This window comes from Canis lupus, chromosome 6 (assembly GCF_011100685.1).
Source record: "Canis lupus familiaris isolate Mischka breed German Shepherd chromosome 6, alternate assembly UU_Cfam_GSD_1.0, whole genome shotgun sequence".
In the NCBI taxonomy this organism is placed as follows: domain Eukaryota; kingdom Metazoa; phylum Chordata; class Mammalia; order Carnivora; family Canidae; genus Canis; species Canis lupus.
This window is the reverse complement of record NC_049227.1, coordinates 17334171-17439256: the sequence shown is the minus strand read 5'-3', so window position 1 is coordinate 17439256 and position 105086 is coordinate 17334171. Positions and strand designations below refer to the sequence as shown.

Here is a 105086-nt window from a genome sequence, read left to right as displayed (position 1 = left end):
TCTGAGGATCAGATGAGATGTTGAAAACACTGACTTAACATGTGAGGTGGACACCTCATAAAGCTTACAATGTATTGAGTCAGTAAATAAATTTCATCTGGGAATTACAGGAAGACTTCACTGGGACAGTGGCATTTAAACAGAAACCTGAAGGATGAAGAGTAGAGAAGTGGGAAGGAGAAGGGGAAGGACCTAACAGGCAGCGGGAAAAGCCCTCGAGAAAGTCCTGATCACGGGAGCCAATGCTAAAGCAGTGAGGACACGGAGGAGACAATCATCTGGGGGCCAAGGATTTCCAGACAAGTAAGGAACTGGAAGGAGCTTCAGTTCAGCCTCAGGCCAGTCCCTACAAACTTAAGACCACATTAAACTGGCCAGCGTTAACTTCCCAGACAGAAAGACCACACCCACCGAGTCTTCCGCAGGGCCCCCTAACCCTCTTCTATCAAACACAGAAGAGAGAGGGGAGCAGGGGTGCTGCCTTGGGGTCAGAAGTGAGTAGTTTTCCAGGCAGAGGAGGAAGATCAAGAAGGCAGGTAAGAAGGCACAAAGGTGGGAAGCATTCCCATTTGCTTTGGCAGCTGAGATGTCTGGAGGGATGCCTCCAAGCCTGGCTGGGCAGTACGCAGAACCTACAACTTCAGGCTGAGGAATCTGACCGGGCTTCAGGACCTCAGTCAAATGGAGAATGGGCGCCCCCTGGGAGCAGTGCTCGGTAGTGGACGCTGGAGGACCCAGATGCGAGGGGAGGGCGGGGGAGGGGGTGCGGTTCAAGATGGGGGTAGATTGCCTGCCACAGTTTTCTTCTCACAGGAGCTAACCCCTTCCGGCGTGATGGATTCCTGGGATCCCAGAAGAGCTGGGCAGGAAGGGAACTCGAAAAAGGAACTACCAACACGTGCCCTGTGTCAGGCCCTGAACTGGGCACTTTCGTGAACACTGTCCTAACACACCTAAATCTACTTGGAGGTAGGTATCCTTATCCCCATTTTTCAGATGAGAAAATCGAGGTTTGGTGACTTCCCGAGGAGGGTAGGGGATTTTGTGTGACTTCAGAGCCTCTTCCCTGGAGTCCTCACGACCTGGAAGGTACCGATTCCATGAGGTTTGGGGGAACAAGCGTCGGGTGTGAGCGCCCAGGGATAGGAGCGTGATGGTACTTTCGGGGAGAACCACGCCTCCCTTGTCGCGACAATACTGATTACTGTTGCTTTCCTTTAAGAGCCTGGCCCTCAAATATGAAATCCTTGCTACACGCGGGGGCGGGCATTATATATATTCCTTAGATCTCCTGGACGTCTTTCTCCCTCACCCGCATTGAACCCCACTGGTGACATAAATTCTCCCTCTCCACTAGCGAGTGAAGGCGTGGGACTACAATTCCCGGCAGGTCGTTCAGAAAGAGGTGGTGGGGAGAGGAGGAAAGAGACTCTCGCTTCCCGTAGGCTCGCAATTTGCCGTGTCCGCGGTGATGCACATTTCAACAGCCCAACGTCTTTTCTCTGGCGAGCTAATGAAGGGACTACGTCCCCCAGCAGGCACTGCCGCAGAGAGCAAGTGATGGGCCGCCATCATTATTGTAGTCCTTACCCCCCGTTTTCCCAAGGGAGCTGCCCTGGTGCGTGGACTACAAATCCCAGATCGCCGCCTCCCCTTCCCTTCGGCCGCCATTTTTGCTGGTTGTCCCCGCCCCTTTCCCCTTCCATTGTCTCCACCAAAGATAATAGAGCGGAGCTGGGAAGACTGCAACTCCCGTCAGGCTCTGCGCCACCGGGAGGGGGATTTCGATGTTACAGGCGGGCGAGGTGCCCAAGGGAGTAGAATGAGGCGACGGGGAGAGGCCAGGTACCCTGCCATCTTTATGGTAGTCTCCTTATTCTCGTGGTTCCGCCATTCTTAAGGCACACTAGAAGGCTAGAAAACTACTATTCCCATCGCACCTCATAAGACCGACTATTAGGTGTACGCCCCTCTTCCGCCATCTTGCTTGTAGTCCTCGTTCCTTTTCACCTTTCCATTGTTCCCGACCAGTAGAAATGGCAGCGGGAAGGCAGCAGATGGACTGCGACTCCCGTCAGGTACCACACACGCGGAGGGTTGTGGATAGGAGGGCGTGTGAGTGCCTGGGAAGGAGGTCGGGTCCGGGGAGAAGGCCATCTTGTTTGTAGTCATCGTTCCCGCTCCTTCTCTATCGTCTGCAACGGGGAGCCTCGGGGCAACCGGACTATAACTCCCGGCATCCTTGGCTCCAGGCTTGGCACGCCCTCCGCCATCTTGTTTGTAGTCCCCGCTGGCCCCAGCATCCCATTGTTCCCACGGTATCCCCGGCGGCCGCAGGACTACGATTTCCGTCGTGCCCTGCGCGTGTTCGTCCTGGAAAGTGGAGGTGGTGGGGAAAGGAGGGGGCAGGGGGCGGGGTTCCTCTGGGAGAAGGAGGGAGTAAAGAGGAGGAGGAGGAGGGAAGGAGGAGGGAGGGGTGGGGGAAGAGAGGAGGAAGGAGGAAGGAGCTCAGGAGGGATGAGAGAGGCGGCCAGGGCCCCGGGCCGAAGCAGCGCGGGGCCGGGGGACCAGGGGGGCTGAGGCACCCCAATTGCCCCCTCCCCCTTTCCCTGCCCCCTTCCATCCTTTCCTTCCACCCTCCGGCTTGAGGAAGGGGATTTATTCAAATTTTATTTAAATCCCTATCTCTGGAGGGTCGCGCGCTGGGGGGGAGGGGGAAGAGGGCGGGGGCGCGCGCAGGCTGGGGGGGCGGGGCCGGAGCAGCTTCCTTCACCCCCCTCCACTCGCCCCGTAGCCCTAGGGCAGGGGGCCGCAGTCTAGGGGCGGGCCCAGGGGAGGGGGGCAGGTTACAGGGACCCCCCCCTCCCCGGGAACCGGCGGTGGGCGGGGCTTGAACCCCGGAAACTGTGGGGGGCCCAGGCCTGGCCCTGGACCCCTGGGCAGTGGGGGCCGGGAAGGGGCCAGTTAAAGGGCCGGGGGCGCTGGGGAGAGGCGGAGTGGGGGGAGGGGAGCTGTGACTCGGACCCCGGACTGAGTGGGGCCCGGGCAGAAGCTGAGCACCCTGCGCCCGAGGAGCCCCCGTTGGCCTGGGGGGGCTGAGGGACTGAGCCCCCCAGAGCAGGACCTCCCCCTGGAAGGGCCGCGCCGCAGCCCGTGGGAGGGCCTCGCCCCCGGCGCCCCCCATCTCCACTCGCCGCCGTCCCGGCCTCCGCCGGAGGGAGGGGCCGAGCGCCCTCGGGGGGCCGTGGACCCCGGCGTTCTGAGCGTTCCGCGCCCCGCGCCGCCCGGCCCCCCCGCCGCCGATGGCCGCCGACCCGCCGGGAGCTGCCGAGAAGGGAGAGATGGCTCCCGGGACACGTGTGAGGTGGGTTCATGCGGCTCCTCCTCACCCCCAGACCTGGGCAGCTCCCACTCCCATTCATCCTCAGCCCGGCCTCTCTCTACCTTCCCCGCCCCCAGCCTCGCCCTCTCCTTGCTCCAAACTCCTCATCTCCAGCCCTCCTTCCTGTTACCTCTCAACCCTGGGGAACTGGCCTTCCTTCCTAGACCCTGCTTCCCCTTGCAGACCCCCATCCCCGCCTGCAGTCGCCGCCCTCCAGGCCCCTCCCCTGGAGCGCTGGAGGGCCCCTTCCCCCCATGGATGGGGCTGGAAGTCCCTGGAAAGGGGGAAGCTAGGGTAAGACTCTGGCCACGAAGAGACCCCTCCAGGCCTGCTGAGTCTGTATGGGATCTTGGAGGATCTGGTTTCCATGGGAAGGGGAGCCCGAGGGATTCTAGACAATTAGGGATGGAAAGTAGCTTGGGAAGCTTGGGGGTGGGGGGGAAGACATGTAGGACTGAGTTCTGTGGAGATGTCAGGGTGGATTCTAGAATCCCAGGGAATCTGGGAGATTGCCCAGGCTGACCTGAGAGATCCAAGAGGAGGGTGTCTTGGGGCAGAAGGAGCTCTGTGGGGAACAAGCAGTTGAGATCTTGAACTGAGGAGGGGCTCTGAAGCAGCATGGGGGGGGGGGTGTTTCAGAGCCCTAGGGATGGGGGAGGGCAAGCATCCCATTGGATCTGTTGACAACGTATGGGTTTTGGGGGAAGAGAGATTGGGTGGTAGTTGTGTGTGAGAGTGAGAAAGGAGGGAGGAAGAAAGGTCTGGAGCTTCTACTCGGGAATTTGGGTATCTTGGAGAGAGGTAAGTCTGGGGAATTTTAGGTTGGGAAATGCATGAGGTGTAGTAGATTTGGGTAACGGGGGAAGAGTGGGGCCTCTCTAAGGTAACTGCACAGACAAGGAGCCCTGGATTTCCAAGGAACTTTGGTGTAGGAATGTCAGTGCAGGGGCCCCATTCCCTTCCTCCTCCCTGGGCTAGGCAAGGGGCTGCTGAGCAAGTGTTAGAGTAAAAGAGTGAGGTCTGGAAGCCAGTTCTCCTGAGGAGCCAGGTGAGCTGCTTTGGGAGAGAGAGGCTTTGAGTAGAGGGACTGGTGCCCCCCCACCCACCCAACCCTCTCCACCCAGGGATGATCTCCTTGTTCCCTGCCTCCCTCAGGAGAGCAAGCTCCGGCTGCCTAGGAATGGGGGGAGCTGCCAGGAGTTTCCCAGGCTGGGGCCTCAGTGGGCCCACCTGACCCTGCCACCATTCACCCACAGCCCTCGGCGTTGCTGACGCCCCCAATGTCGTCGAGCAGCCGAGGGCCGGGGGCCGGAGCGCGCCGACGCCGAACCCGCTGCCGCCGCTGCCGGGCCTGTGTGCGAACTGAGTGCGGGGACTGCCACTTCTGCCGAGACATGAAGAAGTTCGGGGGGCCCGGGCGCATGAAGCAGTCGTGCCTGCTCCGGCAGTGCACTGCCGTGAGTTCTGCCCCCAGTGCATCGGATACATTGGGGCTTTGGGTGTCCTTCTGGGGTGGCTGCTTCCTAGCACACACTGTAGAGTTGCTGTTTGTTCACGCGTTCATTCAGTGTTTTGTTCAGATGTTCTCCAGACCCATTTTTGCCTCCATTTCCAAGCTGGGGCCAATGTGAAGGCATCCAGAAGTATCTAATGTAGTGCTTGCTTTTGTGTTTTTCCCAGCGTCAGAGGCACAGACTCCTAGAGAGCTTGCCTGTCTCGTACTGTTCCTTAGAGGAATCTGTACACAGGGGCCCACTTCCAGAGCTGGCCCAAGTGAACAGATCTTAGCCTTCTTTGGCCTCATCTTCACCTGCCAGAGTGGTCTTGGATTTGAGGCCAGGCTTACCCTTTGTGTGACCTTGAACAAACATTTTGAACCTTGAGGTACCTTTTCTGTGAAACATTTTCTTTGCTGAGTTGTAAAGATTCAGCAATAGCACGGATGTCAGTGTGCCCAGCACACAGTAGGTATCGGAGAACAGGAGTTTCTTCCATTGAGCTCTGCAGGGCTCCAGAATGTGGCCCCTTTCCCTCTAGCCCCTCTGCTACCTCGGTACCCCACAGCCCCCCTCTTCTCTCCCTTTGTCCCTCAACCCTTGCTTCACTTTCCTGTTCCTCTTTGCCCTACCTCCTTTATCCTTGGGTCTGTCTCCCCACTGTCAGCATCCTTCAGATGATTCTCTATTACCCTGCCCTCCCCCAAATCCAATTGTCTGAGGGCTGCTCTCCCCCCTAGGACCAGCCAGCTGCCTTTAGTGTTCCCAGGAGTCTTGCCAAAACCTGATTCATTGTAGGGTCCGGTGCAACCCTTGGGCTGCCCCCTGTTTAAACTCAGAATCACCCAGAGCTGCGGCCACATGCCCTGCAGTGCTCTCTCTCTCAACAGTATTGTCCTGTTTGCTGTGGTTTTTATCCTTCCCCAAAGCCAGCTACAGTTTCAGGGTCACACACACAGACTCTGATTCCAGCTGCAACATTTTCAACAGTGATAACAACTATGTATCCAGTGTCTCTGGAGCATGATCTCATTCTTCCAAAGGTTTTGCAAAGAAAAATGCCTAGCCCCATTTTACAGATGCACAAACAGACAAGAGAAGGTTAAATCACTTGCTCAAGGTCATACTGCCAAAAAGGAACAAATTCAAGATTTGACCTAGTTTGACCCATGGGTTCTGAACCTCATCCAGTGGCTGGCCAGGCTTCCCAGAAGGAAGGGTCTCCCCACCCCTATTGCTTGCTTTCGGGGTCCCTAATACTCCCTCTTCCCCAACAGCCCGTGCTCCCACACACAGCTGTGTGCCTCTTGTGTGGGGAGGCTGGGAAGGAGGACACAGTGGAGGGAGAGGAAGAGAAATTTGGTTTGAGCCTCATGGAGTGTACAATCTGCAATGAGATCGTCCACCCTGGCTGCCTGAAGGTGATGGGCCTGGGGGCCCTGGAGTCTGAAGGTGATGGCCCTGGGGAGCACTGCCTCTGGGTTTACTGGCGCCCTACATGCACTCCCTGCCCTCTGCCTACAGATGGGGAAGGCTGAGGGTGTCATCAATGCGGAGATCCCTAACTGCTGGGAGTGCCCTCGCTGCACCCAGGAAGGCCGGACCAGCAAGGTAGGGGTAGGGGCTGAGCTGGGTGCTGGGTTCTGGGTAGATAGTGGATTGGGGAGCTGGAGAGAACCTCACCCCCAGCTTCCATCTCCCCAGGATTCAGGTGAGGGACCAGGCCGCCGCAGGGCTGACAACGGCGAGGAGGGCGCCAGCCTGGGGAGTGGATGGAAGCTGACGGAGGAGCCGCCGCTTCCACCACCCCCACCCAGGCGCAAGGGCCCCTTACCTGCTGGGCCCCCCCCAGAGGACGTGCCTGGGCCCCCCAAAAGAAAGGAGAGGGAGGCAGGGAATGAGCCCCCCACCCCAAGGAAAAAGGTGAGCAAGGGAGCATGCTCGTGAGGCCCAGCCCAAGGGATTCTGGGAGCAGTAGTCTAGTTCCTTTTTAGGGAGGGTGGGCCCGGGAGGCTGCGCTCTGTGGGTTCCCCAGGGGGTGTTGGGAGATGTAGTTCAAGAGATAGGAGTGGGGGAGGATGGAGCATGCTCAATGGGGAGGAGAGGTACAGGTGAGGGGCAACTGGCACTGGGCAGGGAAGGTTTGGGAGTCTTGGGTGCTTCAGGTAGGAGGAAAAGAGCATGCTCAAATTAGCTGCTACAGAAGAGGAAGGAGGGGCTGGAAAGGGCCTGAGGGGGAAGAAAGAGAAGAGGAGAGCATGCTCAGTGAGTCAAGACACTGGTTGGAAGGTGAGCATGCTCAGAGTTCTTCCTGAGATGGGGGCTTCTGGGATTTGTAGTCGAAGAAGACAGCATGGATCTTAGTTTTGTGGACAGTAAGGGGCTAATGGGGTCTCTCCCTTTCCCCATATTTCCCTCTTGCTCTGGTAGGTGAAAGGAGGCCGAGAGAGGCACCTGAAGAAGGTGGGTGGAGACGCCTGCCTCCTCCGAGGATCGGACCCAGGCGGCCCTGGCCTTCTGCCCCCCAGGGTTCTGAATCCGAGCCAGGCTTTCTCGTCCTGCCACCCTGGGCTCCCTCCCGAGAACTGGGAGGTGTGCCGGGGACCTCCTCCCTCCCCCTCCCACCTTTCCTTGCCCCACCCTCCACCCTGGAGAAGAGATCTGTCCCTTCCTACTCACCTTGTCCTGCCCCTGCCCCATTTGGCTACACTGGGCATCTGGACCCCTGGGAAGAGTGGAGGGGGAGGGGTGGGTTGGGGCCAGGCCACAGGACTTTCCAAGAACCCTTGGGGTATCATCTGACCCATTTGCGTCATCTTTCCAAACTTAAAGGGAAAAGAACTGAGTTCAAATCCCTGCCCACTGACTCCCTGTGTGGTCTTGGCAACTTGTCAGCTGCTCTGAGCCTCGCTTCCTCATCTGTGAAGGAGATGATACTACCTACTTTATCCACCCATTCCACAGAACTGTTTACATCTAATGAAAGTAAATGAGATTTGTGAACTGTGAAATGTACCTAGATTTGAGGAAGACGAGGCCCAGAGAGGTTAAAAGACTTGCCCAAGGTCACACAGCAAAGTTAGAATTCACTTGTCACTTTGCACTGACACGTAAATGCAAGGGTCTGCCTGATTGTGTTCAAATTCTGTTTCTGGCATTGGTCAGTTTGTAACCTTGGGTAAGTCATTTAGTCTGTCTGAACCTCAGTTTCTTTGAGTGTAAGAGTGGCCCAGGTTGCCACTCCATTGGAGCACTGTGAAGATGTGAGTCCGTGAGTATGAGGTGCTCTGTCACTCTCATGTCGTTGTCACTCTCACGTTGTTGAACAGACATCTAGTGGAATCATCTAGTCCAGTGTTCCGTGTTATAGATGATGAGGCCGGGGCTTCCCAAGGTCCCACAGAGAGTTGATAGCCAAGCTGATACTCAAAACTCTATCTCCAGCTCTTTTCAATATTTGACTGCCTTTGGAGATTCATAAGCTATTGAAACCCGTAAGGCTTCTAATTCTTTGAATCAGTGCCTTCATGTGACAGATAAGGAGACTGAGGTCCAGAGAGGGACATGATGATGTGGCTGAGGCCTCACATTGTTCAGGGGCAGAGCTATGGCTAGAACTCGGGACTCTCTTGGGCTGCTCATCCCCTGCTGACTCCTCAGGGCAGGGAGGTGGGAGAGTGTGTGTCAGGCCCTAGAACAGCCTCCCCTTTTCTCCTTGCAGAAACCAAAGCCGCCTTTGGCCTCTGCTGAGGGCCCGGCAGTACCATCCCCATCACCACAGAGGGAGAAGCTAGAGCGTTTCAAGCGCATGTGCCAGCTGCTGGAGCGGGTGCCTGACACCTCCTCGTCCTCCTCGGACTCGGATTCCGACTCTGACTCTTCAGGCACATCGCTGAGTGAGGATGAGGCCCCTGGCGAGGCCCGGAATGGGCGACGGCCAGCCCGGGGCGGCTCGGGCGAGAAGGAGAACCGCGGGGGGCGGCGGGCTGTGCGCCCTGGCAGTGGGGGGCCCCTCCTCAGCTGGCCCCTGGGCCCCGCCCCACCGCCCCGGCCCCCACAGCTGGAGAGGCACGTGGTACGGCCCCCACCTCGAAGCCCCGAGCCCGACACGCTGCCTTTGGCTGCTGGATCCGACCACCCTCTGCCCCGTGCCGCCTGGCTTCGTGTCTTCCAGCACCTCGGGCCCCGAGAGCTGTGTATTTGCATGCGAGTCTGCCGGACTTGGAGCCGCTGGTGAGTGGCCTAGACAGGCCTGGGTTCTCATTTGCTGAATGCCCTGTAACAGCAGGTTATGACCTCTCTGGGTCTTGGTGTTAGGTTGGTAGTACTATAGTACGTACACGTTAAAGTCTTCCATATTTGTTGTGCACAAACTACATCTTTGAGCTCGTTTGACCCTTGTAACAACTTTGTCAGGGTAGGTTCCCTTTTAAAGATGAAGCTGAGGTCAAAGTTGTGGAGAGGAGATAGTAGAACTAGGAATTTGAATCCAAGCACTGTGGCTCCAGCACCTTTTCTCTTCATAACCATCATTTATAAGTGTGTGTGTGTCAAGCATAGCACTAAATGCTATGTATGTGTCACCTGATTTGCTTTTCACAGTTCTTCTCCTGAAGACAGTCTTATTAGAGGTCCCATTTTCACATAAGAAAGCTCTCTGTGGAGGTGGCCCCTGCCTTCTCAGAGATAGCCATACATGAGGCCCTTGACCTCCCCCCCATCACTTCTCTATGCCCCAGAGCCACTGCAAGCTCCCTCTGCCTCTCTTCCACTCATCTTCCCACTGCTTCCTGAACCCTGTTTGTTCAGAAATGTTGGTCATCCTCCGAAGCCCCTGGTCTTCCTCTTCAATCCTGCCCCCGACATAATCCCTCCCCAGTCCCATCAAACTGCCACAGTACCCTGTCCTCCTCACAGAGCACGTAGAGACCTTCCCCAAGTTGATGAACTTTTACTCATTTATTCATCCTCCCGTTCATATCGCTTGTCAGAGTGGGGCAGATACTGTGTCTTTATTATCTGCATGTTCCTCAGTGTGGGATGTGGGATGAGGGCAGTGTACGTTCCCAAGAAGTATTTTATTAAATGAATACATTCAGGGTTTTTCCCAGGCACTTACTGTGGGGCAGGCATCCTGGTGGACACTTTGTAGATTATTGGCCGACTTGTTCCTCATAATAGCAACTCTGTGAGAGAATGAGGGACGCCTGAAGTCACAGCACACGCTGGTGGCTGAACTCAAACTCCACTCTTTTTCCTTGGGACTCTGGGGCACTATTCACCGCTCTGATCTCTGGAGGCTAGTGAGCTAAGAGCATGGGAGTGCAGGCTCTGGAGGCAAATCTTGTTCTTCCCCTGATAAGCTGATGGCTGCTGGGCTAGTTTCTTAACTTCTCTGTGCTTCAGTTTCTTCCTCTGTTAAGCCAGGAGAACTAAAGCATTTACTTCATAGCATCTTTGTGAGCTAACATATATAAAGAACCAAGGACAGTACCCAGGAAATAGAAACTACTCAGTGCTTTAGCCAGTGTTATTCACTCACAGTTGCAAATATTGGCTGGAAGCACAGACTTTACATCCTCAGAACATAGGTCTGGGCCCTTGAGGAGCTCCCAATCAGCCTGCAATATAGAAGCAAAGAGAGCAATTGCCAGAGATTACTGCCTCTGCTCACATAGTGGTTGAGGGCATGTTTGCTGAGACCTCTTTGAGGCCAGCTCTGTGCTTGGCACATGGGATCCAGAACTGAAGAGGACTTGATTTCTACTTCAAGGAGAGACTTGTGACCAAAAGTGGACGAAGCAGAGAGGCTGGCTTGCACAGTGATTTCTAGCTTGGGCCCTGGAGTCTGCCAGCTGTGGGTGTCCTCTGCTGTGACTCCTGTACTGCCTGGATGTATGGCCATGGGTAGATAGCTGTACCTTTCAAGGCCTGTTTTCTCATCTGTGGTCTAGGGTTCATACTAATACCTCGTGAGGCTAAATGAGTGGTTTTTGCAAGGCACTTAGCACAGTACCTGAAAGGGACTAAACACTCCGTAAAATCGTGGTTTTTCCAATAGGGGTGAAGGTAGGGCAGAGCAGAGCTACGGTGGGAACAGGGAGGAGGCTCTGTCAGACATAGGGGCAGGAGGGGTAGAGGAGAGGAGGGACTCAGGCTGAGAACTTTTTTTCTTTTTAAAGATTTTATTTATTTATTCATGAAAGACAGAGAGAAAGAGAGAGGCAGAGACACAGGCAGAGGGAGAAGCAGGCTCCATGCAGGGAGCCCGACATGGGACTCGATCCCGGGTCTCCGGGATCACGCCCTGGGCTGAAGGCGGTGCTAAACCGCTGAGCCACCAGGGCTGCCCAGGCTGAGAACTTTTTAAGAAGCAGAATGGCTTGGCATTTGGTGACTAAATGGCTATGAGAGTTCCGGGTTATCTCTCAGCTGAGTTTCTGGCCCGTAAGCCTGGGTGGGCAGCAGTGCCATTCCCCAAGCTCAGGGACACCAGAGGAGGACCAGGTACCAGGAAAGCGAAGTGCTCAGATTTGACATGTTTGGTCCAAAAGGCCTGTGGGCCAGTCAGAGCTAGCAGGGCAGCAGATGGGTGTATAGGTCTGACACTTAAGAGATCCAGCTTTGGAAGTTCTTGCCATATAGGTAGCAGCTTCCAGAAAGGGAGAAGACAAAATGTCAGTATCTGTGAGTTAGAGAAAGAGCAACCAGAGACAGGGAGATGGTAGAGGTGTCCTGAAGAAGAGAGACGAGGAAGGAGTGAATGATAAAGTTTAGGATGTTGGCAGGAGGTCGTGGGAGACCCAGGACCAGAAATGGCAGTTGGATTTGCTACAAGAGGTCTTGGTATCCTTGGGTGTGCTACGTGGGAGTAGGAGACCAAGCCCAGTCTCATGAAGCTAAGGACATAAGCTCCAAGGCAGGGACTTAATCTGTTTGCTGCTGTGTCCCAGGTTCCTAAGATGGAGCCTGGCATACAATAGATTCTAAGACAATACTTGTTGGAGGGATGGATGGATGGATGGATGGATGAATGGATGGAAGTGAGGAAATCAGGATGGAGTGTGGAAAGAGGTAGTGAGGGTGGAGCCAGAGAAATTTGTAGGTGGGAGAGCAGGAAGTTTCAGGCTTTCCTGTCTGGTGGCTTTTATCTCTCTCGGAACTGGGAGGCAAAGTGAACATACCAAGAGTGAAGGGAGGGGGGTGGGCAGAGGAAGCATGGACAGAGTTGTTAGTTGTAGAAAAAAGGGTTGGAGTTTGGAGGACTGAGTAGAGAGGGTGACAAGAAAGGGACTGGACCACAGGGTGAGGACCAGTGGATCTGGGAATAAAGGCCTGAAGATGGGTGGATAGGAGGACAGTGGGTTCTCAAGGAACCCAGAGAGCTGAAAGTCAAGAACCAGTTTTGGCTGGAGCTCCTTACAGGCACCAGTTGGGCTGCTGCATCTGCATCCCTAAAGGGCCTCTGCAACACAGGTTTAGGCCCAGAATTTCGAATTTGGGAGGTGAGCTTAATAGGCAGCTGAGTCAGCTGGGGTGGCTGGAGTCTAGGAAAAAGTGAATGGGTTAGGGAACTCAGACTCGAGCCCTGGTGCCCCTGGATGAGGGCATGCCGTGCCTCTTAAGAATTCTTCCTGCTTCTCACCGTAGTCATTCCACAGCTTAGAAAGAACCAATCCATGGTTACCTGCTACCTTCACAGTGAACTCCCACAGCCCTCTTGGACATTTGGACACATACAGTACCTTAGTGAGTGCATTAGATGACAGTCTAGCCTGGCATTACAGCCTGCTGTGACTTGGTGTGCCCACCCTGGGCCTCCTCTGCAGTCCTGTCCCTGCCTCTTCCCCAGACATGGTTCAGGCTCTCAATCTAGAGCAGCTTGGGTTAAAGCCTGGCTTTGCTGCTACTTAGTAGCTGTGGGACCTGGGACAAGTTTCTTGACCTCCATGGGCCTTATTTCTCTTAATTTGAAAGAGGAGATTATAGTAACAGTATTTATCTCCTAGGGCTGTTGTGAGGTTAACTGGCTATGCACAGACCAGTACCTGGCACATAGTAAACCCTTGATAAACACTAGGTATTAATGCCATAGTCAGCCCCATCTTCTTCATTATTAAGGCAAGGGAATGAATTACCCTTTGTTCCTGCTGCCTGGATTTCTCAGAGTTTTCTGTCTGTGTCCTAGGCCTGGACGCTGGTTCTTCCCCATCTGGAATGTACTCTCTCTTCCCTCCCCTTACGGTCTCCCTAGGAAGCTCTCTGTCAGTTCCTATCATTGACTGTTTTGTCCCTTGCTGCTTCAGTTACCGTGGACTGCCTACATTTCCCTTGTTTCCTGACAGCCCAGTGGAGGCCCCGAGTGGATTTTTGGCCACAACTGAGGCTTAAACCTAGTGTCCTAATCGTTCAAGGGCAAAGGGACCAATTAGTTCAAGCGAAGAAAAGTCATGGGAGACTTCCTGGAAGAGGAAACACTGGAGCTGAGTGTTGAAAGCTCTGGGTTGGTTGGCATTTGGGGCAGAAGCACAACATGTGCTAATATATGTTGGCACCAGGCAGCAATGTGTGTCTATAGGCAGGCAGGTGGTTTGGTCTGGCTTTTGTGGAATATGATACAGAAACACTTGGTGGGGGGTGCCTGTGTGGGCCCCTAGGGGGAAGAGTTCCTTTCTAGCCATGGAAGATCCAGGTCTTCTTCAAGGTGGGATAGTGGCAATTGAACTGAGACTCAAGACTGGATTGGAATGGGCAATTCCACTGGATGGAAAGTGGAAACGGGCGGGACCTAGGGACAGAAGCTGGGTTGAGGGTAGGTTGAGTTTTTTTCCTTTTCTGTTTTTTTTAGGATTTTGTTTATTTATTCATGAGAGACAGAAATGTAGGCAGAGGGAGAAGCAGGCTCCCCATGGGGAGCCCAATATGCAACTCGATCCCAGGACCTCGGGATTGTGACCTGAGTCAAAGGCAGACCTCAACCACTGAGCCACCCAGGCACCCCTTCCTTTTCTGTTTTATAATGGGAGAGATTTGCAAATGTTAATTGGTTGAGTGGAAGGAACCAGGAGAGGGAGAGGCTAGAATGCCAGAAGAGGCAGGGAAGGGGTAAGAAGCAGCAGGCAGAACAAGAAGTGGATTTGTTGGGATTGAAGCCTTAGTGTTTGTGCCCCCAGTGATTCCCTAAAATGTTGTACAGGGCTCTATGGAGAATGCCTGGCAGTTTCAAGTGGCACAAAACCATGCCTTAATCCTTCTATTAGTTTTGAAAAGGAAGTCTCACCATTGGGTGCTATTGTATCTTTAACACCTCTCTAATACTTATCTCCCTGTTTAACAAAAATAGTCTTCAGGTGGTAGCCTAAAGCCGCACCAACACCTGCCTAGAATTTAATAGCCCCAGTGTGTTTTTATTGTGCATATTTCTAAGGTTAACATTTTTATGCGAAACAATACTGGTTTTAAGTGCAAGGAGGGGATCCATTTAAAGATGAATTCATGTTCTGCAGAGAAGGAGATAGCAACTAACTGGAGTTGGTAAGCACTGCTCCAGCCCAGGGCTTCTCAAAGGGGGAACCCTTCAGGATGAGGGGAGGGGTGGGAGGGAGGTGAGACAGCTTCCTGGGCCTTCCTCACCTCTGCTGCTTCTGAAACAGCCCCTCTAGCCCAGTGGGAATTTCTGGACATGCATTGAGAACTGGAAGAGGCTTTTCAAACTAAGTCTCGAGGAGCTTTAGTGGCCACAGGGTGTTCACAGATGACCTTGGGAGAGGAGGGGAAGGGGTCCTGGTGAAATAATTTTGGGAAGCCCATCTCTGGTTTGCTGTACCGCGGACCAGTCAAAGTTGTCAGGGATCAGGAAACCTGTTTAACTTTGTGTAGGCCTCATGTTTCTTTGAAACTTTGATTCGGCCCTACCAGGCCTTCCATAAACAGTGAGTGAACAAATGAAAAGCTATAGACGAAGCATATTGTGGGGGAGTGCTCAGTGGAAGCTTCAGGGACCTCATATGGGCTTCGCAGCATTCATTCATTCAGAACACGTGCAGTAGATGATCTGCTATGCACCCGGCATGGGCTAGGCACTGGTGCTACCAGAGAGGAAAAGCTATACCTGCCCTTGTTGAGACTGTGCTCTAGTTGGAGGGACATAGCAATCCAAGGGAGGAGATAACAGGGCTGTAAGTCAGGCCTTGGGCAGCTGGCCACCAGAATGGGGCAGATAGGGCTCAGCGGCAGAGATTAATAGGGTAGATGAGAAATTCCCACGAGTCACCATAACTTAGCTAAGGAGAACTCCAGAAGTGCAAGGTGGGGGGTTTGTGGGGGCTGCTGACAGATCCCTTTGATGTTACATCAAATACAATGTGTAGGGTGCTTGTGTCTTTGGCAAAATGCTTTATAAGCTGTAAGGTCTGTGAACTGCAGTGACCTCATTTGATCTGACAGTAGCCCTGTGGGGCAGGCTGAGTCTGGATCATTATCTTCATTTTACAAATAGAGCGTCTGAGGCTCAGGGAGAGGAATGGACCTGCTTGGGGTCTCGCATCCAGTTAGTGATGAAGTTGAGCCCCAAATCCAGTGCTCTTGGCCTGAGGCTCTGTGAGCCAGGGCAGAGCTGTGGGGGACCCTTGAAGTAGGGAGTTTGGCAGGCTCCTGAAGAGCTAAGGGCTCTGTCTCCCTCTTGTGGCTGGCAGGTGCTATGACAAGCGTCTGTGGCCTCGAATGGACCTGAGCCGGCGAAAGTCACTGACCCCACCCATGCTCAGTGGTGTGGTTCGTCGCCAGCCCCGAGCCCTGGACCTCAGCTGGACAGGTGTCTCCAAGAAGCAGCTCATGTGGCTTCTGAACCGTTTGCAAGGTAGGGGGTGATGGCAAGGTAGGAGAGGGTAAAGAGGGAGATGGTCCTGACCTCCCCACCAACTTCCCGACCTCCCCACCCCCTGTCCAGGCCTGCAGGAGCTGGTGCTCTCCGGCTGCTCCTGGCTCTCTGTCTCTGCCCTGGGCTCTGCCCCACTGCCGGCCCTGCGGCTCCTGGACCTCCGCTGGATTGAGGACGTTAAAGACTCACAGCTCCGCGAGCTGCTGCTGCCTCCGCCAGACACCAAACCAGGTGTGGCCTCTGGTGGCTTATTTGTAAACTGGGTTGGGCAAGGGTCAGGGGGAGGTATGAGGCCTCCAAGGTCTCTTCTGACTCATGCTGAATGTTAAGAGATGTCAAGAAAGGGTAGAACACATGAGTTTGGTTAGAAGGCCTTGCTTGGCCACCATTTGTTCATTTACTCACCTGCTGTGCATTGGGCCCTGTGATAGGAACTGTGAGGGAACAGGGATGAAGGGGATGTAGCTTCTGCCCTCTAGAGGGGAGATGATGATGGGAGGAAACATGGTATAAGATAGGAGAATGACAGAAGAATTCTGGGATAAGCCAGGAGCATGGCTGATGGCAGATGAGAGTAAAGTCATAGGGTATGGTGGGCCTTACTTGGGAGCTTCCTCCAAAGGGAGCAGCATCAGTTGACATGGAAGAGCGCAGGCCCAGTATGGGCAGTCCCTTCCATTTGTCAAGGAGAGCCAGACACGTGGATTTTTCTCTGTAATATCCTTTATTTTATTTTATTATTTGTTTATTCTATTTGAGAAGGGGAGAATGAGAGAGTGAGTGAGCATGAGCAAGGGGAAAGGCAGAGGGAGAAACAGACACCCTGCTGAGTGGGGTGCCTGATGTGGGGCTTGATCCCAGGACCTTGAGATCATGACCTGAGCTGATGCTTAACTGACTGAGCCACCCAGGCTCCCTGAAATATCCTTAATTTTAAATGATAGCAGTTAATTTAACATTCTTTTAAAATTCATGTGTGGACCAGTACAAATATGGCTGAGAATAGATTTGGCCCTTCTGCCCCCCTTACCCTACACTGAAAGGTAAGGGTTTTCCTGAGGGAATGGAGCAGAAATGCAGAGCCAGTTGCCTTGGAAAGTTGCATAGGGGTGGTGGTGTCCTCTCCCAAGTGAGGCTAGCTACCTCTCCACCCCTGGGTCAGGCCCAGGTACCCTGCCAGGTAGAGACAGCTTTTACTATTGAACACATACTCCGGCCCTGGCCTGGTGGAAGGCCCTAGAGACTTCAAACAGCCTTATTCCCTACCCTGTAGAACCCCAATAATGCAGAAAAGAGAGGATCAGAAATAGAAGGTTATGGGGTGATATGGTTGAGTCTGTGGTTAGGGGTAGGGGGGACAGTAAGACAATCCCTGCCTGAGGAGATGCTGTTGGAACGGAGTCCTAAAAAGGGCAAGGGTGTCTCAGGGAGTGTGAGGCAGGAGTCAGCACCTCCGTAGGGCATGAGGTCCATACTGACAGAGGGGCATGCTTGGAGCATAGGCTGGTCACAGGAGGTGCAGGTTAAGAAGCGCTGAGGCCTAGGGATTCCTTGTCTAGCCAGGAGATGGGATACTCCCAACAGCTTCTCTGGCCCCCACTAGTCTATTTTCCACACTGATGCCAGGAAAACTTCCAGAAGGGCAAATCTCCATGTCACTCCTAGGCTCTAAACTTTCTCATAGCCCCCCAGTACTCTGGATAAAGACTGATATTTTTTGGGTAAGGCCTGGCATGGTATGGCTCCCACTGATCTATGCCATCCCCACATTTCAGCCTCTTCAGCCTCTTTACCAGGGTCCCTCCAGCCTAGGGCCTTTGCTTAGTTCTCTTTGTCTGAATGTTTTACCCCCCTTTGTGTCCTTTGTCTATTTAACATCTAACCATCCTTCAGGCTTCAGCATAAATGCCACTTCCTCCTAGAAGCCCTCCATGATCCTTCCTCCCACTGAGATCAAGGTTCCTTTAGAGCTTTGAGAGCAGTTTTCTCCCAGCTGTCCCTGCATGGTTGTGAAGTGATTTAATGAAAACCCATTTCTTCTCCCTGAGTTCGTAAGCTTTGGGAGGGCAGGGACTGTGCTTAGCCCAGAGCCTTGTTTTCACAGCTCACTTTTCAGTGCCCTTCTTTCCACTCTAGTCCCCTTCACAGCAGCCTTGGAAGGAGATAGAGCAACATCTAGGATTCTTACTATCTGGACAAGGCACCAGAGGCTCAGAGGGGTTGACAGCTACAAGTCACATGGGCATAGCTAGGCTGGAGAACTCCTCTGTTGCCTGCTCTTAGTGGAATGGGACTGAGCCAGGAAGATATAGGTGGAGGTGAGGGTGGGCATTAGGAACCATGGATTCCATGAGGTGAGCAAGTGCTGGTTGGCTGGCACACTGACACCAATTCCTCCTGCCTGATCTACCTCAGGAGCTTACAGAGATGAGCCTTCCAGGCACTTAAGACCAAGATTGCATTTAGTGTTGGGACTCTACACTCACCATCCTTACTTACCTTGGCTCTTTGGCTCTGTGCAGCATTCCTGGAGCAAAACTTAAAGTTCTTCTATTTCCCTGCTTTTGTCCCCACTGCCCTCTGCCTGGCCTGCTCTTATCTCACTTCTTTGCACATTCAAATCCTTGGAAGGCCACCCTAAATGCTGGCCCCTTGATGAAATCCTTGAGATGCCCACTTCCCCTGCCCAGGCCAGAAGTGACCTGTCTTTCCTCTGCTTCCCTCTAATGGCTTTTAGCTGTGGCCCAAGATTGAGGGTATCTGCAGATGTATCCCCTTCCAAGGCCCTCAGCTCTTTGAAGGAAAAAAACGAGGTGGAATTCAGAGTTTGCCAAGTCAAGTGCCCATGAAGGTGGCCAGGCAGGTGACAGGAGGGGCTTGGTGAATGACTTTAGGGAGTAGCATCTTGCAACCCAGTTTCCATCTAGACATTTTCAGGTGCAAGGGATAGCCCAGTGGTGCCAGATCTTAGAGCTTTTCAGAGAAAAGCTCTATCAAGATTTCTTTATGAAAAAAAAAAAAAAAAGATTTCTTTATGGAAATTAGTCATTAAGAAAAATTTCAGCACTATAAAAATTTCAGATTCCATAAAATACTTGTATAGGCTAGTTTCATGAGTTTGTGATATCTGATCTAGTTTATCTATGGGCTAAGCTCATGCCTGGGAGGCAGATAGTATTGTGGTATGTTTGGTCTGGTGTCCTACTCTGTTTCTTCGGTCCTGTGACCTTGGATAGCTTGCTTAATGATTGGAGCCTCAGAATTCTCATCTGTAAGCAGGAGTGGTAATCGCACAGCTGTGGTTCTTAAAGCAAGGTCCAGACCAGCAGCATCACCATTACTGGAGAACTTGTTAGAAAAATAAACTCTGAGGTCCTACCTTAGATTCCCTAACCTCTGATGGTGGGACCAGCAACCATCCTAGGCAGCCCTCCAGGGGACATAGAAGAGCTGCTGGCCTAGGAGTAGGTTGCCACTTGGCCCACTTAGCTGGTGCCTGGCCCAAACTGAGTGCTCAATTAATGGTGGCTAGTGGACCAGAGGCACTTAGTTTAAAAACAAAACAAAACAAAACATAGGGGCACCTGGGTGGCTCAGCCAGTTAAGCGTTTGACTCTTGATTTTGGCCTGGGTGGCTCAGGTGATATCAGGGGAACCTACTTAAGATTCTTTTTCTCCCTCTGCCCCTACCCCCTCCTCTCAAAACCCCAAAAATGTAATGCAGGAATGTGGTAGACACAATCAAAGAAAAGCAGGCCACATGCCACATGCTTTGGATGTAGAGACGAGGGACATGAGCTCTTCTACCCTGGAGATGAGGGAAGAAGAGGTCTCTAAGCTCAAATCTAAAAGCCAGGGACACTGTCAAAGCCCAGGACAGAACATTGATTTCCATGGTCAGAGTCTAAGGGCAGTGTCACCTATGGAATCTGGCCCCAGTGTTTGAGAGTGGGAGGGGAGTTAGAAAGAGACAGGGATGAGACCTTATAGGAACTGGAATGTTCTAGCTAAGGAAGTGCCCTTAGAGTTTTTAGTAGAGGAGGGATGGCGTCCTACTTGTTTTTGGGCATGACTCAGGAGAGGCTGGACTGAGTGCGGAGGCTGAGGCTGGAGTTCAGGCAAGAGTGGTGGTTGTCCCAGAGCAGTGACCAGGGAATGGAGAGCAAGTGATCCAGCAGGTGATGTTACAAATGGAAGGAGAGGGAAGTAGGAGGGAGCCTGGGGTGGCAGTTCCATTAGGGACAGCACTTGTTGGATGAGTGAATCTATATGGAGCACCTCTGTCCCGATTGCTAGGGATAGAGCAAGAGCAAGAGAAGAATTCTTGCCTTTTTGGAATTAACATTCTAGTGGGAAGAGAGGAAAAAATAAGTCACATGTTGAGAGAAGGGGAACCATAATGGCAGGGAAGGGGTAGGACTGTGTGGAATGTTACCGTATCAAACAGAGTAATCATGGAGGGTCTCACTGAGGAGGTGATGTGAGCAATGGACAGATTAAAAGAGGTCGGTTATGGGGGTGTTTGGGAGAAGAGCAGGTGGAGGCTCTCTTGTGGGAGCAGGTTTAGGGGGTGGTGAGGACTCAGAGTGTGGAGACAGCTGGTCCGGATGCCTCGGTGCAGGCACAGGAACAGCCAGGAGTGCTAACCTCTTAACTACCTGCCCAGGGCAAACGGAGAGCCGTGGGCGGCTGCAGGGCGTAGCAGAGCTGCGCCTGGCAGGCCTGGAGCTGACAGATGCCTCCCTGCGGCTCCTGCTGCGCCACGCACCCCAGCTGAGTGCCCTGGACCTGAGCCACTGCGCCCACGTCGGGGACCCCAGTGTCCACCTACTCACAGCCCCCACTTCCCCACTCCGCGAGACCTTGGTGCACCTCAATCTTGCTGGTAAGTATTCTGTGTCCATCCCACTAGTGTGTTAAGTCCCCATCGCCAGTGTCCACTTCCTACACACCTTCATGGTCTCAGCTCCCACTGCCTCACCTCCAGGGTGCCACCGCCTCACGGACCACTGCCTCCCGCTGTTCCGCCGCTGCCCGCGCCTCCGCCGCCTAGACCTGCGCTCCTGTCGCCAGCTCTCACCTGAAGCTTGTGCCCGGCTGGCAGCCGCTGGGCCTCCTGGCCCCTTCCGCTGCCCAGAGGAGAAGCTACTTCTCAAGGACAGCTAGTTGGGTGCCCCCCACCCTCCCCCAGGACTCATCAGGAGCCTGGACCTCGGGCCTTCATTTTATCCCTGCCAGGAGGCCAGGTTACCCACCTCATGACTTGGGATTCCTGCCCAGGGACTCGAGCCAGCCTCCCCCTTCTCTACCCCCTGCACTGATATCTCTGGGGGTCTCTCCTTCCCATCCCCTCTCCCTTCCACCTGCTTCATTGTCCATCCCCTGGGGGGAGTGGGTCAGAGGTACTGGGGGGTGCTGAGCCAAAGGGATGGTGGGAGGGGGGTAAGGTGCAAGTTTGAGGGAGGGAAATGGGAAAAGGGTATCTGCACACAGGATACTGGGAGCCAGGGGGCTGGGGGAGGTGGAGGATGGGCTGGGGGAGGGGGGCAGAAAGCAGACCACCAAGGGTTCAGGGAACCAAGACCAGATACTTGGAGTTGGGGGGTGGGGGTGGGGCCAAAAAGGGAAACGAGAGGAGCAATTGGGGATCCAAGTGTCAGAGATGGGGGGGACTTGGGGAACCAGGGGAAAGCTAGGGCTGAGTGAAGGGTGAGGGCAAAGAGCAGGTGTGGGGGCAGTAGCACCCCCTCAGGGGGTCACACCCCTCTCCTTACTCCCTCCCCAGATTTCAGTTCCTTTCCCCCCCCCAACCCTGACTCCTTGAACGTCACTGACAATGGCAGCTATTGCGAGGAGTGGGGGCCGCCGGCCTTCCCGCTGTTCAGCGTGGCCCAGGGGAGTGGTGAGGGGTACCCCAGCCCCCTACCTGCCTCCCCGCACAATACTTGAACATTCATCTGTACTGAAGTGTTACTTGAACCGGGGGAACCTCGGACCTGGGGGAGCCGGAGTGAGGGGACTGATTCGCTTGGACTGAGACTGGACTGGTGGGCACCCAGCTTGGACTGCGCCACCCCCAGGCTCTCTCTTGCTTTACTGTATTGAGCAGCTCCACCCCTCCTGACCTGAGGTGGGGGTGGGGGTGGGGTGCCAGCCCAATGATGGGGAAGATGGGACTCCTCCAGCTTGGCTCTTCCCACTCTTTCATCGTCATGGAAACTTGTATCCCATTTGCCCAGGGAACTGCCACTCCTGGTTGCCATGGAAATAGCAGCCAATGGACACCTCCCGAAGCCAGTGCTAAGGCTGGAAAAGGCCCCTCTTAGTTGCCATGGGAACTTAGTAACAGACTCTTGGCCCGCCCCTCCTCCAGGGCGGGGGCGGGGCTTGGGGAGCCAGGGGGGAGGAGTTGGGACCAGATCCCGCCCCTCAGCCCAGGCCTCCCGGGGGAGCCGGGTTGTACCATGTAGGGGAGGGGGGAATCTATCCACATACCTCAGGTAACAGGGAGGTGCGAGGGTGGGGGGAGGGGCTGGGCGGACCAAAGGCCGGAGGGGAGGGGGTTCTGGGTATTGCGAAAGGCTTGAGGATGGGGCCGCTGGAGGGAGGGGGAGGAGGCAGCCCGGCGGGGTCAAGTGGGGGGTCCCAGCCGGGCTGGGCCCCTGGGCCCCGGGTCTGTACAATACGGTTTGCTATAAAACTCAAAATCTTCCAGCCAGGGCCGCCGCGTTCGTGTGTCTCTCTTCGGCGTTGAGGTGGGGGTAGAACGCCCAGAGGCCCGAGTGCTCGCTCATCTTTTGGGCGTCTGGGAGAAGGGGTCTGTTTGGATGCTTCTGGGGGTCCTTAGAACCTCCTACGGCTTCTCGGGACGGAGAATGCCGGACCCCCTGGTGTCCCTACAGGTGGATGGATTCACCTTCCCCCTGCTCACTACGGGGAGGGGTTTGGAGGTGGGTACCTAGGGGCGTCCGCGTACGCCGAATTGTCCGGGGCCCGGGAACTCCCAGTCACAGGCTGGGGCTGGGCGTTCCCCGGGGCGGGGCTCGGGCGCCGGGTTGGTGAAGTGGCCTGGGGTCGCGATCCCTCGGGATCTCTGCCGACGGCGCCCCCTCCCCCCGGCTCCACCCCATCATGTGGCTGCTCGGGCTCCGCCTCCGCCCCAGTTCCGGTTTCGGCCTCTGCGATCCCGCTTCGGCCCCGAGGGCTACCCGCAGACGCCTGCTTTCCTGCTGCGCCCGGGCTCCTCTTCCTGGGCGACCGCATCGCCGCTCGCCCGGCCGGGGGATGGGGCCTTCCGCCGGCCTGGGCCGGCCCTTGTGGGGCTCCCGGGGCGACTCGGCCCCCCCGTGACCCCCCGGCCCGCCCCGTGCTGCGGCCCCCAGGATGAAGGGCGGCGAGGGGGACGCGGGCGAGCAGGCCCCGCTGAACCCGGAGGCCGAGAGCCCCGCGGGCTCGGCCACGTACCGGGAGTTCGTGCACCGTGGCTACTTGGACCTCATGGGGGCCAGTCAGCACTCGCTGCGGGCGCTCAGCTGGCGCCGCCTCTACCTCAGCCGGGCCAAGCTCAAAGCCTCCAGCCGCACGTCTGCCCTGCTCTCGGGCTTCGCCATGGTGAGGGGAGGGAAGGGGCGCACCGGGTGGGGGTGAGGCACATGGGGGCATGGGGTCGTGGGCGAAGTAGACGGGGGCACCCAAGGGAGATGGGACAGAGGAAAGGGAAAGAAGGGTTAAGAGGTGGAGGAGTACAAGCAAGGTCCCAAGGGACCATACAAGTCCCTTTTTATGGGAGCGTGTGCCTGCGCGGGTACGTGCGTTACAAACCTCTAGAATAAACTGGACTGTAGGGAGGATAAGCAAGTCCCACAGGTGTCATGAGGGGAGACAAATCACCAAGGGGGAATGCATATGTAAGGGTGGGGCAAAGAGATCCAGAAGGAGCATGGTTCCAGGCAGAAGTCATCATCAGGTTCCCATGAGAGGTTCAAAGAAATCAGAGCCATGTGGGGGCTATTAAGCAGGGCTGGGAGAGTCCAAGAAAACTGGTCGCAGTAGTCCCCATAACTGAAGGTGGCCCCATCCCCGGGGCCAGTCCCTAGCAGCCACAGAGTGCTTAGTGGACACTTTGGGCAGAGAGGATGCCTGTGAGGAAGCTGCTGGGGAAAGAGGGTGATTAGGAAGCTGATACATGATTCCTGATCTGATAAACTGCACCTGTGGGAGGATACCAGCTAACGGTCCCAGCAGAGGCCCCATAGGAAATGGGACTGAGGGAGTCCCAGGGTCAGGAAGAATCAGCAGACACAAACCCTGCCTCCTCTGGGCCTGTGGCCAGCTGTGTGACCCTGGTCAGGCTTCCAGCCCCTCGCGGGCCAGTTGGGAACTGTGACATCACAGAGAGTACGCCCTCTGTAGCCTGCAAGTACCCGCCCCAGGATGAGCTAATTCTTGTCAAACTCTAGATCCCAGCATGTCAGAGCAAGACACATAAGAGATGGCTCAGGCTATCAGTTTCTTGGGCAGGCATTGGAAACCAAGGCCCAGAATGGGGCAGTGTCTCTGCCAAGAGTGCCCAGCAGATGAAGGTTGCAGAATGAACTAGGACCTTGGATCACTGAACTAATGGCCCAAAGTTTCTCCACCATTATGACAGCAAGGAGAAAGCAAGCTGGAAGGGAGGGGGTCTTCAGAGGAACATATGGAAATGGGGATGGAGGGGCCACAGCAGTAGGTGATTTGGGTTCATCACTGCCCCGCTCTCTACTACAGCCTCTGTATTTGAATGATGAGAGGAAAAGTCCCTGAGGGTCATCCAGGGTCTATGGTTTTCTAGGTAGGGGCCCAGTATCCACAGGCCAGCCCACTTTTCCTGATGTGGGGTCAGCTAGGGACAAGGAAGTGGCTCCCTTTAACCTATACAGACTGCACAGGGAAGGAAGCATCTCCATGGACCTAGCTGAGGGAGATCCCCCACCCCCATCCATCCCACGTTCCCGCCTGTTCCCAAGGGGACAATCCAGCTTGCTGCTGGGCTTGCACGTTGCTGGGGTGACAGCTTAAATGCCAGGACCTTCTCTGCAGGATCAAAAGGCCAGATGAGTAGGTTCTGGGGGCAGGACTGGCCCCAGTCCTACCAGAGGAGAGCAAGCCTGGGTCGGGCTCTGGGAGAAACCAGGCCTGGGCCTGGCCCAGATCTCTCTGGAAAACTGCTAACACTCGCCATGGCCCAATTTCCCAAAATACTTAGCCTTGTCTTCCTACTACCACCCTCCAGGCTCTGTACCTTCTTCCTTCCCCCAGGCCCAGAGCAATCTAATGGATCCTGCAAGAACCAGGCATGGGGAAAGATCCAGATCCTGGTATCTGGGTAGACTGGGTTAGAATAACATTATACAAATTGTATTGCCCTGTCATGCAGTATCAGGTAAGAGCTTAGAGCTTTAATGTATATCACACTGATTATTCTATGAAGTAGGTACCACTACTATGGCCATTTTACAGATGAGAAAACAGGATCAGAGATGTTAAGACACCTGTCCAGGATCCCACAGCAAATAAGTGGCAGGAATTTGAGCTTAGGTAGTCTGACTCTAGAATCCGAATTTATACAAGCCTAGAATAGGATCACCAATGCAAATGTCTGCAAGGGACACGCAGGTATTACAGTTGCCAAGTTGGCTGAGTGGAGACTGTGACTATGAGGAGACCCCATGACCTGTCCAAAGGGAGCAGTCATGACTTGACTCTAGCTGATACCAGACATGTAGGAACGTGACCTGGTGTAACCAGATCTTCCAAATTTTCTTTTTCTTTCCTTTTTTTTTTTTTTTTTTTTTTTTTTTAAGATTTTATTTATCCGTGAGAGAGACACACAGAGAGAGGCAGAGACATAGGCAGAAGGAGAAGCAGTCTCCCTGCGAGGAGCCCAATGTGAGACTCAATCCCAGAATCCTGGGATCATGACCTGAACCAAAGGCAGACACTTAACCACTGAGCCACCCAGGGGTCCCCAGATCTTCCAGTTTTTGAGAGGATCTGGAAATTGGGATAATTCATGAAATCTCTTGAGTTTCTAATTCCTCAAAAAATACACCATATGAGCCAAGCAAAACGTGTGCAAAGCTGGCTTGGGTTCATGCCATATCAATTTGCAACCTCTGGCTTGGACTTGCGTTCTTAACATTGTTAACAGTGTTAGTAACTGTTATTAACACTAGTGTTATTAGTTATTAACACTCATAGTAACAAACACCTAGCGCTTACTATGCGCCTTACACTATTATCGCTTGGTGTATGTTATCTCATATTTTCACAACAACCCTGTAAGGCAAGTAGGTGCCATTATGAATCCCCACTTTCCAGATGAGGAAGTTGAGGCAAGAACTAAGTCACTTGCTCAAGATTCCACAACTTCTAGAGCTGAGAGTGAACCCAGGCAGCCCAGCTCCAGAAACTGCCTTGTAAACCCTATAACAAGGTAAGCTTTTTGGAAATGTGTCAGCTCTCTCGATACCCAGGTGCAGAAGCCAAAGCTAGAACAGCACAGAGCCTTACCAGGGTTGCCAATTCATTCATTTAGCAGAGACTAAGCACCTTCTCCTGTCAGGCACCCTTCTTCTAGGTTCTAGGGATACACTGGTGACGTATACCAACAGGCAAAACAACCTTTTACTGCCAAAGAGGTTATGGGCACTCAATCCATCTCCTCTGTTCCCACAGGTGGCCATGGTGGAGGTACAGCTGGAGAGCAACCATGAATACCCGCCAGGCCTGCTGGTGGCCTTTAGTGCATGCACCACCGTGCTAGTAGCTGTGCACCTCTTTGCACTCATGGTCTCCACGTGTCTGCTGCCCCATATAGAAGCCGTTAGCAACATCCACAACCTCAACTCTGTCCACCAATCTCCACACCAGCGACTCCACCGCTATGTGGAGCTGGCCTGGGGCTTCTCCACTGCCTTGGGCACCTTCCTCTTCCTCGCTGAAGTTGTCCTGGTTGGCTGGGTCAAGTTTGTGCCCATTGGGACGCCCTTAGCTACACCAGCCCCTGTGGTGCCTGCCTCCCAGGTGCCTGGGACTCTGTTACCACTGACCACCTCCCTTAGTCCAGCTCCCAAGCCATCCTCTACTCCTGTAGCTCCATCGCAGGCTGAGCCAGCTGAGGCCTGCCCACCCTGGCAAGCATGTGTTGGTGGAGGGGCCCATGGACCCGGCTGGCAAGCAGCCATGGCCTCCACGGCAATCATGGTACCTGTGGGGCTTGTATTCGTGGCCTTCGCCCTGCATTTCTACCGCTCCTTGGTGGCTCACAAGACAGACCGCCACAAGCAGGAGCTGGAGGAGCTGAGTCGCCTGCAGGGGGAGCTGCAGGCTGTGTGAGGCTGATGTTAGCCACCATTGCAAACACTGCCTCCCTCTGGTCTGCGAGAGGACCCAGGTCCACAGACCCCATACCCTGCCCTGGTCTGGAACCACTTCCTGTGGCTGCTCTTAGGTAGAGCCCAGATTCCTGCCTTCAGGGTCCTTTGGGCTGGGCCTTGGGGCAGCTTCCACAATCCCAGGGATTCTCCCTGCCAGTCTATCCCGGTCAATCTACACCTGAGCTGGGAAGAGCAAGGGAGGAAGTAGTAGGTCCTCAGTCTAAGGATCATAGTAGATAGAGGGGAGGCAGGGAGACCCTGGTCAGACTTTGGTGCTGACCCTTAGCCACTTACTCTTGTACAGGCTGTGGAGGTCAGAAGGTTACACACCCACCCAGCTGCCTCAGAAGGCAGCCAACCCTTTATTTTTGTACAATCTACTTTATGGCTGGCATTTGGGGGAAGCTTTTCCCCATCTCCAGATTTTGATGGGTTCCACATTCTTGCTTTAGTTGCTGTAGAGAAGGATTTGGGTGTATCTATCGCAGATAGAGGTCCAGCCTTTCCTAGGGGGAGCCTTCCTATTTCTGGAGGTTCAAGTGCCTGCCCTACTGCCCTAGACCCACACTTAAGCTTCTATGTCTGGTTCTCACTCTCCTGGGCCAGGGTTGGAGATCTTTGGAGACTGAGGGCTTGTGTGCCCACCTAACTCCCTAGCAAGGGTTATAGGGTGAGGAGGTTTTAAGGTAGAAGGTCCAGTCACTAGCCATTGGAATACAGAGCTATTCTGACACTGAGTTTTTGGTGCACTTTGTTTTATATAATAAAATGTGTTTCACAGATGTCCCTGTGGCTATGAATGGGGTGAAGGGGAGGCCTCCTTGGGATCGAGTGATTCATTCGGTGATTTTTTTTAAGATTTTGAGAGAGGGAGAAGCGGATTCTCCATTGAGCAGGAAGCCTGACATGGGCTCAATCCCAGGACCATGGGATCATGACCTGAGTTAAAGGCAGACGCTTAACGAACTGAGCTGCCCAAGCGCCCCCAGGTGACTTATTCCTAAGAGCCAGGTACAAACAAGTGTACCTGGGGGTGGAGAAGAATGGTTTCAGATATGACCCCCTTCTGATGCTGACATGGGCCAGTAGCTCCTGTTTTGGAGATTGAGTTAATCTAAGGCTAAAAATTTTTGCACTCTTGTTCCTGAGCCCAGGCTCTCCATCTCTTCCATTGTGGATTTAGAATATTTCTTTTGGTGTAAGTTTCTTTCTTGAGTGACTCCCCATACTAGAAGCTGGTTATCTTATTTAACTCTCACAACCACCTCAAAGACAAGTTTTAACCGTTTCCATTTGAGAGATAAGGAAACGGGCTTGAGAAAGCTGAGGATCTTGCCCAAAGCCAATGAAAACTTAGACTATTTTTACCATAACATGGGGAATCTCTCTGATATTAGAAAAGAAGCCAATACATTTCAACTGAGAAAGAAATCTGCTCTCCTCACCTATGCTTTCATATAAATTTTTTTTTTAGAGGTTCTAATCCTCCCATCTATTCTTACTGTGTGAGACCTTGGTCAAGTCCCTTTTTTCTTTTCCTATTGCACAGAACTCTGAATTTGCAGGAACCAGGCCTCAGGGGCCTTTCCTGGAGTGTTCTGACGCCTACAATAGTCCTGCATGACAGGAATGAACATCTTTTCAGAGGAAGAGTCTTAAGTTTTGAGAGGTCAGTAGCTTGCCCAAGGTCACATAGCGAGGGACTAATGCAGGCCGACTTGTCTGAAAGCTAGGGCATCCTCAGCTCAAGCCGAGGGACCTCCTGGGAGTGCCGTTACCCAAAAACCAGGATGCCCTTCGTCCCAGCGAAAGAAAAGGGTGCCCAGCCTCGGGGACCTCAGCGCCTGGGCTGGTGCTGCCCTCGAGCGGCAGGACCATGTAAGCATAGGGAGCCCCCACCCCCACCCCCCAGGCTGAAAACGACGGGCACTGGGACCTTGATGCTTGGAGAATCGACCAGCCCAGCGCAGCCCAGCTCAGGTACGTAGTTATTTTTCACAAGACTTGTTCTAGGGCCTTTAGGCCCCACAAGTCTTATAACATCACTTTGAGGCAGTCTCCGTTTTAGTCACGAATGGTGGGTTGAGTATAGGTAAAATCTTCTGCAGGCCTCAGTCTTCCAATCTGTTAAATGGGCATCTTAAGCAGCTAGAGGCCCAAAGGGTATAGCGACAGGAAAACCTTCCCTTCAATATGTGCGACGCCAGGCAAAGGGCCTGAGTCACCGCTGCTGGTTGTATTTTTCCACCTCCTGGGCGCCCCTCCCAGCCCGCACGGTTTAGGTGGGTCCTACAGGAAGCGCCCCCGCGACGCCGGGCTTTACACGCCCTGGCCACGCCCTCTGTGCGCGGCGCCTTGGCCCCGCCCACAGGAGGGTCCGCAGATTCGCTAGGCCGGCTCAGAATTACTTGGGCCTCTCTGTACGGGGCCGAAATTTCTCATCGTACTCCGAGGGAGGCTTTGGGCCGTAGCCATCTCCCCAGGGTCGGAGCTGGGCATCCCCTAAGCTGTGCTACTAAGAAAGATCCAGAAAAGGTGGCCAACTTTGCCAACGGGGCTTGGCTAACCAGGCATTATTTTCCTGACTCCACCAAAGCGGGCGAAGGGAGGCGACAACTGAGGCCAGGATCTGTGGCGAATCTGCAGCCTCTTAGGTCTTTGGCCGCGCGAAGAAGAGGCAGGAAAGAGGAGCGAAGGAGGTCGCATTCCGTCCACCGATTCGCCCCGCCCGCCTGACGAATCTGCGCCTGTTCAACGCGCCACTCAAATCTCCCCAGCCCTGGCTGGCCTCCTCCCCTCCGCCCCGCCCCCTTTTCCTCAGGGATTAGTCGCTGCTTTCGTCGCCGCCGATTCGTCAAGCACCCCAGGCCAGAGCAGAGGGATAGTCTTGGTGAAGCCCACTCTCCGGGGAATGCGGCCAATCTCCAGGCTCCCTGGGCCGCAACTCTCGACCCTTAAAGGGTGCCGGCCGAGGCGAAGCCGCTTTCCTCGGCCCCGTGGATCTCCTGGCGGCACCCGTAGCGAAAGTGCGAATGTAGACGCTGTGCCCGCTGGGCCTCGCGCAGGTGGCGGTGGTGTTTGGTGCGCGCGCCGGGGAGGTGGTGGTGGGGGGGCGCCGCCGCCGCCACCGCTGCGGGGCCGGGTCTCGCGCTGCCGCCGCCGCCACCGCCGCCTCGCGCCGCTGAGGTGCCGCGCGGGGTGGGGGGAGGGGGAGCCGCTCGCCACGAGCGGGTGAGTGAGGCCTCGCCGCGCGTGCGCGGAGATGGGGGGGCAGATCGCGCCGGGGCGGGAGGAGAGGGCAGCGGCGCGCGTTCCCCCCACCCCCCCGCCCGGATTCGGGGCCGAAGCCGGGTCTCGGGCTCGGTCTCGCGGTGTTTCCAACGCCCCGAAGAGGTGCCACCTCTTGGCCAGGGGATCGGGGCGCGGGGACGCGAGCGGGTGTGTGGGAGCGAGAGCCGGGCTCGGCCCGGGCCGCTGGCCGGTGAGGAGGCGGGAGGGGGCGGGGCCTGCCAGGGGGCGGGGGAGGGGTCTTGCTCTGAGGCCAAGTGGGGCGCGCGCTAGGCAGAGCGGGAAGGTAAGGGGGCGCGAGATGGGCCTGGGGGCCTGAAGGGAGAGTTGGGAGGTGGAGAGAGAATGGGGTGTTGTGGTGAAAGAGGGTACTTGGGGGAAAATCTAGGGGAGCCACGGGTCATGGTGAGGTGTGGAAACTGGGGTGATAAGAGGACCTGAAGTCTGGGCTAGTCGGTGAGGGGCAGCTAGGGAGTCAGGCCTAAGTCCTGAACACCCTTGCGTATCCCTCTTTACTAACAGTGTAAATGAGCAAAGATGGATCAGGAAGGTGGGGGAGATGGGCAGAAAGCCCCGAGCTTCCAGTGGCGGAACTACAAGCTCATCGTGGATCCTGCCTTGGACCCTGCCTTGCGCAGGCCTTCTCAAAAGGTGTACCGCTACGATGGAGTCCACTTCAGTGTCAACGTGAGTGCCCCGGGCCTTGCCATCTAGGGAACTCCAAGCCCCATTCTCCTCTGTTACCTCTGTTTGGCACCCTGAACTCCCATACCCTTGGTCTGCCTTCTTAAAAGTAGGCAACCAGAACCCAGCTCTTTTGCAGGTGGGACTCCAAATGGGCTTCCTAGAGCTCAACAGCTTGGTTTCACCTTGAGCTGTCTTTCTGTTCCTGCCTTCCTTCCTAGGACTCAAAGTATATACCAGTGGAAGACCTCCAAGACCCCCGTTGCCATGTCAGGTCCAAAAACAGAGACTTTTCCCTCCCAGTCCCTAAGTTTAAGGTATGTATCTGCTAGACTCTTGCTGTGATGGCCCTTGGAGGGGCGGTTGGTGCAGAAGATCCATTCTGGTAGTTTAGTCTCAAGCTAATAAAAGGGGGAAGGGAGTCCTTCTATAAAAGGGTAACAACCAGGTCTTATAATCTCTGAGGGTGTAAGACTGAGTTGTTCTGGAGAAGAGTTGTGCTCATCTTCTAGAAAGGTATAGGTGAGGTGTTCCAAACAAGGATGCTGACTTTTTGAAGGATGAAGTAAAGGCATGCTTGATGCTGTACCCATCATTCTGTACTCCTAGAAATGCACAGCATGGCAGTGCCCTGGTGTGATGCCCATTTCTCAGCAATTAAGAGGAGTGACAAGGCCAAGGACTCCATCCTTTGAGTTCTCTACTCTTCACTCCTCATTTGGCCACTTGATCATCCATCTTGTTTCCTCAGAAGATTCCTATTTCCCTGTCTAGCCTGAATACTCATCAAAGGCCTTGGACTGGCCTTTGAAAACTGATGGTTCTTGGTTTCCTTCACTAATTCTTTATCTTTCTGCCTTTTTATATAAACTATTTGGAAGGTTTTTCTCACTGCATTTTGTTCGCTTTGTATATTGTTTCCGGATGGTCTTTTTCATGCCCGTAATTTTGATTATTACTGAAACATTGGTGATTTCCAAATTTCTGTTTCCAGCCAAAATCAGTCTCTTGAACTCCAGACTTGTATGCCTGGTAGAGGGACAGCTCCATCTGGAGGCCCCACAGACATTGCAGACTCGAGATTAAAAACAAGTTATCTTTACTCCTTCTATTTCTCTTTTACTGATGAGGGGTAACACCATCTATTCAGTTGCACAAACTGGAAACCTGGGAGTTCTCCCGTGATTGTCCTCTTCTTTATTACATAATCTGTCACCAAGTCCTCCTGACTCTTCTTCCCAAATCCATCTCCTTTTTATATTAGTTTTTTTATTTCTGTTGTTATTGCTATTTTTTTAATGTCTTGTATTCATTTTGCCAAGTTTCCTCGTCTGCGTTCTCTTCTCCGATTTCATGATCCACCCTGCCATTTGTCTTTTTTATTTTACTCCTATTACTTTAGTTGCCAAATCCGTGTTTTTGTGCATTGGCACATATGGTTATTGATCTGGCCAAGCCTTGTCTCCCACCTTCAGGTATACAAGTGTGTTCTACTCTATTACACATATTGTAGTTTCTAGAAAATGCCAGGTTATTTTATAGTTCCATGTCCCACAAGTCCTTATCATCTGTTGAACTCTTGCTACCCAAAAAGCTAAATGGGAACTGACACCATCTTTATGAATTCTTCCATGCCTCTACTCCTTCTCTGAGCTCCTAAACACCCTGTCTGCACTTACACTGACCTTGTGCTCTATCGGAACTGTGTGTGTCTGCCTGAACCTGCTTTTCTGAACAGAAGTCTTTTTTTTTTTTTTTTCCATCTTTATATTCGTAGTGCCCTGTCCGTGGCAAAAACTGAGCTAGTGAGCTGTTCCCTACAATCGGTTTCTTCCAAGTATGTTTACTTCTCAGTTGTACATTTCTTGTCTTATTTCTTGTGTTATTCTGCAACGAGAAGAACTCGGAGCAGAGAGGGGTTAGACTCCCGTGTCACTTGTTGGGGCACTTCCCTGCATTTCTGTGCCTGTGTTTCCCGGTCCTCTCTCTGTCTGGACCCAAGGTTCCCAAAGGGAACAGTGGCCAGTATGGAGACCCCGACTCAAGACTCCCTGTCCTCTCCGCAGCTGGATGAGTTCTATATCGGACAGATCCCACTGAAGGAGGTGACCTTCGCAAGGCTGAATGACAACGTGCGGGAGACATTCCTGAAGGACATGTGCCGGAAGTACGGTGAGGTGGAAGAGGTAGAGATCCTTCTTCACCCCCGCACTCGCAAGCACCTGGGCCTGGCCCGCGTGCTTTTCACCAGCACTCGGGGAGCCAAGGAAACGGTCAAAAACCTCCACCTTACCTCCGTCATGGGCAACATCATCCATGCCCAGCTGGACATCAAAGGTGAGGGTTCTCTTGCCTGCTGCCTAAGGTTGAGCTCCAGTAGAGACTGTACGTGCAAATGCCTGCTATGGGGCCAGATGAACGATCAAGTTCATGATCCCTCATCTGAAACTCGAGGCCACATGTGTTTCTGAAATTAGAATTTTATAGAGGAATTATGGCTTTTACGCATTTCGCATGTGTATGATCTTTTGCAAGGTTGCGTAGCATCTTTTGGTCTAGCATGCGACTGTATTTGGGAATGTGTGAAGGGTCCCACTAAGAAGGATCAATAAAAACTAACTAGTAAATTGCTTTAGCTTGGGTCAGATTTTGAGATCGAATTAAAAAAAATGCTCGTCTGGAGTTTCGTGGGGTTTTGAAATTTGGGATGGAGAATCAGGGATCCGTACAGATGAGTGAAGTGGCCTGGGGTTCTGTGTTCAGAAGCAGCAAGGAAGAGTGGGGGGCTTGGGGGATTGTAGAGCACTGTGCCACGGGAAGGAGGCAGCTGTTACTTGGCATTAGCCAGTTTGCAAGTGGGAACGAGGACTCGTGTTACCAAGGAATGTTTTTTTATTGTCAGAAGTCTAGGTTTTTGTGTGCTGTCTCATGTTTTTTAAATGCTGCAATCCCCTTCCCAAAATTTTTAAGAGATTTTAAAGGGCGAAGAAGCCACAGACGTGGCTTAGAGTTAGCTCTCAGGCTGTCACTTTGCACCCTTTAGTTTGTAGGCTGAAGAGTGTGATGGGATCTAGCATCAGACCACCTGGGGCTGAGTTCCAGTCTGTCACTGACCAACTTTGTGACTTTGTGCAGGTCAATTTTCTTCGAGTCTGTGAAACAGGGGTACTGATGCTTCTCTCTCCTGGTGATCATCCAGCTTCATAGTATAAGTAGAGGCGTTTATTTCTAAGCCGTGAAGTGTCATTCGGTATGTTGTTTATAGTGTCATGAGGTGGAGATGAGGCAGAAAGTCCCAAAGGTAGAGACGAGGTAGAACTGAAATCCCCGCACCCAGGACTCCAAGAAATCATAGGAAGCTTGAGGTCTGAGAAGGAAAGGGGAAAGACCAATCAGGAAGAGGAGTTTCTTCCTTCCGACATTGACACTTCCCACCTCTCTTCCTCCAGGACAACAGCGAATGAAGTACTATGAACTGATAGTCAATGGCTCCTACACCCCTCAGACGGTACCCACCGGGGGCAAGGCCCTGAGTGAGAAGTTCCAGGGCTCTGGTGCAGCCACTGAGACGGTACGTAGCTGGTGGTTGCCGTAGGCCTAGCCACATGGGCATAGTGCTTGGGTGCCAGGAACACTATTTGGGAGGTTCTGGGCTTCCTTGTTAAGGATAACAAGAGCCAAGAAAAGATGTTGAGATACTTTCAAAAGGCAGGGGCCTGAGGTTCTTGGTTCAGGGAAGGGCAAGTTGTCAAATGTACTTGATCTTCTTTCCTCCCTGCTCTACTTTTGCCCTCCAGACTGAATCCCGCCGCCGCTCCTCCTCTGACACAGCTGCCTACCCGGCAGGCACCACAGGCGTGGGCACTCCTGGAAATGGCACCCCTTGCTCCCAGGACACGAGCTTCTCCAGCAGCCGACAAGACACCCCATCTTCCTTTGGCCAATTCACCCCTCAGTCCTCCCAAGGAACCCCTTACACATCTCGGGGCAGCACCCCCTACTCTCAGGACTCTGCCTACTCCAGCAGGTACAGAGTAAACACCCTCTGGGGCCCCCAGATTCTGGGAGCGCCACTAGGAAGAAGATACCTGGAGTCTCTCTAGAAGGGAGCTGGGAGTAATTTGTCCGGGTTTCTCTGTGGGTTCAGCCTGTCGTCAGGGAACTCACTGCCTAGCCAGACACCCAGCAGTGTGTAGATTTTCCTATGGGGGCGGTGTTGGGGAGCTTTGGGTACTGAGAACCAGGACGCTAGGGTTTGGTCCTTTGGAGCTGAACCCCACTGACTCCTGCGCTTTTTCTCCAGCACCACTTCGACTTCCTTCAAGCCCCGGCGCTCAGAGAACAGCTACCAAGATTCCTTCTCCCGCCGCCATTTCTCTGCATCCTCAGCCCCCACGACCACCTCCGCAGCTGTCTCAGCCACTACTGCAGCCACTGCCTCGTCCTCATCCTCCTCCTCCTCCTCCTCCTCCTCCTCCTCCTCGTTGTCCTCATCCTCCTCGTCGTCCTCTTCATCTTCATCCTCTCATTTTCGTGGTACTGACTCAAACTACCCGGCGTATTATGAAAGCTGGAATCGCTACCAGCGCCATGCTTCCTACCCTCCCCGTCGGGCCACACGGGAAGAGCCCCCTGGGGCATCTTTTGCTGAAAACACAGCTGAGCGCTTCCCACCTTCCTACACTTCCTACCTGCCCCCGGAGCCCAGCCGGCCTGCTGACCAGGACTACCGGCCACCTGCCTCAGAAGCACCACCCCCGGAGCCCCCAGAACCTGGTGGAGGTGGGGGTGGGGGGGGGCCCAGCCCTGAGAGAGAAGAAGCTCGGACCTCCCCCCGCCCAGCTTCACCTGCCCGCTCCGGCTCCCCGGCCCCAGAGACCACCAACGAGAGCGTGCCCTTCGCTCAACATAGCAGCCTGGATTCCCGCATCGAGATGTTGCTGAAGGAGCAGCGCTCCAAGTTCTCTTTCCTGGCGTCTGACACAGAGGAAGAGGAAGAGAGCAGCACCACAGGCCCTAGTTCTAGAGACACAGGGAGCGAGGCACCTCCTGGGTCTGGTCACGGGCCCTGCACACCCCCTCCAGCCCCTGCTAATTTTGAGGATGTGGCACCCACAGGAAGTGGGGAACCAGGGGCTCCCCGGGAGTCTCCCAAGGCCAACGGACAGAACCAGGTGAGGTTGGGGTCAGCTGGCAGAGGTACCGGGTTCCGGGAGGCAGGGCTGGGCCCGAGGTGGGGGTCAGGAAATTAGACATGAGAGCGGGTATTTGAGGGAAAGCCCTGGAGCAGACAGAGGCTTTCTGTGACCCTCGTCTGCATCCCTACAGGCTTCTCCATGCTCTTCTGGAGAGGACATGGAGATCTCCGATGACGACAGGGGCGGCTCACCCCCTCCGGCCCCGACACCCCCCCAGCAGCCTCCACCCCCTCCTCCTCCACCCCCTCCTCCTCCTCCATACCTGGCTTCCCTGCCCCTTGCTTATCCTCCCCACCAGCCCGCCTACCTCCTCCCACCGCGCCCTGATGGGCCGCCTCCCCCCGAGTACCCCCCACCTCCTCCGCCACCCCCCCACATTTATGACTTTGTGAACTCCCTAGAGCTCATGGATCGACTTGGGGCTCAGTGGGGGGGGATGCCCATGTCCTTCCAGATGCAAACCCAGATGTTAACTCGACTGCACCAGCTGCGGCAGGGCAAGGGATTGACTGCTGCCTCAGCTGGCCCCCCTGGTGGCGCCTTTGGGGAGGCGTTCCTCCCATTCCCACCCCCCCAGGAGGCAGCCTATGGCCTACCCTATGCTTTGTACACACAAGGGCAAGAAGGCCGGGGGGCATACTCCCGGGAAGCCTACCACCTGCCTTTGCCTGTAGCAGCTGAGCCCCTGCCCTCCTCCTCCGTGTCGGGAGAAGAGGCCCGGCTGCCTCCCAGGGAGGAAGCAGAGCTGGCAGAGGGCAAGGCCTTACCATCAGCAGGCACCGTGGGGCGTGTGCTGGCCACCCTCGTCCAAGAGATGAAGAGCATCATGCAGCGAGACCTCAACCGCAAGATGGTGGAGAATGTGGCCTTTGGAGCCTTTGATCAGTGGTGGGAGAGCAAAGAAGAGAAGGCCAAGGTGAGGGACAATGCCTGGGACTGAGGAACTCTTGGGGCTTTGCTGGAGAGAGTAGATTTCTGGCTTATATGGCCCTTAAGTCTCAATGAGCTTGGATTTTCAACATTTCCGTTTGTAGAGTGGGAATGATAGCTGCTTTGTAAGGTGGGTGGACTGAATGAGCAGACTTTGGAGAAAATGCCTGTACAGGGGCTGGTGCAAGGGAGGTGTGGCATAGATCTGTGTCAAATAGAGGAGTGAGTAGATGCATTTCTGTATTCTTGGGACCTGGGAGTAGTTCTCAGGCAGGAGGCAGGAGGGAGCGCCTAGGTTCTGGGGCTCAGTCCCCCTACTGCCTGCAGCCATTCCAGAACGCAGCCAAACAGCAAGCCAAGGAGGAGGATAAAGAGAAGACAAAACTCAAAGAGCCGGGCCTGCTGTCCCTCGTAGACTGGGCCAAGAGTGGGGGTACCACAGGCATCGAGGCCTTCGCCTTTGGGTCAGGGCTGCGAGGGGCCCTGCGGCTGCCTTCTTTCAAGGTACTCAGAGCTGGTCTCGCCTCATAGGGAGGAGAGGGTGTGGTGGGGACCTCCCTTCCTTGGGGGAGAGGTGGTTGGGATCTGTGACCGTTTGAGTTCGAAACCAGCCCTATCTCTTCCCACACCCCAGGTAAAGCGAAAAGAGCCTTCGGAAATTTCAGAGGCCAGTGAGGAAAAGAGGCCCCGTCCTTCCACTCCAGCTGAGGAAGATGAAGATGGTGAGTGAGGGGTCAGGTGGGAGGAGACAGGAGAGGGTGCCTGCTGCTGATAGGAATACAGGAGGCAGGGACAAAGGGGGAAGGTGTCTGGGGGCAAGTAGCCAAGTAGAGAGATTGAAGTAAAGTGCTGAGAAGTATGAAGAGCTTAAGAGAGGGTCATCCTTGAGTCCTAGTTGTGGTTCTCACTGTGTGCTGATAGAAGTTTCCTGTATTTCATTTTTCCAATGGAAAGTGGAAATGGTTAATTTCAACATCTAGGATCTTAGGGTTTCAAGGTTAAACGGGTCACTTACCCAGGTTTCCCATCCAGTGCTTAAGCTCTTCTCCAGCCTTCCTTCCACTTTTGTCTAAGTCTGAGCTGTTGGTTGATGGCTTACATGGCTAGGAAACTTCTTAGTCTGATTGGCTTCCCCAGAGACCCTTGGGCCTTAGTGCTGTTTTCTTGGGGCAGGCTCTCTCTTCCACCTAACCCAGAGAAGGATAAAAGGTTACACGGGTGCAGTGTGGCCAAGCTATAGAACTGTTAGGTAGCTCTGAGGTTTTTGTGTTCTCCTGTGGAACTTCACCTTCTTGTCTGTCAAATGAGGTTTGTCTTGTTGGACCGTTGGGAAGATCAGCAGTGGTGGGTGCAAAGCTCCTTTCAGGCCAGGGGAACAGGAACTGTTACTACTGATGGTAAATTGCCCTAACTGCCACTCCACTGGGTCTAGACCCTGAGCGAGACAAGGAGGCTGGAGAGCCCGGGCGTCCGGGGACCAAGCCCCCAAAGCGAGACGAAGAGCGAAGCAAGACCCAGGGCAAGCACCGCAAGTCCTTTGCTCTGGACAGTGAGGGGGAGGAGGCTTCCCAGGAGTCCTCCTCCGAGAAGGTGAGGGGCCATGACGCCCAGTCCCTGCCAGAAGCCTACTTCCTGAGTTCCCGTCCCCATAGCTGCTTCCTCTCTGGGCTGGAGCCTAGGCAGCGGTGCCTCCTGGAGGACCATTGTCCTTTACTTGTTAGTCCCTATTTTTTGTCCTTTTTTTTTTTTTAAGGAGGAGGAGGAGGAGGAGGAAGATGAAGAAGATGAAGAACGTGAGGAGGCCATGGACGCTGCAAAGAAGGAGACGGAGGCGTCTGATGGTAAGTACAGGCAGGAGGGGAGGATTCTGGCTTGGGGAGGAAGGGATTCCACTGCCTTCCTCGCCCTTTCCTGAGTCCACACAGAAACTTCATGCTGGATTTATTAGCCACCTTTGCTCCTTCCAAAGTAACTGTCTCTTAGCCCCATCTCTTGGAACCCTTGGCCTATTGTAAACAGTTAACTCTGATGTTCAACAGTTCCCTTCTGCTTAGCTTCTGTACTGACATGTGGCTGTCCCCTGAAGACCACCCAGCAGAACTTCCTTACTTTTCCCAACTCCTCAAGACGTGGGGTCCCGAGTTCTCCTGCTACCCCGCCCCCCTGATACTACCAGACTGTGCCTTTCTGCCTTCAAAGAAGAAGGCCCAGCCACCAAGCCGTGCTTCCCCTTCCTCTCCTCTCCCCTTAGCTGCCATCACCAGATACGACTCCACTCTTCAGTTGAACACCTGTTTGTCCATATGCATCCATTGAGTCTTGAGTACATAGTTTAGTCTTGTTTCTCGTCCATTTGTTCAGAATTAGCTCTTGAGCCCCCACTCGGTACTGGTAACCATTCTGGGTATTGGGGACACATCTTTTATGGGACTTGGGATCAGTTGGAGGGGAGGAGGAGACTTGACAGATGAACAAATAGTAGCACCTCGGATAGAGATACGTAGTTTAAAGAAGAGAAACTAGGTTACTGGGGTAGAATAACGGGTGGGGGAGCTGGGGAAAGATGGGCTGTTCTAGATCTCTTGGAGAAGGAGCGCCTCTGAGAGGTACTGTCTCAGTGGAGGCCAGATGGGGATAGTGATGATCTGAGAGCCTGCCTTTTCAGGAAGGCAGAGGGCAGGGTCAGCTGTTCTAAGGGTGCAGATTGCTGCATGTCTGCTTGGTCACCACTTTCTGACTGTTGCACCACCTCAGTGTTCCTGGGATTTGTTGCCTTCTTTGTTCCTGCTGGCCTTTCTCACTGAGTCTTCTGCAGCAGTTAGACTGACTTCCGTGTCTTTAGTCCCATCATTCCTCTTCCATTCCAGTCCATTTTCTAGTCTGCTGATGGAATTCTCTTTCCTCCATTGCATACCTGACCCTGTGACTTCCCTCCATAAAGTCTATTTCTAGCTCCCTGTTTTCTAGAAGATGACTCTTCAGCCCGGTATTGTAGGCCATTTATAACCTAGCTTCTGTTTATCTGTTCAGTTCCCATCCTGCCATTCTCCAGACCCATCCCTGGCCACCCCATCTGTTCTAAATTCATCCAGGTGTGTTCCTCGGACACTTCACGGTTCTTTTTTTTTTTTTTTTTTTTAATTTTTTTTATTTATTTATGATAGTCACAGAGAGAGAAAGAGAGAGAGGCAGAGACATAGGCAGAGGGAGAAGCAGGCTCCATGCACCGGGAGCCTGATGTGGGATTCGATCCCGGGTCTCCAGGATCGCGCCCTGGGCCAAAGGCAGGCGCCAAACCGCTGCGCCACCCAGGGATCCCCCACTTCACGGTTCTTAACTTAAAAGTCCTTCTGACATATTGCCATTTCCCAGAGGCATAAAGCCAGAACATTTTTAAAGCTTACTTTCCCCCAGGAATCTTTTTTATTAGTCTCATCCGGGTAGCATCTCTGAGACCCACCTTGGGAAAAGCTTCAGTGGTTAGAGCAGACTACTTACGGTTTCCAGGTCTCCCATCTCCCTGCACGTCTGACTGCCCTGTTGAGCCTTCACGTCTTCCTCGTGTTCTTCTACTTGTCGTTTCTTGATTTCAGCATCTCCCTCACAGGGATCCCTTCCCTGACTGGATCTTCCAGGCAGAATCTAGGACTTCCCTTGGCCAAGCTCCCGTGGTCTGTCTTTCTTTCTTTCTTTTTTTTTTTTTTTTTTTAATTTCTTTTTATTTATGATAGTCACAGAAAGAGAGAGAGAGAGGCAGAGACACAGGCAGAGGGAGATGCAGGCTCCATGCACCGGGAGCCCGACGTGGGATTCGATCCCGGGTCTCCAGGATCGCGCCCTGGGCCAAAGGCAGGCACTAAACCGCTGCGCCACCCAGGGATCCCTCTTTCTTTCTTTCTTTCTTTCTTTCTTTCTTTCTTTCTTTCTTTCTTTCTTTCTTTCTTTCTTTCTTTCTTTTTTTTAAGATTTTATTTATTTATTCATGAGAGACAGAGAAAAAGAGAGGCAGAGACACAGGCAGAGGGAAAAGCAGAGAGCCATGCAGAGAGCCTGATGTGGGACTTGATCCGGGGACTCCAGGATCACGCCCTGGGCTGAAGGCAGGCGCTAAACTGCTGAGCCACCCAGGGATCCCCTCCCCTGCTCTTTCATACTGAAATTGGTCTCAACTGTGAACAAAGAGTGTGCTTACCCAACTCCTTGAGGGTTGGACTTCCCAGCACAGAGTGTAACCCATCCGTAGTAGTGAGTCAGTGAATGAATCCATGGCTTGACCAAGTGAGGAGTGTTCCCACCTCGCCTGATTGCCCCTTCTGGATTTCTAGGCGAGGACGGGGAAAGCGATTCGTCCTCCAAATGTTCTCTGTATGCTGACTCAGATGGTGAAAATGATAGCACGTCGGACTCCGAGAGCAGCAGCTCCTCCAGTTCCTCATCTTCCTCCTCATCGTCCTCATCATCCTCATCATCCTCATCATCATCTGAGTCCTCCTCGGAAGAGGAAGAGGAAGAGGAGCCGCCAGCAACTGTACCCTCAGCATCACCTCCCCCCAGAGATGTCCCTGCGCCCCCACCAGCGCCTGCGGAAGAGCCTGAGCCAGAGCGGGTTGCAGGCTCCCCAGCTATGCCTCTCCCTGAACAGGAGAAGTCTCCAGCAAGACCTGCAGGTGGGTACTACGGAGCTGGTGATTTGGTCTCTGTTGATGCTGGTATCGGTCTTTGTGAGAATGGTGGGGTCAGTATTTGTGAATTACGTACAAGTGCAGGGCTTTGTTTGAACGTGTGCAAGTTGGACTGAAATCACTATCTCCTGTCAGTCCTCCCTTGGAGACATTAACAGCCACATTCAAACTGTGCTGCTCTGAGCAGCTCACAGAGCCATAGCAGGGTGTACATCTACTAAGGAAAACGGTGGTCTCACCCCCTACCCCACCCATCCCAGAATGGTCTCTTTGTAAGTTAACTAAGGAGAAAATTCCCAACATGACCAATTCCTCCTACTGATTTTTCCTGAGCTTGTGCCTTAATATGTAGTGTGTGCTTGCAGGTGATTACATGGACAAACAGGTGGAAGATAGATATTGATAGTATTGACTCAGAAGTTAAATTTACCTTTGCTTTTCCTTTGTGAGTTTGTTCCTTTGTTGTTTTGTAGTACATACACGTAATTTGTCCTTCTGAGTGAACTGTTCAGGCAGTATGTATTTGTTTACTGAGTACAGTTGACTCTTGAACAATGCGAGGTTTAGGGGTGCTAATCCCCTGTACAGTTGAAAATACGTCTACAACTTTTGATTTCCCAAAAACTTAACTGTTAAATAGCCTACTATTGACTGGAAGTCTTACTGATGACTTAAGTAAGTAGTCGGTTAGCATATTTCCTGTACGTTATATGTATTGTATGCTATGTTCTCACGAGAGAATAAGTGGGAGAAAAAAAGTCTTTAAAATCTTTAGTAAGATACATTTACAAAACTATATCTGTCAGAAAAAGCATGTGTATAAGTAGCCTGCACAGTTCAAACCCATGTTGTTCTGGCATCATCTGTACTTACGGTAGGTGCAGGGGGCCCCGTTCTCCCCTCCTGAAGCTTATGGTCTATAGGGAGAGAGAGTTGAGTTGAGTAATAAATACCTAAGAAAGTCTGTGATGGCAAACTGTCAAGCACAACAAGAGAAAAGTGCAGGGTGCTCTGAAAACCTGAGTACGTCTGCAGGAATGTCTTTGCTGGTCTTTTCTGCTGAAGCCTCATCAGACTGAAATACAGGCAGAGCAGGCAGCCGGGCATGAGTAATACATACAAAGGCCAGAGGGCAGAGGAAACAGCATGCTGGAAGACAGAAACCTTACGGATGGTGAGAAGTGAGGGGAAACTGGGATGGCTGAAACTGGAGAGGTGAGCAAGGAGTGGGCCGTTCAAGGTGAATTGGCCATATTAGGAATTTGGTCTTTATTTTGAAGGCATTAAAATGCCATCAGAGGGGTGTGACAGGATCTTATTTGTGTTTTGAGGAGATGCAGTACAGAGAAGACTTGGAGATGGGCTAGAGCCCGTGTGGGCAGCTAGGAGGCTATGGTGGTTGGTGAGGAAGGCACACGACGGCGGGCACTGGGAGTCAGGTGTTCTTAGGTGGTGTCTGTCAGTTCTCAGATTGGACATGGCCTTCCACATAGCCCTCCCAAACGTAACTGAGAATCTGTGGTCTGAAATGAGCAGTGACCACAGGAAGAACCCCCAGCACTGTTACACTCTTCTGGTGCAGACCTTGCAAGAGGAGTTGAGGTTCTCAGTGATCTAAGATGCCTCTCCTGGCCTCTTTGAGCCCACTGGGAGCAGAAGAGCTGGTGATCAGAGGGCATCGCTCTCAGGGAGGTAGGAAGAGTAGGGCGTGGTCAATTTTGAATTTTGCCAGAAAGATCATTCTGGTAGGAAGGAGAGGGATTGGAAGAGGTGGGGAAGGAGGTAGGATGACCTATGGGAGAGTTTAAGAGAATGCAGGTGAATGAAGGGCATGAACCCAAGCAAGGCAGGTTACAATGAGCTGCATGGAGCGGAAGTAGGGATGAGGATTTGAGAGACATTTAGGAGATAGAACCACTTGCTTAAACTACTTCCCAGGAAAGGGAAGATAAAGGAGGAGGAGGAGAAGCGGCATTAGGAAGAAAGCTGATGCACTTCCTTGGGGTTTAGTTTGATATGCCTTTGCGACCTCCAGGTAAGAAACATCCAACAGGCAGCTGGATCAATGGATCTGAGGGTCTGGCAACAACAGCAGGCTGGAAACGAGGTAGGCAGATATTTGAGAGGAGCCCAGGCGTGGGTGTGAGCACATTTACACACCCTAGAACAACTCATGGATCAAGAGAAGGTGCCAGTGCATTGTATCTATAAGAGATAGATGGGCAAAGGGGAGCCGGAGGAGGCCGAGCAGGAACTATTAGCAGGACAGGAAAGAAAACCAGGGAGCTTGGTTTTCAAAAGGAGGGAGTGGTGTGTATCAGTAGGCCAAAAGAGAGATGGTAAGAGGAAAAGTTTCTGTTGGATTTAGCAGTTAGGGGGTCACTGGTGACCTTATCAATTTCAGTAGAGAAGATCAGATCAGAGGCAAGTTAGGAGTGTTAAAGGAGTGAGGGCAGGTGACAGAGAAAACTAGTCTTCTGGAAGGATAGACTACTCCTGTGAAGAGAGAGTTGAAAGGTTGTGATGAATATTATTAGTTAAGTGCTTGAGTGCTTCCTGTGTGCCAGGCTCTAGGCCTAGCACACTGCAGATTTGTTTTCTCATGTAGTCTTCATACCATCCCTGTTAATCTCATTTTCCAGATAAGGAATTTGAGGTTCAGTGAGATGCTCAAGGTCACCCAGCTGGGATTGGAGAGACAGGAGAAGGCAGGGTTGATGGAGGGTTAGTTTTTGCAAATAGGTGAGGCTTGAGATACAGATATGGGGCAGGAAGAGGGACACGCAGAGTGTGTAGTACCTGTTGGAGTGGCCTCCCTGGGGGTGCACAGGTGGACTCGAGGTCTGATACACATGTGCCTATAATTGGGATGGCAGGGAGATGTGGGCTTTCATGCCCAAGGACCCCCTGTTTCACTCTGCAGTAGGAAAGAAGCGTATTTTCTCAGCACAAGGGGGTGGATGGAGGAGGAGCCTTGATGAAGGAAGGAGAATGAGGATGAAAAGGCTTGTGACTCAGATTCCCTGCTGAGACTGGAGGTTCAGGGGAAAAGGTGGAGAAAATGCAGATAGGTCGGTTGGGCAGAGTCAGGTCAGGGTTGGGGTCTCCAGGGTGGCAGCAGTAGCTGAAGAATGTGGAAAGTGCTGTGAAAGGAGATGGCAGAGTGAGGGCCCTGTGGGCAGGCACAAGAAGGAAAGCAGCTGGTTTAGAAGGATGGTGACCGGCTAGAGGGAGCCAGGAGGTGGGGTGAACTGAAGGGACCTGGGGAACTGTGATCAGAGGGGAAGAGGTCCCAGTTGGGGCTGTTCCAGGGGTTAATGAAGTCATGTGTGTGACTTGGGGGCTAGCTGAGAACGAGTAAAGGAAGGCATGGGAGAAGGGAGAATAAGGGGAACGAGGTATATGGCAGAGTAGGGAGGAGAGAGGTAGATGGCAGAGTAGGGAAGAGAGAGGAAGGGTAAGGATGTTCATGTTCCATGGATGCAGCTGGAAAGAGGGAAATGTGGCCCGATGGCAAGAGAGGGCTTGTGTGGTGGAACCCAGAGATGGGACCTGGATGCCTTTGGGATTTGCCTTTCTTCTGTCTTTGGTCTGATTCATTCCTCTCTCCTGAAGATGGGCTTCCCCTGCTTCTGTCCAACCCTACGGAGAAACCCACTCCTCTCTTAGATCCTTATTTCCACGGAAGTCTCTCGTGACACTGGCTTGGGTCTAGTAGTCATCAGTTAATGAACGCCAGGGGCAGGGAGTGGGGCAGGTCATGTAGTAGAAACCTTGGCTTCTGGGAGATATATAGACTGGGTAGGTACCCCAGAAGTTATCTCCCTAAATGAAAGACATGGCCAGGTTTCTTTCAGAACAGGAAGCAAAGAGAACTCTGTGTGAAGAAGCTAAGCCAGGAGAGAAATTTGTTCCTAAGAGCCAGGCTTCCAGAGGGCACCGTGGCTAGGTTGGGATGATGGGTCAAAGGCAGGGCTGCCCCAAAACAGAGAAGAGAAGAGGCAAGGAGACTTGGAGAAGCTAGAGGATCTGGGACAAGCACCCAGGGCCTCACTAGCTTCAGAGCGTGGTTCACTGCTGGCTGAGACCCCAGCTGCTGTGCAGTCTTGGCAGATGGGGCTGAAGGCCTTGCTCAGGGTGCCTGGCTGGGGAGTGTCTGTTAGGGCAGCAGACAAGTGTTGCTCACTGCCTGCTTGGGTCAGACCTGGAGCTGGCCGCCTTTTAGCTCTGGGAGTGCCAGAGCCAGATGTGAAACCACTGACTTTCCACTGCAGGATGTCCAGGGGAGCATGGGGCAGTAGATGGAGCTTGAAATTCAACCCAGCCTGCCTGGGGTGCAGATCTTGTTCTGGCATTTGTGAGCTGTGTGACTTTGGGCCAGCTATTAACATTTCTCTGCCTCAGTTTCCTTCTCTGTAAGCTGGGTTTAATAATAGTACCCACCTCACAGGGTAGTTTTTGAGGAATGAAATGAGTAGTTAACATACGTGAAAGAAAGTCTTGGATTGATGCTTGGCATGAAGTATTAGTTATTAATCTGCTGCTGCCATCCTGAAGACTGGCACTTGAGAGCCGCCGGCCTTCTGGTTCTGAGAGGAAGTCACTACCAGCATAGCCTTCACAAAGATGGCATTGAGCTCGGTGAGCTTTCCCAGTAGGCAGGAGGGGAGAGGCACGTGTGAAAGGCCGCGGCTGTTCCAAGTGGCTGAAACCTAGGAGGGGAAAGGGTTAGTCTGCAACACAGGGTCTGCCCCAGAGAAAGGGCAGTGTAGTCTTGAGCTGTATTCAGGCTCCCACATTCAGTACCAGACTTGAGGGCCCCAGCAGAGGGAGGACAGGTTCCTGTCTGGGGGACTGGGGAGAGAGAATGCCACCTGCTCAAGATGGTGTGTCCCCTCCTCAGACCACTCCCTAACCTTGGGGTCTCACCTTCACCCTCAGCTTCTTTAGGGGAGTCTTCCTGACCCCTCCCCACTTTGGCAAACCCTGGTGCTCCTTGGCAGGTGGTGGCAAGGAAACAAATACTATGCAGTGTTTCAATACAAAGACTCAATGCTTACATTGTATCTTTACCACCTCACTGAACAGAGAACATTGTAGTTGAAATAATGGATACTTTAGTTCAGAGAGGGTTAATTGCATCATCATACCAGGCGGTGGTCCATCCTCTGTGCTCCTAGTCCTTGGACATAATTCAGTCACCACTAGTCTTGGTTAAAAGGATAGAGCTTGGGCAGCTCAGGTGGCTCAGCGCTTTAGCACCTGCCTTTGGCCCAGGGCGTGATCCTGGAGACCCAGGATCGAGTCCCACATCAGGCTCCCTGCGTGGAGCCTGCTTCTCCCTCTGCCTGTGTCTCTGCCTCTTTCTCTCTCTGTGTCTCTCATGAATAAATAAATAAAATCTAAAAAAAAAAAAAAAAAAAAAAAAAAAAGAACTTAAGTGTGTGTCTCCCTAGAGCCCCCACCTCAACTCTCCAGAGTTTGGGCTGGACATTGGTTTCCTGTCACAGTCCCCATTGGACTGTAATCTCTGTGAGGGCTTTGAAAGTGCCCAGCGTGTCGGCCCTATGCCTGACACACTTGTGCTCAGTGAATGTTTGTCGAATATATGAATGAGCAGGTGCAGAACCTCCTGCCAAGGGGAGCCCAAGGTGCAGAGGACTTGTTGCAGCTGTGAGGCAGCAGCATGTTTGCTGGGTGAGCACATGTGTGCCAGAAGCAGAGGAGAGCCTGCAGCCTTGGTGTGGACTCCCCAGTGAGACAGGCCAGTACCCTGCCCGCAAGCTGCTGACCTTCTCTTTTTCCCTGTGTGCTTCCTTCCCCAGGTTCCACTGAGGAACCACCTCCCAGTGTGCCCCAGCCTCCCCCTGAGCCGCCAGCGGGACCCCTGGCCCCCGTTCCCCGCCCTGATGAGCGCCCCTCCTCTCCTATCCCCCTCCTGCCCCCACCCAAGAAACGCCGGAAAACGGTCTCCTTCTCTGCCTTGGAGGAGGTGCCAGCACCAGAGCCTCCCCCAGCCACCCCGCCACAGATCAAGTCTCCTGGCCCTGTGTCCCGCAAAGTCCCCCGGACTGTGGAGCGGACCATTCGAAACCTGCCCCTGGACCATGCATCTCTGGTCAAGAGTTGGCCTGAGGAGGTGTCCCGAGGAGGTCGGAGCCGGGCTGGAGGCCGAGGCCGTTCTACTGAGGAGGAGGAAGCTGACCCAGGGACCGAAGTGGACCTGGCGGTGCTGGCCGACCTGGCCCTGACCCCAGCCCGTCGTGGGCTGACTGCCCTGCCACCAGGTGACGACTCGGAGGCCACAGAGACATCGGATGAGGCCGACCGCCCAGGCCCCCTGCTCAGCCACATCCTCCTGGAACACAACTATGCCTTGGCTGTCAAGCCGCCGCCCTCCACTCCGGCCCCTCGGCCTCTGGAGCCAGTTCCTGCCCCTGCGGCCCTCTTCAGCTCTCCAGCAGATGAGGTCCTGGAGGCCCCCGAGGTGGTGGTGGCTGAGGCGGAGGAGCCAAAGCAGCAGCAGCAACAGCAGCAGCAGCAAGAGGAAGGAGAGGAGGAGGAGGAGGAAGAGGAGGAGTCCGAGTCTTCCGAGAGTAGCAGCAGCAGCAGTAGTGACGGGGAGGGCGCTGTCCGGCGGCGCAGCCTCCGCTCCCACACCCGGCGCAGGCGGCCACCCCCGCCCCCTCCACCCCCTCCACCCCCTTCCTTCGAACCCCGCAGTGAGTTTGAACAGATGACCATCTTGTATGACATTTGGAACTCGGGCCTGGACTTGGAGGACATGGGCTATCTGCGGCTCACGTACGAGCGGCTGCTGCAGCAGACAAGCGGGGCTGACTGGCTGAATGACACCCACTGGGTCCATCACACCAATATCCTGGGCCCTAGAGGCCAGCTTGCTCCGCACAAGAAGGCAGGCCCCAGGGGTGGGGGCAGGCTGCCCTGGGGTCGCACAGCTAGGGAGCAGCCCTCTCACATCGCAGCTAGCGTCTCTGTTTGCCTCCCTCCCTGTTCTCTCTGCCACATTCAGCCTGGTTGTTCTCCTCTGGCCCCCAGGCCATTCTTTTCTCTTTGCCTCTTGCCCCTTCTCTACCTCCCTGAGTTTTTTCTGGCAGAAAAGGTGAGATCTAAGGCTTTCTTCTCTCCATTTTTCTGCCCTCCTCATGCTAAATAATGCTTGGGCCCTCCTGCTAAGGTCAGTCACCCTTTCCATGGGCTGGGACTGGGTGGACCGAGGGGAGAGGGCCCCAGGGATCTGGCCAGCAAGGAACCCATTTTCTTCCTTAACACCCTGCACTCACCAACCTGAGCACTCCAAAACGCAAACGGCGGCCCCAGGATGGGCCCCGTGAGCACCAGACAGGCTCAGCCCGCAGTGAAGGCTATTACCCAATCAGCAAGAAGGAAAAAGACAGGTACCTGGATGTGTGCCCTGTTTCGGCCCGGCAGCTGGAAGGAGCAGACACTCAGGTAAGGCTCTGCCCTCATACCTGGCCCATTGGTGTCACTACTCACGGTTGCCCCTGTCACTTACCTCCCCCCCTGCATCCTGCTTCTCCCAGGGGACTAACCGTGTGCTCTCGGAGCGCCGGTCTGAGCAGCGGCGGTTGCTGAGTGCCATCGGCACCTCCGCCATCATGGACAGTGATCTGCTAAAGCTAAACCAGCTCAAGGTGAGGAGCAGGGACTTAGGGGAAGAGAGGCCCGGTGGGCGGGCAGCATCATGCGGTCTCCTGGGGTTGGGCATGGAGGTGAGTGGCCGAAGCACACTTCTCCCCTTGGAGGACTGCAGCAAAGGCAAGGAGTTAGGTTGAGGGAGGCGCCCAGCAGCACAGCCTGCATTCTGCCCTCTAGTTCCGGAAGAAGAAACTCCGCTTTGGTCGCAGCCGGATCCACGAGTGGGGTCTGTTTGCCATGGAGCCCATTGCAGCTGACGAGATGGTCATCGAATACGTGGGTCAGAACATCCGCCAGGTAAGGCCCTGTACCTGGCTCCCAGTAAGATGGCAGCATAGCAGCTGGCATGAGAAACACCTCATCTCTGGATAAAGGTCCACATAACCTCGCAGTTCCAAGACATAGTTGGTGAAACCTGCCTGTGTTTCCTTCGACAGTTAGTGATGGGTCCTTGTAAACTAGGTGGTGACAATCCAGCAAGGAGGAAGGGCCAATATTCTCTCTGGCTATGAGGGTCTCATAGTTCAGTGGGGGAAGAGCCACTGCATAAAGAACTGCACCAAAGGATGATGTCTGGTTGATGGGGAAGAGGAAGCTTGGGGAGGCACAGGTGGTGGGGCACAATGACGTGTAAGCCGGGAGCTGAAGGATGATGACTCCCCAACTCAGAGGAGGGGAAGGGTGCTCCCAGCCACTGGACAGCATGTGCAGAGGTCTGGAGGCAGGATAGTCTCAGTAGGGCAAGGAAGTCAGGATGGCAAGATGGAAAAACCAGGACTGGTGGCCACCAAGAGAGGCAGGTGGAGGCCACACTTCGTGGACCTTAGGTGCTTAGAAGCTGTGTTGTTGAGCTGGGGCCAGTGATAAGGGGAGGGAAGCCATGGCCAAGTGCCCAGCAGTGACAGGCTTTGCAGTCAGTAGGCTCCCTCTGGCTGCAGTGTGAAGGGACAGCCAGAGGCGGGGACAAGTGGGGGTGCGGTCACAGAGATCCCAGCAGAGGCCCAGGGGACCCAGACTAGGCAGTGGCAGCCAAGGTAACAGGAGTCTGTGGGTCCAAGGCAGCTGGCAGCACTGAGCAGCAAGTTGGCTCTAGAGAGTAGGGGAGGGAAAGAGGGGAGGCCATTTCTTGGGCTGCTGGTGAGGGGGGTGAGGAGGAGAAGCAGCTGTGTGGTGGAGAGGAGTTCCAGTCAGGGCCTGTAAAGCTGCAGGGCCCCAGGGACATCTAGAAATTGACGCCTAGCAGCTCCATTGAGGTGGATTTTGGCTGGAGATGGAAGTTTGGGAGGAGGCCCCACCACTTATCTGGCAGTTGAAGCCCTGGAAGAGAATGAGATCACCCCAAGGAGAGAGCACAGAGGGTTTATCATGCCATGTTCTGGGAAATAGGAATCACTCCTCCTCACACAAGAATGTGGACCTTGAGGGCATCAAGTGGCAGCCTGGGGGTGCCTGTCTTGGACAGAGGGTCCTGGGAGAAGAGACGAATAGGGTTCGGGCCCCAAAATGACCATGTCACATCAGGAACCAGCATGGCTTCACAGGAGGCTGGGGGCTCCACCATGGGCCAGGCAGAGGCTCCAGGAGGAGCCAGTGGCTGCTGCTCAAGCCCACTGAGCCCGGCACATTTTCCTGAGATCCCCTTTGGGAGACTTAAAGTGGCAGCCAAAGGTGTCGGTGTGGGGGGAACCTTGAGGAGGGGGCCCTTGGAAGCAGGTGGTTGACTCCTTGGGTGGGTGGGAGCCAGAGGAGGAGCTGCTCACCAAGACAGGTCAATGTGCCACCCACCCCAGGGTGGTAGCTGGAAGGCCAAGCGGGTCCCCTTCACTGGGGCTGGTGGGGTCAGGCCCAGTCTGGCAGGAAGCTGACTGGGACGGCACCCCGTCCTACCAGATGGTGGCTGACATGCGGGAGAAGCGCTACGTGCAGGAGGGTATTGGCAGCAGCTACCTGTTCCGGGTAGACCATGACACCATCATCGACGCTACCAAGTGCGGCAACCTGGCGCGGTTCATCAACCACTGCTGCACGGTGCGCAGGGGGGTGGGGGAACGGGGTGGGAGGTGCTCAGGGTGGGGCGGAGACTCCAGGACCAAGGGCGTAAGCTCACATGGCCCTCCCCTCCTACAGCCCAACTGCTATGCCAAGGTGATCACCATCGAGTCCCAGAAGAAGATCGTGATTTACTCCAAGCAGCCGATTGGTGTGGACGAGGAGATCACGTACGACTACAAGTTCCCTCTGGAGGACAACAAGATCCCGTGTCTGTGCGGCACCGAGAGCTGCCGGGGCTCCCTCAACTGAGGTGGGGCGGGACCGGCGCCCGCGCCTCTATTTATTTCCCTGGGGTCTGGGGAGCCCTAAGCCCAGTGAGGGAGCCTCAGTCCCCGGAGGTAACTCCTGCCTCCCCTGTCGCCCCTGCCCACCCACCTCCTAACTTTTTTTTCTTTGCGGAGAAGAAGCTGTAAATGTTTTGTAGCTGCCAGCAGCTGTTTCCTGTGGAAACCTGGGGTGCCGGCCTGTACAGATCCTGTTCTTGGGGGGCTGCATAGCCCCCTTGCTTTGTGTTAATGGGGACTTCCCCTTTGTGCCCTGCGTGCACCCCTCCCCAGTTCAGGGGTCTCTAGGGGCAGCGGCCATGTTCTCCCCCTGGGGGGGGTGCCCTGTGCCCCCAGTCCTAGGGACTCCGTGCCTGGAACCCTGCCTCATCTTCTGTTCCTGCCAGACCCTGTGGGTCACCCTCCCACCCTGGTTCCTGGAAGCTTCTGCTCTGCCAGACCAGGATGATGGGGGGTGGGCCCTTCCTATTGGGCTGGATTGTACATATGTTAATAGCGCAAACCCAACGCCACATTTTTATAATTGTGATTAAACTTTATTGTACAAAAGTGCTTGGTCAGTATCTTTGGGGAAGAGTAGGTGGGTGGCGGGGGGTTGGGGGTTCAGGACAGAGGATTGGTTGCAAGTGAAGAGAAGGGGAAATGGGTGGCCTGCAGGTTGGGTGGGTAGACCTGCAGACTCAACCACCATTGCTCTGGGTCACCTATTAGTCTGGAATAGTCATCCAGAAATCCCCCACCAAGGTCAGCCAGAGCTGGGCCAAGGTCAGCCTCCCTTCCCTTCCCAGAACCACAGCCGCTGCTGGGCTTCTGGTATCTTGGGAAATCCAGCAAAGGGGAAGGATTGACGTCATGAGGTGGGAGTGAGGTCATCCCACCTGTCCCATCCTCTGCCCACCCAGCGTGTTCTGGCTTCCCCGGGCCGTATTCCCCAAGTTCTTTGCCGGAAGCAGACGCCCGCGGAGCGCAGAGTGGCCGCCAGGGGGCGCCCTATGGCAAGAGCTCAGGGGACGGAGGGGTGGAGGCTGGGCTGGTGTCTGTTCCTGGAATGGGCCAGGAGGGAGGAGGAGCAAGCGGAAGGGGACGGTGTGTTGGCCGACCGCTGGGGCTCCGAAAGAAGACGGCCCCTCCGGTGGGCAGTTTGAGTATCTCGGGACCGTGGCTGCAGGTAGGCAGAGGTGATGCCAGGGCTCCCAGGTCCCCTTCCCTAGTCACAGCCCTTCCCATCTCCCTCTCCCTTCCTCTTCAACCCTTCACCTCCTACCCTCCATTTTTGTCTTGGAACCTTCCCCTCCAGCTCAACCCCTGAGCCCTTCCTAAAACGCCAATCCCTCACCCTTTCAGTCGCAGTAGCTGCAGCTGGCAGGGTCAGAAGACAGGTGGTAGCCTAGCTGCTGTGCCACAGCCCCAGCTTTTGGGAGCCACTCTGGCCCCTGTGTCTCGGCTCCCGTCCCCTAGGCCAGAGGCCCCATCTCAGGGTCGCAGGTGTGCTGCTGGCGCTGGGTGGGTGGTGGCAGGTAACTCAGGTTCTCTTCCCGAGCCAGGCATGGCAGACTCCACAGAGGTCCGGGAGCTGGTGTACCTGGTCACAGGTGGCTGCGGCTTCCTGGGGGAGCATGTGGTGCGGATGCTTCTGCAGCGGGAACCCCGGCTCTTAGAGCTGCGGGTCTTTGACCTGCACCTGGGTGCCTGGCTGGAGGAGCTGAAGACAGGTAAATCACAGTGGGGAGGGAAGGAGTGGGGTGGGCGGACTCCCTTTGCCGTGGTGGAAAAGATGATGCCTGTTTATAACTTCCGCGCCCATGGATGGGATGAATGAGTCACTTTGGGAATATGTGGCTCCTAAGGGTGTAGGCTGAACCCAGCAGCTGGCCAGCGGCCCCAGCTCAAGACATTGCTTCTGGCTGCCTCTCCTATCCTTCCCAGGGCCTGTGCAGGTGACTGCCATCCAGGGGGATGTGACCCAAGCCCACGAGGTGGCAGCGGCTGTGGCTGGAGCCCACGTAGTCATCCACACAGCCGGGCTGGTGGATGTGTTTGGGAGGGCCAGCCCTGAGACCATCTATGAGGTCAACGTGCAGGGTGAGGTGGCTATTTGTTCCCTACCCCCTCTTTGACCTTGACTTCTGGGATTCTCTTGTGAAAACCTGTCCTCTGGACACTCCTGCCCCTGTAATGGCAATTTGGCTACCCTCACTGACCTGCTGTAGTTTTCCTTGGACCTGGGGAAGGAAGCCACGGGCCCTCATCCAGAGTGGAGATGGGGGGTGGGAAAGATGCTGCGAGGGAGGAAGTTTTAGCTTCAGTCTTTCCCTCACTGCACATCACTCTTTCCCTCCCTGCCACCTCTCCCAGGCACAAAGAACGTGATTGAGGCTTGTGTGCAGACTGGAACACGGTTCTTAGTCTACACGAGCAGCATGGAAGTTGTGGGGCCCAACATTAAAGGCCACCACTTCTACAGGTAAGCTTAGTTTCCCCCCAGTACTTGAGAGCCCCATCTCCCCTCAGCATTAAGAATTTTCCTTCTTGGGCAGCCTGGGTGGTTTAGTGGTTTAGCGCTGCCTTTAGCCCGGGGCCTGATCCTGGAGCCCCGGGATCGAGTCCCACGTCGGGCTCCCTGCATGGAGCCTGCTTATCCCTCTACCTGTCTCTCTGCCTCTGTCTCTCTCTCTGTGTGTGTCTCTCATGAATTAATAAATAAAATCTTAAAAAAAAAAAAAAAGAATTTTCCTCTTCCTCAACTAGGGGCAATGAGGACACCCCATATGAAGCAGTACACAGGCACCCCTATCCTTGCAGCAAGGCCCAAGCTGAGCGGCTGGTCCTGGAAGCCAATGGAAGGAAGGTGAGACAGGAGGCGAAGAGACAAAGACGTGGTGGGCAGGGCTGCTAGTCAGAGGCAGAGCCGAGGCCAGAGGGACTACTTTACATCCTGCCCCAATCATCGATTTCGGGAGGCCAGGGCAGAGGGCAGGCCGCTGGGTCCTAGGTCTTAGCTATGCCTACCTCTTGCCCCCAGGTCCATGGGGGGCTGCCCCTGGTGACATGCGCCCTGCGTCCCACTGGCATCTACGGTGAAGGCCACCAGATCATGAGGGACTTCTACCACCAGGGCCTTCGTCTGGGGGGTCGACTCTTCCGGACCATCCCTGCCTCTGTGGAGCATGGCCGGGTCTATGTGGGTAAGGCCCGGGCTACACTGTGGAGGGGGGGTGGGGTGGCGGGGAAGGCTGAGAACGGGGCAGGACCCACGTAGTCCTGGGTGGGCAGTGTGTGCCCCGGCTAGCAAAGGGAGAGCCACACATGGGCCAGAGTAGCCGGATACTCGGGTATTATCTGCATGGCCACGGAGGACACACCAGCTGTGTGAGTTGGGAAGGCTAACATAAAAAACACATCACAGGCCAACTGGTTATGAGAACAGCATCTCTCCAGGAGAGGTGAGGGGCAGCATCTACACAGGACCAACAGAAGTAGCAGCATCCACACAGGCTGGCCCAGGAGAGCAAGTGGCCACAGGGCCTGGGGAGGAAGCAGCCTTCACCAGGGCCCTGGTTCACAGGCACACCTACGTGAGCCCCAAGAAGGGGCAGCTTGGACACGGGCTGGCTCAGGAGAGCACAGGGTCTCCACAGCCTCCAGGGCACTCAGGGCCACATCTGCCCCCCTTCCCCCGCTGACAGGCAACGTGGCCTGGATGCACGTGTTGGTGGCTCGAGAGCTGCAGCAGCGAGCTGCCCTGATGGGCGGCCAGGTGTACTTCTGCTATGACCAGTCGCCCTATAAGAGCTATGAGGACTTCAACATGGAGTTCCTGGGCCCCTGCGGACTGCGGCTGGTGGAGACCCGCCCGCTGGTGCCCTACTGGCTGTTGATGCTTCTGGCTGCTCTCAACGCCCTGCTGCAGTGGCTGCTGCGGCCGCTGCTTCTCTATGCACCCCTGCTCAACCCCTACACGCTGGCTGTGGCCAACACCGCCTTCACTGTGAACACCGACAAGGCTCGGCGCCACTTCGGCTATGAGCCCCTGTTCTCGTGGGAGGACAGCCGGACCCGCACCATCCGCTGGGTGCAGGCCATGGAGGGCTCGGCCCGGTGACGGTGGAGCAGGGAGAGGGAGGCCCCCCGAGCCCTCAAACCCTGGGCAAGGAGGGAGGCCTGCCTCCTAGCGCTGGAGGGGCGTCTGGCACCACACTGACGCGCCCACAGCCCTCCACATCTTTAATCCACGGGAGCGAGCTGTGGGTTTGGTCCCGGTACCTCTGAGTTCTAGGGCAGGGTTTGGCAAATGTCTGATTCCCCTAATGTTCCCACCTGCCCCGTCCCTTTCTGGCTTTTCAAGCAGGAAGTGAAGAGTTCCACGGGCTTCATGCTGGCCTTCTGACGTCCAGGCAGGACCCTTGGGCCTGCATTTGGACTGAAGTTGCTTTGTGGCTCCTCCCACCACCTTTGGCCCTCCTTGGCGGTCAGCATCCCATTATTTTAAAATTTTTATTACCTTCGGACAGCTCTCTTTCCTGTGAAGCCTAAGCAAATCCGTGTACTTTCCCTTCTTCCCACCCGTCCACCCAAATTTGTTCCTATAATATTGTCAGAGCTCTGCCTGAGGGATCTGCCCCAGGAATGCTATACCTGGCCGAGCCCTGGATTAAAGCTCCTCACCCAGCTTGGGTCTATCCACCTGTCCGGCTTTGTCTCCCACCACGTCTCCCCCTCCCCACGGCGCCTGTCCCACACGGCGACAGAAGGAAGTGACCACACAGCACGCCCGCTGTTGGATTGGTTGCTATTTCTCCCGTCCCACGGGGCCCGACCCGGCCCGGGGTGGGGGTGGGGGGCTCTGGGGACAGGACATGCAGGGTGGGGTGGGGGGGGGGCAGAATTTTCCTGTGTTTTATCCATTTGCAACTTGGTCACCAATAGAGAGAAATGGGACTCTGAGGGCTAACAGGAGAGGGAGGCCTGGCTCTGGGCCCCCAGCCAGGCCCCAGGAGTCCTGTCCCCTCGGGGAGGAAAAGGAAAGAGCTCTAGAAACCAACGGAGAAACAGAAGGGGCAAGGGCTCATGTCAGCAAACACGGCTACATCACGTGACACGCCAGCGACACGGAAACACACGCCAACGCACACGGCTGCACAGCGGGCAGGGGCAGGGGGAGAAGGGAGCCGGGGGCCACCCATCTTGTCCTCTGCGGGGCGGGCTGGGGGGACAGGGTGAATGCATAGAACACATCATGTACACACGCTCAAGGCGTGGCAAGAGCGTGCATCGACCCACAGGCACATGGGATAGACACGCAGTGTGCTTCGTGAGAGGCAGGGCTGGGGAGGGTAGGGAGGGGGAGCAGCGAGCCCTGGCCAGGCCCAGGACCACCCACAGGGCACACTCGGGCTTAGTGGGCTTAGTGGTGGTAGGTGTGTGGAGGGGGAGCAGCACACACTCGTCCAAGAACATGCAAAAGACACCGGCCCCCAGACAACGTTCCAGGACATGGGTGGACACGGCGGCCCATGAGCAAACACATCACGGGACACGTGGGACTCAAAAGAGCTGGGGTACAGCAGACCCTCAGGGATCTGGTGCAGCTGAGACCCGGAGAGGGGCAGCTATGGGTCTAAGGCCACCAGAGGAGGCAACGGCATCACTCCGGCCATGGCTCTAGCCTTGGGCTGTGGGAATTCCGGAAACACCTGGGCTGCGAGGGTGTCCTGGCTCGGCAGCAGGAAGGAAAAGGGGTGGGGGTGCTGGGGCCCGTTCTGATGTCCCCAAAGAAGCCTGAGAGGGCAGCAGGAGGGTTGTGATCAGAGACCGGGGGCAACTTCCTGTTCTGCAGGACATTCCTGAAAGGGACAGGGAGGTTCCTCTCTGCAAGAAAGCCCACCTGGGGGGGTTGTCCCATATACAGGCCTCACACAGGCAGGACTTCAACAGCTCAAGTAGGGAAGAGGTCAGCTACACGAGCTGGATGGGAGAGGGAGGGGTACTGTGTTCTGGAAGGCCACATCTGCATTGTCTCCCTGTCTCCGTCTCTCTCTCGCTCTCTCTCTCTCTCTCTCTCTCTCTCACACACACACACGCACACATGCACACATGCACTTACTTCACATGAGGTGGGACCCTGGAAAACCTCCTGCACACACATACCCAAGTCCTTCACTTTGCACACACGTATGTCCCACCCTGGGTGTTCAGTCCTGTACACATAGGTCCTTTGCTCAGGGACTTCTGCCTGCCACCAACCTCGCAAACCCACCTGTGCATTGTGTGTATATTGTCTACATGGTGAGCGAGGCGCTGGCCTTTTCCTTGTCTCAGTCTCAACCCTCGGGGGTGGGCAAAGGTGGGGACACCTATCCCAACATCTAGCAGGCAATGTGCCCCGGGGAGAGGGCACAGGACTCAGCTCCCCAGCCCCGCCACATTGGCCATTTCAGTTTGCCTGAAATTACCATTCCAGTCCCTGAGGCAGAGCCCAGAGCATCAAATGGGGGTGGTGAAGACAAACGCTAGCCTCTCCCAGCTCTGAGGTAAATGTGTGGAAGGCAAGAACGCCCTAATTCTCAATCTGTCTGGGGCAGCCCTCGACATTCACTTCATCAATAACATTTCCCACAAATTGACCTTCCGGGGGCATCTACGTGCAAATGAGTGCAGCCTCTGTGGGCACCACGCCCGTGTCAGCATGCACCTGTGCTCCAGCGGACATGCATGTGCCTGGGTGGGCCTGCTGCATGAGGCCTCCTCAGCCTGGGCCTGTGTGAGCACACTGAGGTATACCAGCTTTCACAAATGAAGGTCTACCCTCTGCAGAGACACAGAGAAAGACTGGCATGTGGGCCTGTGTGCACAGGGGCTCTGAGACCTGGCAGGGCAGGAAACTCCAGTTGCACAATGTTGGTGAAACAGTGTGTAGCCACACCAGATGTTGGTCGGCAGCTGTAGGGAGAGAGGGAGAGGGCAAATACGTCTGGATAAACAAACCTGGATGGCGCACGTGTCTTTAAAGAAGAACACGTGTGTGCATATAATACACAGGCGGGCAAAAATACACTACATAGAAAGCTTCTATACATACACACACACTCACACAGACATATCTACATAGCACAGAAATATAAATTTTTGTCCAGTGCACAACATGGAAGGTTCTGAGGAAACCTATCAACATTTCAAGCACATCTTTGAGACACACACACACACACACACACACACACACACACATTCTTCACATTACCTGCTGGGAGAAATGCACATGTATATACAGGCTGAGCTAGGCTGTTTATACGTGTGTGCTTCCACTTACCTGCTTCCACTCACCTTGGTTAGACTCCACAGGCTCACAATGCACAACATGCACATACACACACACACTCCCTGGGGTGGCGAAGCCAGAAAGCTTTGCTCAACATCACACTGGGGTGTCTGCCGTGGCCTATGTGTATCTGGGCCTACCTGGATCCTCTGAAAACGAGTGTAAGCATCTGCACACTCCCAACCCGCCTTATCTATAGCAGATGTGGGGACGGCGGGGATCAGCGGAGGAAGTGCTGTTGTATTGGATTCAAACACTCAAACACAAAATTCCACGCACACAAATTGTGTCTGTGGATCCGTGGCCACACACACATGCACATGCGTGCGCACGCGCGCACACACACACACACACACATCTATTCACAGAAGACAGAGGAGGGCTCGGTGGGCTGCTGTGTTACACCTGGCCACAATCTATACACAACAACCCCAGTGAAGGGGGAAGCTCAGATGACACAGACTTGAGGTGGGGGCCAGAGGGTGATTTGGTGCTTCTACACACATCTACACACATACACACACGCTGGGGTGTCCACACGTCTTGAGCATGTGCCGGCGGCGGCATGCATGTTGGTGTGCATGTGTAATCACGCCTGCTGCTATCTACGTGCGGGGGCGGGGGTGGTCCATGGTGGGGGGAGGTCCAGGGACTCCAGGGTCTGACAGGAAGGGGGGAAGGGGGGGCTGCCTGGGTCTGTCTTGGGGGTGAGCCTGGAGCAGGGGAGAGTGAAAGGGGTGGTGGGGGTATTGCTCCCAATGTGGTGGGGAAGGGTCTGGGAGAGAGAGGGGTGAGGGGCCTACAAGCCCAGCGTCCCCCCAATGGATGACGCCAAGACCACCCCCAGCACCACACAGCAAATGATGATCATGATTTTCTTCTGCAGGCAGAAAGGGTGACAGGGAAGAAGGACAAGAGAGTCGGAGAGATAGAGATGGGGGGGGGGAGGAGCGGGGGGGGGGGGGGCGGGGGGGACGATGGGGGAGGAGGTGTGAGGAAAAAGGAGGGGAGAGAAAACAGAAAAAGGAAGAGGTCAGAGCCAGAGATAAGGCCTCCCTCTGGATTTCATCACTCACCTCAGCCCTGGCCTGAGCCCAACCCCAAGAGCTCACTCCAGCCCACCTGCCCCACAGGCTCTCCTGCCCCCCACCAGCCCACTCCCCACCTCCCCACCTCCGACTCCCCCTAACCACCCCCAATGCCATCCTGTCCCAGAGGCCCATCCAGCCCCCTGGCTCACCCTCCGGGCCTTGCTCTGATATTTCACAGCTTTCTTGGTGTCGGACACAGCTCGCTCCACATAGTCCACAGAATGTTCCACGTTGTACTCAATGCGGTCGATCATCTCACCCTGCAGAGGAGACATGCAGAGGATGAAGTGGGGGCTGGGCTGGAGAAGGGGGAACCCCAGGGACCTACAGAAGGCTCCTAGAATGTGCAGGAGGGGCAGTACCTGGCTTTCCACGAGCATGGCCATGTCCACAAACATGTCATGCAGCTCTCGGATGCTGGTTTCCAGTTTGATGATCTCGTTGTGCCTCGTCTCGATCTCATTCAGTGCCTGCTTCGTCATCTGGGAGTCCATTTTGATCTAGGGCAATGGGGGTGGGGGCAGGGGGAGGAGCTGCAGATTCCCCTCTTACTCCCGTAAAAGTTTGGATTCTACAGCCAGAGTGGCTGGGTTCAAATCTGTCATTTACTAGCTCTAACTGTGGGCAAATTGTGCAATGTTTCTGGGCCTCAGTTTCCACACCTAGGAAAGGGGGATGATAGCAGTACCCACTTCCCAAGGTTGTTGTGAACTGAGTTAATGTGAAAAGATGTTTAAGTTACAAGAAATACAATTGTCCTGAGCCCACCACCCAGGGCTTCTTCTCTCACACACGTGCACACACACACACACACGCACACACACACCAGGGAAGAGCAAAAAAGGTGCAGAGTCATCACTAGTATTGGCTGTTTGGCAAGTGGTCCACTCTCCCTGTCTTTGTTCAATCCGTCCCCTTTGTCTAGTGGGCCCTTTGCCCAACTCACTATGTCCAAATGTTCCTTGTTTCTTAAAGCACAGCTCAATAGCACTTCTCCCAGGAAGCATTCCCTGATGGCAGTAGTTAACCACTACCTTAGGGCCTGTCAGCAGGGTGCACATCCCTCAGGCAAGACCCCAACCGCCTGCATTGTTGTAATGATGGGTTTCCATTGCAATGATGGTGGGTTCATTGGCAGGGATCAGTTCTGTCCTCTTAGAACCCACCAGGCTCCCCTCTATTCTCAGATAGCCAGCCTGGGCAGAGCTGTTTGGGAGGGCTCCAGGCTAACTGGTCCTAATAGATTTGCTCAAAGCTAATTTAACAAAGATCAGTTCTCGAAATAACAATTTGCTGAAAACTGCTAGACAGTCACTGAACATACTTGAATTCTGGTCTAGAAATCCTAACCAGAGCCACTCTGCCATCAGAAGCGGAGACAGAACTGGGCAGGCTAAGGCAAAATCTACAAAGAGAAAGAAGAACTATAGTAGGGGAAGCCCATCCACTCACATCTAAGATGACTAGGACAGGGCATAAAACTTTAGCAAAACTAAAACTGGTATTTTGTTTTAATTTCATTACATAGGCAAATTAGTCATCTGGTGAAATGACCTGCTTCAGTAGGGAGTAGTGGGTCTTAGTGCTTTAGAGCCCTGACAGGAGACCATGGACCTGAATCCTGTCTCTGAGGCCTTGGGCTAGGTATTTAACCTCTGCGGAGGTATTTAACCTCTCAATCAGATTTCCTCATTGATGAAATCCGGCTCCCTCAGAGGGTGGCGATGAGGATTAAATGAAGTAGCATTTGGTAAACGTAAATATGTAAAGTGCTTAGTGTCTGGCTGGTTTCTCAAAAAGGCTGGCCATTTGTATGGGAGCGCCTTCCTGCTCTTGTTCCCACGGAAATCCCCAGTTCCAGGTCTTGGCGTCCCACTGTTTTTGATTCCAAGGTGGACTTAGGACTTTAGTTTAACCTCAGCTTGGGGAGGGAGGAGAAGTAAATGTTTTCCAAAGCTAGATCCACCCCCACCAGGGGCTCACATCATCGGTGAAGATGGCCAACTTCCCGCTCTCCAGCATGTCTTCCAGTTCTTCGTTCGTCGTGGTCCTGCCAGCTGTGGGGAGAAAGGCCTCCCGGCTCAGGGACTGGGCCAGTCTGGGGACCTGAGGTGGTGGGACGGGGCAGAGACCCAGGAGCCCACCCTCCCCCACGGAGAGGGCTGGGGCAAGGCTGGGCGCTCTGCAGCGGGGCACACGCACTGATCTCCAGCTGCCGCTGGATCCGGTCCTTGCAGCGGTCCCGGTACTTGGACTGGGTCGCGTTATATTCGGTCATTACTTCCACGAACTTCCGGGAGAGTGTGGAGTGCTAGGGTGCGGGGACAGACAATTAGGAGGCCGGACGAGGTGGCGAGGAGGCGAGGAGGCGAGGAGCCCAGCGGAGGGATGGGGCTGGGAGAGGGGGCGGAGTTGGCCTACGCGCCCAAGCTCAAACAGGTGCTGGGTCCCTGGCCGCCCGCCCCCCAGGCCCTCCAGGCCCCCAGCCCCCCACGGAACCCCCCAGCCGGCCGCAGCCCCACCGGCGCAGATGGGGCCCTGCTCCGCCCCCGCCAGGACCCCGCCCAGACTCCGCCTTGGCCACGCCCCGCGCCGGCCCGCCCGCTCTCAGTTCGCGGCTCCCCCTCCCCGGGGCTCCTCTCCCTCCGTTTCGGTCCGGTTCCCGCCCCGCCAGGCAACTCCTTCCTACCTGGGTCTTGCGGATGCGCAGGTCCGCGGAGGAACGGTTCAGCCCCTCCTCTTGTTCAATGCTTTGCTCGATTGCTGCGGGAGAGAGGGTGCAGTGACCGGCGGGAGACCCGCGGCCTGTGGGGCGGGGGTCCGGGACATAGGAGGGGTCGACACCCCGAGGCAGGCCTGGGGCCTGTGAAGAGACGTCACACCCATGGCGAGGGCAGACGGTAAAGCATCCAGGGTGAGGGGGCAGGAGGCGGGTGAAGAGAGGGACAGACGTTTCAAGGGGTCCGGAAGGCAAGTAGGAGGGGAGGTTGAGGGTTGGTGGGTCACCAGGCAGAAAGGGGCTACGCTACGTGTTCTGGTGGAAGGATTGGGTCTTGGCGAGTCCCGCCGTGGTAACTCCTGCTTGGTCCCCGGAGGGTCCCCGTTATGTGGGGACCTCGCCACTTCCCACAGCCTCTGGAAAGAGGGCAGGAACCCATCCTGTGGTTTTTCTGGCGGGAGGCAAGCACTTCCAGATGGGTCAGGTTCTAGTGGCCGCCCTTTTCTCAGAAAATTCTAGGGTAAGGGGGTATGTTCCAACAGAAAATAGCTCTCCCCCAGCCCTGCAAGGTGATCTCTGTTTTGGGAATTCCCACTTCTAAAGGATGTTCTGGAAAAGCTCACAGATTAACTGGGATTCCTGCTTCTGGATCATGCACTCCTGACATCTATCATTAAGATTTTCTAAAAAAGAGCTTGCCAGCAATAAGATCTACAGCGCTCTGAAAATGCACAGGGATGAATCACCAGGCCCTCCAGACCTGGAAGGGCCTCCAGACCATTCCTGAGAACATCAGTTCTCTGTTCTGCTGGTAGCAGGGAGGTCTGGGACTGAACAGCATACCCCAGCGCTCCCCTGCCAGCAATGGTGGGCACAGTGACAGTGACACCTGTGGCCCACCGGAAAAGCACAGGAACACACAGCACACCCAGGGATGTCGGAACCTCTGGCCCATACGGAGACCCTATCGTCAAACTTAAGGGTGCAGCCGAACCCTGTAGTGAAAGGTCTTTTACAGGGTCTCATTGACTTCTTACAACAATCCTGAGAGTTCAGTGATACCAGCCCATGGATCACATCAGAAACTGAGTTTCGACTGGGTAACACAACTCACTTAAGGTCACACACAAAACTCCAGGTTCATGCCACCAAATAGCTGGAGAGAAATGGAGGAGAAAAAAATCTTCCCTTTTTCTGGAGGTCTGGAAGGTCAGCTTCTCTACATCCTGCTACTTTTCCTAGCTTCTTTCTTGGTCTATTCCTGGACTCATAATCCATGGAGCCCACCTTATGGTCTTACAGAGAGTGTTGAGGTCAGAGCTCAGTGGGCCCAAAGAAGTCTTTAAGCCCAGGGATTTTTTTAACGGTGTTCCATGGAACCCTGCTTCTGAGAAAGAACCTCAGGGGCTATTGCTGGGAGTAAAGGGGAGACCAGGTGGGGCCCTGGGCCACTGAACCCCAGGACAGCCAGAACAGCTTGTCTTTTACGTGTTGTATATATTGGAGTTCTTTGTAAGATGCCATTTAAGGAAAAAAACATATTTACTATTCCTCCCTCGAAAAAAAGTCAGCTTTGAAATTGCTTCTGTTTTTCTTACTGTACCAGTGAGGAAGCCGAGGGTAGGAATGAGTTGCTGATGGAAGTTGTCCAGAATAGAGCTGATGATGGAAGTTGAACTCCCTCTGCCTGGATTTGGATTTAATGTACTCCCAGCTTAAGTCATTTTCCTTTCCAAGACAAAAGTGTAAAGGGCTTATTTTTACAGATCAGCATTGGAGGCTCACACATGACCTCCCACTGAGTCCAGGAAGCATGGAGTCGCTATTCTTGTCTCTCTGGACCAAGGTTAGTGTGTTCAAGGCCAGGCATCTGACATGGCACCTGTCCCCCCATCCCCACAATGTGCCTCAGACAAAGTAGGTGCTTGGCAAATGTTTTCTGCTACTGAATTACCACATCACGGTAACACTGCTATTCCCCTGGCACCAGCAGACAAGGAGGTTCCCAACCCACAATGCTTTGGGGGAAGGTAGTTATTACCAGCACCCAAGTCCTTAAATTAGAGTGAATACATAAGCATTTGGCAGGTCCCTCCTGAAAGCTTGCCAGCTCCTGATGTCAGCCACACAAGTCCAATCTGTCCTGAGCCGAGGATACCAGTTCAGAAGCATTTGCTGAGCCCACCTACTGGGTGCTTAGCACTATGCCCGGCACCTGTTCTGGAGAAATAAGGATTTAATGAAACTGAAGCCACTTGGAAGACTATATTTTCTGGTGGACCTTCATGCTGGTGGATCCAGCAAAGCTCAGATGCAACTTGGACAGAAAGTTTCCTCTCCCTCATTTCTTTGTCATGTCTGTTTCTCCAAAGAATCTGGAACAAGGGGGGAAATCTGGGGTTTTGTGCTTTCTCACTGTTTAGGAATCTGGGCCCTGGAAACGTGTAGACATTCCTTATAGAAAGGCATGTTTGGTCCAATGAGGGCAGAGTTGTTTGTCTCCTTAGTCTGGGGATTGCATTCCTCACCTTTCAACTTGGACCGAACCTTGTTGGCCGTCTTCTTGATGTCTGCAGTGAGGTCCTCCAGCTCCTGTTTGGTCTCTGAGGGGACAGCCAAAGTGGATGAGATGTCTGGATGGGAGCCCAGACCCCATCCCTCACCCCCACCCCCCACACTGCCCAGCCCCACCCTCCCTTCTAGCCACCCAGCAGCAGTACTCACTCTCATCTGGGTTGGGGGCGGCCAGGATGGCACTATGCTGTTTTTTCACTTGCTCCACATCCTCTGACAGCTTCTCAATGCAGCCTCGGATCTCTTCCACCTGGGCCAGCAAATCAGCTATACCCAGCCAAGTCTCTGAGCCAGGCAAGGGGCCCTGGGGGCTTAGTCAGGGTTCAGGTAAATGGGCCAGAGGCAAGGGATCAGTAGAAGGCCAAGATGCTCCAGGAGTGGAGAGCAGGGGTGGAACAGGGCAAAGGAAATTGTTGGCTGGGGGTCAGCTCCTGAGTCCAAGAGCATCAGAAGCTCGGTTACCTGTTCAAAGAACTCATCCATGAAGTGGTCCCGATCCACATGGACCACCTCCTCTTCATCATCACTGTCTTTCGCCTGGGAGGCAGAGAAAGGCAGATTCCATGAACAGTCCCTACCCTGAATCGGATGCTCCCAGCTCTGGGTTCAGAGCAGAAATCTTGGGAGGGGTCCTATGCAGGGGGCAGGCCACACACAGGTCAAATGCAAGGGCACCATGCAGTCAGAATGAACCCCCAATATCTTGTGAAACAGGGTCCCAGAGGCCAGGTAGCTGAGAGCCCAAAGGACGCCTCGGAGGGAATTAGCAAAAGGCACCCCTTCAAAGGTGGAAGTGGCCCTGTGAAGGCAGTCACCTTGGAGGTGGGTGGTACCCAGGACAGCTGCCATTAACCGGTATCCTCCCGAGCAGCTAAATGTCAGCCTTGCAGGAACTGGCTCTGGGCTCCCAGAAGGGGTTGGGATTAGACACCCAGGAGGCTGACCCTGTCCACTGTCTCCCCAGCCCCTTCTGTCCAGGCCTCACTCTGCTCCCCCATCCCTTTCCCTCCAGCTTCCACCCAATCGGCCACGTCCCCTATGCAAGGTCACTTCACGGCCGGGGGCGGGAGCCAAGTTGAGCAAGCACAGTGAAGCCCTGGGAGGGCTGGAGGAGGGACCCGGGCAGCACCCTGAGCCCCAGCTCCCCGTGCCCGCCTCCACCCCCTCCGCTGCTCTGCCCCTCTCGTGTATTCACTTGCTTTCATCTAGCCTCTCCCAACTTCACACCCACCTACTCTCACTTGCTTGGATTTCCCAGTTGCAACCTGCAGCTGCTCAGCCCTCCACCCCCAGGGCTCAGAGACACAAAGGGATTTACCCACCCACACCGCCACCGCCACCGCCACCGCCAGACAGACCAGTGACACAGACAGAAGGGCTGACACACAAGGCACACAGAAATAGGCCCAATGACGCCCACACAGAGATACACTGCCACGCTGATGCGCACCCACACATGGCCCCACAGTGAAGCCACTGCTGCCACCCGTGGCCACACAGTCACCCACACCCCCGGGGACGTTTAGGAGGGCCCACTGGGCCCCTTCTCCCAGCCTCCCTGAGCCTCAGGGCGGAACACTCATCCAGAGCCAGGAAAAGAAGATGGGACAGAGTGGGCTCCCCTGTGCTGCAGGCTCCTAACTGGACACACTTCTCTGCTTGGGGCAGAAATCTGAGGATAAAAGCTGAGCCCATCAAGCTTAATTAGAGGCGCAGCCCTAATCAGCCTCAGTGGAAATTGGAACAGAGTTCCCCCTGACTTCCAGAAAGAACCTAGCCCAAACAAGACGGATTCAGACTCCCAGAGCCCAAATGATCTCCAGACAGGACCCCAAAGTGTCCACCTGGAGCACCGCCAGTTGAAACCCAAAGGGAAAGGCTCCCATGGAGCCTCGACAGGGGCCAAGCCGATCGCAGACAGGACCTGATGGAAACCAGACAGGCTCAGACCCAACGAGACTCAGGGCAGACAGATCCCAGACAGCTTGGATCGAACCTAGACAGGGCCAGATGGGACCTGGATGCAACCTAGGCAGCCAAGTGAACTTGAAATCAGCAGAGCCCCAATAGCTCCGGGAGGAGCCCCCGGCTGCACGCTCTTCAGGCCGTGCCGGCTTCCTACCCACATGGAACTTGAGGGATTCTCCCCACAGATGCTGGGCCCCACCCCACGGCAGAAAATGTATTTAGCATTTACATTTAATTTCCAGACAATCGCAAACATCTGCTAGGAAAGGGAGGCTCCTCTGTCTCTGCCCACAGCTGCCCTCAGAAGGCGAATTGGCACCAGGGGGGGCTTGGGTACTCTGAGAGCACTTCTGGCTTCTCAAGTCTCCACCAGACCCAGGGCGGACCCAGGGCTACCCCGACAGACCCTGGCTCCGAGAGGCTCAGCCCCTCTCTGAGGAGCCACCGGCTTCCCCTGATGCCCTGTCCTCAAGCTGGCCACCCTACAGGGTCTCCTGCCCCTGGAGCCAAAGCCATTCCTCCTGCCCCTCCCCTACCTTCTGGCCTCTGCCCCTCTGTACACAGGTCTTGAGGTGTCTCTCTGGTCCAGGTGCCCAGAAGCTTTCCCGGTCTTTGTCTCTTCCCCATGCTGACTTCCCACCTTCTGAAGTCTAATTTCCCTCTCTCCTGTTTGTTCCCAGAGCCAGGTCCCTTAGAGTCTACCCTGGGGCATCCCGGGCTGCCTGTTTACTTGTCCTTGAGAAAGGAAGAAAGGTAGAGACCCAAGTATGACTTATTTGGTATAATAATTACAGGGAGCTGAGAGCTAATAATCCTCTACAGTTCACAAACACTTTTACATCTATAATCCCTTTTGATCCTCACCACACGGCCCTGAAAGAAAGGCTGAGCAAATATCATTGCCCCCATTTCACAGATGAGGGAACAGGAGGTCGGGGGTGGGGGGTGGAAGGGAAGTGACCTGTCCAAGGGCACCTCAGCTGGAAATCATAAGCATCTAAATACACCTCCCCCACAGCCCCTTCTAGGGCTCTAGGCCAGGCCACCTCCTTCCAGCAACTCTGCCACTAGCTCTTCTCCCTGTCAGGTCAGCTCCTGCTAAGGCCCAATCTGGTGGGGCTCTGTGCCCTGAAATCCTAGGAAAATATCTTTTAACAGCATCTTCTACGTGGGTCTTACATTCTTGTTATCTCATTGAATCTTTATTTAAACTCTATAAGGACCATTGGCCAGCATAATTATAATTGTGGCAAACATTTACACAGCATGTTATAGTGAGCTGGGCACCGTTCTATGCCTTTGTGAATATTTGTCTACTTAACTCTTACAAAAGCCTCCCGAGGAAGGTATTATTATAGCTCCCTTTTATAGATGGGGAGACTGAGGCACAGAGAGGGTAGAGAACTTGCCCAGGTTAGCAGCTACAAGGCCACATGAGCTTCAGCCTCTGCTGGATGGTAATAATGTCTGCCCCAAACGCGGGGCAGGTGGAGGCAATGAGACGAGGTGGGGAAAATGCCTAATGCTGCCAGAAGACACAGTGTTTGGTGAGGCTTGGCTAGTGCCCCCTGCCCCTCCCATGTTACAGCTGAGGAAACAGGCTCAGAGAGGTTGCCTGACCTGCCGAAGGCTTCACAGCAAAGAAGGCCAGAGGTGGGATGCGACCTGCCAGTGCTTCATCCCAGGCTCCCACCCTGTCCCACTCTGCTTGTCCCCAGCACTGTGGAACTCCTGTGGCCAGGAGAGAAAACCAGGAAGATGGGCTGGGCTGCAGGAAGTGCCCAGATAGGAAGCCAGGCGTCCTACCTCCTCTCGCCCTGCTCTGTGATCCGAGGCAAATCGGAGCCCTTCTCAGTGCCCCCGTTCATCTGCAGAAAGGGCAGGCTGGTGCACCAGGGCCCCCGCCCCCGGCTCTGAGGGGTGCATGTTTAATAATGAGCACGGCCTCCATTCCTGGAAGAAGTTGGCCAGCTTAAAAGAATGCAAGCTGTGGGCAAAAGAGATCACCCAAAAAAAGGTGATCGTAGGTGCATGATCCACTTTATGGACAGTTCAAGCCTCAGTTTCTTCATGTGCAAAATGAAGAACATAAGAAATCTAACACGTGTACTGATTACAGTGAGCTGGGCCCTGTGACCAGTGCTTTGTGTGTCTCGTTTGACCCTTCGAAGCACTCCACGGAGCAGATACTATTCTTATACCCATTTGACAGAGGAGGAAACTGAGGCATGGAGAGATTAAGCGACTTGCTCAAGATGATACAGCAGGTGCTGTCTGGGGTTGCGGCAGGTTGGCACCTGGGTTGAACCCAGGCCCTCCGCTCTTCCTGCTTACCAATTCCTCGGGCGCTGGAGAGGATTACATGAGAGAGTGCAGAGGGCCCAGGCACCTTGTGGAACTGCCCTGGGCATTGGAGGCCTCAGATCCAGCTTCAGCCTCTTCCCATCAGAGATACCAGGGGCCCCCGTGTGTGTCGGTGTGGGGAGACAACATAGACAGATGTGTGGATGGAAGGAGAGGGACACAGTGAGCCAGCAAGTCAGGGACCAGAGACAGATGGTGAGAAGGTGACTAACACAGAGGCAGAAAGAGCCTGGTGTTGGGTGACAGAAAAGTCATAGAGTGCGCACGCGTGTGTGTAAACACATGTGCACCCATGCACACGGCATACACGTGCATGCTCCTCAGGGGTACAAGCATCATTTGATCTAGAGGCAGCAGCCTCTCTCCGCTGCACCCCTGCTCCAGTCCATCTGTCTCCTGACTGGGCCCTTCCGCCCTCCCGGCACCCGGCCTTGCCCTCCCCACCACTCCGCCCTCCATCCTGACCCCCCTACTCCCTTCCTCGTCCTCCCTCCGCCCCACTGAGTCATTCATTCACCTAGCGGATATGTCTGAGCCGAGCCAAGTTCTCTGGCTGCTGCTGAGAACACAGTGGTGGACAAGACAGGAAGAAGGTCCTGCCTCCAAGTGGAGGGAGATGAACCCAACGTGAGAGACAGAAACGGCTCTCGGATGATGAGGGAGAGCCTGTCCGGGGGGGTGGGTGACGTTTTAACATTCAATGACACAGAACTTAAGGCGGAGGGAACAGTGGTCCAGGTGGAGAGAAGAGCGCTCAAAACAGGGCCCGGCAGAGGGAACAGCAAGTGCAAAGGCCTCGAAGCAGGGGTGAACTTGGTGTGTCTGCGCCACAGAAATGAGCCCTGTGCAGCGGGCGACAGCAGCCCTTCGCCGGCCCTCCTGGGCCCTGCCCACTCACGCTGGGCCGCTCTTCCCTTCTGTCATGCAGGCGTACCCGTACCAGCTCTAGCCCTTTCGGCGCCTATCCCATGCCCAAGCGCTACACAGATGACTCAGTCTCCGCCTTCAGGGTGCGTGGCTTGTCCCCTACCAGCCCCCATGCCCACCCGGACTCAAATTCGGGCCTCACGTTCCCCACCCCCCAGGCCTCCTGCCTTCCCACTCCACGGTCCACAACGCGACCCCACATGCTTCGCTCTCTCACCAGCCCTCCTCTCTGCCTCACTTGCTCTCCCTTCTCTCCTCGTGAGCCCCATCCTTGGCCCCACCACCCCTTGGGCCCTGGGACCCCAGTCTAGCTGATTAACTCCACTCCAGAGCTGGCGCCCAGAGGTGCTAGGTGAACTAGAACAGAAAACCTTGGTACCACACCAGCTCTGCCATTACCAGCTGTATGACCTTGGTCAGGTTGCCTCTCTGGCCCTCAATCAACTCTAGAATAAGTTAGGGGTTACATCCTGCCCATCCCGGGGTGGGGGCTGAGGTGAGGTTGAAGGGAAATAAGCAAGTCCACGTAGAACAACAAGCACTCATAGAGCACTGCTCTGCCCAGGCCTCTTCTAGGCACTTTTTGCATCTTATCTAATTTCAATCCTTAGGACAACCCTGCGAACAGGTACTATTCTTACTCCCAATTCACATGTGAAGAGGCTGAGGACCAGAGAGGTTAAGAAACTTACCCAAGGTCACACAGGAAGTTGCAAAACTAGGATCTGAACCCAGACAGTCTGGCTCCCAAATCTGTGCCCTCACCGGCTGTGTGATAAACAGATCTGAGAACCCCTTGGGAACACGGAGGTACTGCTGGAAAGATGATCAGGTCCCCTGAGCTGACATCCCCTCCTGCCACTGCCCCCTCATCCCTCTCAGCCTCTCAGAGACCTCTTTACCAGGCCTCTCCCACACTCTGCCCACTCTCCTGCCTTCTAGTCTCCTCGCTTTCAACTCTGGTGGGGAGACCCTTGCACTCCTTGCATCTGGCAGCTTCCCCACCCCCTCCCCAATCTCGTCTCCCTGAGCTGTGACTAACACCAGAGCCATTTACCCAGTTCCCTTTACCCCTCCACACCACCTCCCACCTCCCCCACTGACTGCCCACCCCCTGCAGCCCCAGCAGCCAAGACTCCTTGCCTCTGGGCCGGGGCTCCTTGACCCACTCGGATGAGGACTCCAGGCCGTGCCTCCCCCTCCATCCACATCTTAGAGATTTCCCTCCCTCACTGTAGTTATACCACAATTTCGCCACCACCTCACCTCAACTGCTTTCCGTTTCTCTGGGTTTTGGAGTCATGGAATAGTCTTGGCAGCAGGGGACCTGGGTTCAAATTTGCATTCCTCACTGGAGAGCTGTGTGACCTTGGGCAAGTTATTTAATCACTCCGGGCCTCAGTTTCCTCAGCTATAAGATGAGGTGGTCTCTCACTCTATATACTTTACCAAGAGGTCAGTGAGGGTCTAGTGAGATTATGGGTGGCAACCTGCTTTAAAAACTGCATGGTGAAAGAAGGGGAGTTTGGAGCACCCATGCTGGAGCCAGCCTGCCAGCCTTTTATTGCCTATGTGACGCTGATCAAGTTACTTAACCTCTCTGGGCCTCAATTTCCTTACCTATAAAATGGGTTGCGGCTAAGATCAAAATGGGTAAATATGAATAACACGCTTAGGACAGTATCTGGGACTAGAGGGTTGATTCTTTTTATTATTGTCACTTCACGGTTGCTTGGCCCCATATTCAGTGAAAGTTGAATTCAGAAACCTTTAAAATTCCCTCCTTCAACCACCAGTTTCTCCTTCCTTCCCATTTGTCAGCCCATCTTTCCCAGGAGACAACAGTCACTTTATCTTCGAGCCCCTTCCTCTCATCTTTGTCGCCTGGTTTCCCACGCCCATATCCCAGGGGCTCTCCAAAGACGAGATTTCTACCCGTAGGGTTGAGGCTTCTCTTTCAAAGACCAAAAAAGCAGAGACACATGTCAATTTGCCAGACTGGAAACCCAGATTCCAGTTGGATCCTCCCACCCACTGGCTTGGTGACCTTGGCCAAGCTCCTGCTATCTCCAGACCTCAGCTTCCTCATCTGTCAAATGGGGAAATAACCCTGGGTGAAGGGAGGCAACCAACAGGCTCCTCCTGGTAAAGACCTAGCGCATGAGGATGCATCCTGGCTGAGGCTAGTGCTTTAACACACCACCACAGGCCCTGAGCACACAGCAGGCTGTCAGCTCCCAGCGCCTCCCTGGCCCCCAGGTCATTTCTACAAATCCCCCAACATTCTCCCTACCCTAGAAACCATTCTCATCAAGCCCCCACTCCCCAGCCCCTCCAAACAGCAGCTTTCACTGCGGACATCCATGCGGCCCTCCTCCCTCTGTCACCCAAACACAAACTGCCTTGGCCAGCCTCCTGGAGCTGGGCCTCCTCAGGCCTGCCAAGCAGGAGGCCACAGCAACCTGCCCCTGACTGTTCAGGATGCCCCAATTCCCCCCAGCAGAGCACAGTCCATGTCACACAACCCAATTCCATGGCCCTGTGCATGGAACCTGCTCCCCCCTCCTCTGCATCCCATCTCCCACACCTGGGGTCACCCCATCTCAGGCCCTGGCCCTCTGGTCGGCTCCTGAGGCCACCCCTTCCCTCCTCACCTCTGAGCAGTGCCCCCTCCCCACCGGGAGCAACACACGCGTGCACACACACACACAGACACTTCATTCACTGCCAGGTGTTGGCATCTCTGTCCCAACCTGTGTCCTTCCCCAAGCACCCCCCAAATCTTGGTCCCCTAGACAGCCTGGCCCAGTAACCGCCCCCATCTTTCTAATTCTGCACATCTGCCCAGGGGATGAGAGGACCCTCCAATTCTCTGTTGATATTCACTCTCTCCCCTCCCCAGATTAGACCCCAGGGCCCTCCGGGAAGGTGGGTACCCAGAGCCCCTGAAACCTCTCCTGCCCCCTTGAGTCTTCATGGCCTCCAACCTCTTCCAGCCACTGTCCCCAAAATGCAGGTTCACTGGAGACATCAGGTGCCTCCAGATAGCGGGGTGCCCCTACCACCAACCTCCAGTCCCATCATTTGGCCCCATGTCCCAGCGCCTCCCCCACACCACCCCCACGCGCTCCCCAATATTGGGGTCCCGCCCCCCCATTTCCCCACCCCCAAGCTCACACTCCGCAGCTCCTGAGTCCGATCCTTCATCCTGCGACGGCTCCTCCTCCTCCTCCTCCTCGTCCTCCTGCCTCTGCTGCTGCTCCCTGCCTCCTGCCTCGGTGCTGGAGGCCGGAGTCTGGGGGCGCCGGGGGGCACCGGAGCCGCTGGAGGGGGCCCGCGGGCGGGGGCGGGGCCGGGGGCGGCGGGCCGAAGGCCGGGCAGGGGCAGGGGCCTGGGCCGGGCTCGGCTCTGCCGGGGCTGCGGTGGCGATGCGGCTGCGGCACAGGCTCGGATGGAGGGATGCGGGAGCCGAAGCGCGGGGGAGGGGGGCGGAGGGAGGTAAGGAGGAAGGGAGGGAGGGGGGAACCGGGAGGGGGCGGGGAGCAGGGGGCATGCGCAGCGCCCGGGGCTGGGGGCGCCTGGGGGTTGTAGTCCGGGGGAGGGGGGCCCCCGGGGAGGGGGTGGAGAGGCCCAGAGGCGGGTGGGGAAGGGCAGAGCCGGAGAAGGAGGGAGAGATTCGCAGAAAGACGGAGGAGATGCGGCGGCGGGAGGCAGCGAGCTGCTGGGTGGGGGGTGGGGGGCCGGCAGACAGGGGGTACGCGGGTGAATTCAGGGAATAACCCGGGGAGGGGTGCTGTGCATCCCTTTATACCAGGAGATAGAGGTAGATTTTATGTGTGGTGTCCGCGAGTATCTGTGGGAGCCGGGGCACGACCACCTCTGTGTGTGTGTCCCTGCAGGAGGTTCTTTGGACACTAGAAATAGCAAAACTGACCCTCTAGGTGGCTTTTGTGATGCAAGGAATCAGCCGAGCCTGAGAAGGACAGGGACTTGTTTGTTTTGGGGGTTATTTTGCACAGCCTTCCCCAATCTAACTGTGACAATTTTCTCTAGGCAGCAGTGGGTCTCAGAGCTCTGCTTGTCTACCTCCGAGGACAGGGGGCTCACTACCTTTCCAGAGCCCTTGGCCCATCTTTACATGGCTCTGACTGTTGAAAACGAAAATCGCCCTTATTGGGATAGGAATGCTGGTGTTTCTGAGGGTCCAAGTACCCCTGTTCTTCCTGATGCCCACCTCTGCTCTCCCCATCTCCATATTTTAACATCATGTCAACTACGCTACCCCTGCAGCGGGGCTTTGGCCCCTGCAGGCCTTGAACCTTTTTTTGCCAACTTACCCGACGACCTCCTTGATGCCAAATCCATCGGCCAGTGGTCAGGCCTGACCCTTCATGATCTTTGAACGACATATGACCCTGATGACCTCTCTTGACTCTCAGCCTGCTTCCTGCCTCCCTTCCCACCAACCCCCCAGCCTCTGAACATTGTTTTCCATCCTCCTTCCAGATCCATCCTTTCTCCCACAACCCCTCTACAACCGGGTTCCCTGGGGACCCACCACCACCACCACCACCACCACCCCGGGTTCTCTTCTCTGCTTTCTTTACTCTATCATTTCCCAGGGTCAGCTGCACCTACTTGCCCGCAGTACCCACATCTGCACCTGCAAGCCAGATCCTCCTCCTCAGAGGCAGCACCTACTATGAGCCAGAGACTGAGCTGAGCACCAAGGATACAGGCGATGTCCTCAGAGACATAAGTAGATCCATAACCGAAGTGAATGAGGCCAGGGCTTTGATGGAACTTCCGAGACTGTGGTGGCCTTGCCTTCTCCTCCCATAGTGCTTCTTCCTGTGTTCTCCATGAGAGATGGCACCTCGGTCAGCCAGCCACTCAAAGCAGAGGGAAAGCTGACCTTGGCTCCCTCCCCTGTCCCCGTAATGCTGCCCTGTCCTGAGTGTCCACTGTGTCCTAGGTGCCAGGCTGAGTGACTCCTAGAATCTTCCTGACCACGTAGCTACTCCTGCCATGATCCCAAGTGCACACAGATCAGGAAACTGAGGCTTGGAATGCTCGAATAACGGACCCGAGTTCACAAGGTTAGCAAAGGGCAGGGCTGGGGCTCTCAAGGGCATCTTGATTACAAAGCCTATTCCTGTAAAACCACAGTGTTATCGCTCATCCCTCAACTGCCAAACCCAGAGCTGTCCCCTGGGTCCTCTCCTTGCTCGCCACTTGGGGACAGGCTAAACTCTCACTGGCTTTCACCTGGGGTATCACAACAGCCTTCTCTGTGGTCTTCCCACCTGCAGCCCCTGCCCTGCGCGTCCAGTCTTTTCCCCAGGTGTTAGTGATTGTCCCTTAAAGGGATGTGATAATATCAATCCCCCACCCCAACGACTCCACCCCCACCCCCATCCCCACCCCATGGCCTTCCGTATCACTGCCCTGGTATTTGAATCCCACCACCCTCACCTCCTCTCTCCTACCACTTCCCTCCCTGGGCTGCAGACCCTAAGCTTTAACCACACCAAGGGATTCCGGACCCCAGGCACCTCGGGGTCTTTCCCTCTGCTGTTCCTCCGCCTGCTTCTGTTTTGCCCCTTCGTGGATAGTCAGACTTCCCATCCTTTAGGCCTCTCCCAGCAGTCTAGGCAAACAACCTCATGAGGTGTGGGCTGAGTCAGCTTCTCCACTAGACCAGACCAGGCCTGACTCATGTCTGCTTCTCTCCAACAACCAAGGTCAGGTACAAAGCAGATGTTCACTAAAAATCTCAATGAATGAATGAATGAATGAATGAATGGCATATTCCTTCATGCCCCAGGCATAAAGACAAAGGAAATACGAGTGCCCTGATAACTCAGTAGTTGAGTGTCTGCCTTTGGCTCAGGTCATGGTCCTGGGGTCCTGGGATCGAGTCCAGCATCGGGCTCCCTGCATGGAGCCTGCTTCTCCCTCTGCCTGTATCTCTGCCTCTCTCGACGTGTCTCTCATGAATAAATATATAAAATCTTAAAAAAAAAAAAAAAAAGGACAAAGGAAATAAGTTCCATGAAGGCAGGAACTTTTGTTTGTTTTGCTCATGGCTAGTTCTCCAGTGGCATGATGGCACCCAGAGCACAGAATGTGCCAAAATATTTGTTAAATAAATGAATGAGTGAAAGGTTTACATCTTAAATCTGGCTGTGGCTCTAAAAACGGACACAAGAATATACCATGTGGGAGCAATCGTAATTCCTCTCATGGTTCAGTGATTCCTTTTTTCTTTTAAGGTTTTATTTATTTATTCATGAGAGACACACACAGAGAGAGAGAGGCAGAGACACAGGCAGAGGGAGAAGCAGGCTCCATGCAGGGAGCCTGACATGGGACTCGATCCTGGGTCTCCAGGATCTTGCCCTGGGCTGAAGGCAGGCGCTAAACCGCTGAGCCACTGGGGCTAACCCCCAAGCCTTACTCCTACCTGTCCTTCAAGTTTAGCTGCTCAGTCTTTCCTAACCCTTCTGAAGTCGGAAGAGAAAGCCTGTTACATACACAGATTACCAGGGTGCTTCCCTGGAAATTCTGATACTGTAGATCTGTGTTGCAGCCCAGGAATCCAGGTTTTTGAGCAACTACCTCTAGAAATTCTTATGTTTGGTCAAGTTTGGGAATAACAGTGTATCCAGGCAGTGCCAAGCCTAGGTTACGCTGCATAACAACATCCCCCAACCCTCAGTGATTTAATAGGGCCCAGGCTTATTTTTGCAGTGCGCTTGGGTTACTTCCTGTCCTTCAAGGAAGATTCAGTACTCCGGGTGGAGAAATTTATACGTAGCTGACAAGTCCACCCACTGGACTCTGAATCTGAGTGCCTCATGTTCAAGGATCCCACGTGATCAATCTCTGCCTCCCTGTGGTACCTGGCATAGGACCTGTCTATCACACCTGCAATGCTCAGGAACAGAAGAATGAATACCCGTTTGACCTATTCATCCATTAACCAGTGAGTAGTTATTGAGAACCTTCTCCTTGTGCCAGGACTATGCTGTGGTGCTGCAGATACAGTGATGAGTAAGACAAACATCAGCCTGTGGAGCCAGTGACCTGATATCTCTAAGTCCTAGGTTCCAAATCTGCAAAATGGGCTGTGATATTCGCCACCCCCACCCCACCCTAGCATAGTGTGAGGGTTTATTGAGAAAATGAGCATGGAAGCCATTTGCAACTAGAAAATCTCCAGTGAAGCAGATGTGAAAGAGCATTGTTGTCCTGTTTTTCCATCCCTCATATCCAGCTTTCAAGTTTTATTCATCAGGGCTCTGGAATTTGGCTGCACAAGCCTTCTCCCTATTGCCACAGCCCATTTGAACCATCGTGAACCTGGAAAGTGAATATGTCAATAACCTGAATAATAGTAGTGATGGTAGGAGCTGGGTCTTACATAGTGCTGGTCATGTGCCAAGCCCGGTTCTATGTGTTTTATGTGTATTACTTGATCTTCACAACAACCATCAGAGGTTACTGCCATTATCTCCATTCACAGACAAGGAAACGGAAACATAAGAATTTAAGTAATTTATTCCAGGCAGGAGCTGGGATCCAGTCCCGGCAGAAATCCTACACTATTGAAACATTCTCTTAGCCAATTGGTATCTGGCTCCCAGGGACCTTATTCCAGCCCTTCTCACCACCCAAACCAGAGTCCACATCATGCAGCAGAGACTGAATCATGGTGCTGACTTTGGAGAAATATTTTGGAAAAACTTATGTCATTACAATATTGACTCTCCCTGTTCATTTACATGGTGTATCTACCCACTAATTTTGGATTTCTTTTTTTTTTTAATTTTTTTTCTTTTTAAATTTATTTATTCATGATAGTCACACGGAGAGAGAGAAAGAGGCAGAGACACAGGCAGAGGGAGAAGCAGGCTCCAAGCACCGGGAGCCCGATGTGGGATTCGATCCCAGGTCTCCAGGATCGCGCCCTGGGCCAAAGGCAGGCGCCAAACCGCTGCGCCACCCAGGGATCCCTAATTTTGGATTTCTTTAAAAATATTTCAATAAAATTTAATATGTTCTGTCATGGGACACCTGGGTGGCTCAGTTGGTTGAGCATCTGACTCTTGAATCAACTCGGGTCATGATCTCAGGGTCATGAGATTGAGCCCCGCATCGGGCTCCCCACTCAGCAGGAATCTCCTTAAGATGTTCTCTCCCCTCTCGCTCTGCCCCCTCCCCCCTCTCTAAAATAAGTAAATAAAATCTGTTTTTAAAAAGTAAAATGTTCTGTCATAAAAGACATTAACATTTTTAAAAATTTTTATTTATTTATGATAGTCACAGAGAGAGAGAGGCAGAGACAAAGGCAGAGGGAGAAGCAGGTTCCATGCAGGGAGCCTGATGTGGGACTCGATCCTGGGTCTCCAGGATCACGCCCCGGGCCAAAGGTAGGCGCCAAACCGCTGCGCCACCCAGGGATCCCCATTAACATTTTTTTAAAAAGATTTTATTTACTTGTTTGACAGAGAGAGAGCACAAGCAGGGGAGCAGCAGGCAGGGGGAGCCTGATGCAGGGCTTGATCCTAGGACCTTGGGATCATGACCCTAGCCAAAGGCAGACCCTAACTTAGCCAACTGAGCCACCCAGGAGACCCTATTAACATATTTTTAAAAGGTTTATTTAGGCAGTATATATTTCTTTATTTTATTTTATTTTTTTTATTTTTATTTTTTTAGTATATATTTCTATAAATAGTATTTTTACATTTCCTAATAGGCAATTTATTTTATTTTTTTAAAAAGATTTTATTTGTTAGAGAGAGAGAGCATAAGAAGAAGGGGCAGAGAGAGGGAGAGGCAGGCTCCTTGCTGAGCAGGGAGCCTGATGTGGCTCAACCCAGGGCCCAGGGATCATGACCCGAGCTAAAGGCAGACACTTAACTGACTGAGCCACCCAGGCGCCCCTATAGGGTGATTTATTTAAATAATTTCTCTTATTTGAGCAAACTTGCCTCCACCTATAGCAAAAGCCAGATATCCAGGAGTGATCTAGGTCCCTCTGATTCCCTTACCAATTTTTCCAAACTGCAACAATGTCTGATAGACTCTGTTACTTTAATGGATGCTCCATAACCACCTCATTATAATTTTTTTAAAGGATTTTATTTATTTATTCATGAGAGACACAGAGAAAAGGCAGAGACACAGGCAGAGGGAGAAGTAGGCTCCTCACCAGAAGCCTGATGTGGGACTTGATCCTGAAACTCCAGGATCATGCCCTGAGTCGAAGGCAGATGCTCAACTGAGCCACCCAGGCGTCCCATCACCTCATTATTTTTGGCCAGGGGGTGATTCATAACTGATTTCCCAATCAATCTTCTCCTGACCAGGGCTATTGCCAACCCCTATTGTGCCTTTGTGCAAATAGAAAAAGGTATCCCTTCCTCAATATGCTCTACCTCCATCTGCCAGACAATTGTAATAAATATTCAAATATGTAGGTGTCTAAGATGTGGCTGGTGCCTCTCTTGTGTGATAGCCCCCATGCGTACATAGGCACAGCCATCTGTATGGCCCTGCACATGGCCACTGGCAGAGTCCTTGTAAAATGAAAGTTTGATCATAGTATTCTATTGTGGGCTGAATGTCTGTGCCCTCCACCCCAAATTCATATGTTGAAGCCCTAATATCCGCCCCCCCTCCTGCTGTAATGGTATCAGGATGTGGGGCCCTTGGGAGATAATTAGATTTAAGTGAGGTTACAAGGTGGAGATTCTGATGGGATTAGAGATGTTCTAAGAAAAGGAAGAGACCTCAGGGCTTCTTCTTGCAAACATGCAGCAAGGCAGCCATCTGCAATCCAGGAAGAGACCCCGCTCCAAGAACTGAATCTTCAGGCCCCTTGATCTTCTCCTTCCAGCCGCCGGAACCGTGAGAAATAAATGTCTGTTGTTTAAGCCTGCCAGCCTGTGGTATTTTGTTATAGCAGCCCAAGCTGACTAAGACATATTTCTTTGTTTGAAATTATTCAAAGGTACCTTCTTTCTTTGATACGATTATTTAAAATAGGTAATACTTGCACGTGATTCAAAAATCTAAATAATATAAAAGATTTACAGTGAACATTCTTACTTTTGACAGCTGTTCTTGCCAGCTTGTTCTCAGGAAACATCTGTAGGGAACCACTTTTATTAGTTTCTTCTGTAACTTTCCAGGATTTAACGATACAAGCAAACATATACACGTGTGTGCATGCATGCACACACTGACACATTTTTTTCTTTTTTTAAAAAATATTTTATTTATTTATTCATGAGAGACACACAGAGAGAGAGGCAGAGACAGAGAAGCAGGCTTCATGCAGGGAGCCCGACCCGGGACTCAATCCCGGGTCTCCAGGATCACGCCCTGGGCCGAAGGCAGGCGCCAAACCAGTAAGCCATCCAGGCATCCCAACACTTTTTTCTTATACCACAGTAGCATGATAACTCATTCCACATCTTGGTATTTGACTAATGATATTTTAAAGCACTCTCACATTATTTGTGATGAATATCCTCATCCTTTTTGACAGCTGCCTACCTGCTGATGGACAAATTTGCAAACAATATCCAAAGAATAACACCGATGTATACGTCATTTCTTATAGTGAAATATAGGAAAGATATATAGGGAAATATAGGAATATACAGTGAATTAAAATTCTGTTTCTCCCCTCCCCCCCCTTTGCAGCTGGCATGGACTTGTGACTTGCTTGGACTCATTGAATATGGCAGAAGCAATGTCACACAGCTTCTGAGCAGGGTCTCAAGAGACTTTGCAGCTTCTCCTCTCACCTTTTTGGAACCATGAGGACACTGTGCTAAGAAGAAACTCAGGCTGGGAGACCTGACTGGCTCAGTCAGTAGAGCATACAACCCTTGATCTCAGGGTTGTGAGTTCAAGCCCCACATGGGGGATAGAGCTTACCTATAAACAAACAATTAAACAAACTCAGGATGAAATACCACATGGAGAGAGTGGCTTAGCCATCCCTTGATTGAGCCATCAGAGTTAAGGTCTCATACTAGTGAGTGACAGCCATCACGGGCCATCCAGCCCCAGCTGAGGTGCCAGCTGACTGCTACCACTTGAGTAATCTAAGGTAAGATCAGCAGGAAAACCATCTGACCATTCTTAGAATCTGGAGAAACAATAAATCATTGTTATTTTATGCCAGTAAGTGTTAAGGTGGTTTCCTGGGAAGCAATAGCTAAGTGATCCAGATAGATTTTCAGATAGATTTTCACAAGTGAGAAAGCTGATTCAAAGTGTACATAAGTTTATAATTTTGATAAATATTGTCTGATTTGTATCATTTTGCATTCCTACCAACAAGTTTCCCATGGTATTGCCAAAAGAGTGTTTTGTCAGACAAATGGGTTAAAATTGCTAATGCAATAAAGGAAAAAATGGTATTTCAGTATTGTCTTTTCATTTCTCTCATTATGTGTGAAAGTGAACATCTGCATATGTGTTTAAGACCTTTAAAATCTAAAAAAAAAAAAAAAAAAAAAAAAAAAGGATCCCTGGGTGGCGCAGCGGTTTGGCGCCTGCCTTTGGCCTAGGGCGCGATCCTGGGGACCCGGGATCGAATCCCACATCAGGCTCCCGGTGCATGGAGCCTGCTTCTCCCTCTGCCTATGTCTCTGCCTCTCTCTCTCTCTCTCTCTCTGTGACTATCATAAATAAATAAGAATTAAAAAATAAAATCTAAAAAAAAAAAAAAAAAAAAAAAAAAAGACCTTATATATTTTCTCTTTTGTGATCTGTCATGTTCTTTGCCCAGTTTTTATTAAATTGTTGGTCTTTCTTATCAATATGAGGAAGCTCTTTAAATAGTAGAAAGATTACCCTTTGTATATGATAAGAATTGCAAATATTTTTCTTACATTTGTTGTTTGTCTTTTGATTTTGCTTTAATGTTTTTTTGCCATGCAGATTTTTTCCAGGTAGACAACTGTATTAATCTTTTATAGCTTTTGAATTTTGAGATGGAGTTGGAAAGGCTTCCTCACTCCAAGTGTTAGAAAGGATTTTTCCCATATTTTCTTCTAGTATTTTTAGGGGAGCTTATCATGACAAATTGTGTGATCCATCACTTTTAAAATGAAGTTCAAGGCCAAGGTTATGGCACACGTGATCGGGAGTAACCCACAGGGAGAGGCAACAGGAGAAACAGAAGCTTGTTTAGGAGAGTCTCAGGGGGGAGACGATGCATCCTGTTTGAAACAGGTTGAATTTAAGGTGCCTATGGGACCTCCAGGAGGAGATGTCCGGTAGGCAAGTGGAATCAGAAGTCTGGAGCTCAGGAGAAAACTTAGGCCTGGAGACACGAATTTGGGAGCTAGCATATGCATGCCAGTTAAAGTCACAAGAGTGTATGTAGCGTTTGATTAGAAGTTCTCAGGTAGAACTCTAGGGAGTGGTCAAGGTCAGGCCATGAACATAATCACGAAGAGAGAGCTGTGGGGGCTTGGCACAAAACAGCCTCAGAGACTTGTAGGATAAACGGATGCCCTTTATATGAAACATGCATAAATATCCTTGGCTTCTGGGGACAGAGCAAACAGGGAGATGGGAGAGGACAAACAGCCTCCCCAGCGGTCAGCCCCACCCAGCAGGTGTGGGAGAGAGACCCTGTGACAGAGGAGGGGAGAAGGCTCAGTCTTGCAGGCAAAGTCTTCCCCCTCCTCCCCACAGATGATGAGCAGGGCATCAATAGGTGGCAGCAAGTTACCAAAGGTAGGTGGACACAGGGAACCCACGTTTTCCTTGGATCATAGTGGAGTGGATAAGAGCTCAAGAGAACCTCACAGAACCCAGAGCTCCACTCTCTGGGTTCAAATCCCAACTCTGTCCTGCACTAATGTGAAGCCTTGGGCAAATGACTTAATACCTCTGTGGGTCAGTTTCCTCCTCTGTAAAATATGGACAGTAACAGTACCTATCCCATAGAACTGCTATGAAAATTAAATGAGTTAGTATTTCCAAGGTGCTTATGTTGGTGCTGGGCACATAGTAAATGCTATATAAAAATTAAATTAGTAATTTCATTCATTAATTCATTCATATTTATTTACCAGCTACCATTTGCCAGGCAGTGTTGGACGTACTGGGGACACAGCAGTGAATAATGCAGGTGAAATCCCTGTCTTCACGGAGCTTATATTCTGGTAGGTGGACAGGAAGGGGTAAAGACAGACAACATATAAAATAAATATAAATAATACTTTAAAATATATGGTGTGTCAGATCCAGGGCGAAACAGGAGAGACGTGCAGACCATGGCAAGGCCTCTAGCCTGGTATCTGATGCACAGTCAGGCACAGATGGAAAGCGGAAGAAGAATCTGAACAACCCACAGAGTGGAATCCCTGCGGAGACACTGGCACTGCTGACACCCTCAGGCAACAATCACCATCATCACCAGCATATAACAGCAGCAAACACATACATAGCATTTATTCTGTACCACACTCTGTTCTATTCACTTTACACGTATCATCTCATTTAATTTTTCTGGCAATCCTATGAGGTTGGTACTGTTATGGTTCCCATTTCTCAAATGAGGGAACTGAGGCATAGCAAGGTTATGTAACTTGCCTTGGAGAATTGTGTGATGAGGTGAAGGAGCTGGGATTCCAGCCCGGGGCTTCTGGCTCCAGTATAGGTAGGATGTTGGTAGGATGGACCTGCAGTGGAGAAGACAGGACAGACCGCCATGCCTCAGGACTGGGTAGGGCCTGACCTTCCTGCACGCTGGAAGGAAAACACACACGTCCCTAGTATCTACCCCTCCCAGACCCAGTATGCTTAATACATTCATCAAGGTTGTTCAGAGGGGCCAAGAGGAATAACGCCCAAAACCATGAAATAGAGATAAGGGCTCAGCTCTGGAAGCTCCATCCCCAGAGCTATTTTCCCTGCATGGCCTGTGCTCCCCAGGAGCACAGGAGACGGTGCTCCCCACTGTCTCTACATACCACTCCATGAGGCTTTAAGCTCAGCCTCCTGTGACCTTAAGCCACCATTCCAAAGCCCTGTGATCCCACCCAGAGACCACAAATACAATAATGAATATTATAGTCCTGGGAAATTTAACAAAGGCACCAACAACTCTAGATCAAAGCTGGGAACCAAGAAGCAAACCATCAAGAGACTAACAGAGAGGCAAGTGGGCCTGGTGGTCCTAGAGATAGCTGGAGTCCATGATCATAACAGCCCCGAGAGTGGGCAACCCTTGGTAGTTCATAGGAGCTTTCCAGAGTCTTTCTCACCTCACTTGATACTGTTCAATTCTTTTTTTTAAAAAAAAGACTTATTTATTTATTCATGAGAGACACAGACTGAGAGAGATAGAGAGGCAGAGACACCCTCAGAGGAAGAAGCAGGCTCCCCGCAGGGAGCCCAATGCGGACCCAATCCCTGATCCCGGGATCATGACCTAAGCCGAAGGCAGGCAACTCAACCTCTGAGCCACCAGGCCTCCTGATACTGTTCAATTCTTACCTTAGAAATCACCAGACCAAGTTGTCAAATGGAGAAACTAATTCCCAGAGAAGAGCAACGAGTTATTCAAGATCAAGATCATTAAGTTATTCAGGACTGGGAGTCCAAGTTCCTAAAGCCCTTCCACTGCCCTCCCCCCCGCCCCTTGAGACAGAGTATGAGACACAGACAGACAGAAAGAAGGAAAGGGAGGCAGGGAGGCAGGGAGGCTGACATTGAAGACCCAAGAGTGGGGAAACCTTTCATGATCTCCAGGAGACCCCAAGGAGCAGGGCTTGGCCTCTGGAAAAACCCTCCAACCCTTCATTTCTCCTGTAGGTTGATCAGAGCAGCACACCATTTTCACTCCTTTGTTCCCTACCCCAGGCGAGCTGGGTTCTGAAGGGGACAGAAGGGAAGGGAAGGATCAAAGCCCTTCTAATAGAATCAGACAGCAGTTTATACTTTCCAACCTCATAATCAATGGACTTTAGAGCAGGGAAAGATGATCTAAAGATGATCTCTCCATCTTGCTATGCCATCTATCCTACAGATGGGATACTGAGGCCCAGAGACAAAGACATGACTTTCCAGAAATCCATAGCAACTCAATCACAGAGTTGATCACAATACAGATTTCCTTACCAGGACATACTAGAGAGGGGCCAGTCTTTCTTTTGCTTGAACCTTCATGTAAGTTCTCTGGAAAGAGTCCTGGGATCCAGGAGACCTGATTTTTATTCTGGCTATGCTGAGACTCACTTTGTGGCCTTGGAGACTGCTCTCACATAATGTAAGTTTCACAAGTGAAAGGTTTTTGTCAGTTAGGCCTTGATTTATCTCCGACCCCTACAACAGTCTCTGGCCATAATAAGTGCCCAATAAATGGATATCCATTGAATGAATGACCATCTAGTGGGCTAGGGCAGTGTCACCGTGAGAGGCTGAAGCCCAAAAGACAAGCTTTATCTTCAGATACATGAAAGGTTAAAGTTCTGTCCACAGATATTTATTGAGGGCCCATATGTGATAGGTACTGAAATAGGCCCTGGGGATTCAGGTAAGAACAAGACTGCGGCGCCCTGACCTCAAGAGCCCACGGTCCACTATAATGGGGAATGTGTGCAGATTTTTTTGCGGGCTTCAGAGGGTAGACCCAGATGCTAGGGAGGGAGGGAGTTAGATGTTAAGTGGCAGACTCCTCAATGTAATACAGACACTTTTCTCAGCTTTAGTTGCCCTGAAATGGTCTTATGCTCGGAAGGTGGTGAGTGCGGCGGAACTGCAGTGTTCATGCAGGGCGCCAGCCGCCCACCTGTCAGAGGCTGCGCCAGGAGGATGCGGGAGGAGAGATTTCTGCCTTGGGTGAGGTCACTTTCCACCCCCAGATTCTCTGCCTACAAAACCCTGCAATTCTCTGACGCTGGATCTTATTATTTTCTGAATCTCAAGGTCCCATGATGCTGACAGCCCCGAATTCTAAGTTCTCCGTCTGCCCACGTCCCTGGACCCAAAAGAAAATGAAGCCGAATTCAGCGAGGGTCCTACCACCCACTGCCTCAAACGGTCTCTGGGGGTAGTCAGCAGCCCCCGCCCCGCCTCGCGAAGGCTGGAGGGGCGTAGCTTGGGCGCCAGGGTCCCGGAGACGTCGTGGGGAGAAAGGTGCTCCAGAGACGGAGTTGACAGCGCCGGGGCACGTGACAATCAAAGTGTCACGTTCCGAGGTCCGCGAGGGTGGGACCGGGCTGGTCATGTGACGTGGGGGGGGCACCATGGGGTGATGTGAGATGCAGGGCCTCTGAGATTACGTATCAATGACGCACTCCCACCCGGTCTGGCAACTAGATTTCCGTTGGTAGATGCGACAGTTCCGGCGAAGGGGGCGGGTTCTCACGTCCTGGCAGCTTTGCTTCCGTTCGGGGCGCCGCAGCTTCCGACCTCAGGCTCCCTCCGGCGAGGAAGAGACGCGACCCCGTGCGCATGCCCCGATCATCCCAGAGGGGCGGGGCCGAGGCTACGGGGACGGGAGGGGGGGAAGAAAAGGGAATTCCAACCTGTGGAATCTTGGGGGGTCCCCGGGGTCGGCTGCTTCCCACTGACTGTGGATGGTGCCCGGGACGGAGCCTCTGGTGGCTCGTGGGGGGGCCCGGGGGTCCGCAGGGTGAGGGCGGAGGGAAGTGTCAGTGTCAGAGTGTGAGTGGGGTACGGGAGTTCCAAACTTAGTCTCGAGGCCCTCGGGGCTCCGGCGCCGGGAAGAGGGAGCTCGGGCCGCCATGCGCGACCGGACCCACGAACTGAGACAGGTGAGAGGGGGCTGCAGGGCTGGGGGTGGGCGGACGGGCTGGGGTCTGGCTGGCATACAGGACTCCCGGTCTTCGGGACAGGGAGGGGTGGCTGAGGGCTAGGAAGGAAAGACCCGGAAGTCTGTGAGTCCTGCGGGGAGAGAGCAACCGCAGGGAAGTGATGCCAGTGACCACCCCGGCCGTGGCAGGGGGATGACAGTTCGGACGATGAGGACAAGGAGCGGGTCGCGCTGGTGGTACACCCGGGCACGGCACGGCTGGGGAGCCCGGACGAGGAGTTCTTCCAAAAGGTAAGAGGCTGGGGTCTCCGCCTGTCTTCATGAGGGGGCTGGATGATCCGAGGAGCAGCGCGGTCCGGAGTATCCCCCATCTCCCTCAGCCCTCTCGGTCACCTTCCCCAGGTCCGGACAATTCGACAGACTATTGTCAAGCTGGAGAATAAAGTCCGGGAGTTGGAGAAGCAGCAGGTCACCATCCTGGCCACGCCCCTTCCCGAGGAGAGTGAGTGAAACCCCAAGTGCAAACGCATGCTCAGCCAGAGGGATTGTGGGGATTGTAGTTCCGTGCAGGTGGTGGCCAGGCAGGTTGGTTTGAGGTAGGAGCCGCTGTCTGGGAGTCATGGCTTTCTCTTCTTCAGGTATGAAGCAGGACCTGCAGAACCTGCGTGAGGAGATCAAACAGCTGGGGAGGGAGATCCGAGCACAGCTGAAGGGTGAGCCCCTAGGACCTCAGACAGACCCTTCCCTGTGGTCCTGCCCAGCTCCTGGTATATCTGGGGACTGTGTGGCTCAGTATTGCAAAGAAAAATACACTTGAGCTACCGTCAGAGGCTCATAATTAGTCATTTATGATAAAATATAATTCCCAAAATAATTCTGTGGAGATAAGCACCTCTCTATTGTATGGATGGGGTATGGCCCTGGCCCTGTGTCCTGGTTCCCACATGATTTTCTGAAGCCACACAGATCAAATCTCCTTCCCCACCAATCCCCTTGTGTCTTCCCACAGCCATAGAGCCCCAGAATGAAGAAGCTGATGAGAATTATAACTCAGTCAACACGAGGATGAGAAAAACCCAGGTGGGTTTATTATTCCCAGAACTAAGACATTTTGCAGGGTTTCATAGACCATTAGGTGGCAAAAGTAAGGGGAAAGGGCCCTTAGAGATCATCAAGTCCAACCTAATGATTTTCAAGTGGGGAAACTGAGGCTGAGAGAAAAAAAATCTCACCCAAAGTCTCCTGACTCCCAATCCACCTAACATCCTGTCGCCTTCTCCATTCATGAGAAGTTGCTGAATCCCCAGATGTGATCTGGGCTTGGTTGTGGAAGGCATGCTTTCTAGAAACCAACATGGTGAGTCAAGCTTGACTAGATGACAAAGACATTACTCAGGTAGGGTGTGGTAGCTAATAACCCCGCCCAGGGAAGAAGAGGGAAAGGTCATAAATGACAGGGAGCTTTCCTGCCCATATGACAGGGTCATCCTCTGCCCCATGGGCAGAATTCAAGAAATCAAGAAGAGGAACTTCCCTGGAGGGAGAAGGTCACTGAATCAACATCTTAGTGAGGAGATTTGAGGCGATCTAACTGCCCTTGTCTGGGTGCCCAGGGAGGAGTAATTTGGAGTTCCTGGAGGTCAGAGTTGGTGTAGGTGGGCCCAGAAAGTACCCTGGATTGAAGATAGGGCAGTTTGGGTATCTTACAATGATGTGGTGAAGGCAGGAGAGCAAATATGTCTCTAAGGAAGGAACTCCAAGGAATGAGCACATTGAAGGAAGCAAGAGAATGGACAAGATAAGAGGATGTTTCAGGGGGAAACTGTGGTAGTCATTGGTGTGAGAGGCTGAGGGTCCAGCCGGACCTGTAAGAGCTGGGCAATGGGCTGACCTCCAGGCATACCTTTAGTCTAAGCTGCAAGGCTGGTGTTCAGCAAGCATTCAAAGGTATTTATTGAGTGCCTACTGTGTGCTAGGCCCTTTTCTAGCTGTTTAGGATGCAGCAGTGAACCAAAGAGCCCAATCTTCATGGAACTTATGTTCTGGTGGGGCGAGACACACACCATAATAAATATGCCCACTATTTTAGAACGTAGGGTTTTTTTTAATTTATTTATTCATAAGAGACAGAGAGAGAAAGGCAGAAACACAGGCAGAGGGAGAAGCAGGCTCCATGCAGGGAGCCCAACATGGGACTCGATCCCAGGTCCCCAGGATCACACCCTGGGCCAAAGGCGGCGCCAAACCACTGAGCCACCCGGGCTGCCCAGACGGTAGTTAAGTATTAAGGGAAAAACTGAGGAGAAGAGGATTGAGAGTGACGGGAGAAGGCAGGTTGCAGTTTTAATAAGGTAGAGAAAACTTCATTCAGAAGGTGACATTGGAATAAAGATTTAAAGGCCTCTGTGAATAAATAAATAAATAAATAAATAAATAAATAAATGTATGTATGTATGTCTCTGTGAGGCATGAGTATTCTAGGCCCAAAGAGCAGTGAATGCCAAAGCCTGAAGTAGGGGTGGCTTTGGTGGGGGGAGGAAGGAGTCCACTGTGGTCAGAGGGTGCGAGTGAGGCAACAGCTGGAGGACATAAAGTCAGAGGGGAAATGGGGAAGGGAAGGTCCAATAGGGCCTTATAAGCCCTAGTAAAGGCTTTGGCTTTGACCTTGAGAGAATGGTGGTCAAGGCAGCAGGCTCCTAGAACAGCTTATGCTGTTTGCTCCCTATACTTATGGGGATGTTAAGGCCAAATCCTTCCGGGGTGCCCAGCCTATATTTTCTATCATCAGCATGGGGTCCTGTCCCAGCAATTCGTGGAGCTCATCAACAAGTGCAACTTGATGCAGTCCGAGTACCGGGAGAAGAATGTGGAGCGGATTCGGAGGCAGCTGAAGATCAGTGAGTTGTGGTGTCTGGCCTACAGGGTCAGGTAACCTGACCCAGCTCTGAGCCTGACCTTTTCCTTCACAGCAAATGCTGGAATGGTGTCTGATGAGGAGCTGGAGCAGATGCTGGACAGTGGGCAAAGCGAGGTGTTTGTATCCAATGTGAGTGGTCATGGCTAGCCTCCCTCTTCTGGGACTCTCATCTTCGCTGAGGCCTGGTCCCCTTTGATTGAGGGAATACAGAGGCCTGGAAGGGAATGACTTAGCATGCCTAGGGTCGCTCATCAAGGTCCTGGCCCCAGTTCTAAGCCTGAGGGCTGCCTGAAAGCTCAACAGGAACTTCTGATCTGCTGCTGGATTCCCTGTGACCTGTCTGGCCATTCCTATCTGCTCCCCAGATCCTGAAGGACACGCAGGTGACTCGACAGGCCCTAAATGAGATCTCAGCCCGGCACAGTGAGATACAGCAGCTTGAACGCAGCATCCGTGAACTTCATGAGATTTTCACTTTCCTGGCTACAGAAGTGGAGATGCAGGTGGGCAAGACAGCTGGCTGGGCTTGATGTGAGACCGTGTTCAGTCAGAAACCCCACTGTGTCTGTCAGTCCATCTCCACTCTCTAGCCTCTCTCCCCGAGGCTTTCATCCCCCTCCAGGCTGGGCCATGCCCCCAGGCTGGCCCTCACTCCCATCTGTAGCTGAGCCCCAGAATTGCTTCCACCTCCACATTACACAGATGGCCACTCCTCTACACTCACCATCTTACCCTGTCTCCCAGTTGAGCTACCCAGGATGTAGCCCAACTCTGGCTCCTCCTCCACCAATAGAATCCACCCTTATACCTCTAAGAGTTCTACTCAAAGATGCTCCTTAGGGGGCATGCCTCCACAGATCTGAATGAGGTTGGGGTGGGAGGTGGTGTTCTTCTGCTGCCCCCGTTGTGTGAGGTGAGGTAAGCTGCCGGCCTCTAGTGCTGCAGCCAATGCCCTTGTGCAGCTGGGATTCATGGGGAAGGCATTTCATTCAGTAGGAGTACCAGGACCTGAAGGCTGGCAGTGCCATGAGGAGGCAGGGTTGGGGAGGGCTTCACAGCTGTTGAGAGGCAAGCCTAGAAGAATGAGCAAATTCAGACAGATTTACAAAGAGACAGAAGTTCACCCTCTGTGACAAGGTATGAGCTTCTTAAGGCGCTTGGCTCCAAGCCACCACTGCAAATGAAGGTTGTAGGGGGTAAGGGAGCAGGGCAGAAGGGACTACATAATAAAAGGGATCCTGGAAGCCACCCTCAGGAGTGTGCACTTTGGTCAGATGTGGTCCTACCCCCACACCTTTGTTAGTGCTGCATTTCCTGCCAGAAAATGTCCTTTAGGCAGCTAGTGTGAGCAAGCAGAGGAGCTGATGGGCTCTCCACCCCCAGTCATCCCTACCTGCCTGAACTGTCCCCCTCCTCTGAGCAGGGGGAGATGATCAACCGGATTGAGAAGAACATCCTGAGCTCAGCAGACTATGTGGAACGCGGGCAGGAACATGTCAAGATTGCCCTGGAGAACCAGAAGAAGGCTCGGAAGGTGAGCCTTGACACCCCTTCCCTCCCCTCTAGTCTGAGGCCCTGGTTGCCTTCCCTCCCCTTCTGAGTTTGTTTCCCTGAACTCTCCCACAGAAGAAAGTCTTGATCGCCATTTGTGTGTCTGTCACTGTCGTCATTCTGGCAGTCATCATTGGTATCGCCACATTGGTTTGAGAGCATTGCACATTCTTGGTGAGCTATTGTGGGCCTGCCCCCTGGCCTGCCTCGTCCTGGGCCCCTGCCTTTCCTCCTCCCCTCAGACCCTCTTCTCCCTCCTTCCCTTACAGGCTCTAAGAACACCGGGGACCCGGGTCCGCCTTCTCTCCCAGCAGCTGAGGGGGGAGGGCAGGACAGAGCCTCCAACTGGACCCCCTTCCTCACACTGGCCCTGTGCAGAGGGGCAGACAGTTCTTCTGGGGTTGGCAGCCACTCATTCATGGGGGCTTCTCCACTCAGGCCACAATGCCTGGGGGAAGGCCTGCAGCGTCCTGTTTGGCTGGGACACATGGTTTTGTAAGAAAGTAAAAAAAGACAAACAGAAAAATGAGCTTGGAGACTGCCCCGTGCATGTATGTTCCTAGAAGAGCTGGCCCAGGGCCTCTACGTAGGCGGCCTCCTCTTTCCGTGGCCATCTTTGGGGCCAGGCCCATCCGAGGAAGACTCAGATCAGACTGTTCAGGTGCTGTGACCACAGCAGGCTAGCACTGCCCTTCTACTCTCCCTTAGGAACAGGTGGGCAGGGAGGGGCTAACACCCACATCTGGCTCAGTATTGTCCTTGGGGAAGGATTACTGTGAGTACCTAACCCCAAAGCAGTGAAGCTGGGCCTGGTAGGCTGGGACATAGGTGAGGTGTGTGTGGGCATCCATCGGCCTTCCTGAGGCCACGAGGCACCGTTGAGTAATGGAGGCTGTTACTCCAGATACAGTGAACAGGGAAAGTCCTGTCTCAGAAAGGGTGACATTTCAGTGGGCTGTTAAATGAGGAGGAGCCAGTTATGAGAAGAAGCAGGGGGAGAGGCTGCAGGGCAGAGCCCAGAAAAAGGCATAGCCTTTGACATAAGAGTTTAGCTTAAAGCACTGGGGACTCCGGATCAACACACCTGGCTTCTAGGGAGTTAGGTGGCTGAAGCAGTAGAGGTGACAGAGGAGCCTGACCCTTGGTTTCTAAGAGCTCTGGGCCCCAACTCTAAATTTCTAAGAGTTCCGAGTCCAGAAGCCTAGCTTCCAGAGCTGGGTGTGGCACCTGTCGCCAGACACCTGGTTTCAAGGGGTAAGCTAGCTCCTGGCTCCGAAGCTTGGTTGGAGTGGAGCAGCGCCTGACCCCAATCAAGTCCTGGAGGCCGGGTTCCAGCTGCCACAGCCCATCCCGCTTTCGATCCCACAGGCCCCTGCTGCTGCTGTCGTCGCTGCTACTCCAAGCTGCCCTTGCCTGGGCCGTCGGGCCAAAGTACCACACATGTGGGTGCTGGGTGACGCGAATCATAGAAGGGGTGGACGCGATGCCCTGGGTGCAGTCTCGGACCCAGCCCCTGGACCTGCGGGGGGGAGGGCAGGAGCCAGAGGACGGGATTAGGCTCCAGAGACCCCTGCCTGCTTTGCCTCCACCCATCTGGGCGTCCTCCTGCAGCGCCTCCCAGTGGGCTTAGAGCGACCCTCGCCTGGCAGTTGCAAGGCGCCTGCGCCAGGTCCGAGGGTCCGCTTTGCCCCGCGTGTAGGGGGCGTGGCCTGGCCGCAAGTGGAACACGATTGGGCGCGCTAGTAAACGCCGCCTCTGAGGAGCAGCGGGATTGGTCCCTAGGACGTCCAGGGACCTCCTGGGGGAGTGAGGAGTGGCTATTCAGCCGCAAGCCTCCCTGAACTGACGTGGGAGGAGCCTCGGCGAGTCCTCAGTCGCACCCACAAGTGATTGGATCGCAGGGCGAAGCACGACCAAACCTCTAAAGGAGGCGGAGGCGGCACTGGCTTGTGAGAGTCTGGCGGGGGTAGGTGAGTCAGGGACTTCACCGGAGAAGGCGTGGCTGGGTCCCCCTCCCTAGCCGCCGAGCTTGGCAGCTGGGAGGGTACCCACGCCTTCGTCACGGGCGTGGGTACCCTGGGATCCTGTGTACAGATGAAGCCCTAGATACCTACAGGAAAGAGCTCCTCATTCTCCCCAGTGTGCAAACACAATCTGGATGTGCGCTCGAGGGGAAAACTGCTGGGCGGCACAGATCCTGCCCCCGTAAAACATTGATTTGAGTACGGGGCTTCTGGGCTTCCCTGAATCTCCAGCTCTCCCCCCTGCGGCCTGCATCTTCGGCGGAATCCTGTCCTGTAGGTCGCCTTTGTCCACCCCTCACCTTTCTGCCTTCAGAGGAAAACTGCCCCACCCGTGGCACCTACTGGGATCTGATAGAGACTATCAGATGTGTCAGTGTGCGTTATGTGACTTCAGACTGGCTTTGCGGGACGGCGCCACCCCTGAAAGCCTGCTTACCTGTCCGCCTTACCCAGGAAGCCGTGTGGAACCTCCTGATAGGAGTATCTAGATGGCCGAGTGAGGCTTCAGATGCCGGGCCCAGTAATTTGAACTTTTCCTGTGGGCTAGGGGACATATGCAAGGTTTTTGAACAGGTGAGTGGCAAGTTTGGGGCAGACCTAGAGGTCAGGTGGACTCATGCATTGGAGTTTTCACAGGTTCCCTTGTATATACCCTTTCGCTGGGGAAAACTGAACTGAATGAGGAGTTATAGGCAGGTTTTGCACTGAAATCCTGTCTTTGCTGTCAGCCCAACTTTCAGGGAACAGGGTCTTGGTTGGGTGTGGCTTTTCCGAATCCATCTTGCATCATAACTTTTCAGCTGTAGCTCCCCCCAGTTATTGCCTCATTCATTCAACATTTTGTGGTTCAAATTACCAGGAAAAGGAACATGGTTGTCTGAGTCAGGCTACTTTGACCAGCCTATAAATTGTCTAATTCAAGTCAAGACTTTAACTTTGATCATGATGTATGTAAAGTGTTTACATGGTACAAAACACTGCAGCAGAGTGTGTATAAAGGAGGAGTAGACGAGCATTTCTCGTGCAGCCCTGTGATACACTGTATTGTTGTTCCAAATTTATACTGTCCTTCCTACTGGACCACTCACTATAGGATAATACACATTCATGCCTCACTTACAGTAGGCTTGGCTATATGATTTGCTTTGGCCAGTGAGATATGAGTAGAGATGTAAAGTATCACTTCCAGATAGAAGCTTTAAGCATCAGTGAGTAGTCTGGTAGCTTGCCTTTTCTTTTCCCACTTGCTGCGAACTGCTGATATTTGGAGACTAGTTGTTGCCACATCAGAATAAGTTAAAACCAACTGTCCCAGAACTAGTACCCAGAAGTGGGGTGCTGCCACACTAAAAATTAACCTGAATTAAGTGGCATTGGCTTTGGAGCTGGATGACGGCTGATGAGGAAACCATCAGTGGAAATTGGAAAGATGGTGTTGTGTGTTAGGCAGTGGTGAAGCATTTGGTTAAACTGTAAGCCAGAAATAAGTAAGAATTGTAAATAATGTACAAATGAGCTTGGGGCTTTAGGGGGAAATTTTTTTAAAGATTTTATTTATTTATTCATGAGAGACACACACACACAGAGGCAGAGACAAAGGCAGAGGGAGAAGGAGGCTTTATGCAGGGAGCCCAATGAGGGACTTGATCCTGGGACCCCAGGATCATGCCCTTAGCCAAAGGCAGATGCTTAACCACTGAAACACCCAGGTGTCCCTAGGGGGAACATTTTTTGAGAAAGAATATTAGTAGCATGACTTGATTGCTTTGGGGGTACATTTGACAAGCTACTGTAAGAAAGAGATGACTCCGAAAATCATTGGCCAGTTTTTAAGCAGAAATGGAAGATATCATAGAAACTCCAGGCAGGTGATCTACATTTTTAACCATACAATTGACAAGGCCATTAAACCACAAAGTTTGAGTAAAACTCATCTTTGTAGCATGGGCCTTATCAAGTGTATGGCTCTCATGCCTTTTGTAGAAACCTCTGAATTGGTCAAAGTGGTTTTCCTTAAAGCCTTTCATTTAGTCAGGATGATTCAGAAAAGAGAGATTAGGAGTACAACTCTCCCAAAGGAGCTGGTAGGCTCCATTTGCTTACAATTAAGTCTAAAGAGAGAGGCATATCTGAAAAGAATTGTGGTTTGGCAGTTAGCCCATAGAACTGACTGGAATCAAAGAGATAAGAAGCTTCTTTCCCTCTTCACAAAAAGCCACCAGCTTGGATTTTTAAAAGACCATGAGTGTTCAAGACTTTGAAGGCTCCTAAATTTCTATGAGCATGAAAGAAACAGCTGCTTTGCTTCAGAAGGGCATAACCTCTGGTGTTTTCTCAAATGTGGCCAAGGAGGATAAATGGGAAAGGATGAGCTACTCTGTGGAACTAGAGAACCAGTCTCAGGAAGCACTCCTAGTCCCGGGTAAAGGTGGGGGGCCTTTGCAACGTCTGCCCAGGAGGATGTTGCCATTACTATGGACCAGTAAGTGCTGTGTGTCTTCCATTCTTCCTTCTAAATGGGGATGTTTACTGCTATTATCCTGTCCCTGTTCCACTTCATGTATTGGATGTGTATGAGGAGGTGGGGCAGAGATAAGTTGTGATGATGTTGATGATGATGGTGATGATTTTGGTTCATAGGTCTCTGGATCAAGAGAAGCCACCTCTGGACCTGATACAGAGACTATTAGTGGTCCTGGACTTGAGCCTGATGCCATGATTAAATGGGTCATTTGAGTGGTCTCCCTTGGGAAGGATATGTATTTATTTTGCATGTGGAAGAAACACTAAGGTTGTATTTGTGACAAAGATGGCAGACTAGGAAGATTTCACAATTGTTCAAAAATCCTCATTCATTAACCCTCTCTGTGGGGCACCTCATGCAAAAAGATTATATATCCCTAGTCCACCAACATCAGCTTTGGGCATGTGGCTTGCTTTAGGCAATGGAACTCGAGTAGGAGTAACATGTACCACTTCCAAGAAGAAGCTTTAAGAGCGATCGTGGGGCCTAACACCTTTCTTCTCTTCTTTGTCTTGAGATTGAGAATTCCAGATTGAGGCTGTTCCTTTAGATTCTAGAATGAAGATGATGTAGAAAAGACCCATAGCTGTTCCATTGAGGATGTTGTGAACCAAGTGAAATCTGAAACCAGCCCCTGTATGCAGAGGGCAGGGAGAGATTGAAAAAAGAGACAGGCCCCTGCAGATTGGTAGGTGGCAGGGTTAAGAAGCAAGGGGACTCACATATAACGCTTGTCTTGGGCAACTACCAGATGAGTAGATCTCTGCACCTCCCACCATATCTCCCATATCTCTTATTTTCTTTTTGTATCTCCCATCAATATTAAAAATTTATATAGAAGCCTCAGGGTGCCTGGCTGGTTTGGTCAGTAGAGCACATCAGGGTCATGAGTTCCAGCCCGACATTAGGCATGCAACCTACTTTTAAAAAATGTTTTTAGGGATGCCTGGGTGGCTCAGCAGTTGAGTGTCCGTCTTCAGCTCAGGGCCTGATCCTGGGGTCGGGGAATGGAGTCCTGCATCAGGCTCTCTGCAAGGAACCTGCTTCTCTCTCTGTCTATATCTCTGCCTCTCTCTCTGTGTCTCTCATAAATAAATGAAATCTTAAAAAAAAATTTTTTTATATAGGCCTTAACTGAGTTCACGTATACCATCCTAATGGTCTCAACAACCCATTGCTCTCTCAAGGCTGCATCCTTGGGACAGCCTCTGGGGGCAGGGAAGGCAAGCCTTGTGTATATCCCAGGGATGGGGGAGGGGTATGAGGAGCCTTTGATTATGAGGGTGCCACTCATAGATCCACTGGTGGTCACATCCTCTTGATGACCTCCCCCAACAGAGGACATGGAATATGAGTGAGAAAAACACATTTGTTGTGAGCCACTGAAATTTTGAGATGGTTATTACTACAGCATAATTGATCCTAGCCGACTAATAAAGCTCCCTCCATGTTGTAGAGATTCTGTATTCAGTTTTCCTTTCCTATCATCAGGACAGTTGGCATACCCTTAGAGCTGTGGTGGCACTCTGAGGTCTGAGGCTTGCCCCTTGTTTGGAGGTACTTACCCTCAGGTCCAGTGAGCCTTCTTGATTCTATTTTTTTTTTTTTTAAGATTTTATTTATTTATTTGAGAGAGACAAAGAACATGACCAGGGGGAGGAGCAAAGGGAAAGGGACAAGCAGATTCCTCCCTGAGCAGGGAGCTGGATGCAGGGCTCGATCCCAGGACCTTGAGATCATGACCTGAGTAGAAGGCAGACACTTAACCTACTCAGCCACCCAGGTGCCTGAGCCTTCTTGATTCTTACTGGTTGTTGGCAACTTGTGGTAGCTGTTTACATGGACTAGAAAAACATCCGGGGGGATGGGGTCCCAGACCTTCTAACATCAACTTGGTGCCTAGTAAATGCCAATCTCACATATATCCTAAGACCACAATGGCATTATTACAAAGGACTTGTCCTAAAGGAAAAAAAAAAAAAAGAAAGTAAAACTCAAACTTGCCTTAAATGCATGGATGTCTGCCCTTCCAAGAGGCCCCAATATCATGGATAGTAAATGGAAATTCTGTGTTTGTGTATGGGTAGATCTACATGAAACAGAGATCCAAGCTAACCATGGCTTAAACAAGGTAAGAGTTTTATTTATCTCTTACATAAAAGTCCAAAGTAGTATGGTGGGTTTTTGCATGAAGTCATCAGGACCCATGAATAATAAAATAATACTAATAATAATACTTGTATTTCTCTCGTTGCTATTTGATATGGCCCTCACTCACATGGTCTAAGATGGTCCACCACCACTTCCACAGCTTAGCCCTTGTAAAGCAGAAAAGTGAAGGGCATGGCTTGTCCTTTACCCTAAATTGCAGAAGTTGTACCCAGAATTTCTGCTGTAATCCTATTGGCCAGAATGTAGTCACATGGCCAAGAAATAGAATCTTCACCCTGGGCAAGCTTTTTGTCCAGATAAAAGTTCTAGGGGAACAGGGGAACTATTCCCAGGAAACAATCTAACTGTGGAAGAATGAATATTGGGGGGCCACCAGCAGTTACAGCCATACACCATTGGTGTTAGCCCATCCCAGTTGTAGGAGTTTCCTATTACTGCTGTTACAAATTACCATCAACATAGTGGCTTAAAACAACATACATTTATTCTTTTATATTCCCGAGATCAGAAATCCAAAATAGTTTAACTGGACTAAAGTCAAGGAGTTAGCAGGGCTGGCTCCTTCTGGAGGAAACATTTGCTTGCATTTTTCAGCTTCTGTTGGATGCTGTATCCCTTGACTAGTGGTCTCATCCTCCATTTCAAAGAACGTTATTCCATCCTCAGCTTCCATTGTCGCATCACCTTCTGCTCTGATTCTGACCTTCCTGTCTCCCTCTTATTTTTTTTTTAAGATTTTATTTACTTATTCATGAGAGACACAGAGAGAGAGGCAGAGGGAAAAGCACACGCCCTGTGGGGACCCCGATGCGCAACTCTATCCCCAGGGCCCTGGATCACGACCTGAGCCAAAGGCAGACGCTCAACCACTGAGTCACCCAGGTACGCCCCCTGTCTCCCTCTTATAAGGATGCTTTTGATTACTTTGAGCCCACCCAGATACTCCAGGATAACTTCCCATTTTACAATGCTTAATTACATCTGCAAAGTCCCTTTTGTCACATAAAATGATATTCTCAGGTTCCAGGGATTAGGATGTGGACATGTTTAGGAGGTCATTGTTAGCCTACCGTACTGCCTCATTCTACATTTAAGTCATTCATTCACTTATTCATAAAAGGTTTATTGAGCAAGAGTTACGTACTTGGTATTATGGAAAGTGCTGGAGAATCAAAGGTGAAAATACAGACAAGGTCTCTGCCTCTCATGGAGTTTATATTTTGGAAGGACAAAGAAATAACTAAGAGAGACACCTGGGTGGCTCAGTGGTTGAGCGTCTGCCTTTGGCTCAGAGTGTGATCCTGGAGTCCTGGGATCAAGTCCTACATCAGGCTCTCCACAGGGAGCCTGCTTCTCCCTCTGCCTATGTCTCTGCCTCTCTCTGTGTCTCTCATGAATAAATAGATAAATAAAATCTTTGAAAAAAGGAAAGAAAGCACTAAGGTATCAAAACCATGACATGTGTTATTAAAAATTAAGCAGCATGCTATGACAAAAAATGACAAGGAGTTGGAGATGTCTGTGCTAATAGGTAGTCAGAAATGGTTTCTTAGAGAATGTGACTAATCCAAAGGGCAGACCTGAGAGCTCAGTGCAGAATAGAGCTATGGAGGATTCCTTCTAGTCCTGGAAACGTAAGGGAATTTGCTTAGCTGGATTCTGGAATTGCTTTGGATCAGTGACTCCTTTTTACCTTCCATTTCTCCTAATTTTGAACCAGAATGTCTATATTATCCTATACATGTCCCACCATTGCACATTGGGAGTACATGACTCGTCTCTTTAGTGTCATAGGTCCACAGACGGCAGGAATAGTGCTCCAGGAAGGATTATACCCAGAGCCCTCATCTGCATTTACTTTTAGGTAATGAAATTTAGAACTTTGGGCTTGATAATATTTGTATGGGATTTTTTTGGACTCTGACTTCATACTGTAATAGGATGAGACTTTTTTTTAAAGATTTTATTTATTCATGAGAGACACAGAGAGAGAGGCAGAGACACACACAGGCAGAGGGAGAAGCAGGCTCCTTACAGGGAGCCCGATGCGGGACTCGATTCCAGACCCCGGGATCATACCCTGAGCCAAAGGCAGATGCTCAATTGCTGAGCCACCCAGGAGTCCCGAGACCTTTTTTTTTAAACTATTTTTTAAAATTTATTATTCGACAGAGAGAGGAGGTAAAGAACACAAGCAGGTGGAGCAGCAGGCAGAGGGAGAGGGAAAAGCAGGCTCCCTGCTGAGCAGGGAGTTGGTTGTGGGGCTCAATCATAGGACGCCGGGATCACAACCTGAGCCGAAGGCAGACACTGAACTGACTGAGCGGCCCAGGTGCCCCTGGAATGAGACTTTTAGGGACTTGGGAGGAAGTGAATGTATTTTGCATGTGGAACAGATACAAAGCTTTGAGGGCTAGAGATTGAACTGTAGTAAGGAGAATAATGGCCTCCAAAGATTCCATGCCCTAATCTCCTGTGAACATATTACCTTAAATGGCAAAAGGGACTCTGCACATGTAATTGAGTTTACTAATTGGTTAAACATAAGGAGAGCATCCTGAATTATTCAGGTGGACCCAATGTAATTACACGAACTCTTAAAAGCAGAGAAGCTTCTCCAGCTAGCAACAGAAGAGGAAGACAGAAGTCAGAGAAATTCAAAACAGGAGGATTCGATGTGTCATTGCCAGTTTTGAACCACCTCCCCCAAACACACACCAAGTAATGTAGACAGCCTCTAGAAGCTGAGAACACCCTCTGACTGGCAGCCAGCAAAGAAAATGGACCTGAGTTCTATAGACAAATGGAGCTGAGTTCAGTGAATAAGCTGGATAAATCTTGAAGTGGACTCTGGGAGAGCCTCCAGATAACAGCCCAGATTGGCCAAGACCTTGATTTTGCCTTTGTGAAACCCTAAGTAGAGGGCCCATCTGAGTCAGCCTACACTACTGACCTTCGGAACTATGAAATAAGCGCCTGTGTGGCTCAGTCAGTTAAGTTTCCGACTCCTGATTTCAGCTCAGGTCATGAGCTCAAGGTCTGGGGATCAAGTCCCACGTTGGGCTCTGCACTCAGCGGGGAGTATATTTCTCCCTCTGCCCCCCTGCTGGTGCTCTCTCAAGTAAATAAATGAATCTTTTTTATTTTTTAATTTATTATTTTTTTTAAAGATTTTGTTTATTTATTTGACAGAGAGGTAGAGCCACCAGCAGGGGGAGCTGCAGAGAGGGAGAAGCAGGCTCTCCACTGGGGATGGACCATAGATGGGGGCTCAATCACAGGACTCTGGGATCATGACCTGAGCCAAAGGCAGACACTTAACCGACTGAGCCACCTAGATGCCCTGGGTAATGTTCTTAAAATGCTAAGTTTGTGGTTATTTAATATGTAGGAATAGAAACCTAATACAGTGTGACTGGAGCTGAGACTTGAATGAAGAGAAAGAACATCAGGGATGAGCAAATCTAGGGCAGTGTGTTCTATCCCCAGGGAAGAGCAAGTGCAAAGGCCCCAAGAATGGGAAGAAACAAACAAATTTCTTTGTTTGCTGGAGTCTGCTAAGTAGTAGTAGGTAGGTAGGTCAGAGCAGGGATAGGGGCTGAAAGGAAGGATCCCAGGTGGAAGGATTTCTGTTGAGAGTGGACTATGTGTAGATAATTGAGAACTGGCCTCCAAATTTCCTTGGTTGAATCCAGAATGACTGCCCCACCTACAAAGCTTGATGCCTTCCCCTATTTCCTCCTTGGCTCTGGTCCTGGAGCATTCTCTTGTGAGAAGCCTGTAATTCATCCAGCCATTTGGCCGGGAAGGGGATGATGACCGTAGTCCATAATACAGACTGAGAAGTGATGCTACTGCTCCAGCTGCAGGGCATATGATTTTGCATTCCCAAGGTATACTCACTACCTGGGACCATCCTGGTAGATAGCCAGGGAGGCAAATGAAGTTAGGACAGAAGAAAAATGAAGGCCAGAAGTTAGACTGGACATTTTCCATATAATAAAACTGGACAAAGACATCACAAGAAAACTACAGATCAATATTTCTTATAAGAATCCTCAACAAAGGGATCCCTGGGTGGCGCAGAGGTTTAGTGCCTGCCTTTGGCCCAGGGCACGATCCTGGAGACCCGGGATCGAATCCCATGTCAGGCTCCTGGTGCATGGAGCCTGCTTCTGCCTCTGCCTATGTCTCTGCCTCTCTCTCTCTCTCTCTCTCTCTGTGACTATCATAAAAAAAAAAGAATCCTTAACAAAATACTAACAAGGGGATCCCTGGGTGGCGCAGCGGTTTGGCGCCTGCCTTTGGCCCAGGGTGCGATCCTGGAGACCCGGGATCGAATCCCACATCAGGCTCCCGGCGCATGGAGCCTGCTTCTCCCTCTGCCTGTGTCTCTGCCTCTCTCTCTCTCTCTCTGTAACTATCATAAATAAATAAAAAAAATTAAAAAAAAAACAAAATACTAACAAACCAAATCTATCAATATCTAATAATTATTATACACCATGACCAAGTGGGATTTTTTTCCTCAGGAATGCAAAGTTGGTTTAACATCCAAAAATCAATTAATGTGATTTTTTAAAGTTTTATTTATTTAAATAATCTCTACACCCAATGTAGGGCTTGAACTCATAACTCTTAGATCAAGAGTTGAATGCTCTTCCAACTGAGCCAGCCAGGCACCCTTCAATTAATGTAATTCTGAATATGTTTTTAAAGATTTTATTTATTTATTTATTTATTTATTTATTTATTTATTTATTTATTTATTTATGAGAGAGAGAACATGAACGGAAGGGAGGAACAGAAGGAGAGGGAGAAGCAGACTCTCTACTGAGCAGAGAGTCCTACATGGGGCTCAATCCCAGGACCTCAAGATCATGACCTGAGTCAAAGGCAGACACTTAACTGACTGAGCCGCTCAGGCACCCCTAATTCTGAATATAATAAAGAACAACATTTGACACAATCCAACACTCTTTAATTACAAAAATAAAAAGGCTTAAGAAACTAGGAATAATATGAAACTTCCTTAGCTTTCTAGGTATCAAAGGGCATCTATAAGAAATTCATAGTTATTATCATACTTAAATGATGAAAGACTGGATGTTTCCCCCCTGAGATCAGTGTATCTGTTCCCTTTAACATTGTACTGAAAGTTCTAGCTGGAGCAATTAGGCAAGAAAAAGAAATAAAAGACATCCAGATTGGAAAAGAAGAAGTAGGGATCCCTGGGTGGCGCAGCGGTTTGGCGCCTGCCTTTGGCCCGGGGCGTGATCCTGGAGACCCGGGATCGAATCCCACATCGGGCTCGCGGTGCATGGAGCCTGCTTCTCCCTCTGCCTGTGTCTCTGCCTCTCTGTCTCTCTCTGTGTGACTATCATGAATAAATAAATAAAATCTTTAAAAAAAAAAAAAAAAAGGAAAAGAAGAAGTAGATTACCCAGATGACGTGATCTTGTATATAGAAAACCCTTAGGAATACACATACAAAAACTATTAAAGCTAATAAGCTAGTTTAGCAAGGTTGCAAAATATAAGATTAATGTACAAAAATCTGTTTTACTTCTCATTACTAGCAATGAAACAATCCAAAAATGAAGTAATAATGCCATTTATAATAGAAACAGAGGGAATAAAATACTTAGATATAAATTTAACAAAAGGAGTAAGATTTATATACTGAAAATGACAAACACCCTGTGAAAAGAAATTTAAAATTGAAATAGATTTTTTAAATCTCAAGTTCATGGGTCCTGTGACCCATTAAATGACCCATTTAATATTGTTAAGTTGGCAACACTTCTCAAACTGATCTACAGATTCAATGAAATCCCCATCAAAATCCTGGCTTCTTTTTCTTTTTTGAAAAAGTTGGCAAGTAGATCCCAAAATTCTTATGGAAACGCAGGAATCCAGAAAAAAATGAAATGGAAGAATAATTTGGAGGAATCACTTGATAAGACTTACTACAAAGCTACAATAAGCAAAGTAGTGTGGTACTAGCATAAAGAAAGCAAAGATATAGATAGGTAGATGATTGAGATAGATAGATAGATAGATAGATAGATAGATAGATAGATAGATTCACTCATTCATGGAATATAGTTGAGATTCCAGAAATAAACTATGTGTGCAGTTACTTTATC

The 105086-nt window shown here is 52.7% G+C and overlaps 6 protein-coding genes across 22 annotated transcripts; 5 read left to right on the top strand and 1 right to left on the bottom strand.

The window, feature by feature from the left end:
- Nucleotides 1–787: 787 nt before the first annotated feature.
- On the top strand, nucleotides 788–21719 carry FBXL19 (F-box and leucine rich repeat protein 19). 9 transcript variants are annotated; one of them, XM_038539770.1, is made up of 11 exons: nucleotides 788–969; nucleotides 4639–4839; nucleotides 6156–6299; nucleotides 6403–6489; nucleotides 6583–6801; nucleotides 7309–7470; nucleotides 8600–9111; nucleotides 15573–15736; nucleotides 15827–15988; nucleotides 20424–20642; nucleotides 20745–21719. In XM_038539770.1, exons 2-11 carry the CDS (start codon nucleotides 4663–4665, stop codon nucleotides 20921–20923), a joined length of 2025 nt encoding a protein of 674 aa, XP_038395698.1. In that variant the 5' UTR covers nucleotides 788–969; nucleotides 4639–4662; the 3' UTR covers nucleotides 20924–21719. The 9 variants fall into 9 exon arrangements, with proteins under 9 accessions (XP_038395698.1, XP_038395695.1, XP_038395699.1 ...); XM_038539767.1 differs by lacking the exon at nucleotides 788–969 and adding an exon at nucleotides 1092–2078; XM_038539771.1 differs by lacking the exon at nucleotides 788–969 and adding an exon at nucleotides 2035–2078 and having other exon boundaries at nucleotides 7309–7341.
- Nucleotides 21720–22929: 1210 nt separating this feature from the next.
- Nucleotides 22930–27956, top strand: ORAI3 (ORAI calcium release-activated calcium modulator 3). The gene is made up of 2 exons (XM_038539779.1): nucleotides 22930–23368; nucleotides 26474–27956. Exons 1-2 carry the CDS (start codon nucleotides 23141–23143, stop codon nucleotides 27131–27133), a joined length of 888 nt encoding a protein of 295 aa, XP_038395707.1. The 5' UTR covers nucleotides 22930–23140; the 3' UTR covers nucleotides 27134–27956.
- A 1598-nt stretch (nucleotides 27957–29554) lies between these two features.
- Nucleotides 29555–52521, top strand: SETD1A (SET domain containing 1A, histone lysine methyltransferase). Of its 7 annotated transcripts, none has more exons than XM_038539766.1 (19): nucleotides 29555–30200; nucleotides 30985–31149; nucleotides 31368–31463; nucleotides 33213–33483; nucleotides 34596–34717; nucleotides 34944–35173; nucleotides 35450–36320; nucleotides 36475–37260; nucleotides 37602–37778; nucleotides 37909–37996; nucleotides 38707–38864; nucleotides 39028–39115; nucleotides 41654–41941; nucleotides 47782–48831; nucleotides 49257–49429; nucleotides 49522–49632; nucleotides 49814–49933; nucleotides 51527–51664; nucleotides 51764–52521. In XM_038539766.1, the coding sequence occupies exons 2-19, from the start codon at nucleotides 31000–31002 to the stop codon at nucleotides 51935–51937; spliced, it is 5091 nt and encodes a 1696-aa protein (XP_038395694.1). In that variant the 5' UTR covers nucleotides 29555–30200; nucleotides 30985–30999; the 3' UTR covers nucleotides 51938–52521. The 7 variants fall into 7 exon arrangements, with proteins under 7 accessions (XP_038395694.1, XP_038395688.1, XP_038395689.1 ...); XM_038539760.1 differs by having other exon boundaries at nucleotides 41600–41941; XM_038539761.1 differs by having other exon boundaries at nucleotides 29555–30239; nucleotides 41600–41941.
- A 465-nt stretch (nucleotides 52522–52986) lies between these two features.
- On the top strand, nucleotides 52987–56655 carry HSD3B7 (hydroxy-delta-5-steroid dehydrogenase, 3 beta- and steroid delta-isomerase 7). Of its 3 annotated transcripts, none has more exons than XM_038539777.1 (7): nucleotides 52987–53140; nucleotides 53517–53684; nucleotides 53899–54054; nucleotides 54328–54436; nucleotides 54721–54820; nucleotides 55088–55157; nucleotides 55659–56655. In XM_038539777.1, exons 2-7 carry the CDS (start codon nucleotides 53519–53521, stop codon nucleotides 56072–56074), a joined length of 1017 nt encoding a protein of 338 aa, XP_038395705.1. In that variant the 5' UTR covers nucleotides 52987–53140; nucleotides 53517–53518; the 3' UTR covers nucleotides 56075–56655. The 3 variants fall into 3 exon arrangements, with proteins under 3 accessions (XP_038395705.1, XP_038395704.1, XP_038395706.1); XM_038539776.1 differs by having other exon boundaries at nucleotides 54995–55157; XM_038539778.1 differs by lacking the exon at nucleotides 53899–54054 and having other exon boundaries at nucleotides 54995–55157.
- A 92-nt stretch (nucleotides 56656–56747) lies between these two features.
- Nucleotides 56748–74269, bottom strand: STX1B (syntaxin 1B). The gene is made up of 10 exons (XM_038539780.1): nucleotides 74108–74269; nucleotides 66134–66208; nucleotides 65822–65921; nucleotides 65626–65700; nucleotides 63068–63141; nucleotides 62581–62689; nucleotides 62362–62435; nucleotides 60741–60878; nucleotides 60528–60638; nucleotides 56748–60167 (listed from the first exon to the last, which is right to left on the bottom strand). Exons 1-10 carry the CDS (start codon nucleotides 74135–74137, stop codon nucleotides 60087–60089), a joined length of 867 nt encoding a protein of 288 aa, XP_038395708.1. The 5' UTR covers nucleotides 74138–74269; the 3' UTR covers nucleotides 56748–60086.
- Nucleotides 74270–87371: 13102 nt separating this feature from the next.
- STX4 (syntaxin 4) lies at nucleotides 87372–92746 on the top strand. Its single transcript, XM_038539759.1, has 11 exons — nucleotides 87372–87750; nucleotides 87939–88040; nucleotides 88152–88251; nucleotides 88388–88462; nucleotides 88759–88829; nucleotides 90538–90646; nucleotides 90719–90795; nucleotides 91032–91169; nucleotides 92090–92200; nucleotides 92293–92391; nucleotides 92487–92746. The coding sequence occupies exons 1-10, from the start codon at nucleotides 87721–87723 to the stop codon at nucleotides 92371–92373; spliced, it is 894 nt and encodes a 297-aa protein (XP_038395687.1). The 5' UTR covers nucleotides 87372–87720; the 3' UTR covers nucleotides 92374–92391; nucleotides 92487–92746.
- Nucleotides 92747–105086: the final 12340 nt, after the last annotated feature.

Bases quoted from the DNA above. Each gene is read 5' to 3' on its own strand.
- ORAI3 (XM_038539779.1), top strand. From the start codon at position 23,141: ATGAAGGGCGGCGAGGGGGACGCGGGCGAGCAGGCCCCGCTGAACCCG. The intron at 23,369-26,473 runs GTGAGGGGAGGG...CTGTTCCCACAG, and splicing joins TGCTCTCGGGCTTCGCCATG to GTGGCCATGGTGGAGGTACA.
- STX4 (XM_038539759.1), top strand. From the start codon at position 87,721: ATGCGCGACCGGACCCACGAACTGAGACAG. The intron at 87,751-87,938 runs GTGAGAGGGGGC...CGGCCGTGGCAG, and splicing joins GGACCCACGAACTGAGACAG to GGGGATGACAGTTCGGACGA. The intron at 91,170-92,089 runs GTGGGCAAGACA...TCCTCTGAGCAG, and splicing joins CTACAGAAGTGGAGATGCAG to GGGGAGATGATCAACCGGAT.
- HSD3B7 (XM_038539776.1), top strand. From the start codon at position 53,519: ATGGCAGACTCCACAGAGGTCCGGGAGCTGGTGTACCTGGTCACAGGT. The intron at 53,685-53,898 runs GTAAATCACAGT...TATCCTTCCCAG, and splicing joins GCTGGAGGAGCTGAAGACAG to GGCCTGTGCAGGTGACTGCC. The intron at 54,821-54,994 runs GTGAGACAGGAG...TCTTGCCCCCAG, and splicing joins TGGAAGCCAATGGAAGGAAG to GTCCATGGGGGGCTGCCCCT.
- STX1B (XM_038539780.1), bottom strand. From the start codon at position 74,137: ATGAAGGATCGGACTCAGGAGCTGCGGAGT. The intron at 60,879-62,361 runs GTGAGCCCCTGG...CCATTGCCCTAG, and splicing joins TGGCCATCTTCACCGATGAT to ATCAAAATGGACTCCCAGAT. The intron at 60,168-60,527 runs GTGAGCCAGGGG...TTCTGCCTGCAG, and splicing joins ATCAGAGCAAGGCCCGGAGG to AAGAAAATCATGATCATCAT.
- FBXL19 (XM_038539767.1), top strand. From the start codon at position 2,037: ATGGCAGCGGGAAGGCAGCAGATGGACTGCGACTCCCGTCAG. The intron at 4,840-6,155 runs GTGAGTTCTGCC...CTTCCCCAACAG, and splicing joins TGCTCCGGCAGTGCACTGCC to CCCGTGCTCCCACACACAGC. The intron at 7,471-8,599 runs GTGTGCCGGGGA...TTCTCCTTGCAG, and splicing joins TCCCTCCCGAGAACTGGGAG to AAACCAAAGCCGCCTTTGGC.
- SETD1A (XM_038539760.1), top strand. From the start codon at position 31,000: ATGGATCAGGAAGGTGGGGGAGATGGGCAGAAAGCCCCGAGCTTCCAG. The intron at 39,116-41,599 runs GTAAGTACAGGC...CTGGATTTCTAG, and splicing joins GGAGACGGAGGCGTCTGATG to GCGAGGACGGGGAAAGCGAT. The intron at 41,942-47,781 runs GTGGGTACTACG...TTCCTTCCCCAG, and splicing joins GTCTCCAGCAAGACCTGCAG to GTTCCACTGAGGAACCACCT.